Source organism: Eptesicus fuscus, chromosome 10 (genome assembly GCF_027574615.1).
Source record: "Eptesicus fuscus isolate TK198812 chromosome 10, DD_ASM_mEF_20220401, whole genome shotgun sequence".
Lineage (NCBI taxonomy): Eukaryota > Metazoa > Chordata > Mammalia > Chiroptera > Vespertilionidae > Eptesicus > Eptesicus fuscus.
Window position 1 is genome coordinate 86,621,325 of NC_072482.1, and position 120,853 is coordinate 86,742,177.

General features: G+C 41.7%; 3 protein-coding genes across 5 annotated transcripts in view; 1 reads left to right on the plus strand and 2 right to left on the minus strand.

The window, feature by feature from the left end:
* Window positions 1-1,478, minus strand: part of LOC103283612 (nephrocan) — a 13,000-nt gene extending 11,522 nt beyond the window's left edge. Inside the window, exon 1 of the mRNA XM_008138890.3 lies at window positions 1,290-1,478. Within this exon, the coding sequence (XP_008137112.2) occupies window positions 1,290-1,478 (189 nt within the window). The remainder of the gene's footprint in view (window positions 1-1,289) is intronic.
* Window positions 1,479-10,026: 8,548 nt separating this feature from the next.
* GOPC (golgi associated PDZ and coiled-coil motif containing) lies at window positions 10,027-36,865 on the plus strand. 3 transcript variants are annotated; one of them, XM_008138902.3, is made up of 9 exons: window positions 10,027-10,522; window positions 22,004-22,168; window positions 23,693-23,716; window positions 26,955-27,130; window positions 28,256-28,421; window positions 30,816-30,911; window positions 32,080-32,244; window positions 35,262-35,442; window positions 35,838-36,865. In XM_008138902.3, exons 1-9 carry the CDS (start codon window positions 10,235-10,237, stop codon window positions 35,966-35,968), a joined length of 1,392 nt encoding a protein of 463 aa, XP_008137124.1. In that variant the 5' UTR covers window positions 10,027-10,234; the 3' UTR covers window positions 35,969-36,865. The 3 variants fall into 3 exon arrangements, with proteins under 3 accessions (XP_008137124.1, XP_008137132.1, XP_054577902.1); XM_008138910.3 differs by lacking the exon at window positions 23,693-23,716; XM_054721927.1 differs by lacking the exons at window positions 22,004-22,168; window positions 23,693-23,716.
* Window positions 36,866-48,311: 11,446 nt separating this feature from the next.
* On the minus strand, window positions 48,312-103,612 carry DCBLD1 (discoidin, CUB and LCCL domain containing 1). The gene is given in 16 exon segments (XM_054722467.1): window positions 48,312-48,846; window positions 50,626-50,745; window positions 51,610-51,659; window positions 51,886-51,964; window positions 53,942-54,040; window positions 54,141-54,288; window positions 54,565-54,689; window positions 55,065-55,271; window positions 56,369-56,409; window positions 63,135-63,268; window positions 65,825-65,897; window positions 69,134-69,185; window positions 71,263-71,397; window positions 83,884-84,096; window positions 103,361-103,594; window positions 103,597-103,612. Coding segments are annotated over 16 exon segments (2,259 nt in total). The 3' UTR covers window positions 48,312-48,313.
* Between the last annotated feature and the right edge of the window lie 17,241 nt (window positions 103,613-120,853).

Here is a 120,853-nt window from a genome sequence, read left to right on the forward strand (position 1 = left end):
TCTGAACAAATATTTAAGCAACCTGCCTTTAACTAGGTGTCTTGCTTGAATGCTTAGACCTGACCAGGTCAGACTTGCTCTCGGGCATTAGGCACTACTGGGTTAGGAAGAGAAAAGTAAACAGATGACGACTAGGCAATTGTGCTTATTAAGGCTCAGAATAAATACCATGCAGCATATTTTAAACCCTCTGTGTTTATGTGCACCTACATTAAAAGTTCTTATCCAAATGGAAGGAAGGGGGCTTCTATTTAAAGACAAAGTACGTTCATCTGCTGACTGCACCTGAATCACAGAGAGGCATTTCCTCATCTTAGGATTTGGATGGATGTGGGAGCAGTGAAGGATCATAGGAGAGCCATAGAGTTTTCCTTCTAAAAGAGGTCTAAAATCACCTATCTAATCTAGCGTGCTAACTTCATAACGGCAAAAAGGTGAGGTCCAGACGTTTCTTAACTGCTTGCCTAAGATGGTTGTCTCTCTTGGTGGTGAGGCAAGTAGGGAGAGAACCCTAGTCTCTTGATTCCTTTCAAACATTAAAGGCTAAAACCAAAAGTTCCTTTATGTTGTAAAAGCCAGACAAACCTATAGCACTCTTTTCAGTGCCTTCTGAATAGGTAAGCATTGAAGTAACAGTCATAATTAAAAGCAACAGAATCAGAATTGCAGCAACATGACAAAACACAAACCCCTATTTCTTCTGTAGAGGTTTTCACAGACGCTAATGCGTAGTAGGATGTGAGGTCTGTAGGAATAATTCTCATATGCTGGGTTCATCTTCACAGTCTTATAATGATCTTAGTATTATCTGCCTTCTATGGCATAAACAAAACTATGCCCCCCCCCTCTAAAAAAAAGCATTTATTCTTACTCCTGGGAACATAAAGTGGCCATATGCTCTCAAACTTTTTGTTAAGAAAGAGCCATTTCTTTACTTTTACTTTGCAACAACATAATTAGAAATTTTTTGAATAAAAACTGAAATAAAATATGATTAATTATAGGTTCTGGTGTGTTTATTTTTGTTTGTTTGTTTGTTTCTTGTTGTGGTGGTTTTCCTGCTTCCTTAAAAAGAAATATCCGGAGGCATAGTCCCATCTCAGTAGTACAGAGCAAGCTGGTAACTAGTGCACCTACCCAAACCTACTATGTTCTGATTATTTTTTTGAGTCTCAAGTTTTAACTTTTAAGTTCTGATGATTTCAATTAAGTGAACAATCCCACACTCGCCCCTCACTGTGCCATGCAAAATAAAACCGCAGCCACCCGAGTGTGGAGTGAGTCGTTACCTGGAGGTGTTGGATTTTGCTGTGGCTGATGTAGAGCTTCTTGGTGGTGGAAGGAATGCCTGACGGCACCTCTGTCAGCCTGTAGCATTGCACCGACTGCACTGAGTCACAGCTGCATCTTCCAGGACAGTGAGGATCAAAACCGTCGCTAAGAGAGAGCAGAACAAGGAATGCATAAAGCAGATGCATCTTCCAAAACAGGGCCTCTCGGGTAGCAAGCAAGTGTTTAGGTGATGTCTCACTCTTTATACCATGAAATCTGATAATAGAATCTTATGAATGTGTACTCTGTCAATGTAAGAAGACAGGAAAGAAAAATTCTCAATTTGCCTGGGTTAAAATGTTAGCAACCATCACAAAGAGGAAGGGCTTAAACAATTGATAAGCTGCCTTAATATTTGTAGGTGAGCAAAACCCTATGTTATTTATGGCTTGGAAGGCTAATCTACAAACACCTCTATTATCTGTAGTTTCCTTGTTTTGTTAAATGTGACACAAGGGAATTAGTGGGAAAAGACAAAGAGCTGTTTTATAGGGGCTATAAAACCTTTGAGTTTTCTGTGACCCTATATTAAAACCATTTTTGCAGGACTGCAAAGGACAGGTGTTTGCTTCTCACATTAACTAGTATGGGAAAATAGGCAGGTTTTCAATTTAATATTGTTGTTTCAGTAACATTTTATTGCTAGGTACCACGGAGAGATGTTTAGAGCTGCAGATAACGTGTTCAATTCATCCATCACTTGATCCACTTGGAAAACACCTTTGTTAATAAAAAATATTGTTGACGCAAATGAAAATAAAACATCAACGTGGGTCTCTTATCTTCATCTAATTTTAATAATAGAAGAAAATGCCTCTCGCTTCTTCAGAGGAACTTGTTGGTTGTGAAACCTGACTGGAGAGGGAAAACGTCACTTGTCCTGGGCACTCCTTTGTTGTGGCTTTTTGTCTTGCCATGCTCATCCCTGCTATGGGATTCAAAAGCATCTGTAATACTATCAACAATAAAAAATATTCAAAAAATAAAAAAACAATATTAAAAAGGATATGTATTCATAACCCATGGACACTGGCAATGGTGGTGGTCAGGGGCTGAGGGAGGTGGGCAAAGGGGGGGTGTAAAAGGGGGAACATCTGTAATAATGTCAACAATAAAACTAAAATTTAAAAATAAAAGCACTTTAAGCAAAAGGTAATATCAAAAAGCCCCGTCCCCCCAAGTGGAAGACCTAAAATTTCCCATGCTGATGGACCACAGCAGCTTGCTCTACAGAAATTCTTTCTAATTGAAAAGCTTCTCTGACCTCCTCTTCAACCCTGCCTCTCTTTGTCACAGTTTCATTTTGAAGCCAAACGTTACTTTGATCTAATAATCAGTTTATTCTGTTTCCAGAGTAAGGATTTCTGTGTGCTTTTCCCAACAGACTTTTCTACTCCCCACCACCCCCCATAGTTTTCCTCTGTTTTCTTTTCTTTCACTATCAGAGATAAGGAGTGATAAGATTTCTTTTCTGTCAATATTCTGCTTTTCAACAAACTTTATGACTTATTTCTCTTGTCTAATAATAGAATTATCTTTTTAATTTTTAGATTTTTCAAAGAGCAAAGTAATGCCCAATTAAAAGAAATTTGGAAAAAAGACAAGGAAGGGGAAAAAATCCAAATCAAACTTTTTTCCAGTCTCTTTTCTCTGCTCGGGTTTTGAAACAGCAAAGAGAAATACTTACTGAACACTTTTATTCTTGTGTTGTTAAAAAAGTAAATTCATATTTAGTTATTTGAAACAAAATGCCTGCAAAATCCTAACTTCTCATCTGCCATCAACGACAGCTAATTATTTTGTTATGCAGCGTAGCAATGACTTCCATTTTCAATCCTCTGATGGTGGCCACAGGATTCTCTCTTCTTTGATTAAGCCTTGAAATTACACTGTATACAACATATATTTTTCCTTCTTTTTCATGGTATTTATTTGGTTTTCCTGTAATTTTGGCATTATCTGTAATATACCACTATTTTACGCTGTGAATAGTTTTATCAGGTTGTAAACAGATGCAACTTTATATTCTGCAATTTTCACTATCATAATATTTTTCCATATTATTTCATAATCTCCATAAATATAACTTTAAATGTTTAACAGTCCATCAAGAGTATTGTCTAAATTTGATTAACTGCTTTTTAAGTGTTGGGTTTTTAGGTTATCTCCTGATTTTACCATTATAAGTATAAATAACTTTGATCATAAAAAGTTTGAGAATGTCTTGAAAAAGAAAAGATCCATCTGCTCCCCAGGCCGCACCTGTTTATTTAGGATCAAGCTGAGAAGTCAGCTTCTTCTCAGTCAGGTAGCAGGCAAAGTCTTGTTGATACTATAAACTGCAGAGAAAGTATAATGCAAAAATAGAACCTGAATGTTTAAAGGACATGCATGCTTTGTTGTACCTGCTCTGGAGTTTGTTGTGCTAGGAAGCAGCCACAAAAGCTGCCACCATTGCTCAGCTTCTGGTTTACTTTCTGCTGACTTTTGGAGTTTTCACATGTTTACTAAAGGGTCATGAGTATAAAGTTCCTTACCTTTGGGTTGGTTTTTTAGCTCTTGAACTTATGGGTCCCTAGGCTAAGTGTGAGGCATGCTGTTCTTTTCTCTAAAGAAGACTTAACAAGACCTTATCAGATCATTGTTACTTGGCTTCTTTGGGTCAGGAGAAAAGGAGTAAAGGACCATGGGTGCCTTTCTCAGGTAGGGAAACTCAGCGACTCACCCAGAAACTCTGCTCAAAATACAGCCCAGAATCTAGGTTTAGTCTTTCAGCACAAGAGAGATTGCAATCTCAAAAAATATGCTCTACATTTGAATTTGGATTGAATTAGACTTATGTCTTTGTTCATATTCTCAAAACAGGATTCTCCCTGATTTGCTTTCTTCTCTTTATTCCTATAACCCAGTGGTTCTCAACCAGAGGCAATTTGGCAATGTCTGGAGGCATTTTTTTATGACAATAGATGGTTGGGGTGGTTGGGTAGACAGTGCTACTGGCATGTAGGGGGTAATAGCCAGGGATGCTACGCAACAACCTACAATGCACAGGGCAGCCCCCACAACAAAGCATTATGCAGTCCAATGTGAATAGCACCATTGTTAAGAAACCCTGCAAAAAAACATAAATGTGTACCTCTATGCAACGGATATTGGCCTTTCTGTGTTATTAAAAGCAAAGGGCAAGTTTCCATTACAGGGAAGAAAGTGAATTCCAGAGAAGAAACTAACTCGCATTCTCCCTGACTTGTGTATAGAAGCATTGGCTTGTGATCCTTATTATAAAACTGATCAATCAAGAGATAAACAGAAGACTAAGTTATGAAAACTTCTTTCTGAGATAAATGCTAAAGAATAAAATAATTGTGAATATGATTCTTTTTTAATTTGTTTGCTCCTAGAGAATGTTGCAAAAGAGCATAAGTTGAAAGTAAAACAAAAAAATAAAATTTTCTACTACTTACCCTCTTTATACCTCAATTTTTTATTCTATACAATGAAGTTAAAAAATGGGGAATATACTTCCCATTTTACAGAAAGAAAAGATGAAATGCACTAAGGCATATCAAGTCTACGGGCAAAAAAAAGGGTCTCAATAAATCATAGTGGTATCAGCCTGGGTTATTAGTTACAATCAACTGGGGACCAAACAAATTCTTTTTCCATGCCACTGTTGTGACATGGCTTTTTGTGTAATCATTCATTATACTTCTGACTTGTTCATTTAGAAGACTATGACATTTCTAATGAGATAATTGAAGTATTCTTTACTTTTTTATATAAATGCAAAGATAAATGTTAGACACGGTCAGAATGAAATTGTTTTGTGCCCCTTATAGAACTAATTTAGAAGAAATATAAATGACGGAGGCTGATGTGGGGAGTCTATGTGTGATCTGTCAAGTCTGACAATCTGAGAAACAAGCAGTGACTTGACAGTGGATGAAAGAGGAAGAATCAATATTAGTAAACTCTGATACCATTGGTGATAAAGGGTGGCTTTAGATAATGTCGAACCAACCTGGAGCTGTGGGAAAGGGTACATGAAGAATGTAGATCTGGTAACAGTGGAAAAGTGGTTACGGTCAGTCTTTGAGGGTATAAAGGAATAAAAATATAGTAACAGATTAAATTTTTCGTTATGTTTTTAGGTTTGGGTATACCCTGTAAAATGTAGTACCTCATACATTTTAACTATAAAATAGGTAAAATAATTCTCAAATCCTAAATTATAATGGATTTACTAGTCAAGTCAACCAGACAGTTGTTAAATGAACTTTTCTCTTTAGGTTGGGAAAAATATTTCTTGGCTTTTAAAGAAATATGTATATTTTGGATATTTAACATGTATTTTATAGATATTCCTAAACCCAGAACCAATATAAATATATGTTTACCTGTGCTCTCCAGCTGGTATCAAAGTACGTCTTGAAAAGCGACTGCTTTTAGAAGTTCCTTGGTAGAATGTTGTACTATCCTAATTATTCAACTGGTCATATAAATATTTCCAGCATTCCTACTATATTCCAGGTCCTGTGTTAGGACCTGGGACTCAAAGATAAATGAGATACAGTTATTGCTGCTAAGGAACTCAGAGTCTAAAGGGCTCCAAGGAAATACACGCTAAATTCTACAGCAGGTGTTTGCAGGAAACTGAATGAGGATGGAGTCCATAGCTTCCTGTGAGGAGAAAAAAAGGAATGCTTCCTGGAAAAGGTGTCTGAGCTAATCCCAAACCACTGCATCGAAATTCTAAAGTTTTAGGAACAAGAGAGCAAACAGTTGTTCTGTAAGTGTATATAAAAGAGATGATCAGGCCCTCCCTGGTTCGGCTCAGTGGATAGAGCATTGGCCTGTGGACTTGAAAGGCCCCAGGTTCACCCTAACTGGTTTGGCTCAGTGGATAGAGCGTCAGCCTTCGGATTGAAAGGTCCCAGGTTCGATTCCGGTCAAGGGCATGCACCTTGGTTGTGGGCACATCCCCAGTAGTGGGTGTGTGCAGGAGGCAGCTGATTGATGTTTCTCTCTCATGGATGTTTCTAACTCTCTATCCCTCTCCTTTCCTCTCTGTAAAAAAATCAATAAAATTAAAAAAAAAAAAAGAAAGAAAGAAAGAAAAGGCCCTTGGTTCGATTCTGGTCAAGGGTACATGCCTGGATTGCTGGCTGGATCCCCAATGTGGGGTGTGCAGGAGGCAGCCGATCGATGATCTTCTCTCATCATTGATGTTTCTATCACTTTCTCCCTCTCCACTTCTCTCTGAAATCAATAAAAATATATTAAAACAAAGAAATGATCAGGATAATGAGGCTAATAAATCACTTTGGAATGCCTAAATTTACTTTGTTAGCATGTCTATCACAAAATTTCAAATTGCTACTAAATGAATAAATATAACATAAATAAGATATACAAATATGATATATTCCAGAACTTTTCCCACATAGCTCAAATAAAATGGTAGTGAGTTTTCCTCGGCTTTCTCTATTCATCATAGAATTGTTTACTGCGACCAAAAGCACTTAATATCTTTCCTTTTCCTGGTAGGGATATTGGAGAGTAAATGATACATGTGAAGTTAGTATAGGGCTGGCACAGAGTAGAGTTCAATAAAAGGTAGTCTCCCTCTCCAGTTCAAGGTAGATCTTGTATGTCCCTTTACTACAGTGCCTTTGCAATTAATGTTGCTCTAATAAATATTTGAGCTCTAACTTTACAGATAATTACCAGTACCTACCAAAGAAATCTTTACCATCTTTCCTCTTGCCCATTTTCCTCAGTCCCCACCCTATTTATTCTTCTGGTAAAATTCTGTAAGTATAAGTTCTTAAGAAAAGACTGTCACATTTAAGTTATATTAGAAACGTTTAATCACATATGCATGATTCACGAAACAGTTATTGGAAGTTTCTCCAAGGCAATTTCAAGTATAAATATCAAGATTTTATTCTCTTAGAAAATAAATCCCGTAAGTATTGAGATTACACACCATCCCAAATTCCAGAGTAGGTCAAGATAAAGCAATAAATGTAGATAGAGCACACTGCCAACAGATGGCAGCACTGGAACATAAAACCCTGCTTTTCACTTCCACGTTAGATTGTGACTTGCAGAAATGCAAAACCCCAATCAAGGTGGGCAGAAGATAATGTCTACATAGAGGGCACGGAGGAGTATTTGAAACAGCCACACAACACTAAGATAGCAAGGGCATATAGATGTGGTAGCTGCTACATTACATGGTAATGAGAAGGGACAATATGAGATGAGAGTATTCTGAGACACAGAGGGTGCAACTTGTTAAAGATTGTAAACAGAAATAGGGCTGGATTCTACAATCCTGAAAATGGGAGCATTCCCCAAAAGTCAGAGCAATGGAAACACATAAACACTAAAAATGTATTTCAGGCATACCCACAATATAACAGGAAGTTGAATTTTTTTTAAAGAAATGAAATTTGTTTTTAAGTGTAGTCCATATAACTAAAGAGAGTGATAAATAATAGAAATGAGCATTACAGTTACTTTTTGGTAATATTTTTTATTTATTAATGGATTTGCATATGGCATAATGGGAAAAATTATGTTTTTGAAAAAGCTTTTTGACTGGTTACCAATTTATTATATTGTTAACTTACATAAGAAGAAATTTTCCTCATGCTTCCTGGAAGAGGTGTCTAACCACTAAGACTGGAGAAAAAGAAACCTAGGTTTAAATCTCATCTCAGTCCATTTTTAAGTGTATGACCTTACCAAGATACTTAACTCTTTGTAACTCATCTACAAAAAAAGTGGTAATAGCTACCTCATAGGACTTTGTGAGGGTCAAAGAAGTAAAGCAAACAGCACATGCTTAACCCATAGTATGCACTCCATAATTGAAAGCTATTATTATTGTGATTCTAGGTATCTGTCCCCCCAGTTTTATTTTATTTTTTTAAATATATTTTTATTGATTTTTTACAGAGAGGAAGGAAGAGGGATAGAGAGTTAGAAACATCAATGAGAGAGAAACATTGATTCAGCTGCCTCCTGCACACCTCCTACTGGGGATGTGCCCGCAACCAAGGTACATGCATGCCCTTGACCAGAATCGAACCTGGGACCCTTCAGTCCGTAGGCCCTATCCACTGAGCCAAATCGGTTAGGGCTTTCCCCCCAATTTTAAATTATTTACCTCAAATTCCTGAAAATGCACTGCTAAGTTATATTATGTATGGAGAAAGTGGCTGGGAAATTGTTAGCTGTAGTAATGATGTTCTTGCAAATACTAAAGATGAAACTAAAGTTTCATTTGGAGGGTGACGGAGAAAGATACACATTTTAGTTTTATATTATCTCTGCGTATTAAACGGTACGAAGGCTCAAGGCAAGGATCTCAGGGTTCGTTTTGCTTAGCTTAAAATCTGCTGAAGCCGAAGGACTTTCTTGACCAATGCTAACCAGTCTGCCATGCAGTACCCAGAGAGCAGACGGAAGCGACGATCTTTCATTCTCCGTTGGCATCGCGTTGACAAGGGGAACACGGTGCAGGCTTTGATGGTGATTAGCGGGAAGAGTGGACCGTGAAGGGATCACAGAAGGGTCTGCAGTCAGCCAGGAAAATGTTCCCCTGAGGCAATTTAGAAGAGACAGTTCCTACCAGCCCACTCCATTCAGACGGCTCTTCCTTTGGTTTCCAAGACTGGGCTCCGCTTGAAGGGGACGGGGGTTGAACATGCGTAGGAGGGGGCGGTCAAGACCAGTTGCTGAAGGCTCCTGCAAAATTCCAATGGAAGCTGTAGCTCGGAGGGTTAGACTCACTAGCCGGCGAGTTCTGCTTGAGTGAGGATCGTGTCTCACTTATCTTTGTGTCCCCGTTGCCTCACCATGGTTCTGCACTCAATATATGTATGGCTATGTGGCTCGTTATGATTTTGTTTTTCTGAAATGTCATGTGTAGGGGCACGGGCACCATTTTTGAAATAAATACACTTTTTTTTAAAGTAGTTGCTTTGGAAACGATGGCCTGTGGAGTCATAAGGAATACCGAGTGCCAAGCACTGAAGCTCAGCATTTTACCTTATTCCTGAGAGAAGTGCATTTTGGAAACTGAGGCTTCGAGGTTAGAGACTACAACTGAGATGGCACCGCTCCTACGTGGCAAGGTTTGAGACTGGAACCCAGGTCCGCCTCTTAACCGCAAGGCAAGTCTCGTATTCATTCAGCCGATCCTGGTCAGCCGCAGCCCTTCCACGTGCAGACTGCACCCGGAATCGAGGGCCTGGTTTCCCAAGAAGAGCCGGCGGGTCCGGCCACCGCACCCTCAACAGGAACTGGGTGTTCAAGGTACAACGTGGCCACTGCGCATGCTCAGAGCGCCCTCCTCCTCGCTTACCTCCGGGCCCCGAGACGTCACCGCCGCCTCTGTCCTGGGCCAGTTTAGGACGGCCCCGCCCACTGCGAAGTCACCCGAGCCGAAGCCGGTCCTCTCTGAGACGTGGACACCCTGCCCTTCCTTGGGCCTTTCCGATTTGGAAGCCAACACCACGCGCCCGCTTCCCCGGCATTCCGGCAGGAGTTTGCCAGGAGTCAAAATGGCCGCCGACGGCCGGCCCGCCGGCGGAGACTTTTCATAGGCCCAGGTCCGTCCTAGTCCCGCCCACGTCGCTCCGCCGGCGGCGTCCGCCTGCGCATGCGCAGCCCGGGCTGGCGGGGACGTGGGACGGCGGATCCTTCCGTGTGCCACCGCCGCTGCCCCAGCCTCCCGCGTCTGCCGCTCGGGGCTGCGTCGCCGGCGTTAGCCCCGCGAGGGGACGGGCGGAGCGTGCGTGCGCGGGGTCCCCGCAGCCCCAGCAGTTCCTCTCGCGCGCGGTGGGCGACGGGGGTCCGCAGCAGTCGAGGGGAGGCCCTAGGCGGCGCCATGTCGGCGGGCGGACCGTGCCCGGCTGGAGCCGGAGCGGGGCCCGGGGGCGCCTCTTGCGCCGTGGGAGTCTCCCCCGGTGGGGTGTCCATGTTCCGGTGGTTGGAGGTGCTGGAGAAGGAGTTCGACAAGGCTTTCGTGGATGTGGACCTGCTCCTGGGCGAGATCGATCCGGACCAGGCGGACATCACTTACGAGGGGCGACAGAAGATGACCAGCCTGAGCTCCTGCTTCGCGCAGCTTTGCCACAAAGTCCAGACGGTGTCCCAAATCAACCACAAGCTAGAGGTGAGCCTTGGGCGCTGGAGGGGTGGGGTGGCATGCAACCCCAGTCCTCGGGTCCCGTGCAAGGCCTCTGGGAAACGACTAGAAGACTGCCCGCTGGGGTCCCGGGGCCTCCAGGGCCAGGGGGAGTGGGTGTGTGTGTGTGTGTGTGTGTGTGTGTGTGTGTGCATGAAGGAAAGGAGCGAGGTGAGGTGGGACTGGAAAAAGGGGTGTAGGTCCACGTGTGGGTCCCCGGGGTGCCATCCTCCACCTCCCTGCTCGGTGAGGAGGAACTCATTCCACCAGTCTGCTTGTTCGCACTACATTCACCCAAGACTGAAGCTGAAGGATGGCCTGTCATTAGAGTACCTCCGCCCACCTTTTAATGTTTGAGTGTTTACATCTACCTTCATATGGATAAACTCGGTTTGTATTTCACCAGACAGTCCTGGTTATTTTTTTAACAATTCCAGGTCCATGTCTACTGTTGCACACAGACATACTATCTCCTGCATGCATGAACTATTTAGGGGAATTTGATCAAAGCTCTTAGGAAAATTTAGTGGGATAAGCACGATAGTATCAATGTCCTTCTCTGTTTACAGTCCTGAGTCTCTTATGTATATTGATTAATCTAATTCTCACAAGCAGCCCTGTGGGACAGGTTTAGTGGTGTTATTCCCATTTTACAGGGATTAAGTAAGTGGCTGGGTGGATAGCTGGAAGGGAGAGTGTGACATTCAAGGGAGGGTTGTTTTCATTTTGCTTTGAAATGAAAAAAAAAAACACACAAAAAACCAACAAACGTGAACATATTTATAAGCCAATGAGAACCATATAGTTCAGGGGAAAGGTGGATAGTCTAGAGAAAAAGAGGTATATTGGTATTAATAAGGTCCCTGAATGAAGATGAGATCCTAAATACATGTAGATTGAATGGTTTTGTCTTGTAAGGTCAGCTGTTATACTAGAGAGAAAGGAGAGATGATAAGAGCAGAAGGTGGGAGGTTGAGGGGGAGGGTTGTGTGGTGGTTTCTTTAGTCTCTGTAAAATAGGAGCCCAGGACAACAACTAAAAGTGGGTGAAAGTGAGAGCTTGAGGAGAGGGAAAAGATCTGAAATAGTTAAGATTTCGGTGAGTGGGAGAGGCAGTTGGTCAGAGAAATAGAAGGACTGCCAGGCAATGTTGAGGACGTGTTTGGCTTTGGCATCTCATTGTACAACCAGTCTGCCTTGTTGTGTGACTTTCTCCAGCAATACTTAACTTGTTTAGTAACAGGCACAGGAATGAGGGTAATAATTGAGTTCATCCAGTGCTGTAGCAAGAAGTTTGCTGTATAGACAAGATTGTTATTGAAATGAAAATGGAATGAAGAAAAGGAGATAATCTTCCATTAAAGAATTAGAAACAGGGTTTGATAATTAATGTAGATGCAGAGGATGAGGAAGAGGAAGGTTAGGGATGACACCACGTTTCCGTTTGGGAAACGTATTGGTTGATGCCTATAGTGGGTTCAGTATTGTCTCCCCAAATTTATGTCCACCTAGAACCTCAGAATGTGTCCTCACTTGGAAATAGGGTCTTTGCAGATGTAATTAATATAAATGGGGAGATGAGATCATAGCAGATTAGCGTGGGCCCTAAATTCAAAGAAAGTGTCCTGATCAGAGACACTCAGAGGCACAGGGAAAAGGCTATGTGAAGATGGAATCAGAGTTTGGAGTGATCGGTCTACAAACCAAGAAATGCCAATGCTTGCTGGCAACCACCAAAAGCTAGGAGATAGGCCTGGGACAGTTTCTCCTTCAGGGTCTCCAGAAGAAACCAACCCTGCCAGCACCTTGATTTTGGGCTTCTGGCATCCTGAACTGTGAGAGATAAATTTTTGTTCATTTAAGCCACCCAGTTGGTGGTGATTTGTTATGAGAGCTCTAGGAGACTTACGCAATTCACTGAAGTAATGGCATTACGTACCGTTTACCAGAAGGAGCAGGTCTGGCAGAAAGATAAGGTGAATTTTGGAGATTGTGCAGGTCCCTGTCTTTCCTAACATTCCCTATCCTTTCTTGTATATTCCTAACAGTCCCTATCCTTTCTTGTATATTCCTAACAGTCCCTATCCTTTCTTGTATATTCCTAACAGTCCCTATCCTTTCTTATATATTTCTAACAGTCTCCTAATTGCTTCTTACTCCCTTCAAACCATCTGTTATCAAAATCATTCTGAAATGTTTCATTTTTAAAAAAGGCAGCTCTGATTCTGTCACTCTTCTTTTTTACCTCCCTATTCCTTCTTGGCTAAAACTCAAACTCTAGCATGGTGATCAATGCCCAGTCTGTCTGTCCTTATTTTTTGTCACCCCTTCTTAGCTTCTTTTGCCTCAAACTGGTCTATTGGCAGTTCTGTAAATAGGCCTTGCTCTTCTGTGGCATTTCTCCTTTGGCATAGGCTCTTGTGTATAATGCTTTCTCTGTCCCCTTTGTCTACAGTGTCAAACACCCACTCATCTTTCAAGATACCACTTACATCACCATCTCTGAAGGCTTTTCTCACCCATCTCTCTGCCTATAGGAAGAGGCTGTCCTAACACCTTAAACTCACTTTAAGATTTGTTAGATTTGTTACCTTGTGCACACTGTAATAGTGGTTACCACATCTCTCTAGTTCTAGAGAAGGTAAGCTCTTTGAGGATCAGGATTGTGTTTAGATGAAATACCCTGAACTATCAAATGCTTTGTGAAGATGACGTTAAGGGGGTAACATATCTGGTTTATAAGAGCTGTTTGTGTTTTTCTCTATAGTGCTCCCAGACCATATTGAGTAGTGAGTAATTCCTTTGAATATGGTTATTAGGTTAACTTACATATAGATTACAGAATTGATGTTTTGCCCCTTTTAAAATTAAAAAATTGAAATGCACATTAGACACACACCTTTCTGACCTACCTATATCCCTGTCTCACCTGCTAGGGGTTGTCATATCTCAGACCTTTCCTCTTCCTACTCCATGTATTAGCTGATTCCCATTCAACACTCAGGTAAACTTTTTCTCCTTTGTGGCTGACCCCCTTCACTTCTTTTTTAATTGCCACATCACACATGCCTCTGTAATAGTGCTTATGACACTCTACATCATAATTGGAAATATATATTTTTAATTCTTTCTACTAGACAGTGAAAGTCTTAGGGCGGAATTCCTGTCTTACTCAGATCTTTTTGTCTCTAGATCCTGGCACACAGTGTATACTCAGTAAGTGTTTATTTGAATGAATAAATTATTTGAAACACTTCTAGTGTTCTGCCATGAGTCCTCAAAGATTACCAATAATCTTTGGTAAGAGCTGGGATAATGTTTGTCTTGTTGATTCTGTTATCTATAGTTTCTAATAGTGCCTGCTACATTATTGAATCTGCAGGTTCATTTATTCCCTTGGTATGTAACTTACAAGGATATGCCTTGTAAGTTAATATTTCATGGTATTCCATTTTTAGAAAAATTTGAAACTGTGACTAAAAATCAATTTAAACATCATTATATAAGAATATTGAGTATAGATTTATTGTACATGTGACATTTCTAAAATGTTGGGTAGGTTGGTTCTTCTCACCCCACCTTCAGTTTGATTGATCATAGAGCAACTGAGTTATTTAACATCAAAATGGAAACAGGAAACATATTGTTTGGAACTTCATTTTGAGGTTAATATCAAAGTACTTTAAAAAATACATCACAGATTTATCTATGTCTCCATCTCAGATCCCCCAATCCTAGTTCATTCATGTTGTCTCTCATATTACACACAGCTGCATTTTTTAAAACATAACATTTTTTAATTATACTTTGAATAAAATTCAAACTCCTTATTATGGCTGACAAGCTCTGTATGATCTGACCTGGATGACACATCTTACTATTCTTCCCTCTTATTCTATACTAGAAGCCCGGTGCATGAAATTCATGCACTCGGTGGGGTGGGGGGGGGTCACCTCAGCCCGGCCTGCGCCCTCTCAGGGGATGTCCGACTGACAGCTTAGGCCCACTTACCGCGGGCAGTCAGACATCCTTAGTGCTTCTGCGGAGGTGGGAGAGGCTCCCACCACCGCCGCTGCGCTTGCCAGCCGTGAGCCCAGCTTCTGACTAAGCAGTGCTCCCTCTGTGGGAGTGCACTGACCACCAGGGGGCAGCTCCTACGTTGAGCATCTGCCCCTGGTGGTCAGTGCGTGTCATAGCGACTGGTCATTCGGTCTATTTGCATATTAGCCTTTTATTATATAGGATGGTCTAGTGACATGGGCCTTGTTTCAGAAGCTCTTAGGCAATAGTTCTCAAACTTTTTGGTCTCAGGACTCCTTTACCTACTAATGTAGGTTATAGCTACAGGTATTTATTGTATTAGAAATTAAAACTGAGAAAACATTAAATATTTACTATATCAGTAAAACAGCAATAATAAACCATTACATGTTAATATAAATATCATTTTTAATGGAAAATAACTATATAGTAAAAAATTAGAAAATAGCATTGTTTTACATTTTTTAAATTTTTAAAAAATATCTGGCTTAATAGAACACAGCTGGATTCTCACATCTGCTTCTATATTCAAACAGTTGTGGTATGCGGCTTCAGTATAGTATAGGAAGAAAATTTGACCTCACAGAAGTATGTAGTTGGATAGGAAAGGAATATTTTCATAGCCTTTTCGGATAATTGTGGATTTTCTTCTTTGATAGTAAAAGGTAGTTTCTTAAGGTTAGTTACAGTGTAGAGTCTGAAACTCTATCCATGAACTTTCCATACACTGTTGCAGTAAAGTGCTAAGACATTGGTTTATGTAATCTTTGAATGTATATTTTACTAAGGCATTATTTTAGCATCCTGCATTGGTCATTTTGAAAATATTGGTTCACTGAGTTATGCAGATCTTCCAAATGTTGGCATATCTCATTATGCAATATCAAAAAAATCACATTTGTTAATATTTTTCTCATCAGAAAAATCTTTAAATGTTCATAATGGATTCAGGTTTTCACTTTTCACAATTCTATTTTTCACTTAAAAGCATAAATTCTTTTCATTGGCAACAAATGCTGTCAGTTGTTTTCCTTGAAATAACAAATTTATTTATTCTCAAGAATGTATCTGCTAAGTATATTAATCTTAACACATTGCAGACGGATCACAAGAATTCTTGCTTCATATTACACAGTGTTTTACAAAGTATCATACTTTTAAAAAGATGTTAGATTGTAAGAACATGTAATAAATAACTTCAAAATGCAATGGGTATTTAATTTTAAAGCGTGCCTTTAACATTTATGTAAAACATTTTTTTGTACTCATTCAATAGAAACTTACCTGGCCACTGGGTAAAGTTAGCAATAAAACGACAACGTTAAGAACCATAATTTGTTCTTCTTTCAGATAAAAATAGTGTTGAACAAAAAAAAAGTTCAGCTTTGCAACTCAAGCAATTGTGTAACTTCCTTGAGATAATATAGTTTGATATTTAGCAGATAAACTTTATGCATACTTCCCTCTGAATATTAAAAAGATTTGTACTCAAGAGTCAAGATTTTTGAAAATCAATAATTTTTACTGCTTCATCAAAGATTTTCTTAAGTGGACTTTTTTAAAACTGCAGCTTCACAGTAGTGAAGAGTGCAGTGACTATTGGTGCAGTCTGGTGCACTGCATGGACTTGTACTAAAATGGCAGCATTTGGTTTATCATTGCTTTTGCACCTTCAGTACAAATGTCAACACAGTGAAAAGGGCAATATATTTTATTATTCTGAGAACAGTTTGACCTTGTGGGTCTTCTGAAAAGATCCCACAGACCTATGAGAACTGCTGCTGTGATAATAACCAAAACACTTCCCAGATGGCTAGCCTTACACTCCCACCCACTAATTCTCTTCGTTTACTTTCTGTCATACAGTTTATTACAGTTTGTAATTACATATATTCCTGGCTCTGTAATGTCTTTGGACAAGTTACCTAACCTCTCTGTGCTTCCGTTTCCTTCTCTGTACAAAAATGATGTCTCTCAGAGGATTATTGTGAGGACTAAGGCAATTAAAATCTGAATATGTTCAAAACAGTGCCTGGCACACATAATGCTGTTATATGTACCGTATTTTCCGGCCTATAAGACGACTTTGTAACCCAGGAAAATCTTCTCAAAAGTCGGGGGTCTTATACGCTGGAAAATACAGTAACCCACCCATCATTTGGCAATAACTCACTTTAATTCTAAATTGTAAATACCGTATTTTCCCGCGTATAAGACTCCCGACTTTTGAGATTTTCCTGGGTTAAAAAGTCGTCTTATACGCCGGAAGATACAGTATTCCATTTATTACCGTAGGAGCTGCCTCCTGTACCAGGCTCCTCTACACTTTGCAGGGCAGGATCCACATTTGTTTTGTCTACCAGCATATCCCTAAAACCCAGCCCAGTGCTTGGCATATACTAGTATTGGATGCTTAATAAATTCTTGTTGAATGAGTGTGGGATGGTGTGGGAGACTGAAAGTAAAAATATGTTTGCTTGTCTTGAACTGCAGAACAGTTTGGGGAGAAATAATGACAGATGGAAATAGTGATCATTATACTTGGATAAAGAAATGGAAGCAAATAGGTGGAGTTTTCTTACAGAACTTTCATAAGGCAAATGAGCAGATTGTCAAGAGCTGACTTGTAATAAGGAGGAATATGATTTCCTACCTTGAGGGATGGCAGGGGTTTTCATATTTGACCTTTGAATATATTTTCTGTTTGGTCACATTCTTTGTTTTGAAATAGGAATCATTGGTTTCCTAAAATATTGGATAATAGGAGCAACGTTAACCACCTCAGACATGGAGAAAAGAGAAAGTAGAGAAAGATTCTTTATAAAAAGAGTGGGTTAAAGTAGATGAGCCCTAAGACTTTGTTCTGCTATTTTGAAGGAGTAAAAGAAAAGAAAGGGATCAAAATGCTTTTATTAGTTACCCTAGAGGCCCAGTGCACGAATCTCGAGGGAGGGGCGGGGGGGCGGACGTCCCTTAGCCCAGCCTTTGCCCTCTCACAGTCTGGGAGCCCTTGGGGGATGTCTGACTGACCAGGGAGCAGGCCTAAACCAACAGTCGGACATCCTTAGTGCTGCCAAAGAGGCTGGAGAGGCTCCCGCCATTGCCGCTGCGCTCGCTAGCTGTGAGCCCGGCTTCTGGCTGAGCAGCACTTCCCCTGTGGGAGCACACTGACCACCAAGAGGCAGCTCCTGTGTTGAGTGTCTGCCCCCTGGTGGTCAGTGCGCATCATAGTGACCAGTCGTTCTGCCTTTTGGTCGATTTGCATATTAACCTTTTATTATATAGGATTATTGCCTTGATTTTTGTCACAGGAGAAAAGGCTGTGTCATTTAGTAGGATTTTTTTAAAAATTGATTTTAGAGAAAGGAAGAGAGAGAGGGAGAGAAACATGGATTGGCTGCCTTCCGCAGGGGATTGAACCGCAACCTGGACATGTGCACATCGAACCCGCCACTTTTGGTGTACAGGACGATGCTCCAGCCACCTGAGCTACACCAGCAGGGCATAATATTTACTTCTTTATCAACAGCTTTCTATGATGTGTTTCATTACAGTTAAACTGCTAGTGGGATCAACTGTTTTCTTTGTAATTCTTAAGTTGGAGGAATGTGTGCTTTTATGTGCATGTGTGTCCATGTGTGTCTGGGTATCTTCATGCCTGTGCATGTGTACGAGTTCCTGTGTGTGTGTGTGTGTGTGTGTGTGCGCGCGCGCGCGCACGCGCGCATGTGTGAAGTAGGGTGTGTGTGCATTGTGTGGGGCTGTTTCTCAGAGCTGTGTCTAGTTCTGAGATTTGGTAATGTGCTCTCACATGGATTGCTTCCTTACCATTTTCCCTATTAACTCTCAGAATGACAAAGATGTCAGGAGGTTTGAGATTTGGTCCATTGGGGCACCTCAAATCTCTTTGGGCCTCAGTTGCCAATAATTGGCAATGTTATCCATAAGAGTGCTAAAGAAATTTAAAAAAAAAAAAGCTTATGTTTAGATTAGAATGAAAACAGTACAGTTCTTGTATATTTTTCAAAGATTATATAGACAGAGGATTAAGGTCTAGCAAAGTGAAATAATAGGAAACTGAATAAAAAATTACTTTGATTTTGGTGCCACAGAGTGGAATCCAGTGGTTAAGAATTATATTAGAAAGGAATTATCTTGGTGGAAAAGTTTGGATATTTTGACAGATAAGAATGACAGATAATGTATGATGCATATACCTATCATATGGTAAGTAGATTACTTGCTTTGTGGTAGCTTTGAATATTGTTAGTAATATATATGTATTGTACCTATAGAAACATTTTTTTTTTTATGGTTAATTGCTTAACACTCCCGCTACCTTGCCCTGGGAGTAAGAATTGGGTTCAAAGTGCTATTTTGCCACTGACATATTGGGTAGCCCTAGAAATAAAAACAGCTTTGATAGGCCTTGCCTTATTATCTCAATATTAATTGTCATAACCATAGTCTTTATATTCTCTAAGATTTCTTTGAATTCTAAAATTCTGTGACATAAGGAGGGTAACCATTAAGTAAAAATATGGAACTTTTAAATCTTGACATACTTACCAATGACTAACTTTTCTTAGCAGCTACAGTGCTTATATTATAGACGAGAGGCCCGGTACACGACATTCATGCACGGCGGGGGTGGGGGGGGGGAGGGGGCACGGGCAGGGGGGAGTCCCTCAGCCTGGCCTGTGCCCTCTCACAGTCCGGGAACCTGAGGGGTCCTTAGCGCTGCCTCAGAGGTGGGAGAGGCTCCCGCCACTGCTGCTGCACTTGCCAGCCGTGAGCCCAGCTTCTGGCTGAGTGGTGCTCCCCTGTGGGAGCGCACTGGCCACCAGGGGGCAGCAACGGCATTGAGCATCTGCTCCTTGGTGGTCAGTGTGCATGATAGCAACTGGTTGTTCCACCGTTTGGTTGATTTGCATATTAGCCTTTTATTATATAGGACTAGAGGCCTGATGCATGAAATTCGTGCAAGGGCCTTGGCCCTCACATTCCTGGCCAGCCCTCCCAGCCTCGGCCGGCCCTCGCAGCCCTGGCTGGCCCTGCCAGCCCCAGCCGGCCCTCGCAGCCTTGGCCAGCCCTTGCAGCCTCGGCCGGCCCTCACAGCCTTGGCCAGCCCTCACAGCCCCTCGAAGCCCCGGCTTCGTCTGGAAGGACATCTGGAAGGTTGTTCGGCTGTTTGGTCTATTTAGCATATTAGCTCTTTATTATATAGGATAAGAAGAGTTATTTACTAGTGAATATTATTAAATTTAGAGTAAATTCTAAACACTTGTCTTGTTCCTGGAAAATAAAATTGGGCTTTGAGTTTTGATACCTGCGTTCTCTCTTTGCATCTTTTATGTGGTAGGCACTGGTTTGTACCATTGGGATATCCTATATAATAAAAGGCTAATATGCAAATCGACCAAATGGCAGAACGATCAGTCGCTATGACGCGCACTGACCCACTCCCCGTGGGCCTAAGCCATCAGTCGGGCATCCCTTGAGGGCTCCTGGACTGCGAGAGGGCACAGGCTGGGCTGAGGGACCCCCGAGTGCACGAATTTCGTGCACCGGGCCTCTAGTAGAGATATATTCCTCTGGTCTCTGTACTCAGAATTTACCTGAATTGCTTCTAATTTCTCTATGCCTCTGCTAGTCTTCCTATTTCTAGATTAATTACTTCTATTTTGTCCTTGTTGTCTTTTTCTTTCAAAGCCCTTCTAAACTCTGTCCTCACTAACCTTCTTAAAGCCTTCCTTTACTTTGAATGCCTTGGGACCAGACCAATTCTAAATATATCTGTAGCTTGCCACATTTTTCTTATTTAGTGTGCATGCATATTTATCACCTCTGTTGATAAGAAAGGTTCTCAAAGGCATAAATAATTATAATTTTAAAAGTATTTTTCAGTTTTTTTTTCTCATTGTGCTGACATAATCTGGGCCCCTAGATGCTTTATAAAATCATGCTAAATAGAAAACTAAGGTCTTGCCTTGATTTTAATCTGTTGGTTAGTGGGGAAGACCAAACACACATAAAGGACATATTCTATGCACTATTGCAAAGCAATGAATATATTGTGAAAAATGAAAAACTTCAGATTAAATGGATTAGTGGTTCTGATGAGGTGTTCTGCTGTGTTGTAACAGTTAACTGTAGCTTATAGTTAATTCTGATCCTAAGACCCACTGTAGCCTCAGTAACTCACACTTCAGCATCTAAAGTACTAGATAGTGGTTGGGCTGATTTGGGCTAGTGTTCTTCAGGGTGAGGACAAAGCACCACTTACGGGATTCTCCTCTAAGACACTGTTAGTATTAGTTCACCACTAAAGCGCATATTGTCTCTGCAGGATGGTGAACCATCCCATACTGTATATTTTCATAAACCTTGTAGATAAAGGTGAAACAGTGAAAGCCTTAAAGTAAACAAAGTAAAATGAAGTAGCATTCTGTGTTATTAGAAGACTAGCGTTCCCGTTGCAGGAAGAATCCTGCAATAGGGTTTCCTGCTGCACTCTACCCCACCCCGCCTGCTCTCCTCCCTTATTCCCCTCCCCACCTTCTCTGCCAGCCCCCCTGCTTTTCTCCCTTCTCCCCTGGCCCCGCCTTGGCTCCTCCCTTCTCCCCTGCCCCGCCTCCGCTCCTCCCTTCTCCTCCCCCCGGCTTGCTTGCTTCTCCGCAGCTTTGCTCCCTTCTGCAGCTCTTGGCTTCTTCCTACGCTGTCTTGGTATGCAAATTAACCGCCATCTTGGTTGGGGTAATTTGCATACTCGTCCTGATTGGTTGGTGGGTGTGGCTTGGCTGGTGGGCATGGCTTGGGCGTAGCGAAGGTGCGGTCAATTTGCATATTTGTCTATTATTAGGTGGGACTAGTTGACCTGCACACAAATCTGTGCGCCAGTAGCTCTCTGTGGGGCCTGGCCGCTCCACGCCCACTGCCCCAAGGCTCTTCGCAGCCCAGAGGCCTATCCACGCCCCGGCCTGGCCAGAGGCCCAGCTGCACCTGGGCGCAGAACACTTGCCTTGTCGCCATGGCGACAAAGCAAGCCTTTTGCCAGGCCACTCATGCTGCCCACTCTCAGCGGCCGCCGCCCCCTCTCCCCTTTACCTCCCTCCCAGGACTGGGGACTCTGGCAGGGCTGAGAGGACTGGGCACCGCCATCTTTGTGATGGAGTGATGGTTAATTTGCATATTACCCTTTTATTAGATAGGATACTATTTGTGATACAGTTCTCTTGTCACTCAAATATCTTGCACTATTGACTTTATGTCAGTGTACCTGGATGTTCTATAGCTCAGATACTGGTCTTCTAGTGTTCATCTATTCATTTCAAAGACAGTCTTTCTATTTCATTCTTAAATAATAATAATTAGAGCCAAAATAAAGAAAATGAAGCATACTTAATGTTAGTTATTATTGTTTTATAAGGCACAGTTGGTGGATCTGAAATCTGAACTGACAGAGACCCAAGCGGAGAAAGTTGTACTGGAGAAAGAAGTACATGATCAGCTTTTACAACTGCACTCTGTTCAACTTCAGCTTCATGCTAAAACTGGTCAAAGTGTCGACTCTGGTACTATTAAAGCAAAACTGGTAAGTAGTTTATAGGATAACCTATATTCATATGCATCTTAGAGGATGTAGGGAATAATTTTTAGTGAGGCTTTTTAATTATAAAAGGTAATATGTGTGCATTGTGGCAATTTTAGAAAATACAGGAAATGTAAAGATCAGTGCGATCATTCAAAAATCTCATCCCCAGAAAAGATCAGTGATAATATCAATAACCAATGGGTACTTAGAATAGTATTTTTCCTATTTAAAAATATCTGTATAAATATATTTAAAAGATATTTGGGATTATAGCATATAAACAATTTTTTTACTCTAATGTGTCATCATTAAGTTCAGAAATCCCAAGTAACCTTGGGATTATTATTGAATAGTATAAATTATTTATTATTGAATAGTACATATTATTTTCTCTCAATTAAAGAAGCTCTGAGACAGACAGTGTAGACCTGATATGGCAGCTCCACAGATATCAGGGATCCGGCTTTCTTTTGTTACTAATCTCTGTCATTTTTAGCTCATGATTTCTATCCTCAGGATTTGTTTAGGTCAGCATTCCAGAGTCTAGGGAAGGGCAAAAGGATGATTCCCAGCTGCATTAGCCTTCTTTCAAGAACTTTTCATGAACTCCTCAACGGTTTTTGCCAGTCAGTTTGGCCATCTCATTGGCTATCCTCAGCTGCTTATCAGTCTCTTAGTGGGTCACGTGGCCACCCCCATTTAAATTAGAGTTCTGTTAATAATGATGAAGGGGAAAATGGATTGGGTGCCAGCCAATGGCACATGTTTTGTTTTGCTCTAAATATATTGTAGACATTTTCCCTGCCACTTGAAAACTTTTATTTTGCATAATGTTTCATTGTGCAAATTTTCCATCATTAGCCATTGCCCTCTTAATCAGTGTAGGCTGTTTAGGTAAATATTTTTTAAGTCTAATTTCAGCTTAATTCATGTCTTGAGTATATATTATGTGCCAGACACTTTATTAACTGCAGGGCACATAGTTAATGATGACAGTAAAATACATTTTTAAGTTTTATTTGTTTTTAGTTAATTCTATTTGGTTGGTTAATTAGTTTTTAATACAGATATGTTAGAATTTATTTAAATGAATATTTATATTCTCCCAAAATAATTTTAAATTCTGAAATTTTATGAATGTAAGTTATTAGTGTTTTATTTAACTGACACGAATCAGGTAACAGCTTCTTTGGAATAGATAATATTAACATTGAGAAAACAACGTGCATTTTCACTAGGAAGGAATTTACATTAAGTTTTAACATTAGATTGAACTATAGGCTGCTGTAGTGGAACAACACTGAACCAGGTGTGATGACTAATGTTGATAAAACAAAAAATTTTAATTTAATACTATACAGTTACTATTTTATTGCTTATGGATTTGCACATATATTTGTTCTAACGAATTTTACCCAAATGTTATTCAACATATGGAAATTTTCCTTGTAGTGATTATACCACTAGATAAATTCATTTGCTTGATGTTTTTCTAATTATAAAACTTTTTTCTTGTATCTTAAGTCTGTCCCCTCTGTGGAGGAGCTGGTAAGTATGTTGTTTCTGTCTTGCTTTAAAGTGTCACGCTTAAGTGTTCTTAGTGTTTTCTTTGCACATTGCATTTGAAAATGATGTTGGTGGTATTTTTAAATGCGCTCGCACTGAAAAGTTCAGTGGACGGCCCATTGCTCTTTTCTCACTAATGTTGTTACAGATTTTTCTTGTGTTTGTAATTTGTAGCCATTATTTGCAGAGCTCATCAATTTTTAACAACTTCTCAGCCTGGTAACTTGCTCACACTTCTACTCCAAAAGAGCAATTGGTTTTCCCATTGAGTGTTTTGATAATATTAAATAGGCCCAGCTTCCCTCTTTGCTGTTTGAATTTATTCCCAGAGAAAGAATGTGCATGTTGGTTTCATATTCATCCACTGCATGTGTTGTAGCAGTTTTCGGAATAATTGTGTGGCTTTACTGAATTTTAGAACCCTTTACCAGAAATCATTTTAGAAGATATCAATATATATATTCTTAATATTTTTCACACTACCCCAACCTAATCAGGTTCCAGTTTGTCATATGGCTTCCCTTTTTTTGAAAAATACTGTTTGGCTATCTAAATACAAAATGAACTTCTTGATTATTATCTAACTAGAGGCCCAATGCACCATATTTGTGCAAGGGGCTCAGCCCTCATAGCTGCAGCGGCTGCCCTCAGCTCTCACAGCCCCTGCTTCATCTGGAAGGTCGTTCAGCTCTCCGGTCTAATTAGCATATTATGCTTTTGTTATTATAGATGATAATAAATTTGTTAACTAAAAAAATTTAGGCTTTTTTTGTTTTGTTTTAAATCAAGAAGTGATCAAGTTCAGTTTTCTCAGTCCTTTTTTTACTTGTATCTTTTAATTTCAGGCCTTAGAGTTTGTCAGATTCATTAGGGGTTTGAATCATTAAAGCAAAGCAGTGGCTTATTATGTTTCTTAGATTTCATAAATTTTGTGTAAATAGCTCATTAAAGTAAGTGTAAGTAGGTAATTCTCAATGTAAAGTTTATTTAGCCAGTAAACCAAAGAATTCTTGATCTTTAGGAATTCTTTTTCTGAAACAAATAGCATTAACCCTCAATAAATGTCATTAAAAAGTCTTGTTAATGTAATCTAAACCATGGTTTCTTTTAGAACTGATACCTTCTCTTTTGAGGAATAGGTTCTGAAATAAATAGACATATTAATAATTCGAAAGTTGTTTAAAACCGAGAATTATCAGTTGTGCAAATTTTTTAAAACAATATCTAAAAATTATATTCTACTCGTTTTTTTTTTAAAGAGAAGTTGTAAAAGTCTGCAGATTAATTTCTTTCTGCTTATCCACATACATAAAAATATTTTTAATCATAGAAGTTGTCATTTATTTTAGCTTTGTATAATTTTTTTGTTAAGATTGTGGTACTCACTGCCTTATATTTGAATATATTATCTATTGGTATTAAATATAGCAAATGCTGATGTACTGTAGTCAAAACAGTAGACCAAATTAGTACCATAATATATTCCATGAATTGCTAAAAATTTGTTTAAATATTTCACCTTCTTAATATCCAGAATAAAAAGAAATAATTATAATAATCAGTGCCCAAACAGTAGAAACTATCATTTGCCATTTGCTCAAGATAAACCAATTTTCCTGGTGCTATAGTAAATCTTTTACGTCTCATAAAGGGGACTTGGCAGTATAGTGACGTGCCTTCCACATCTTATTAACAGATATAACCATATTTTCACAGGCTTTATGAGTTCTATAAATTAGTGAGGCAGAAAAAGCAATTTTGTAAATGAGTAAAAGCGGTTCTACTCAGGATAGATGGAAGGTTGCAGTGTTTAGGGTTTTTTGTTTGCTTGATCCAAAAATAACACTTAAAATATCTATCAGAGCTCGTATCAACTCTCAGAAGGGTTTTGTTTGTGTGTGTGTGAATTTGAATTTGACTGCCTTCAGGCAGGATTTTGTACCTTCAGTTTTCTACTCTCCTAAGTTATCTTGTACCTGCCTCTGCTCTGTGCTTGGATCCTGAGGGTATTTACATTTGTACATACTGTACTTCCTACTTTTAAGGTAAATTGAACATTATTTCTCACATGTAAGCTTATGATAAAAATTTGGTGGTGAAGATCTTGAGGTTTTATCCTCTTGCTAACACCTATAAATTCACACATATGGACTATCTACTTGTGGAGCATAGGATGACATCTTTTTATGAGAGCTAAAAATGGATGTGCATCCTTCCATTAGGATATGGAAGTGAGGCCAGTATTTTCCTCAGAAAACAGTTCTTCATTCACTTTAACATATGGACAAATGAATGATCTAGGGCCCCAAAATCAGTGATAATTTACACCGTAGATATGCTTATTTTTAATGTGTAAATGTCTTCATGCAGTTGTTACCAACATTTCTCCATGGCCATAAAATGTTTCCTTTTATTTAGAATATCTGTTTTAATTTTAGCATTGTAAGCTTTTCGTAGTCTTCTAAGATAGATAATTATAGAGCATATCTCTATGTAACTGGATGATTTTGACTAGCTTTATAGAATTATTGCATTTAAGTTAATTGGATATTTGGGCACCACCACCTGAATGACTATTTTATTTTAGTCTAGTTTCTTAAGTAGTTTTTCGAATATAGCGAGCAGATTCAGTTATTCATTGAAGCCACTTCTATTACTGTGATAACATGAGCATAAAGAATACTACTTCTCAGCCCTGCCGGGTAGCTCAGTTGGTTAGAGTGTTGTCCCAATACTCCGGGCCATGGCACATACAAGAAGCAACCAGTGAATGCATACAGAAATGGAACATCAAGTCTCTCTCTCTCTCTCTCTCTCTCTCTCTCTCTCTCTCTCTCTCTCTCTCTCCCCCTCTCCCCCTCTCCCCCTCTCTCCCCCTCTCTCCCCCTCTCTCCCCCTCTCCCCTCTCTTCCTCCCTCCCCCTCTCTTCCTTCCTCTCTCTCTCTCTAAAAAAAAAAGAAAACATTAAAAAAAGAAGAAAGAATACTATGTCTCTTAGTATTCTCACTAGAAGTGATTCCAACACCTCTGGTACTAGTTAAAAAGAACTGGATCCAAATCTTTGTGTTCTTATTTTATAGAAATGAAGTAGTAATTTTTATCACATGCTTTCATTGTTGTCATTTAGACTGTGTGCTTTTGTGTATTTTAAGGAATATGTTCTACTGTAGAGTCTTCGAAGTATTTTCATTGCATTATGTTTGTTTTTTAATTACAATAGGAGAGAGAGCTTGAAGCAAACAAAAAAGAAAAAATGAAAGAAGCTCAACTTGAAGCTGAAGTAAAGTTGCTGAGAAAAGAGAATGAAGCCCTTCGTAGACATATAGCTGTTCTCCAGGCTGAAGTTTATGGGGCAAGACTGGCTGCCAAGTACTTAGACAAGGAACTGGCAGGAAGGTGTGTAAAAAGATGGGTGCCCTTGTATCCGTAGGTGACAAATGGATATTTAATGAGGTTGACTTTTACCTGTATGGTAAATGAAACATTAGTCTTTACCCTAAGAGTTGTTTTATAGAGTTACTTTATAGTTGGTTATAGCTTACTATTGTTAACTTAATATTGTTAGCCTTACATATTGCAGATTTATTCAGTATTTTTGGTTTACACACACACACACACACACAGATAGTAATTTACTGTTAAATGTGAACAATTCTACAGCTGCACTTTTCAGCCCTTATTTGCCTTGACACATGACAGATAATGTTCACATGTGTAGCACACCTTCCATAAGGAATTATTTCTGTGATCACTGAAGCCTGATCTTTTTTACCCCTCAAAAATATCTATGATAATAAAAGTGTAATATGCTAATTAGACCACACGTCCTTCCGGACAAAGCTGGGGCTGTGAGGGAAGCCCGGGTCCTGGGTGCCAGAGGGAAGCTGGTGCTGGCAGGGGGGCGGGGTAGGAAGGCCTACTCTAGCATGAATTTCATGCATCAGGCCTCTAGTGTTGAAATAACAGTGATATTATCACAATGAATTATTGACAAACTTTGGTGATTAATTTATTATTAGTACTAAATAATTTTCCACTCATTGTCTTAATGTCACATTAGAACTGATGTGGAGCAAATAAAAATAACAATATTGAAGTGCACATTTTCTAATAACTTAGCACATTTAAAATAGTCATTTTGTTTAAAAAGAAATTGTTACAAGAAATGTTTCAGTATAGTTAGCCTCATCTGAAGACTAGTATTCAATAGTATCTGAGTTCGATGACCTATCTTGCAAGACATGAAATACATGTTAATTGACATTAGTCTCATAAATTGTTTCTTAAATGTATTTGAATTAAGCATATGGTCTTTTATTTTTTTAACTGGTTTTCCCTTAAAGACACAGTTCTTTTCAGTTTTCATATCCTTATAAATCAGAGACATTGGGAGGTTCCTGAGTATTATCTTTATTACTTAGATCTTTGCAAAAGCTACTTACGTTCAGTAATTCTTCTGAATTCTCTCTATAGTATGCACAATGAAAAACTAACTGAATTAACTCTTTTTGCAATATGAAGGGTCCAGCAAATACAATTATTAGGGCGGGATATGAAGGGACCTGCTCATGATAAGCTTTGGAACCAACTGGAAGCTGAAATACATTTGCATCGTCACAAAACTGTCATCAGAGCCTGTAGAGGACGTAATGACCTAAAACGACCAATGCAGGCACCACCGGGCCACGTAGGTTTGCTTTGCTACTTCTTTCCTCTCAGCCTCTCCCTTCTTTATTTAACCAGAAGCCCTTTTCATTTTTGTATTCTATTAGTATTTAAAACTGTAATTTAAAAAGTGAAAGTGGGATTAACCTTATTTAAAAGAGATACATATTTAAAGTTTCAATAACCCATAGCTCTTTATAGACTTATTAGTACCCTGAAAATGATATATCTGAAGATAGTGAACTATTGCTAGTACTTTGGCTCATATTCTCCAATTTTCCTGGATCATGATTAGCATGAATTTGTTTTAAATTCATTTTAAGCGTAGCAGAGAGTGTGTAGTCATATTGATAAATTGGTAAATGTTTTTGGGTAGTTTTTTAAGAGAATTTTTGGTAACTTGATTCAAATGTAGGTTCTGAACTAATGTTTACACCTGTTCTTGAATTAAGATGGAATTTGACATCTGTGTCTGTGTCTAATTGTCTGCTTCTTAGTCATCATGTACGGGAGTATTTCTTTTTATCTGGATAAATCTTTATCAAATTTCATTACAACAGCTGTCTAATAATACAAACCTTAATATAATAAGAGCATATCAAACTTCTACTCAGTGACCCACATATCTTAGCATCAGATAAAGCGTGGCTTTCATAATGCAAAGAGTATTGTAAGAAGAATTGATATGTACATGGAATTGGTGGAGAGGAGTGGAGATAGCAATAAATACTTATGCCATTGTCTTCTCTGGGACATACTTGGTTCCCATTAACTTCCAAGCAGCTGCCAGATGACAAATTATTTTATGCTAAATAAAGGAGTTTGAATTTGAACCTGATAATCATGGGATTTTTAAATAAAATAGTGGGTTTAATAAGATTTAACATTTTTTTGACAGTTACTTTGGTATAGTGAAGAAGATGTATTGGAAGATATATTGGAAGAGGGTCTAATTGGAGGTGAGGAGATATATTAGAAAGATACTATGCTAATCTGAGGAGACAGTGATGAGAGCAGGGCAAGTGCATTTGGGAGGAAAGACAGGTTTGACAGAATCAAGGGGACTTGGTTTTGGTTAAGTAGGTGAGTGAGAAGGAAGACACTACGTTTTTTATTTGGGCAACTGAGTGATTTGATGCCATTGATTTATAAACCAATTGGAGGAAAAGGAAGGTTTTCGGGAAACGAGATCAATTTTAGACATGTAGTGTGTATGAAGTGCCAGTGGACAGCCCAGCTATGTCCAACTGGGTGTATTACTGGAATTCAGGAGAGAGGTCTTGTGTTGAAAAATACTAGACAAATCATCTATCTATTTATAATTGAAACTATGAAATTGATTAAGTCACCCAGGGAAAGTATATTTAAGGAAAAAGAATAGAAGGGCAAGAATGGAAAGAATCTTTTATGGAGGGAGGCAAGGGAATTGATTACTAAAGGAAGGAGCCTGAGGTGGACTTTGTTAGATACAGGCCATCTAGGAAAGTGGTGCAATAGAAACCAAGGGAGAGAGGGTTTCAAGGAGGGGTTAGCGAACAGTATCAACTTTCTGAAGGTTCAAATTGAGTGGTGACTAAAAAGTGTTTGTTGGATATAGCCATATTGGTTACCAAGTACTGCAGAGAAGACAATTTAGTGGAGCAGGTGGGGGCAAAATCCTAATTGCAGTGGTTGGAGAATGAATATGGGAGGCAAGCAAGTAGATATGGTGAGGATTAACTTTTTGAAAGTCAAGGAAAGATGGAGGAGGAGGATAGTAACTAAAGGCCATAGTAAGTGATTGAAGGGTTTTATTTTGTTTTGTGTTTGTACATGGTCAGTATTTTAAAGCTGGAAGAGGCTTGGAATTTTAGTTTTTATGCTGAATAGGGAAGGAGCTTAGTAGAGACGGAAAGAGAAAAGGTATCAGAGAAGAAATTATTCATGGAGCAAGGTCCTCTATTTAAAAGGTAGACTCCAGAGCTCAAAGGAATAAGAAAATAATGAATGATCCAGTTGGTAATTTGTTTTTCATTTCTACAATCAGATAAAATAGATATAGTTCTTTACCATATTTTCCAGTGAAGATAAACAATTACCCATTTTTATTTCTTGAAGATATTTGTTCAATTAATTCCTGACAATATTTTTTTAATAATGTCTTTCAGTTTAAAAAGAGATTTATCAGTATTTTAAAGAATTTGACGAAAGGATGAGAAAGTCATCTATACATTCTACTATATTAACAGGAAAACTATTTTCACTTTTCCATTTTATCTATAATTACTTTCTTAACACATACTATGTATCCATTGCAGGAAATTAATAAAGATTTCTTTATTTAATAAAAGCAAGTTATATGGCATGGATTTACCCTATTTGGTATATTATTTAAATAATACAAATTTTTCTTCTTTCCCTCCCTCCCCCCAATAAGGATCAAGACTCTTTAAAGAAGAGCCAAGGTGTTGGTCCAATTAGAAAAGTTCTCCTCCTTAAGGAAGATTATGAAGGCCTTGGCATTTCAATTACAGTAAGAAGTAGTGCTTCCAGTCTTCTTTTCTACAGTTACCTAGTATAATCATGCTCCTTAGGACATTGGCAATCATTGAAACAAAGTATTCTTCATGTGTTTCTAAGTAACTGGATTTATCCCCATGGGCACTCTTTTTGTGTAAACTTTTTTTTTTTGTATGTATGTAAATCTTGCTAATAACTGTTAAATATAACTTGAATAAACAGAGTTAAACATTTTTATTATGACCCAGCATAGTTCTGTATCCTATTCTGTGATGCCTTTAAGAGCCTTTGGGAATGGATATGTCTATTCTGTGTTAAATGGCTCCAGATTTTATTATTATTATTTTTTTTTCTCTAGAGTATATGTTACCTTCCTCTTGCTTAATTTCTTTGTTGTCAGATTTGACTAGCTCTTGGGTCTAGTCTTCCTTTTTAAATCTGATGCCTTTATAAAGAGTTGTCTTGGACAACATTCCTGAGGGCAATCTATTATCAAATACATATATTTGGAGTCATTTTGCTGTTGCTTAGTACTTTGTTCCAGGTGAATGAATAAGGTGGTTTTACTCTAATTTTCCCTTGGCAACACTTAGGTACTGCATAAGTTCATTTTAGTTCTGGTATTGCTTAATGTAGGAATGTTTTTTATAATGAAAAATTATAAAAATTTTTATGATACAAGCTGGAAAGTGATATGTACCAAATACTGCATTCCATTAATTCTGTGTTGCATATTTTTTCACATTTAACATCTCTGAAATTGAGATCCATCTTATGAGCTTACAATTGTTTTTATGGTACATAAAAGAATGGTTTATGTTACCAGTTAGTGATTTAGATCTGATAAAATTGAATAGTGCTATAGACTACTAATACATAAAATATTCCTATTTGTGTTTAAAGTAGTTTAGTTGATTGTAGTTGTTTGCGAGGAGGGGGGGTGCTCTGTAAGATGCTTTTTAGGAAAGCACATGTGTGTTATTGTTTTACTAAGAGGTAACCCTTTGAAACTCATAATGATTTATTTATCATTAAGCAGCAAACAAGATTTTACTCAGCATTTATAGAATCAGTATAGGTGCTTATGAAATATATTGTAAGAAAATACTATATTTTTAGAATAGTCTGTGCCTATACACAGAGTAAACTAATTTATTGCCTTTGTTTTGTTTCTTTGTTAGGGTGGGAAAGAACATGGTGTTCCAATTCTCATTTCTGAGATCCAGCCAGGTCAACCTGCTGATAGATGTGGAGGACTACACGTTGGAGATGCTATTTTGGCTGTTAACGGAGTTAACTTAAGGGATACAAAGCATAAAGAAGCTGTAACTATTCTTTCCCAGCAAGTAAGTTCCCTTTATGAAATTAAAATAGAATTTATCAATTGGTTCTTTTTTAATCTATTGAGTATTTTCTACTTCCCTAGGAGGTTACTCAAGTAGTAAAGTGCTTCTGTATAGATAGCAGGTTTTTTGGGGGGATAGGGGCTTTTATAGAAGACATTCAGCCAGATTTTCTGATAAAGGAGATTTTATTTGTTCTTTCCACAATTGTGTAACTCTGAGCAAGTTAAATCTTCTGTGCTGCAGTTCCCTCCTATGAGAACTATAAGGATTCAGTATATTAATCTACCTAATAAAAGAGTAATATGCTAATTGACAGTACCTTTGTGACACCCACCAGCCAATCAGGAGTGAGTATACAAATTAACCCAACAAAGATGGCGGGTTAATTTGCATACACAGGTTCCGCACCACCCCAGCTGCTCCGGGCCTCTGGGCAGCGTGGGAAGGCGGAAAGGCAGCTCTGGGCCGGAGCAGAAAGGTAGCTCTGGCCAGAGTGAAGGCGCTGCAGCAGCCAGGGGGGAGGAAGGCCCATTCTTGCATGAATCTTTGTGCATCGGGCCTCTAGTACAGTATAAAAAGGTAGGACAGGACCTGACATTAGAGAGCAAAACATCATTAATGACTAAAATATTATATAAATATAAGGTATTGTAGGAAACAATGATGCTAGAAGTGGATTTATAGTCATAAATGTTAGAACTAAAAGGATCCTTAGAAGTCATTTAGTTCAACATTCTTATTTAAAACGAATAAACTAAGGTTCTTAGAGAAGTAATGGTTTGCTCAAAGTTGCAGGCAAATAAATGACAGAGTTGGTATTCATATCCAGATATCATATGTATATAAACCTAAGGTTTATTTTGTTTTTCCTTTAGGGTTGAGGGAATTAGAGAGGTATTGGTAGGTAGTGCATTGAGTTTTTGTTGGATCATAAGTGTGGTATGCAAGTGTAGAATTGAATCTTAGAGTTGAAAGTGAATTTATAGGTTATTTGGTTCAACTCCACATGATGCATAAATCTCTACAATATTACTAATTAAATAATTGCATTGAAGGATTTGTTGATAAAGCAGTCTGTTCTTTTGAGGTATGTTGATGATTTTTAGAAAGCTTTCTCATATTAAGTCTAAAATCTGTGTCTCTGTGACAGCTACCCACAGACCTAATTCTGTCAACTAGAACTGTACTGAAGACCACTGTATTATCTGTCTGCCTCCCCAAAATATTTTTAAAGCATGTTCCGATAAGGGAGATCTAAGAATGCAACCCTAGCCTCTTTAAGTTGGTGTTTTCCCAACCCAGCTTGGCTGTCACCCAGTAGCATGCGAGTGGGGTGAATGGCAGCTGTGGTAAAGGAGACACAAATAGACAGTCATAAAGCTTGAAGGAAACACTAAGCACATATTAAAATTCTGAGGCATAGCCTTAAACTGCTGGGAACAGGAGAACCAAACAGACTGACTTAGTGAGTAGCAGTAAAAAATGGCATGTTTTCTCTTGAGCAAAGGGCAGGCCATAATTTTCAGAGAGTTGCAAATACCAGACTTGTGTGTAATGATCGTAGTCTCTTATTAAATGACTAGAGGCCTGGTGCATGAGATTTGTGCACTCGGGACAGGGCGGGGGCGGGGGTCCCTCAGCCCAGCCTGTGCCCTCTCACAGTCCGGGAGCCCTCGGGGGATGTCCAACAGATGGGCCTAAGTAGGCAGTCAGACATCTTTAGGCTGCTGCGGAGGTGAGACGCTACACCCACCAGCTGTGAGCCCAGCTTCTGGGCTTCTGGCTGAGCCACGCTCCCCCTGTGGGAGTGCACTGACCACCAGGGGGCAGCTCTGTGTTGAGCGTCTGCCCCCTGGTGGTCAGTGTGTATCATAGTGACCAGTCGTTCTGCAGTTCGGTCAATTTGCATATTACCCTTTTATTATATAGGATGATTATAACTTGGAATATTCTAACATAATGTATAATCTGTAATTTTTTACTTGCACCTAAAGTTGTTACTAAAGAATAATTGTATAAATGTTACACATTTAGTGGAGTATGGTAGAAAGAGCAGGAATTTGGAGTCAAATTTCTACTTTTATATTTTACTTGTTCATCATATTGGAAGTTGTCTGCTTTCTCCAGGACTCTCATGTTTTTCATTCATGTAAAAGAGACTACAATAGTGATATTCTGAGAACTAAAGGATATAATTTTGCACAATAAATATGGTCATTACTATTATTACTGACAGAATACCTTGATTAACACTGTCTGGTACTCAGTGAAAGTTAAGGTTCAAGACCTAGTAAGTAAGAAACAAAATCATTATGTAGAGGTTTGCTAAATTAGACAAGGAAAAGTTTGTGTGATGCCTTTACGTGCACCTTTATTTAATATCTATTTAAATGGATTTGCTGAATTGCTGTGTAAAGTACAAAATGGCAAAATGACTTAAACTGAACATTTGTCCCAGAAGTCTATAAGTTGAGTAGTTGAGCATCCTTTTTTTTTTTTTTTTAGATCTATAAGCAAAAATATTGTGATCAGTAGAAAGAACTACTGTAATATTAAAAAGAATTTAGAGAGGATTCATGGAGTTGGTCTGGACATGATGGCCTCTAAGCTCTCTCTCTCTTTTTTTAAAAATAGATTTTATTGATTTTTTTCAGAAAGGAAGGGAGAGGGAGAGAGAGTTAGAAACATCGATGAGAGAGGAACATCAGTCAGCTGCCTCCAGCACACCCCCTACTGGGGATGTGCCCGCAACCAAGGTACATGGCCTTGACCAGATTCGAACCTGGGACCCTTGATTCCGCAGGCTGACGCTCTATCCACTGAGCCAAATCGGTTAGGGCTTAGCTCTCTTTTACCTCTTGAGATTCTAGACTGTCATTTGTTGCCTTGAAAGGAAGCTACATCTGAGGTCTGACTACTGTTCCTCATCTCTATCCACCACCCCAAAGAATTTAGAAATCCTTTTTTTAATTACAGTTACAATAACTTGACTTCCTTATTTTCTTTCTCCATTTTAGAGAGGAGAGATTGAATTTGAAGTAGTTTATGTGGCTCCTGAAGTGGATTCTGATGATGAAAATGTAGAGTATGAAGATGAGAGTGGACATCGTTACCGTTTATACCTAGATGAGTTAGAAGGAGGTAGTAATCCTGGTGCCACTTGCAAAGACACAGGCGGGGAAGTCAAAGTGTTACAAGGTAAAAATCTCTAAAAGTTATTAATAAAAATTAAAAATATAAAAGCCTCAGATGTTCTTCAGTTACACTTTTTAAAAAATGTTTTTATTGATTTTAGAGAGAGAAGGAAGGAGAGAGAGAGAGAGAGAGAAACATCCATCGGCTGCCTCCTGCAAGACCCCTGCTAGGGATCGATTTCACAGCCCAGGCATGTGCTCTGACTGGGAATCGAACCAGCAACCTCTTGGTGCGTGGGACGACACTCAACCCACTGAGCCACACCAGCCGGGCCAGTAATACTTTTAATTACAGTGGGCATTCATTCCTTTGTTTTGGCTCAGTAGAATCACAAGACCTTTTTTTTTTTTTTTTTTTTTAGACTAGAAAGTAACAGCATTTTTTCCTCTTTTTTTTAGGATTTAATAAGAAGGCAGTAAGTGATGGACATGAAAATGGAGACCTGGGAACTTCGAGGGAAACTCCGCTAGAAGACAGTGCTTCTAAATTAGATGATCTGCACAGTCTGTATCAGAGAAAGTCTTGTTAAACTGACTATCCCCGGACAAGATTGTAAAATCAGACTATTCTGAACTTGGGGCACTAGGGAAGATGGCGACAAAGACTGGACAAGCTCAAGGGAGGCTGTTTGTTGCCCAAATGAAAGGCGGGTACCTCAGGGCTTCATGTGAACAATTCTAAACGCTTGAATCCCTGATTCTGTGGTATATCATAATTGGCTATTGCATGTAAAGCAATTTTGATTTTCTTAAAAAATTGTAAAGCACCAAAGCATGTATTTCCCAAAGGGATATTACTAGGCTCTTAAGTACCAAATGAAGCACTACTGTTTTATTTGGTTCCTCTTCCACTTAGTAGAAGGGATAGTGCTAACCAGTATTTTATAAGAAATAGCCTTTAAATCCAAGATAATAAATGAATTCATGTTATATATTCCAGAATGTCAAGTGTGGTGTTTCAAAGACAGAACTTGACTCAATGAATTGCAGAAATGTAGGCTGGACTTAATTGTTTTTTTAACTGAAAGAATGGCTTTGGGTTTTTTTAAATTTTATTTTGCATCCTGATATGTAAATCAGTTCTTGATGATCATTTATTTTGATGAGTTTGCCGTTCAGCTCTATGCAATGCAGTACAAAATAGTTTTCTTTAAGCAATCCTTATCAATCAGTGCTGCACCAAAATCGTTTCTGTAGTTACTGTATATTGTACTTTTCTGATTTTTCAAAAGAGATGCAGATAAGTGTAAATTCTTTGTTCCCAATTATGTTGATCTCTGTGCATGGTATTGGAGCATTACGTTATTACTGTGTAGTCTAATATGCTTTTTTCCCCTGGGATCTACAAAAGACAGTTTTGTACATTTTGAGTTGTGTCTTGCTGTGATAGTCCTGGCACTTACAAATACATTTTTCTGGCAGTCAAAGCTCAAATTTATTATTATATCAACAAAATATATTGCATTCTAACAGCAGTTTGCCCTCAGAGTAACTCATTTGCCAGTCAGCGGAGGCCCTGGTAGGAAAGATAAGGTAAAGATGTTTTCACACAGTAATTGTTCTGGTTGGCTTTCCACATCAGTGTGTGTTTGACTAAAGAGCTTTTCAGATGCAAACTTCGGATGTGCTAGTTTTCTTATCCCAGGATTAAGCATGGAGAAGTGCTCTTTCATTTACTGTTCTTGCAGCCACTGTACCTTGTTGGGGAAAGTGAAAATATTACTTTTAAAGAGGTGATAGTTTTGCCAGTATCACTGTTTTAAAGGATATACATTTAAGGGACTATTAAGTGTGTGTGTGTGGGGGGGGGGGGGGGGGGAGCCTGGCAGGCCCTTAGAGTATTATCAGTTCTTCATTTCTAATATTCAGATGTCATGTGATCTAACACACACTTTCTTGTCTTTCCTAGATGCACTATATATATTTGTTCATAAGTAAATCTATAAAATGTATATACTTTATTTGGTGGTTTTGCTATTTATAAATTTTATGTTTTAACTATTGTTCATTTATGGTTTGTTTTGGTGGTTTTATTCATCTGTATATCTCCATGTTAATTTGTAATAGAAATGCACTTCATAGTATATGTTGTTACTGATATTACAATACCTTGTAGGATAAAGATGCCTCTAAGCAAAAGCTAGTATTTAATTGCACAACTGAATAAGCCAGCTACATGTTGTTGTTTGCTCCTGACATGCTAGGCGAGGCCTCTATAAAGAAAACAAATGCCTTTTCCTTATGCATTCCCCCAGCTGCAAACGCATACCCCCATGCATGACTTGAGATCTGCACGCTGGCGTTTAGCCAGTGTACTCATGTAGCCAAGAAAATTTACATTGTAGCAAGTCTGAAACTGTTGTTTTGTGTGTGACTCAAAACCATGTTATTTTTATGTTTTTTTAAACACAGTCTAGAATGGGATGACTATGGCATTTTTTTCCAGAGAATACCTATGACTGAATTCTTAGGAACTATTAGCTAGAACTTTTTGATTTTCAAGCACTATCTACTGAGTCTATGAAGAATTTTTTTAGGGCCTTCAGTTGGCATATTTATAAAGATGCCGTGTAATAAAAGGATTGTGACAGATGGTTATGATATAACTCCTTTCAAGGGCGGATGAACAGAATGAAAAAAATTCCAGGTAGTTTAAAATTGAAACTTGCATGGGTCAGTCCCCTTTTCATTCCTGCGGCACCTTGGTTTGCACGCCTACGTGAGAGCACTGTTGCTCAGATGCTACTGTGAGCTTCCTGACATGTTTAGAAACTACCCGGTTAGAAGTTCATTTTGGATATAAGGTCTTTTAAGAATTACAGACTTTTTCCAAAGGACTGAATGAGAAGCAATTTTTTATTCTCACATGCATAGGAAAGAAACTCATAAAATACCGAAGTTTCTGGGGCAAACCCAAACGTAAGGAGAGAACTGTGGCGCAGTCAGTTGAAAGGAAAGGAAACAACTGCACACTCAGAGTAGCTGAGGAAAACGTTCAATACAGTGTGACGGCTGTGTGTATACAGTTACATTTCAACCTCTAAATCCTCTTCTACAGTATCTGTTGTGAATATGTCGGAAAAACAACAGTTAGGTCATTAGACTTACTACAATAGATTTAAGAGAGATGAAAATTTGTGAGTCTTGGTGATTATACTGAGCAGTTGTCAAAAGTTAGCACAGTTTGTCTTGGTGCTGGTTTTATTTCCCCCACAGCGAACTTCTTTTGTTTTTCTGTTTAGAAACAAAATGTATTAATTCATGCCTAAGTTGCACATTATTTGACATCCTTATTATAATTGACATCCTATTCCACCTATCCGGTCTTCCACTTAGGCTCAGCCTCAGATCTATAGGATTTATGACAAATGTATTATATCTAGTTAAGTTGAGTTCATTATTTTTTTATTGGCCTGTAAATAAAGATGGCATCTTCTACATTAAAAATGGTATCAATCTCAATTTTTTAATGAATTTTATTTCACATTAAATACTTTGGTTTGTTATTTATTTCTAGTAGCTTCTATTATTTGTACCAACAAGTCATAAAGTTCATACAAGGCCTGTGGTAGAACAATTTTTGGGGGTAGGAATTAACTCATTTGAGGAACTGTTTAATCTGAGCTAGTTAAAAGCATATTGGTTGGCCCGGCTGGTGTGGCTCACAGGTTGAGATTGACCTATGAACCAGGAGCGCACAGTTCGATTCCTGGTCAAGGCACATGCTTGGGTTGCAGGCTTGATCCCCTCTGGAGGCATGCAGGAGGCAGCCAATCAATGATTCTCTCTCATCATTGATGTTTCTGTCCTCTCCCTCTCTCTTCCTCTCTGAAATCAGTAAAAGTATATTTTAAAACAAAAAACAAGTTTGGTTGGAAGGAACTGCTGGAGCAACTGTAGGACCGGCTTCTGTTGGAACTTAGCAGATGGCAAAAACTAGTCTCCTTGGGTTGGTTTTGAATTACAAAAATTGATAGCCATTGTTATCTGTGAGGACAACACTGATAATTAGAAAATCAACCCTACTAGATAGTAAGAGGATATTCTATTTTACCATCGAAGCAGATATAATTTAGAAGTTCCCAAATTATTTGTAAAACAATTTTTAGAAACATCTGTAAACATGGCTCAGTTTTGTTTTTGTTTTTTTTACTTTTTTTCAGGAGTATTACTTGTTATGAACATTTAAAAATAATAATTTTTTTTTGTTATGGACTAACCTTGATTTAGTCCTAATGAAATAATGGTGACTATGTATCCGTTTAAGCTCCTAATTAAACAAGTAATTTGGAAAAGTCTTTTCCAGAACAATATCACGTTAGATTGTTGAGTTTATGAAATGTAAAAGATTATTTGTATTCTCATTGTTAACATTCTGTTTTATGTGGGATTATAAATTTTTTTAACTAAAAGGTAAATGACTGTGTTGGTGCTGAGGGTTGGTTTGATACTAAATCTTTCCCAGGTGTACTGTGAAAGCTGTGGTCACTGCTGTGGCAGCCCCGAGAAAGCATCTGTCATCCCCAGGAGGGCGCATGCGGACAGGGCCGCCCCCTGCTGCACTCTGAAATCTATTGCTGCTTCCCACAAGCTGCTGCCTGCCAACCACTGATCTTGAGAGGGAGCTTATGGCTTCTTGACTTTGGCTTGACTCCCTGACAGCCTTGCCAGACTCCCTAAAGTTTAGGTTGCTTTCACCCAGGCTTCCTGCCTCCCTTTCATTCACCTGGGGTCAGGCCTGCATGAGATCTGGTGGCCTCCGGGCCTCCGGCCAACCCCAGCTCCCTCCTGGTCTTTCCTCATCCGCGTTGTCCCTGTTTAATCCTTGACACGGCTGAGCCCTTCTTGGTCTTGTGTCTGCTTTTTGAAGGACCCAGACTAACACAGTGGACCAGGAGTGAGAGCTGAGGAAACAGGCTAATAGATTAGGAGTTGGCTCATCTCCCACCTGGAGGGGAAAGAGGCGGACATTCTGGTCTGTGTCTAGGATACGTGCATTGCTTGGCACAGGCCACGGCCCAGTTGCTGAATATTTCACAGATGGTGTGCGGAAAAGGGTTAACATTACAGGCCTGAACCTGTTATCCTTACAAAGACCTGTGTGCGAGGTCGCCTTCGGCTAATGCCCAGCAATGAGGATTTTAGGAGTGTTTCCCCCATTTCTTAACTGACAAGAGTTATTGACTGTGTCTGCGATGTTTGTACAAGCAATAGGGTTTATGCTGAACACTTGTTTTCCTTCTGGTAATCTGAGATTTTGGTGATGTGCCAGCAGAGTGCACCTATGTGACTGAGCCCGGTAAAAACCCTGCCTCCCACGCCCAGGCTCGGACCAGCTTCCCTGATGGACCGACGGACTCCGTACCTGTCACCGATCCCTGCGGGAGGAGTGACGCTTGTCCTGTGCGACTACAGGGACAAGACTCGGCGCTTGCGCCTGGTTTCCTCTGGTTTGTTCATGTGCCTTTCCCTGGGCTGATTCTGTTTGGTGTACTTTCTCTAATAAATCATACTTGTGAGGACACTTCTATGCTTAGTCCTATGGCTTTTTCTAGCAAATGACTCAATCTGAGGATGGTCTTGGACACTCCAGATACAGGTGGTAACTGGGCAAATGTCCTCATGGAGAGGAATTCTCTAGAAGTTCAATGACACATGCATTTGCTAAGTATGGGGAGAACAATGCCTACAAGAATAGCAAAGTTGGTTGGTTACTGCTGGGTTGTGTTGATGACCTGCAGAAGGATAATGAGACTGAGGGCTGTTAACACGCGGTTAGTGATGAGATAGGAGAGCCAGCGGACTCTGGGAAGCTTACGAGGAGGCCTGGGTTGAAACAGCTGAGCTTCAGGCTGGCCATCTCATCGTTACAGCCCTGGTACAGGAAACCTTGGGGACATCTGGATGGATACCCCTGAGGACGTGCCTACGCCGTTGGTCTTACAGAAGTACCCCACCTCTTCCCTCTGTTAGGCTAGAAAGTGCTAGAGACGCTGCCACCCAACCCCCACTATCCTATAGCCAAGATTAAATTCTAGCAAAACCTGGCTGTGGATGTGTAAGGGAGAAGACTAGACACCCAAAATGTAAGCATTAGTATATTCCAGCAGGGGTTGAGCAAGCGTTATTGGGATTGGATTTTGAGAGTGCTTGATCAAGGTCTAAATTCTCCAATTACAAGAAAAAATTCAAATTGGAAAAAAAATAATCCAGCAACAAGTTGTTTATAAGGAACGCACCTAAAACATAAAGACACAGTTTGAGAGTAAAGAGCCAAGATGGCGGCGTAGGTAAACACCTGTACTCACGGCCTCCCACAACCACATCAAAATTACAACTAAAATACAGAACAACCATCATTCAGAACCGCCTGAAAGCTGGCTGAATGGAAGTCCTACAACTAGAGAAGTAAAGAAGAAAGCACACTGAGACTGGTAGGAGGTGCGGAGGCACAGAACGGGCTGGTCGGGCATCCCCATGGGCTGTTTTTTAAATCAGGAGGGAGAGCACCTCTGTGGAGGCCGCCAGAGAGGAGCAAAGGGTCCCAGCCCCACACCAGCCCCATAGCCCAGGGTCTCAGAGCTGGGAAGAGAAGTCCCACAACCACAGGCTGTAAAAGCCAGCGAGGGTTGTGGCTGAGTGACTAGGAGGTGGCTGGAATCCCAGATATTCCTCTTCAAGGGCCCACACACAAACTTACCTGGTCTGGCTTCCTCTGAGCTCCAGGACCGGGGGACCCAGACACATACAGCATCGGGGCAGGAACTTGGGGCAGCTTTCTCCGAGACAGGGGTGCTCACAGGGGTCATTGTTCCTGTGCTGGGACCTTCCATTTCTCAGGGCTGACTGGCAGCCATATCAGCATGGCCCACACTGTTTGCTCCACCCTGGGGATTCCTTGAGACCGTGCCCCATCCAATTTGCAGCCCCATCCAAGCTGTTTGCAGCAGCTTTTCCATATGAATGGCCTGTCCTGGCTCAGGCTTCAGAGCTAAATTTTCTTAAACAAGCTGCAGCTGGTGACAGTGTGCCCCAAACCTATCAATAAAAGGCCCAAGACCCAGTATTAGCACCAGCCTGCCTTGCTTCACAGCTGGGCCTCGCCTGGGTACCTCCAAGCCCAATACAAATAGCAAATAGCAGCCCTCTGCAGATCCCTCTGTAGCAGCTGTGAGGTGGCCCCGGCCAGTGGCTAATTTTGTACTATCCTGGAGGCCCTAGAGCCAGTGTACCCAGTGAACAGGCTCAGACAATGCCAGATTACAATTCTACACATCCCTAAGTGGCAAACTCAAGAGGCAGACTCAGTGAGCACCAAAGCTCCACTGACGCAAGTCCTGCTCCATAGGGGTGTTTCCTGCACAGCAGCTCTCTCACTGTAGTCACAGCTGGTCCTCACAGCCAATTGGCCTGGAGGTCAACTCCTCCCAGTGATGCCAACAACAATCAAGGTTCAACTACAAGACTGTGCACACAGGGGTGCACCTAGAGTGCCCAGCTCTGGGTTCAATTCCCAGTCAAGGCACATACCTAGCTTGCGGATTTGGTCTGGGGCATACAGGGGGCAACAGATCAATGTTTCTCTTTCACATTGATGTTTCTCTTTCACATCAATGTTTCTCTCTCTCCCTTCACCTCTCTTTAAAATCAATAAAACATACCCTCAGGTGAGGATAAAAAAATCTGACTTGTAAATAGGAAGATAGATTAATGAACTATAAGAAGGAAAATTAGATATACAAAATGTAAAACAGACAAAAACTTGGATTCTATGACTTTGGAAAGGTAAAATTTGCAATTTGGTAAAGTGACAGCAGGGGGCAGCAGATTCCAAATGTGATATTTCTATTAAAGCTGAAAGCCTTTATGAAGATTATCAAATACAATACTCTGTCCTCGTATGCAACAAATGTGTTCAAATGTTTACTGTGTGGCCTCACGTGTAACACACAAGTTCAGTAGATAAAAGTACTCCATTATGAAGGTGAATAAACTGAGGACTAGAAAATTTATATTACTTATGGAGGGTCACACAGGTAGTGTCAGAGCCAGGACTCAAATCCCACTCTTGATTCTACTTTAAAAAAAAAAAATACATTTTTATTGAATTTCAGAGAGGAAGGGAGAGGGAGAGAGAGATAGAAACACCAATGATGAGAGAGAATCATTGATCGGCTGCCTCCTGAACACTCCCCACTGGGGATCGAGCCCACAACCGGGCGTGCACCCTGACCGGGAATCAAACCATGACCTACTGGTTCATAGGTAGTCATTCAACCACTGAGCCATGCCAGCTGGGCTTGATTCTACTTTAATAGACCACTTTCAAGGAGGAAAAGGGGAGAGATATAGATGAAATTGTCAGCTTTTCAATCTTTCTCCTCAATAATTATATTTCTATTTCTTAAATGATGCAAGGTTTGATGGAACCTAGGATTGATTCAGTTTTGATTTCAGAAATGATGGTTATAGTTGAGCTGGGTTTAAACTGCACTAGAAATAGTTTTTCTGTAGCTGAGTGTTAGAATGCCAGAACTGAAGTTACATTGTAGGCGCTTAGGTCCTAGAGACTATAGCATTCCAATCCCTCCAACCCTACACACACACACACACACACACACGACCTCTTCCTGTGTACACACAGCCCCCATATTCTTCAGTCTTTAGGAAGCAGAGCTGCAACAAGGATATTCGTGACGTCAGAGGAAGGTGTAAATCTCACTAGGGGCCTCCCTAGGGTTATCCTTGCCATTGTTCAAGGCAGTTTTACTTCCACCCGGGGCTGTAACAAGTGGGATGTGAGCTTCTGATGGCAGAAAAATAGTAGAACCAAAGAAAAATTAAAAATGGATTTTTTTCCAGGGGGAAAGACAAAATAAACTGCCAGCTACTGGTAAACTAGTCATGAACCAGTAGAGTAAAAGCATGTACAAAGGGGGAGAGATCAACCAAAGGACTTGTGTGCATTCATATGAGCCTATCCAATGGTTAAGTTCAACAGGGGGTTGGGGCATCCGTGGGGCGGGGTGTGGGATGGGAATGGGGGGATGAAGACAAATATGTGACACCTTAATCAATAAAGAAATAAAAAAAAAATAAAAAAAATAAACTTTGAAAAAAAAAAAAAGCATGTACAAAATAAGAAGTAAGTGGGAAATAGCCATGAAAGCAGAGAAAACTGAAAGGATAATAGACTATTTTCTTCAAGTCTATATGAATTTAAAATTTTAAATTTTAAAATTCTATATGAATTTAAAATTTTCTCAGAGAATGTAATTTATTAAAACTGGTGACAGGAAAAGATTTAACTTTGGATGGTGGGCACAGGGTGCAATATACAGATCTTATATAAATCCACACCTGAAACTTATATGTTCATATAGACCAATATCACCCCAATTAATAAAAATAAATAAAATAAAAATTAAACAGCCTGGCTAGAGTGGCTCAGTTGATTGAGCATGGTCGTGGGCACGAAAAGGTTGCTGGTAGGGCACCTGCATGGGTTATGGGTTCAATGTCTCTCTCTCTCTCTCTCTCAGCATATTCTTGGGTGAGGATTAAAAAAAATATTAAGCAGATTTCCATAGAAAAAATTGTCTGAGTGCTGCTCTCTCACACCAAATTACCACAATACATGGTTGCATGGGCCAATGCTACCACACCTTCATAAAGCTTATAATTCCAATGCTTAGCACTAGAAAACCTGGAAAGAGAAGAAAACTTCTAAATTGTTTTTGTCAAGCTAATAAAATTGATAAAGACTGACACGAAGAAAATGAAAGGCCTATCTCACAAAGGAATATTAATGCAAAAATCCTAAATAAAATGTTATCGCCCGGCTGGTATGCTGGGTGGATTGAGCATCCTCCCATGGACCAAGAGGTCCCAGGTTCGATTCCTGGTCAGGGTACATGCCCGGGTTTGGGGCTCGATCCCAGTTGGGGGATGTGCAGGAGGCAGCTGGTCAATGGTTCTCTCTCATCATTGATATTTCTATCTCTCTCTCCTTTTCCCTTCCTTTCTGAAATCAATAAAAATATATTACAAAAATAAAATAGAAAATAAAATATTATCAATATAAATAAATTCACCAACACTTTAGTGGACTTTAAATGGTGATGGAGACATGATTTGCGGTGGTGAATACATAATACAATATACAGATGATGTATTATATAATTGCACATCTTAAACCTGTATAATTTTATTAACCGATGTAACCCCAATAAATTCAATTGAGAAAAAAAAACCCAAAGTCTTGTTCTCCACTTTCTATCATGATTAAATCATGAGCACAAGGAAGAAAAGTGATGGATGGAAACACCTGCCTTGTAAAAATGTCTATTCTTATGGACTAATATTTTAATGCTAAAATATTTCCACTGGGGAAAATAAAGGCCTATTATAGAACAAACACTTTGATTAGTGTTGTCCCAATGAATTCTTATCTGTAATTCATTGGAACAAGGCTTATTCCCTGGAGGAAGGCACATTCATATCATTTTTACACATGAGGAACCTGGAGCTCAGGGTCATTTGTAATAACAGATTGGATATACAAATGGGAGATGGTCAGAACTCTATAAAAATAGATCTCTGATTCACAACCTACAGCAATTAATGCAAGAAACCAACCCATAATCCACAGTAACCAGCCCAGAAAGCCAACCTGCCATAAACCAGACCTAAAGGAAATTAGACCACTATTTCTGGTAACAATCCAGGAAATCAACAACAACACCTGTAATAATTGACCTCAAATCTCTAGGATTTGGTGAATAACTATTAGCTTTCCTAATTTTCATCCTCACTTCCAACTTAGGACCAACCAGAGAAAACCAAACATGTCCCCCTGATTAACAAGAGCTCCACTTCTAGTTAATCCCAAAGCCTCCCCCTTTTCCCACTGTAAACCTTTCCCACTCCTTGCTGCCCTGGAGTCTCTCTCTGCCAAAATGCAAGTGATGTGGCTGATTCCACTGCGGTAGCTAGCAAGCTCTTGACTAGCCTCTGCTTGTTCTAATCTGGTCATCTTCACTGATTCCCACAACTCGCCCAGCCATCAGCTATTGTGAGGCCGATCAGGGTTTGGAACCAAGACCCATCTGACCCCAAGCCCATGCTTCTTGCCCGGTACCACTTGTCTGCTTTTGGAGCCTGAGCCACAGGGAGACACCAATGAGAGGCACAGGCTTTTGATTTGGCATAGTTTATTATATTAGTATGTATATAAAACCATGTAAATGCCACAAAGTATCCCATTTGTCCTCCACGATAACCAGCAGATAGTCTGTGACATTCCAGCACCCTCGCTATTATAATATTTATATTTTTCACAGAAAGTTATAATCATACAAGTAAGATTATAATACATTATTTAGAGAAAGGATTTTATTTTTTTGGTCCACATTTTCTATGAAAACAAGCAAACATATTTTCCTCTTTGGCAAAAGAGGTGAAATCCCCCACAGTGAACTCACGAAGCAAACTCAAATAAAAGCCACGGAAGATGAGGTACAACTGAGGTCTGGGCTCACGGGGAATTAGACACATACTCCGGACAAGTGTTCCTGACAAAATCAGTTCAGTTCCCAACCATCTCAGCATGAAGAGCTCTACTTAGATTCGGCCTCGGTCACTTCTGCAAGAACACACAGAGTACAATGTGCTATTTCTGGAATAAAAAAACAAAACGCATAGAGAGTGTGGGCGTCTGACCTCAGCAATATTTTTACTCTGAGGTACAAAAGCATCCGACACAGTGATTCAGACAGGAATTGCTGTGCCACCTTCATTTCGTTGGGGGAGCCAGCCCTCTTGGCTGCTGTTCAGTCTCAGCATTTGGCTTTGCAGAGAGTTTGTAAAGGTGGATGTGCATGTGAAAGCCAGTCTCTGCCAGGTCTGACCTGAGGAAGAAGCAACGGGTGATGAAGGCAGTTCCTCTAGGATGCAGGTCTCCGGGGCAGGGCAGGGGGGCCCCCTGCAGGCAGAGGCCTGCCCAGTGCAGGTCCAGACCCGCCACCGCACATCCACCTGAACAGGCATCTAAAGGACCGGCAGTTGCTGAGGTGGTTGAGTGAGTGTGTGTGTGTGTGTGTGTGTGTGTGTGTGTGTGTGTGTGTGTTTAATCTACAATCATAATTGTTAACAACCACCCTGGTGTGCTTTTCATGCTTCAAGTAATTTAATTCCTTCCAGGAGAAGAATGCTAACAATGCTTTTAGTTCTAGTTATCAAAGGAAAGGAAGTGAGCCACCACAACAAGATGAAGTTTAAACAGACCTGCTGCTAACACAGTATCAGAGGACATACCTTTAAAAAGAGAACATAGCATTATAGGCGTTTTTTTGCAATAGCTGCATCTCCCACTTAACCTCTCGTGCAGAACTAAAATCGGATAAAGCGAACTTAAGTTACTTTCATTCTTGTTAAATACAACTCTGTACAGACTGCACATCGTACACCAAAGCAGCTCGATATCACAGTTAGAGACACGACAATGCCGTCTAAAAATTTTTTTTTTTCATTTTTCCAGCCTAACAAAACCCCACAGACTCGCGCCCGAAGGGTCAGAACAAAACCAACTGCACGACTTTGTAAACAGTGTGAGAGGTGGTCGCTGGGATTCCACCGCAGGATCCTATTAAATCACACACACACCCACACTCACAATCACACATACGCTACATATACTCACACTCATGCACACTCACACACACACCTCCCTTCCTCCAGTGCCGCGCACAGCCCCGTGCTCAGCACCACAGCAGGCTTCTTTCACATTGTGTTCACTTGTGTTCACATTGTGTTCACTTGTGTTCACATTGTGTTCACAGTGTGTTCACTTGTGTTCACATTGTGTTCACTTGTGTTCACAAAAGAGCGGTCACGGCCGTCTGGTTGAGGGGCTTGAGGCAGTCTCGGGGGGCTGAGTACGCATCGTGCACGGGGGCCGGGCAGTCGGGCTCGGCACACTCGGCGGTGACGCAGCCCCCGGCTTTGGGCTGATCGTAGCCGGGGTCGGGGCCCGTGAGCGCCGGGCTCTGCGGGCTCTGATAGCCCTGGTTCGTGGCGCCCGCCTCGGCGGCGGCGGCGGCGGCGGGGGCTGCGGAGGAGCTGCCGGCAGACAGCGAGTGCTGGTGCGTGGGCACGCGGTAGCCGCGCTGCGCCGCCGAGAAGGTGTGCGCGCGGGCCGGGGGCCGCTCCACGATGGGCGTGGCGTACTCGGGCTCGGGGTTGGTCAAGGGCAGCGCGTACTCGTGGCTGCGGGGGAGAGGGCAGCGGTAGTGGCTGCGGGCCTCGGCGGCGCTGGCCCCGGCCTCCTGCGCCTCGGTGTCCATGGGCCGGAAGGTGGAGCCCTTCCTCGTGACGGTGCCGGTGCCGATCATGAGAGGCAGCTGGTAATCTGAAAGCCAAAGAGCGGAAGACACGTCACTGGTGCACCACGCGGCACACGCATGGGCAAGGCAGCTGTTTGCATGGGGAGGGTGCTCTGCTCAGAAGGCAGCTGTTTGCAGGGGAGGGTGCTCTGCTCAGAAGGCAGCTGTTTGCAGGGGAGGGTGCTCTGCTCAGAAGGCAGCTGTTTGCAGGGGAGGGTGCTCTGCTCAGAAGGCAGCTGTTTGCAGGGGAGGGTGCTCTGCTCAGAAGGCAGCTGTTTGCAGGGGAGGGTGCTCTGCTCAGAAGGCAGCTGTTTGCAGGGGAGGGTGCTCTGCTCAGAAGGCAGCTGTTTGCAGGGGAGGGTGCTCTGCTCAGAAGGCAGCTGTTTGCAGGGGAGGGTGCTCTGCTCAGAAGGCAGCTGTTTGCAGGGGAGGGTGCTCTGCTCAGAAGGCAGCTGTTTGCAGGGGAGGGTGCTCTGCTCAGAAGGCAGCTGTTTGCAGGGGACGGTGCTCTGCTCAGAAGGCAGCTGTTTGCAGGGGAGGGTGCTCTGCTCAGAAGGCAGCTGTTTGCAGGGGAGGGTGCTCTGCTCAGAGAGCCTGTGGGCCAGGCACGATGATGAGACCAAGATGTACAAGGCACAGGTGGGTTCTGGTTGGGGAGATGCTCCTCTTTGCCCCTGAGGCATCTCAGGCAACCTTTCCACTGGCACCTCGCAGACTCGGATATGGGCATGCACCACCTGGGAACTTCCGGCTTAGGAGGCCCGGGGCGGGGCCTGAAAAGCTGCATTCCTAGGGAGCTCCCGATGCTGCCGATCCCCAGCACACACTCTGGGAAGTCAGAAGCTGCTCAGAGTGCGGTCTGGAGACGCCTGCATGATCTGAGAACTGCCTGGGGCAAATCTGCAGAGAGGGTCACACAAATCGAGAGCAAGTGTTTAGAAACCTACAGCAACTGGAGAGAGTCATTTTACGTCCCTTGAGTCTAATAAAAAAAAATTAGAGCTTTGTAAACTGTATGTCTTTTTGAAAACGTCATTACAACTAATTCCTATGGTATTTTAGGAAAGTATTAGTCCTGGATGGATTAGAAATTTAAAAAACAAAAAACAAAAGCAAAAATTGGATCTTTCCCCACAGACAGGTTGAAAAGCTTAACTCCCAAACCTCATTGATCAGGGACACCCAGGCCATTCTAACACTGGACAGGTTTTTCACCTCTCATCTCTCCTCAAGGGCAGGGGCCGTACTTAACTCATCGTTAGTCCCTCTTTCCTAGCGCCTTAATCAAAACCTATAACAAGACAGATTAATGAAGAGTTTCCAGATTTCAGTGGTACTTCAGGGCCATTGCTTTGGGTGTCATTGCAGCCAAAGCAGGTGTAAGAGCCTCCTCGGCTGAACGGGGCCCTTGAGAAATACCTCAGTGTCAGTTTGCAACTCTGCACAGAATGCAGAAAGAAAACTTCACACATTACTGATTTAAATGTGTGTGTATTTTTTTTTTTTATTGATTTCAGAGAGAGGAAGGGAGAGGGGAGAGAGAGAGAAACATCAATGAGGGGAGAGAATCATCCATCCGCTGCCTCCTGCACGCCCCCTACTGGGGATTGGGCATACCACTTGGGCATGTGTGCTGAGCCAGAATAGAACCATGACCTCCTGGTTCATGGGCTGACACTCAACCACTGAGCCATACCAGCTGGGCCACACATTACTGACTTAGGGGACCCCATCTAACCAGCAGGATTTTAGTCTTATTTTTCTCCTGGTCTCCCCTGTCCCACAAGCAGAGGCCTGACACTTACCCGCCATATCCCTTGTGATGAGATCTAGCTTTTGTGTCGCCTCCTTTTCATTATCATAGCTGATGGTAAACTCAGCCGACTGATGTCTGGCAAAGGGATATTTAATCTGCTTCCAACAGTCTGGAACAAAGATGACAGGAAATAAGGCGATAGCTCAGAAGGACAGCACGCATTCTGCACGGCTCCATGACGTGTTCCCTCCATGAGCCACAGGTCAGGCTGCCTTCTGCCGGCTGACCTTGTGGTGAATTCACGGGCATATGCCTCAGGTGTGTGTGGTAGACACAGCACACCGAGGTTGTCATAGCCACAGCAAACACTATCCCAGCCACGCGTCCCACTGTGCCTTTAAAATGTATGTGTGGGCCCATCAGGTCCCACATCCTCCCAATGCTAGACCACCTGGTTTTCCATGGCAGTTGGGACCCCAAGGAATCAACACAGCTGGCTGTTTAGACACGGTGGAAGCGGAGTCCCAAGCTGTGTCTGAGATCCTCAGGGGCCCTGCCCCGCGGCCCTCTCTCGGGACTGCTGCTGACACATTGCCTGGGCATCTTGTGTCCTAAGGATTCTCTGAAGCCCAAGCACAAACCCTGCCTAGTCCTTCCCCCACCTTCCCAGAGAGAAAAATACAAGGGAAGCCTGCGGATGCTGAGTGCTGGACCGTGTTCAGTTCACAGTTCACAGATGGGGCTTTTTTAACCTCTCCTTGATTACAGGCAATGTGTTGGCCTAAACTCCAGTGCCAAAAAGAAGAAAAAGGAATGTTGATAAATGATGGGATGATGTTGAACAAAAGGAAAGTTAACTGCTCCTAAAAACTCTGAATTAAAAAGGTAAGACACAATGTATTCTTTCCTTATAAGTTTGTTAACTTAAAGGCTATGGATTTTATTTTATTGTAAAAGGCTGAATGGTGCTTTTAATCAGCAGATCTTATCTCTTCCTCAAAGAATAAAGTTGAAGACAGAAATTTCAACCCACCTGTTTTGGGGGCGTTAGCGGATGCATAAGGAGTTCCTTTCTTCTTCCTCCTAGCAAGACAAGAAAATCCCACTGAAAAGGTTTCTAAATGATCAGTACTGTTTATAAAATAATACTTGAAACTTTCAACCTCTACCCAACATGTTTGTAAAATACAAGTTAATATTTTATCTTGGAAGGAGCAATGTTGTCTTTCTCCACATGAGCATCTGCAGGGTAAACTTTTTGTTTTTGTGATTGTTTACAAAAGTAGGGGAGAAATGTAAAGTCACGTACTTTCTAAGAGCCGCAAAGATTCCAACAATCAGCAGGGCAAGGAGCAGCAGCGGACCAGCCACTATTGCGACGTTTGCTCCTAAGAGTGGAAGCATCACATTACAACAGAAACGACCTCCAACCACATTGCATGATCTTAAACTCAACCTTGATTTGAAAATCCTTCCAAGGGTTAATGCATGAGGAAATGAATACATGCTAGGCATTTATGGACATTGGAAAGCAAGAAGAAAGAAGTCAAAATTCTGGTTAAGGTTTAGAGAAATAAAATGTATTCCCTCTCCCCTACTTCCAAAGCAGTTTTCCTATTATTATTAAATAATTTAAAATTTTTTTCAGTTACAGTTGACATAGAATAGTATATTAGTTTCAGGTGTAAAACATAGTGATTAGACATTTATATAACTTATGAAGTGATCACTCCGATAAGTGCAGTGGCCATCTGACACCAGATAGTTACTATAGTTATTTACATCCCTATGACTGCTTTTATGACTGACAATTTGTACACTTTAATCCTTTCCCCTTTTACACCCATTCCCCAACCCCCATCCCATGAGTCTGTTTCTTCGCTTATTTTGTTGTTGTTGTTTTAGATTCTACATATAAATGAAAAAAACATGGTACTTGTCTTTCAATGTCTGACTTATTTCACTTAGCATATTACCCTCTGGTCCATCCATGTTGTCACAAATGGCAAGATTTCATTCCGAAAGGCAGTTTTCAGTGTTCTTCGGGGATTAACATTTACTCTGAGCTTGTTACTTGGTCCATATTAGACTCCCAAAGTCAGAACTGAGGGAAGGTTTAAAGCTGTCCCACCCAGCCAGGAGCTATTCAGGCAGGTAAAGAATTCAGCCACATGGAGCTGCTCCCTCAGCTCAAGCAGCCAGTTCCCCCCGATAGTGGGCCATTGGGACCTGGACCTTAAAAGAGGCCTGGGGACCTGGGCTTCTCATCACCAGAGCTTTGGACGGAAAGGAAACACAGCCTGCTGGCCTCAAGCAGCAGTTCCGCCCTGCTGCACGAAACAGCAGGCCATGTCTTCCTACAGCTCTTTCTGCTTTAAAAAAGGAGGCCACTTTACCAGGCACCGTGGCAGGCCCCACGCTTGTAGAAACTACACAAACTACTCAAAAGGAGAAGTATTTGTTCTGACGCTTCTCTACCTGTGACTCTTGAGAAGAAAATATAGAGACAACCAGGAGTGGAAACATGTTGTTCATGCAAGAAGGGATAAGGAACTTAGAAATTTACAGAAATATCTGTGGTGTTTCTTATAAAAGTAAACATTTTGGGAAAATTTAACAACTTAAACATCTAACAATAAGAAAATGGTTAACTAAATAATGGTATTTCCAGATGAAAAGATACTATTAAAGATACAAATAATTGTGCTTTTCAACTACTTAATAACATTGAAAATGCTCATAATACCATGTTAAGTGAAAAATATATGCTACAAAACAATATATGTTGTGCTATCATTTTGCCTCAAAGTTATAAATATAATTGATTTGATATAGTGGAATTTGGTGATTATCTATGGAAGCTGATTCATAGAATTTATACTTACATTATTTATATTTTTCTAATCTTTCCAAATTTTATAAAATTAATATACAAATTCTATTATATACTGAAACACTAGAATATATACATCTTTATTTTTCCTTTTTTACACACATATTAGAGTGCTAGATAGACTGTTCTATACCTTGCTTATTTATTTAAGTTGTCAATTTATCTCAGAGAACTTTCTAGATTACTAACACATTTTTTTCATGGCTAAAGAGTATACTGTTGCATGGATGTATTATTATTTTTACATAAAATATTTACCTAGCATTTGAAGGGCAAACACTAACTTTTCTACTTACAATACCGCAATGAGTAGCTGTAGGCATACATCATTTACACATGTGCAGATATCTCTGACACATCTGCTTCCAGCCATTTATATGACACAGAAAAGAAATTCTGTTGTAGCTACTGTGATATTGGGTGGAGCACCAGCTATACTCCTGAGGAAATCACAAAACAGGAAGTGCGCTACCTGTGGACATTTCTCCAGAGGGGATGAGTTTTGTGATTGTCTCATCTTCTCTTTCCGTGGAATCTGAACTGGTTTTGCGCCACACCCATGAATCGTTACCTGAGAGAGAAGAGATATGGGAAAAGCCACATTAGTAACAACAATTTGGGAAAGGAGATGGCCACAATCAAATTACTTACTAACCCACCGAGACTCCTACCTTGGGTAATCGGGCAACCGATGAGCTCCACCTTCAAGGCGATCCTCTGGTGCCACGTCTGGGGGATGACCCGCAGGTATCTGGCCACGATGGGAGGGATGAAACTGTTCATCACTGGATCCCGAAAATTAAAGTTGCCCCGAAACACCTGTGGAAACAGGTAACCTTCTCCTGAAGATTCTATTAGTCAGTTTTTAGATCTTTATCAACCCATTCATACCTGGCTACATGAAACCAAAGCCAGGATTCTATGTCTGTTGCATTTTTTTTAAGACACTCTTGATATTAAAGATACAAGGTTCTGCAAAGAAAGGCCAAGTTATCTAACTAAGTGGCACTGAGAATCTGTTTTCTGGAAGCATGCCGATGAAACATGTGGAGGCTTGGTCCCCTGCTCAGTTCTTTCCCCCCGAGTTTCTCTTACCTTTTTTTCATTATTCACAATTCCTTTGTAGGTCCTCCACTTGGAGTTGTTGTTTTTGAAGTTCATCATAAAACTCTTAACGTAAAAGTTGAAATTTGGATGTGTGGATTCTGTGGTCCTAATCCCTTGTAAGAAAACATTATTTTTAGGTTAGTTTTTAAAATATGTTACAGGCAGCATGTAGTTTAACTTCGGGTTTCTTTTTCCCCCCCACTCATGTGAAATCTCAAAATCGTTTCACCGGCCAACGTGTCTTATTTGCCTTGAGAAACCTGATCACTGGTGAGTGTTTTCATACTGAGATATGCCACAAAAAGTTTCACCCTGGAGGTATCAGCTCTCTGGTCCATACATTCATATTTACCACCCACATGCAGGTTCTTCCACCGAGACAATGTGGAGATTAGGATGTGAGTGGACTTTGAGGCATCTATTTAATCAGAAACATAATTGCAACCCCAAGTCGTTTCGCAATTGTGAAACTGCACTTGTGTCAGTACCTGTTATTTTCTTCTCCTTTCCCAAATCTATTTCCAGCCACTCTTGTCTGTGGTTCTTGCTGCTGTCCCCCAAAGACCATGAAGGGCCTTGGTCCTGACGTCGGGCGTGGCCAGAAGACCAATGAACTTGTTCTCTAAACTCGTCGACCCACTGCCAAGAATCTCTGATTTGCCCATCTGCTTCCAAACTTAAGGATGTGCTGCAACCTAGGAGAAAAGAGCACTGAAATACTTCAGATATAAAACCTAGAAATAGTCAATTGTTTTACTTCCATTGTGATAGCAAATCCATTATTCAATTGCTAGTGTTTTAATGACTCAGTTTGCATTTGACTCCCTTGTACTACATATCTTGAAATTGTTGCTGCTTTTGTTTTCAATGGGCCTTACTGAAGTCACATTCCCTATAAGTGACATCTCTTAGTCCCTAGTGTAGACTTCCCTTTCTGACCTAAATTCATCCTGATTTTAATCAAGTGCAAGGGGCCTTAAAGGCTTAAAATGCTGAGGTGCTTGTCCATTCCATTCTCTGTACGTTGAAGAGCAGGTACGTCAACTGCTCTGAAGATCAGTCCATTGTACCTGACATCCATGGTATAGACCTTTGGACCGCCACTATCCCATGTCCAAGGCAATGTGGAGCGGCCAAGTAAAGGCCACACTCCTCTTCCTGGACAAGGAAGACATCATATTGTTCTTCTTAAAATATACCACTTTATGAGAGGGCGAATATTACACAGAATATCTTAAAAAGCCTTTATTTTATATACTCATGTTCGATAACTTAATTCAAGAAACCTACCAACCAAGTTGTACTATTTAAAAGCTTTTCTGGCCCTGGACGGGTAGCTTAGTTGGTCTGAGTGTCGTCCGATATGTCAAGGTGCGGGTTCAATCCCTGGTCAGGGCATATAAAGGAAGCAACCAATGAATGCAGAAATAAGCAGAACAAAAAATAGACCTCTCTCTCAAATCAATAAAAAAAATTTTTTTTAAAGCATTTTCTGTTAAAATCGAACATGGAATGTATCTTAAAATAAATGTCATTTCAAATTTTCATTCTTTTTTGGCAAAAGTTTGAGAGAGCTTAGATTATAAATATTTTCTGCTTAACATTAATATTAATTGGGCTTATTGTCTTGTGTATTTTTAAGTCATAGCATACTTGGTGATGTGTGACCTGAGGCGGTGGGGGGAGGGGGAGACCCAAAATCCTTTAAACTGTATCACCTGAGGGATATGGAAGACTAAACTACCACGAGGAATTGAAAATATCAAATTCTTAAGAAAGGCATGATCCTTACCGTTGGAGGCAAACAGAAATCGCTTGTCTGACAGGGAACCACTGAAACAGGAAACACAAACAGAGGAAGTGAGCTGCTTACCTGACTCTTAACGACTGGCACAGCACTATACCTGGTAGCACAGGGCTCACAGAGTCTCCCCACACCCCATGTGATTGGCATAGCCCCCAGCAAGGCCACTGTTATCAGCCTCATCACTGGCATTCAGTATCAGGCCCCCAACAAAGATAAACAACTTTCCTAAATTCATATAGGTGACAAGTGAGCAGGGCTCTGAGACCCTGCTTATGAATAAAAATCATAGTATTTGAGAAGAAATGCACAGATGCAGAGTTTCAGAAACAACCTTAAATCTCAATCCTATATAATAAAAGCCTAATATGTTAAGTGTCTGATCGTTCGACCAGTCACTATGACATGCACTGGCAACCAGGGGGCAGACGCTCTGATTGGTAGGTTAGCTTGCTGTTGGGGTCCGCCCCAAACGGGACTGGTGAGACAGGCTGGACACACCCTGGAGCCCTCCCGCGGTCCCTCCCCATCCCCGATCATGCACCAGGGGGGTCCCTCGGCCTGGCCAGCACCCTCTCACAATCCGGGATCCCTCATGGGATGTTGGAGAGCTGGTTTTGGCCCGATCCCCACAAGCCAGGCCAAGGGACCCCACCGGTGCACAAATCCGTGCACTGGGCCTCTAGTTAATTAACACATTGTGGACGGATCATGAGAATTCTCACTTCATATTACACAGTGTTTTACAAAGTATCATACTTTACTAGTAAAAAGATATTACCTTGTAAGAACATGTAATAAATAACTTCAAAATGCAACAGGTATTTAATGTTAAAGTGTGCCTTTACCATTTATGTAAAATGTGTTTTGTACTTGTTCAATAGAGACTTATCTGGCCACTGGGTAAATCTAGCAATAAAACTACTAGTCTGCAATGTGTTAATATATGATGATAGAGGCAGAAAGGATCACTGCCCTGAATACTTCCTTTGATTCAGCATTCACCGTAAATGGCCCACTCACTGTCAGCAATCAAAGACCATGGCGAGAAGTGAAGAAGCCTGGCCACTTTTAGAAGAACAGCATGTCATTTGCTAGCTGCCTTCTCTGCAGACTTTTCTACCCCTTTCCTTAGGGGTCCTGCCCCAGCATGTTGCTCTGAACAGCCTCAACCCAGTTTCTCTCTCTGATCACACTGTCGCAACGAGAACCAAGCCATGAACCAGCGCCTGCTTCTGGATGACAAGGGACAGCTGTCACTGAGAGAAAATTCAAAGCATTTCACTGACTGGCCTGAACTGGCCCTCATTGCTCTAAGACAGCCTCCAGCTCATCGGCATTCATCCCTGGGCCTCCAGAGCCCTGCTGCTCTACAGCCTGTATTAATCTTATGGGAGAACTTATTAAATCAGCCTTGTTCTGTGCCTGCCTTCTTCGGAAGAGAAGAGATTTCTAAGACCTAACGCCATATTTAACTTTCTAAAAATCCATCACTAACTCAATTGTGTAAAAATATATAGAATCAACAGAAAATCTGGAACTCTCAAGATTAATCTTATGTACATAGTACTTACTATATTAGATACTAGAAGGAAACACAAAAAGGTCAATGTTGCCAGCCCTGCGTGGCTCAGTGGTTGAGCGTCAACCTATGACCCAGGAAGTCATGGTTCCATTCCCAGTCAGGGCACATGCCCGGGTTGCAGGCTCTATCCCCAGTGTGGGGTGTGCAGGAGGCAGCCAATCAATGATTCTCTCTCATCATTGATGTTTCTATTTCTTAAATAAGCGGAACAAAAAATAGACCTCTCTCTCAAATCAATAAAAAAAATTTTTTTAAAGCATTTTCTGTTAAAAAAATTTTTTAAAGCATTTTCCCTTTCCCTTCCTCTCTGAAATCAATAAAAATAATTTTTTAAAGGTAGATATCATGTGTGTGGCATTATTTTACAATCTGAGAATATGAGTTATATTTTAAATGTTTAACTCTGAATTATATATGGCAATATTGGACAGAGAGTATGGAACTGTGAAGTCCACAGAGAACTCCAAAAGAGTTAGACAAGAGCATGAGTACCTTCCCATCAATGTTTTTCTTAGAAGTAACAGGTAGTCAAACTCTTTGGATTAATATTCTCTTTCATATTCTTTGTCCACCCTCAGGCCGAGACTCCATCAACCCAGGTACTCTACATAAGGTTCTATTGTAACCCCTGTACCGAACGAAATGCAGGCACCATTCATTTTTCATATGAGAAAACTCAGACCCACTTGGGTCAGGGGACTTGACTACGTTCACATTTAGTGGCAAAGCTGGGAGGAGGACCCAGCTCTCCTGATCTTTAAGAAAAGATGCACAGTGTTGTAATTCATACTTAATTTTTTATTAAGATTTATTTAGAGCCTTTCTTTGACTGATTTTCCCATCTTCTCTAATGTTCCTGCACTAAGTATTTCACTTGAAATTTGGCCCAAATAAACCCAAACAATACTGCTGCAAGCCTACACTTGTTTCCACTGCCAGGAAACATTAAGATTTTGCTGCTGTTGTTGAACAAGAGAAGTTATGGTAAGAGGGGTAACTTTGGAGTGACCCCCAAGAAGAAGATGCCAGGGAAGTCTCAGCTTCTAACAGCTCCTTCCTCACTTTCCTCCATTATCAGCAGGAATGGTTTTTTTTCCATTGCACTCTGTGGAACTAATTGAATATGACCATTTAGAGAATTCCATGGGTAAGTGTCCTCTTTTAAAAAAGAAAATGCCCTCGGGATGTGGGGGTTCAGAGGCTTCCACAGATTAGGGTGAATGTATTCAATCAGATTCCAGGAACTGCCAGCCTTCCCAGCGGGCCACAGAAGCAATCAAGAATAGTCTGATGTAAACAGAAAGACAAGCCTTCCCGGCCTCTGGTTGGAGCCATCCTCCTCTTGTGAAGTCAGCACCTCTTCCTGATTCCATTCTGGTCTCCCCAGATCCAGGAAGTAACCTGACCCCGGATGAACCCCAAAAGAGCCCTGGATATTTACTCTAGGGGCTCTTTCTTCCTCAGCTGCAATGCTTCCTTCTGTGTTTTTTCCTGAACACCAAACAATCATGTGTGGGAACAGAAGTTCAATGACCGCATGTACACTGGTTCCCCAACAGCAAACCAGCACAGATAAAAACAAGTGCTCCCTGAAGATTTGGGAATCTAAATGAATGAAAAAGACTATTAGCCTGCAGTTCACTCCTCTCATAGTACAAAATCAGAGCTAGAAGGAAGAAGGGACCTTGATAGAATTCTGGATTTTCTATCTACTCACATCAACACAAAAATAGGAATATCTCTTCAAATAATTATACGGAATGTGAAGCAAAAATTTTCCTAATCCATTAATGGTTCAGATATTGGTACTCTTTTTTTGCATTGAAGTTTAATTTCAAATTATATAAAGCAGCTTCACATGTATTAAGCTCAATTGATACCGCAGAAGTAATTGAGAACATAATGTTTACTATCATCCAGTGGTTTTAATAATTTTTATTCAAAAGTAAAAGAAAATCTTATATTTGTACAAAAGAAGCATTCAAAAAAAGTGAAAACAATGTGTATACATGTGTATGCATTAACATACATATAAAATTTCATTTGTATATAGTATATATGTATACACACATATGTACACACACACATACTAGTATATAAATATAAACTTTATTTGAGTAAAGATTTTAGTTTCTAAAGGCATCTGTAAGCTTTTAGATCTTAACTTTGGCACAAATTTAGAACTAGTTTGTCTTTCTTTGAATGTTTAGATAATATGAAAAAAAATACTTTGGGTCTCTTGTTGCAAAAAAATCCCATCTATAGGGAAAAGCAAATGGGAAGGTCATGGCAGGCAGAGAATATAAATATAAGGAGGTGAGCCAGCCCATCTGAGCGTGCAGTAAGTGGCCAGGCCTTACTGGCTGACTACCTTTTATAGGTTACATGCAGTATTGCTTTCAATGCCTGTGAAAGTGTTGGCCTGGAACAACCTCTCCAGTTACCCTCACCTGCACCCCCAAACTCAGAACTGCCCGTGGGATTTCTGCCTCTTCTCAGTCACCCACCAACCAGCCTGCTGGATGTGAGTTGGATGTGACAAGGTGTGCCAATGGCCACCACAACCCCTCTCTGGCAACTCTTCCCTGGTCTTGACTCTACTGCTGCTCCCCAAACCTTGGGCCTGCCTTCCATCCAACCCAAGGCTTGCCTTCTTCATGAAGGTACCTAACAAACTTCTCCCCTCTCTTCAGTCACTGCTTCCCCTCCCCCACTGTAACAGAGTGAAACGTTGGGTCTCTGACTCCATCTTGTTCAAGCCTGTGTTGATCCTGTAGCCTTTAAGCTAATAGCTCCTGCTTTGTCTAGCACACAGATATGCTAATCACTAGAGGAATTCTGCTTGATGCCTGAGTTTTAAAATCACAGCCCTCCTATTGCGCCTCCCCGTGACATCAAAGAAGCCTAAACTCTGTACTTTCTTAAGATGGATTTGAGGATTAGGTCTCCCATCTTCTCGGTTGGAGCTTTTTCAATCAATAAACCTTCCCTTACTCCAAACTAACATTTTTCGTTTTGGCCTTTTGAAGTGTTGGGCACATGGCCTTTGGACTGTAACTTAGTGAGCTTAGGCCAACACCCCCAAATCCAGAAATCATTTTTTTTTGTCTCAAAGCATATTTGTGAGTTCACAAATTGGTTCTTTGAAACATAAAATACATTTTCTTACAAAAACAATGTTATCATTTGTGGTCAAGATCCTTATTTGACACACAATATTACTAAACTCTAATACATTCAAATAAAAAGTAATAGTGGTATCGTTGTAATTAGCTAGTTATTAACATCAGAAAAGGAACAAAGGGGAGGCCAGACATAAACACGGCATTGGGCAGCTTCACCAGGAAGCTGCAACTTTACACACCCCAGGGAACCCCCAGTCCATTCCCTGCGCATCCCTGGGGGAAGGGACTGGACAAAGGGGAAGACGGGTGCATGTGCAGTGAGTGGGGGTGATGTAGGGAAGGTGCCTGTCAGTCAAACCTGGGAACAGAGGTCACTGGCTAGAGGGGGCAGGGCCACTGCAAGCCCGGGAAAATTTGGGAATACAGAGTCCTCCTTTAGCTCACTCTCTTGGCTCTCTGGTTCCTTTGGTTTTGTGCTCCTGCTTCCTTGCATTTGCCCGCGTTCCCTCCAAAGCCATGTGGCCTGTGGACCCCACACACAATGGGCTGATGGACTGCACCGGGGACTCAAGCTAAGCCAGCCTGATGCTGGATTGGACTATGCCCCAACATGGAACGGAAACTCTAGGCAACGGCTTTAATCCTAGCTCTTTTGAAGCTACAGCTACACTTCTATGGTGGGATGGAGGGAAATGGGACCTTGGAAACTCAGGGGTGTCATTCCACAGAAATAAAGCTTTCTACAACATCTCATCCGTCCATGTGATTTTTAACCAGGTAAGATAGTTCACAATCCATTGTGAGAATGGAATAGTAAAATATGATCATGTTCTTTCTGCATGCCAGAGGGGACTAGGGCCGCATGGCAGGGAGAGCTATGCACAAGCTAGCCAGTGGTGGAAGATGTAGGTCCTGACCTACTTTCGGATCCTGAAATGCCTGTCACCTCTGTTTTGTGCTATATCCTCAGAACCAAGAACGTGTGACAACCTGTCAGAAATACCAGAGTCGCAGTAAGGGGAAGACAGTTCCAGGGGCAGACGGAGCGTGAGGAAGAGAGAGAAACACAGAGGCTCGAAGAGCACTTTTCCCTCACTAGGCAGTCATCCAAGGGGAGCCGCCCTCCGGACCATTCCCACTGCCTGTTTACATGTGTGGACATCTGGTCACAGTTGAGCCTATATTTAGTCCCAATAGCTCTACTTTTCCATTCCAGAAGCTGAGGAAACCTGAAAGCATGAAGAGCTGAGGCTGAAACATTTAAAGTAGTTGACATACTTTTTTCTTATGAAGCTACTAAAAAAGCAGAGGATAATACCAAACAGAGAAGTAAACAATGTCAGCAAACGTCATTTTTCTTCACTTCCGAAGTATTATTCATCATTAAAAGATTGTCTCTAGGAGTCTTCTGGAGAGTGCCGTAATTCAGAATGGGTTTATTTCAGCTTCCCAGTCTCCCTTCAGTATCTTCAATAATATTGAAGATTAACTAATAAATTCCTGAAACCGGAAAGACTAAAAAGAAATTAAGTCTTTGTTCTCTCCACTAAAGCACCTGAGTAGAAATACTCCTCTGCCCTGGGACTCCATGTGTGAGCCATTTTAATTTACTTGTCAGCATAACCAGTGAGCTTTTTTAGTACTGCATTTACCTTCCTCACAGACACTATAAATGCTACTGTAACACTCACACATATTTTCCCCAGTTGACAAACCCTTGGTATCACATATCTGCTGTTCTTTCCTTTTTTTAAAAATATATTTTATTGATTTTTTTTACAGAGAGGAAGGGAGAGGGATAGAGAGTTAGAAACATCAATGAGAGAGAAACATCTATCAGTTGCTTCCTGCACACCCCACCCTGGGGATGTGCCCGCAACCAAGGTACATGCCCTTGACCGGAATAGAACCTCGGACCTTTCAGTCCGCAGGCCGACGCTCTATCCACTGAGCCAAACCGGTTAGGGCTGCTGTTCTTTCAAAATTGTGAGCTAATTATGCCTTGGGGTTACCTTCCACTCAAAACAAAAGGCAAAGTACTTACTCCCTTGAGAGCACACCATTGGCCAGGATTCCTTGGTATCGACTTAACCCTTTGTGCTGGAACACGCTGATCTGACCGCCCAGTTCATCTGCAATTATCCCTGCATGGATGGCCGCCTTGCACAATAGAGAGTTCTGAAACACAGCAACACTGTCACTCATGGCTTACTCAAGAAGACATTGAAAATATACTGGGAGTTTTCCATTTGGTTATAACTTGTGGTCAGCATCTCCAATTGACCCATGACATTGCTTAACTATAATCCATTGAAATAAAAAGTAAAAGGGGGAGGAAAAAGTGTTAATATATCACTATCTCAATGACATCAGAGTCACCATATACATAAGCTGACTGGGTTGGTAGGTAGAGAATTTACGTAGCAATGGTCCACCCAATGAGTAACACCTCCTGGTGGCCATGTCCTTGTGTAGTTACCTCCCACACGGACTCTGAACTGGCCATGCAGCTTGTTCTGTGCAGCTGCGCATGTCAATGAGGCCACTTTGGACCCTCTGGCCCCAGGTTACCTGCCACATGACTGTAGCTGTAGGAGTGGTTCTAGGCAAAGGGAGCTCAAGCATGGACTCATCGGCAAACCAAAGGGTTGTTATTTTAAGCCAGGAAGTTCTGGGGTGGCTAAAATAGATAACCGTTCAGCAGAAATAGATAACTGGTCAGAGTTTCTTACATTTGGTTTACCAGATGTACGGACTGAGGATCATTTGAGAAGGTGAACCTTCTCCAACCACAGCTTCATTTTACAATTAATTTAGAGATTTAAGAAGGCATAGAAGACAAAATAATAACACCAGACCATGGAACAGCTGCCATCTGGTGTGATAACCCAGCAGGAGCACCTGCCTGGCTGTGCAGCTGGTGGCCCTGGGAATGAAAGTGGCCTGTGGAAAGCGGGGCTGGAGGAAGGACTAGAATTTTTCAGCGGGTTGCCCAGGGCCTAGGATCCCATGAGCACAGTTCTGTGTGGGAGGATGATTAGATAGATTGTCACCTATCTTGCTAGGAGACTTCCTTGTTAGGAAACTCTCCTAGGAAGGCCCACATGGCAAGGAGCTGAGGACAGCCTCCAGCTGAAACCCGGGAAGAAACCGAGCTCCCCCACCTGACAACCTGAATACTGCCAACACCCTGTGAGCTTAGAAGCAAATCTTTCCCCAGTCAAGTCTCAGGTGAGACTGCAGGCCTGGCTGACACCTTGGCTGCAGCCTTCAGACATGGAAGCAGAGGACTCCGCTAAGCCACGCCCAAACTCGCACCCCACAGAACACGAGAGAGAATACAAGTATTGTTTTAAGCTTCCAAGTTTGAGGTGATATCGTTTTGGGGCAACAGATATCTAATACACCCATGACATACAAAAAAGGCGCTAATCAGACTTCTCTGAAGAGGTCAGTTTTCAAAATACAAATTTTCCCTCCAGATAAAATCATTCTAAAAGCAAAGGGTGTAAAATCAGTGAGTGAGTCAAATGGGAAAACTGTTTGCAGTACTGGCAAGTCTACTGTGCAGGAAACCATTTATTTGCTGGTTCCATTGAACAAGAAAACTGTCAAGAGGAGGCCAGATAAACCACTAAGAAAAAATTATGCTTCCTCTCAAATTGTACATAATTCTTAGGCTTCTTGCATGGTACAGGAAATAATAAAGAAAACTTTTCTATTGCCTAGAGGGAAAACTATACTTTTTATTTCTCTTAGTTAATTTCCTGAACTAATTTAGAAATAGCCCGTGCCAAATATATATTCAAACTGAGGAGGTATAAATCGTTTTAAGGTTCACACAATTTATAGGCCAAATGAATATCCCGTGTCAATCTTGTAAATAAAGACAACACACACAAAAAGGAAACAAAGACCAAAATAACAAAAACTGCTGCTTCCAGAATCAGGATGTGCTAAAAGCAAAAATTAAAGCCAAGTTTTTTTTCCCCCTCCTGCTGGAGATGAAGTATCAACCTTCTAGAATATGTATGCTTTCCCCACGCTTCAAGACACACGCCAGTAACACTTAGAAAAACCCCATCACATTCCTAATAACGCCAGCAAATTCCTGTAAAACTAGTTATTTTAAATAGCAATATCACATTTTAAAAATCAGGCATCAGATTTCTAGCGTAGAAATCTGTAAATAAAACATGAAAGATTGTGCACCTGGAAACAGGATATATACTTTATAAAAATGACTTCCTGTGAATTAACTTTTCTCTGAGAAAAATGTATATAACCCAGAAAGTCTCATTGGGCATAGGAAATGGAGGAGCAAGAAGCGAGGGGAATAATATGTAAGAACAGGGCAGAGGGCTGCCCTCACTGGTGTCAGACTCACATTCACTATTCTGTGATATGAATGTTCATGTCCTTGGTTATTATTACATGAACCAAATGGAGTGTTAAAATAAAGAAATAAAGTATAACAAAAAGATGGCCTCTTATTAAAACCAGATGGAACTACATTCTTAGGTGTTGAAAAGGGTTCTGTTTTACCATTTCAAATGCTTAATGAGAGGTGCTAAAAATGGTAATGAATAACCTTGGTTTTTGTACTTACTACAGTATTTCATTTAGTCTAGGGAAAAAGAGAGTTGTATATCTATCTACAGAGTTTTAGATCTTATTTGATTTTACTTTGTAATGAATTTAGGCAAAGCCATAACATTCCCCCCAATCACTTACATCTCTATATCCATCCACCATGTTCCCAAAAATGTCTCCTGCTATGTCTCTACAACCAGCTGGGCAGAATTTGCTAAAAAAAAGAAAAAAAAAAAAGAATGAATTCATATTTTATGAAATTATAGTTAAATGTAAAAGTATTAAAATTATACTTAAAACAATTTCTCTCCTCCATAGAATACACAGGAGGGAATACCTTGCTTTAATGACAAGTCAGAAACCTGATTTATGAAAACACAGATTAATCTAAAATGTTACTCTAAAAAAGCAAGTTTTACACAGTAGTTATTTATTTTATATGCGGATGCATTATATACCCTATTAAAAAGTGAGCTTTCCTAATGCATCTTAATGATTCTAAGTCCAAGAAAAAAAAATTTAAAGCAAAATTTCTAAACACTATATATAGCAGGACCTCGTTTTTATAAAAAGACACTTAAAATGTGTAAATAACATGTGTTTTTTTTTTTATGGATAAAAAGAAGACAAGGAATTACATCTCTGGATTCTAGTGGGATTTTGAGAAACTTTCACTTTCTGTGTTATTTTACTATGCAATATCTTGATTCACTCTATTAGCACTACCCAATAGAAACATAATGGAAGCCACATATGTAAATATAAAGATTCTAGTAGCCACATTAAAAATGTAAAAAGTTTTCTCATCTGCAATTCCTTAAAGAGTCAACATATCAATAGGCTATGAATGACAGCTATACATCTATGAAAAACATGCAAAAGCAAGTCAAAATACTGTAAGAACAATGACAACTTTGAAGATGAAGGCCATATGCCCTTGTTTCTATATATACACTACATTACGATAATGTTTACTCGGTTTGTTTAAAAAGAATGTATCAGCCCAAACAGATTCCAAAATAGCAGTCGCTTTGACTTCATTTCCTCCCAGTTTCCTCCTGCTGACTTAGCAAATTAGATGAGTAACAACATGTAGTTATCAAAACTACCCAAATAAATAACTCACAATTCTTTCCCATTGACCTAATGGAGTCCAGCATTGCAGCAATGATCAAGGAATTAAGAAATTAAAATAATGGGGAATCCTACTACAGGGTTACAGTCCCTTTATCATCACCCTTAGAGACAGATTATTTCAGAATTCAGACTTTTTGGGGTTTTGTGGTGTGTTTTTTTTTGGGGGGGGGGATTTTAGAAAGTAAGACAGTTCCAATGATGTATATTATGTAAGACCCTGTGAGGGCTGCACATATTAATAAAAACACTAAAATATCTGTGTCAAATACACAAATAGTCATATTAAGTCAAATACAGACTAAGTAGACGCCTTAATTTTAGTCCAATTTTGCTGTCAAATGAATTTAAGGTCACGTTAATCAGGTATTGCCATCAAGTGAGTTACAAAAATTTTTGACTTTCAAAGCTTTCTGCATTTCACAGGGATTGTGGACATTTATTAGTCATTATACCTCATACTTTCCTAAACACTACAAATGATGGGCTACAACTTGGATCAGTGGTTTTCAACCTTTGTCATCTCCTGGCACAAAAAAATAATTACAAAAATTCTACAGCACACCAAAAAAACCCCATATTTTTTACTGATCTGACAAAAAATAGTTACCATTTTGATTCATTCACACTGGATGGCTATCGTTGTATTGGCTATTGTCATTTTTTAAATTTGACAATGTAAGAGAAAAGAGGTCACTGCCCCTGACTAAATAGTCAGGTACTGCATGTTTTATTTTTTTTAATATATTTTATTGACTTTTTACAGAGAGAAAGGGAGAGGGAGAGTTCGAAACATCAATGAGAGAGAAACATCAATCAGCTGTCTTCTGTACACCCCCCACTGGGGATGTGCCCACAACCAAGGTATATGCCCTTGACCAGAATCGAACCTGGGACCCTTGAGTCTGCAGGCCGACAACGCTCTATCCACTGAGCCAAATCGGCCAGGGCAGGTACTTCATGTTTTAAAAATTCTTGCAGCACACCAGTTGAAAATTGCTGTCTTAGATGATCTGGAACCATTACCTCACTCAGTATATTCCCCTCTTTAGGACTAAAAATGATCACTGATGCCCAGAGGCCCTATCACCGCTGGCGCTGTACAGGATCACTGAAAAGATCTCAGGGAATGTTGATGAATATTTACATTGGATGAAAGGCAACTTTACAGGGCAATATTTAATTATTGGTCACTTTTATTTTCATTTTTTCTCTACTAGACTCAGTATTGATTAACACTAGAGTTGATTCTGCATATAAAATAATCTCATTTACTAGAATGTTTGAGATGATTAGGACCATGCACTCTTGAGCCTGACTCTGGGTAGACTTAAGTGTGTAATCCTGGCCAAGTTACTGAACTGCTTTGTGCCTCTGTCTTTTGTGTATAACAGAACCTACTTTGTAGGCATGTTGGGACATTCACATGAGTTACTTTTATGCTAAGTCCAGGCACTAAGTACCTGGCCACAAAGAAAGCACTCTAAGGAGTTATAGCTGTTGTTGGCAATGATCTCTAGGCCAGTGATTCACAACTGGGTGTGAATTTTGCCCACTGAGAGACATCTGGCAATGTCTAGAGACATTTCTGGTTATCACACTGGCATGTAGAGGGTAGAGGCCAGGGTTGCTGATGAACATCCAACAACGCACAGAATAACTCTTCACAACAAAGAACCATCCAACCCGAAATATCAACGGTGCCAAGGTTGAGAAATCCTGCTCTAGGCTCTTTTACTTTATAGATGAGGGCATGCACATCAAAAAGATTAAGCCATTTTCCCAGTTAAAGCTGGGATGGAATGTTCATCTCCTACTCTCAGTAGGTTTCTCTTTTGTGGGAAAGACAAAATAAACCCTCCAAAAGCAAAATAATTATCAAAAGTCACTCCCAAATACAGGCCAGGTAAAAAACGTTGGCTCACTGGTCCTATAGTAGAACTCAGGGGTTAGCAAACTGTGGCATAAATCCAGCCTGCTGCTTGTTTTTGTAAATAAAGTTTTATCGGAACACAGCCCTGCTCATTTGTTTACATCTAGTCTATGGCTGCTTTTGCATTACAATAGCAACAAAACTGTATGACTACATGCAAAAGAGACTGCGTGACTGCAAAACCTAAAATATTTACCACCTGGCCCTTGACAAAAAAGTTTGCTGACCTCTGCTGTATAAGAAACCATTTCAAATATTCCTCATGAGTTACTACATAGATGACTTAAAAAAAAATAAATACAAATAATATCTGGTTTAATGCCAGGGTAAACAAAATGTTCAGCAACATATGCCTGCAGCCCAGCCAGCACACCCATACTTACCTGTATTCTGTCTCCAAAAAATGGTTAGCTCGGTCCAAACACGTTATCAAATCTGTCATAAAGATAATTGTAATTAGAAGACTGAATGGAACTTAAGATACCCATGCTTGAAAGATTTCTTTTAAAATAAAAAAGATAATTTTTAAAAAGCATTTATTCTTTATCTAATTTATTTATATTTTTATGTTTAAAAAATAAATAAAAACTGAGCACATCTGTAATAGTCTACAATAAAAATAAAGTAAAAAAAATCTAAATTGCAATCCCTTCACTTTTTATATGGGGAAAGGTCTATAATCGGGGGAAAAACACAAACAAAAACTGAACACAGTGTCCTCAGGATTTAGCAGTTCCTTCATTTCTCTTTCCTACCACCAATGATGGTTTGTCAGTGGTTGTCCAGTGAGTGACAACACAATCTATTTCCAACACAAAAACCAACACTGGTTAGTTACTATCCACTACGTGCCTACAAAGATCATGTGTATTCATTCCTTTGGCAGAAGGAAAACAATTTTAAAGCCCCGTGTGGTTCATAGAGAAGGTTCAGGAACATTGTAATTTAACAATTTAGCTGGAGGCACCTGAGTGACCCAAGAACCAGGTGTTTAATGAAAACACAAATAGCCTCTCAACTTTGATCAATCAGGACCAAGGACTTAACAAGAGGGTGCTCTTTGCATATGGAACTAAACCACTACTCAACAACAGAGATGCTAAGATACTGTGGATTTTGATCCATTTTTATCAACCTACTATAGTTTCCAAAATATTCCACACTTGCAATAGTTCTTTCTTTCCTTCATCTTTTCAATAGTTCTCAGGGGGTAACATATGGTGAACACTGGCCATACTCAGGGCTGCCTGGATTGCTCAGATCTGATTGGCTGGGAGGGCAATGAATGGTGCACCCCCTTCCCAGAGTACTTCTGCCAGAGGGGACTGAAAGCACAACTTCTGGGCACCTCTGTGCCCTGGGCAGACATGGGGTGGGCTGCATGGTCATTACTCTGGAGTACCAGAGGCCTGGCCAGAGCCCATGCCTCCCTTCTCTCCTGCGCAAGTGTCAGCTGCATGGTTAGGGGACTCGGTGATAGTGACTACACCCTGCTCATACTCACACTCCTCCGGCTGTGCTGGTGCGCTGGTGTGTGTGTGTGTGTGTGTGTGTGTGTGTGTGTGTGTGTATGTGTGTAAAGGGGTGTGGGTACTTGATAAAATGCTTGTCCTGAGCTAAGAAACAGGTCGGTGGAGGACTCCAGAGAATAGCCAGACCTCAGAAGGGTGACAGTGGCCCCAAAGATGCTCCACCCAAGGCTACTAGGAAAATGAGATCAACTCTCTTATGTCAGTTGATCAACTTAACATGTTCTATACAAGTATTCAATTCAGACCCAACTATAGACAATGCATTCCTCTTTTGCCTCACATCTTTTTTAAAAAAATCTTATTTTATTGATTTTTTTACAGAGAAGAAGGGAGAGGGATAGAGAATTAGAAACAAAGATGAGAGAGAAACATCGATCAGCTGCCTCCTGCACACCCCCAACTGGGAATGCGCCCTCAACCAAGGCACGTGCCCTTGACTGGAATCGAACTTAGGACCCTTCAGTCCGAAGGCCAATGCTCTATCCACTGAGCCAAACCGGTTAGGGCTTGCCTCACATCTTAATGACATTGCATTCCTCTCTTGCCTCACATCTTAATTCTGTATCTGAGGTCACAATTCTGTCCAGAGATAGTGATAAGTAGCAAGAGGCGGGGGGGATGAGGACAAATATGTGATATCTTAATCAATAAAGAAATAAAAAAATAAAAATTACAGCGGGAAGGCTGGGGAGTGTTAGGGAGTGGGGGGAAGAGATCAACCGAAGGACTTGTATGCATGCATATAAGCACAACCAATGGACACAAGACACTGGGGGGTTGGGGGGTGGGATGAGGGCATGTGATAGGGGGTAGGGGTGCCTGGGGAAGGTCAGAGGGGAAAAAAAGGAGATATATGTACTACTATTTGTAATACTTTAAACAATAAAAAAAAAGAAAAAGAAAAAAAATAAATAAAAAGTAGCAAGAGGCATTCTTAGACAGATAAAGTATACAGATTGGTGTTGATGCTTCAGCTATACCTGGATGGTCGCTGCTGGCATAGGTCAGCAAAAAGCCCCGCCCAGAAGTGTGGGATCCACTCGCAAAGCGAACAGTTATTTCATTTGTGTTCAGCAAGAGTTCTTTGGGAGCATTCATACTTCCACAATATGGTCCTAAAAATAAAGCACATTTTTGGCACATTTCAAAATTTAGACCAGCACAAAGAATTGGTATATGGCATTTTTCTCCGTTAGTGGTCAAATTTACCAGACAACACAAATGTAAGATTGTAGTAATCACTCAACTGGAATTTTGTTTAATACTGAGACTGATAGTGAACCTGATTTTACTGACAAGCCAAGGGGGGAAATGGCTAACTCTGGATAAGTAATAGGATAGAGCTAGTTAGCTGTGAACAAACCAAGAGATAGGGTTTTTGTAAAAAATAAGACTAACAAATAAAAGTCAAATACATGTAGTAGTACAAAAAAAATTTTATCACAAAAGTGATATTCTAGTGATACTCTCCTAAACTTGCTTAAAGTACTATTTAAATGTTTGTGTCCCCTCAAAATTCATATATTGAAATCCTAATACCCCAATGTGATGGTATTAGGAGGCAGGGACTCTGGGAGGTGCTTAGGTCATGAGGGTGAAGCCCCCAAGAATGGGATTAGTGCCTTCATAAAGGAGGCCTCAGAGAGCTTGCTTGCCCCTCTACCATGTGCAGACAGAGAGAGAAGGCTATGAACTTGGAAGTGGGGCCTTACTAGCCACTATAGTGAATCTGCCTGCACCATGACTCCCAGCCTCCAGACTGTATGAAATAAATGTCTGCTGTTTTTAAGCGATTCAGTCTGAGGTATCTTGTTAACCAACTAAGACAGGTAGTAAATGAAAAAAAAAAATGTTATCACAAAAATGATATTCTAGGAACCTCTTAAATTTGCTCCAAGAAACTAACAAATTCCTTATTTTAAGGAGATTCCAGAATTAAGAGTCAGTCCAATGCATGGTAAACATCATATTCCCATGCAGTTTTTCCCATACGCATTGATCTCTCTCTCACCATAGCTTCTGGTTAACCTGTATAATTTATTTTGATTTATAAAATAAAGTTCATAAAAAGCAGAATAGTTTTTAAAGCCTTTTGAAATTCCATAATATAAATTATACAATTAAGAGAATTACACATTGTTTCTAGAATAAGTTGCTTGAAAAGCAATAGGAAGCTCAATGAACTTTCAAAGGACAAAATTAGATTTGGAGCTAAAAAGGAAATAAAATACCTTCCCAAGACTACCCAAGTTAAAGTTTAGTTGTCATCTTAAAAGTCATGTATGCAAGACACAATAATTTCCCCAAAAAATAGGAATTAACAAGCAGATCTAAAAAAATTATTTATTAATGAGAAAGAGGGAGAGAGGGAGAGGGAGGGAGAGGGAGACTGATTCTTGTATGTGCCCTGACAGGGGCTCAAACATACAACCTTGAGGATGAGCTTTTCTTACGAATACCTTTCTATGCCCAAATGATATGGTTACTGTTAGTGTTCTCCATCCTGACTTGTAAAAAGGGTCTACAACTGTACTTAAACATTCCCAAAGACAATATCATTGGAAATTCAAATGTGAGCTTGATAACTTCTAACTTTGACCACGGTTCTATTCTCCATCGTGGGCTGTGTTCCTGGATTGGAGAACCCGCCTCGGCTCACAGTCAGACTGAAGCTCACCCCTTCTCGACTGGGTCCTAAAACCTTTAGCAGACCTAAGCGTAGGACTCACAGTTCCGATTCCCATCTGCAGGTGCTGTGTGTTCCATAGACCCGGACTTGCCATCTAACTCCCCTCACCTCTATCCTTGCCTGCAAGGCAGGTTCCATCCTACTTTACAGTCCCAAATTCCCTCACTCTGGGGCATAGCAGAAAGGTACTTCATCAGGTAGGCTGAAAAATGAGGGAAAAACGAATACTTCTCCCTTTTGTGGAATGTAACTGTAGGCCTGGCTTGTGGGAAGAGCTATCGATGATTCCGAATGGAGTAGCCCTGTGGCATTTGGCACCTGACGTGAGGCCCAGACAATGGGCTAATCCCTTGGACAAAAGGAATAAAGGGCCCGGAACCACAGGGGCTGACTTCTTTGAGCACAGTAGGCCAGTTCCTCTCAACACATCCCTTGTTTGGGGCCACTGTTCCATGAGCAGCTGAGAGGGGAAACCCTTTATCTTTCCATGTGTGAATAAAAGAAAACTGTCCAACAAGGAAGAATGAACCATCTGCTCAGGGCCAAGCCCAGAGCCCTCCGTTCTCTGGCAATCGGACAATCCGTGCGACCGTTTCTAGTAGTGCTCCATTCTCCATGGGTCGCCTGCCGAAGTCTCTGGACATTCCCAGGCAGCCACAGTTGGGTTAATAACTCTTCCAAGTCACTTCAGGAGGGTCTATGCTTTCGAGCTTGAAACCGATGGAGCTAAATTATTGTTTCATCTGTGAAAGGGACGTGTTTAAAAAAATGGATGCATACTGTTAAAAAAAAAAAAAGAGAGAGAGAGACCCCTCCCCCTGCATAACTACTCTCAGTGGTGAAAAACACAGAGACCAAATGAAAACCCAACTCCTGAGAGATCTGTCCTAAATCAGACAACAAAAAATCCTCCTGAAAACCTTCAACTTTATAAGCACCTTCTGAAGCACACATTTAATTTCTTATGCCAGTGGGCACAAAGGGCATTCCCCGGGAGTGCCCTGGCAGAGCCAGCCACGGGCACGCCTTCAGCGGCCAGGAAAGTGGCACCCAGCACGGGCCAGATCTGTTCTCAGGGGCGCGCTGCCGAAACCACCTCCAGAAATGCTGAAGCTGCAAAGGCCACACGCCACTGACTCCCGTCCCTTTCCCATTTGTTTTTTTCAGTGCAGTCAAATGGCAAGGTTTGTCCTTGCTGGCTAATTGCAATAGTGTCATTGTACAAAATTACTGAATTTTCAGGGCCATTTTCTTTGAAAAGGAAGGAAATTAACATGAAAAAGGGATATTCCTGGACTGTGCCATTAACACCATAGTCACGTAAGAATGTGAGTGGTGTCCCTGGAGAGCGTTGGCCTCCGGTTCCCAGACAAAAATCAGTGACAGATGATAAATGAACCAGGCGGATTCCTAGACAAAGGTGTGGCTTTCCTTGGGGCCAAGGCATGTCAAGAAGTGCCCTAACACTGGCGCTCACAACCCACCTAGGCCATTACTTCTCTCCCAACAAAAGAGGGTAATTACTGAAACGAAATCACAGTGCGGTCTCCAGGGAAGTGTTTGGGGAAAAGGAGGAGGAGGAAGTCCAAGCCTTTTCTCCTTGAGGCTTATGATTATGTTAATAAGATGTCTAGTGTGGAACATTCTGGCTGATATCAAGTTTTCTATAAGTTTAAAAATTCTTCTGAATTCTATCTTGGCACAAAAGGCAAAACCAAATCAAACAAACAAAACAGTCCTTCTCAAGAATATCCACCAAAGGAGCCCCAATCCTAGAGGGGAATGCGATTCCAGGGTGTTTGAGGCTCAAAACAACTTTCCATACAAGCTGGAAATTTCTTCAAGGGCTTTTGTTGTCTCTTTAAAAGTCATAAGAGCCAAAACCGGTTTGGCTCAGTGGATAGAGCGTCGGCCTGTAGACTCAAGGGTCCCAGGTTCGATTCCGGTCAGGGTCATGTACCTTGGTTGCGGGCACATCCCCAGTGGGGGGTGTGCAGGAGGCAGCTGGTCGATGTTTCTCTCTCATCGATGTTTCTAGCTCTCTATCCCTCTCTCTTTCTCTCTGTAAAAAATCAATAAAATATATTTAAATAAAAGTCATAAGAATTTTCTGTTCTCCATGATATGACCGGTAGAGACATAACCCATTTGTTAAATAGAAGCTGCCAATCTTGTGTTTTTCTTTATTTGGAATTTTCAAAAAATCAACAGAGAACACATAATGTTTGGATCTTATTATGGTATGCCAGCTATGTATTATTCTAAAATACTATCACAGAAATCTTGTTGCAATTGTGAGGCAAAACACCAAGTATTATTTCCCACTTTCCCATATCTCTTGTTCCTAGTGTAATACGAACATGAACAGTTGACTTCACATGGTTTTACTTCTTGAGTCTCTGACAATGGTTAAAAGAATATTGGGGGTGGAGGTGGAAGTACAGGAAATGTAAAAGAACAATTCTGGAATTTCCTGATTTTCCTATAGTGCAAGTCATTTATCAGAACACAACTAATTTAACTGACTATAATTAGGTTCACCGGCCATGGTGCCTCCTTAAGCATTTTGACTAAGTATTTTGAAACCATAAATTTATACTGATACTCTGTATGGGAGTGATTTTTCAGAAATCCATTTTACTTCCAGTATATCCCCATGGAGAAGGCCCTCAGCAGTGTCTACTTCTTCCAGCAAATGATAACCAAGAACTACAGCTCAGATCTTATGCACAAGCCCCTGATCAGATTGTTGGCTATTGCCACATCAAATTGGGAAGGTTTAAGAGAAGGGTCTCTGAAGTCAGATGCCCAAACTTGAATCCCAGCTCTAGTTAAGGGGTCATAAGCATGTCACTTGACCTTTTGAAGCTGCAATTTCCTTATGTGTGGATGTTACAAACAGGTCCTCTCTCCCAGAGGGCTATTGCGAAGGTTAAATTAGTTAGTAACTCTAAGGACTAAACCCAGCATATAGTATATAGTTGAATGCTTAGTCGCAGGCACCTTCTACATTATTTATAGTCTTTTCTCTATTATAGAGTCCTAAAATTTTATGTAAATCAAGTCCTTCTTTCAATGCAGTCAGGATGTTTATAGATAGAGGAATCTTCCTGTGAATCTTCTTGCAGTGTGAACAAATCCACATTTTTAAATATGTCTGCCAAAACTGAGCTACATGCAATGTGAATTATTAAAAGTGGACTGAGCATTTTTAATTACAAGACTACTCTATACAATAGGGGATACTACAAAGATAAATAAAATGCAATTCCTTGCTCAAGGAACCCCTTATCTGGTAGAGAAGCTAATATAATGATCGCAACCTGAGATTGGTGCTCTACTGAAGGCTTAGAAAAACAACACGAGCCCTAACTGGTTTGGCTCAGTGGGTAGAGCCTCGGCCTGCGGACTGAAGGGTACGGGTTTGATTCCAGTCAAGGGCAGGTACCTTGGTTGCAGGCTCCTCCCCGGCTAGGGCCCCGGTTGGGGTTCGTGCAGGAGGCAACCAATTGATGTGTCTCTCTCACATCAATGTTTCTCTCTGTCTTTCCCTCTCTCTTCCACTCTCTCTAAAAATCAATGAAAAAATATCCTCAGGTGAGGATTAACACACACACAGAACAACAACAACAACAACAACAAGAGCCCCAGAGCCAATGACTAGAGTTGATGGACCTCAAAGAAGGTTCTAGCGTGGACAGAACTGGATTTGGTTTGCCTTTACCGTGTGTGTGTGTTAGAAGGGGTAGAAGACCAGGGGAGGAAGAAAGAGAAGGACACATAGAGATATAACATCCACAAATGTCCCAGGGCATGAAACTGTGTGATGTGGTTAGGAAAAGGCACCAAGATGAGGAGACTCAGAGATGAGGTGGAGATGTGTGTGGGGAAGAGAATGAGCTAACCTGAAGGGCAGGCTACCAAGTTCCTGCAGACAATGGGGCACAATTAATAATTTTTAAATTAAGGAAAGAAATTACTGTATTACAATATTTAACAAGATGACCTCAGATGGCCTGGAGGGAATGGACACTGGCTAAAGAAGAGAGAGGGAAATCAGAAACAGATGCAAAGACATGGACTGGCAATGGCAGCGAAAATAAAGAAAAAGCCAAGCTGAACATAATAGAGGATATGCATTCTCTGCTCATCTCCTGAGGCTGAATGAAGAAAATCTGTACCTGGAGCTAGTTCTAACTTATGGAACCCCTACCACATGCTTGGAATGATCTAGGCCAGTGGTCGGCAAACTCATTAGTCAACAGAGCCAAATATCAACAGTACAACGATTGAAATTTCTTTTGAGAGCCAAATTTTTTAAACTTAAACTTCTTCTAGAGCCACTTCTTCAAAATAGACTCGCCCAGGCCGTGGTATTTTGTGGAAGAGCCACACTCAAGGGGCCAAAGAACCGCATGTGGCTCGCGAGCCGCAGTTTGCCGACCACGGATCTAGGCAAATGTGGGCCATCTGGGATGCACCAGGAGGGGTAGGGTAGGGAAGCTGCTGCAGCTCAGCCTCAGCTTGGTAGAAGGAGCCTGCCCAGAGTATTGAGAGGGGACCAATGTGTTCTCTGGTCTTAGACATCCAAGTTTACAAAGGGTAAACTGTGTGCAAGACAACTGAGGAGGCGGGAGGAAGAGGAGAAGGAGCAGAGGAGGGAGAGGAGTGATGATGATGATGGCTAACATACTTCATGCTTATTATGTGCCTGGCAAGCATCATTCCTTTAAGCGCGCGCTCTCTCTCTCTCTTCTCAAGCATCATTCCTTTAAGCGCGTTCTCGCTCTCTCTTTTCTTTCCCCTTCCCCTTCCTCTCCTCCTCCTCCTCCTCCTCCTCCTCCTCCTTCTTCTTTTTCTTCTCTCTCTCTCTCTCTCTCTCTCTCTCTCTCTCTCTCTCTCTCTTTCTCTCTGCCTCAATCACCCATATGTGGTATATACTAGGATTTCACCCATTTTATTTTTATTTATTTTATTTTACTTTATTCTTTCCATCACTATTTATCCCCTCTGTGCCCTCTTCCACCTCTCCCCTTCCTCCCCATTCTAAAGATGAGGAAATGGAGATAAAGATGTAAGTGATTTGCTCAAAGTCAAGCAATTAAAAAAGAAGTGATAAGGCCGTAATTTGAAGCCAGGCCGTCTAATTCCAGAGTCTACACTCTTCAGCACAAGGAAAAAAATCTAGACAGAAACAAAACTGTTAATCTCAATGCATCTTGAAGTCCAGACTGGCTGTATTGGTCCACAGGGACCTGGGTGGGGGAGATTCCGTGAGAACAAGGTCTCTCAAGATCCTGAGGAGCCAAGCACCTGGTTCCCACCAAGACTCCTCCAGTAGGTTTTTAGGGATCCAGGAACAACACTAAACTCCACCCACCAGGGGAAAACTGGGACCCCGTCAATTTTCTTGAAATATCAGGAAAACAGAAATGACCATTCCTCTGGGGTCCCAGGTAGCAGTGATGACAAAAACAAAACAAAACAAAACAACCCACACACCCCTGAATTCAAAGCTCTACATCCATTGTGGTCAGCAAGACTGGAAATGGAACCTTACCAGAGGGCTAGGAAGGGTGGCAGAGTCAGTAAAGATTTTTAAAGTTGAGAATAATGATCTTCAATATGAATTCACAGCCTTTCCTCTTCAGTGTTGTAAGTAAAACAATGTTAAATACTTTTTCTCATATTTTAAATGTAGGTACATTGGTATGACACAATGCCTGAGTCAGGACTTATGTTCCCTCCAAGTGAAAGATATTTTAATGTTTTATTTAACTAACCCGAGTCTCGGTACCAAAGCAGCAACCTGAACTGCACTATACAATAATTTTACATTTAAAGAGATGTTATTTAAATAGACCCCTTGTTTGAATCCTCAAACTCCAGGTTTAAAAGGGAATTTGTCCAATCCTAGAATAGCTTTGGCTACCTTAGTCAAGTGTCTGTGGTCTTATGTGTCCAAATATAAGATGAACTTCTTTTCCAAAACTGTCCTCTAAAAACAAGGCGTCGCCTTATATTTGAGTCCTTCAAAGCCTCCTAGTACACTGACCTCTCTGAACAACAGAGAACTGTTTGGGAAAGATGCTGGAAATAACCTTGAGGAGTACAAAAGAGTCCACCTGACAAAGGCAGCGGAGAGGGAAACAAAGACACATATTGCGGATTTAGTTCTTATTCCTGGTGGGAATAGCTGACCTCACAATTTCTAGTGTTGGAAATCAATTTAAACAAGACTTTTAAAGATCACTTTAAAAAGTAATAGCATTGCGTTGGCCAAAAATGCACAATCTGAATGTAATCACGAGGGCACATCAAACCAACCCAAATCAACGGACATTTCTATGAAATAACTGGCTAGAACTCTTTAAAACTGCACAAGAGACAAAGAAAGATTAAGGAACTGTCTCTGATTAAAGGAGGCTGAGGAGACCTGACAAGTAAACGCTTTGTGATCCTGAACTGGATCCCACATAAGCAAAGCAACATTAGTCTTCTTTTGAAGGGAGTCTCAATTGCTTCAATTACTTCAGTCTCAAACAAAACCCCAGAAATCCCTCAGTTATAGTGAAAACAATCTCTACTAAGCAAAGTATGATACTTCTTAATGATTTTTTTGGGCCAGAATATTAGCACACATGATCTTGAAAGATAGTGTATGTTTTATATCCAAAATTTTAAATAAGTTTACAAGTGAATTTTGTTTGAAAAAGTATCTTTAAAAACATATTTTGTTCTTAAAAAACATTTTTCTAGTGAAGGACGATACACTTGATGTTATCAGCCTTGCTGTTTCCAGGGTATTTGAAAGGGAGAGTCAGTGTCTTAACTTAGCCGTCGATAGATAAGTACATTCTTCTAATTGATGCTCGAATCTGAAATATCAGCCATAATGATAATACACGACAAAAAGAATAAAAATAACCCCTTCTTGCATGTGTCAGGCCTTTTCACATCAATGAGATCAAGCATATCTTTTGCTTGATCACTGTCAAAGCTGGTGTGGACACACGGCTTAGAATGCATTTTGCTACCACAGGAGTGTGGATGATAAAAAGCACGCAAAGTATGTGAACCAAACATTTCAGACAATTGGCCTGGGGGTGAGCCATTAAAAAAGAACTGCATAATGATTAAAACTGCAAAACTTCAGCATGTTCACAACGATTAACGCAATCACATTCCAAGGAGGTCCACTCTTGGCAGAGCTTACACACACTAATGCCAGAAAACATTACTCTTTTTCAAAACATTATCTGCATATTCAAAAGTTGGAGAGTGTTGAATCTTAAAATCTCTTGGCCCTGGGTTTTAGCAATAAATTAGTGGGGGGAAAAATGAACGGGATAAACTAAAATTATTCAGCTGTTTTAGCCACACATGTAATCATAAGAGCCATCAAATTCCAGAATTTCAGGAGGTATTCAGAACATAAGGTCCCCCCTGCAGCACCTCAGCGGGCACCCCCTCTACCAGACCCAGGAAATAGTACTGTGGGTCCCTGGGACACTGAGCTAACACTAGGGACCTCCCACTGGAGTCATGCCAGCGCCTGTGGCCACGATAACTGCAGAGGGGCCTCCCACCCTCCCATAGAGCTGGGCAACAGCCCCAGGAATGCCCACTCCCTGAGCTCGGATGCAGGACCACAAAGCACTATGCCTCCTCCTCCTCCTCCTTCATGGTGGATGCCTACACTCCTCAGGAAAGTTCAAACTGACCAGGGAACTACTTTTTTTAATGGATTTTTATTGATTTTTTTAGAGAGAGGGGAAAGGAGAGAAACATTGATGACAGAGAAACATCAATCAGCTGCCTCCTGCACGCCCCCTACTAGGGATCAAGCTCACAACTCAGGCATGTGCTCTGATCGGGAATCAAACCGGCGTCCTCTTGGTGCATGGGTCAACATTCAACCACTGAGCACACCAGGGCACGACCAGGAACTATTTTAACTCTGTTCAAATTTATGTCTAGTTATGGTTTTGGTCCAGAGAAATCTATTTGTTGTTTTTTAAGAAACATGTTTATTAAAGAAAGAACTGAAAGTAAAGAGAGGACATAAGACCCATAGTCAAACCTTCTAAAGTCCTTGTATTTTGCTATAGTTATGTTCTGATTTATTTTACTCAAAGGGTTTTTTTTTATCATCATAACATTATTGTATATTCATATTTTATCTAACACTATGTATAGCATAAACAACTTTCTAGATTAACAGTCTTTTAAACAAATAGCTGTTTATATTCCTAATAACTGTAACTTGTTTTACTTAACTGGTTCCTTGTCATTGAACTTATTGATTTACTTTTAAAATCATTTATTCTCTGAGTATCTACTACATTCAAGCCACTGGATTAAATATTATAAGTACTACACATACATAAATAAATGACTCCTTCCAGAATGCTCTTCAAAACCACAAAAGATGCAAACATATACATGCAACATATATGATATATGCATGTGTGTACTTGCTACGTTTCCTTAAACCACTTTATTCTTTTAAAATATGCTTATATAATTGAAATATTCTAATTTCCTGTTCATGTATTCCTCTTATTGCTCATTTCTGCTCTCCTTGTCTGCTGGATTTGCCCTAGCATGACTAATCAGAAAATCTTTAAAGTACCCACAAAAGAAATTCTCAAGCATCATTAAATATTTTATCTTAAAAACATGTTCCAAGTATTAACGACACCTGTGCTTGAAACAAAATTGCTATATATGTAAGTGGTCTGGTCACCTGGAAAAGGTAATAATTTGTTGGAGTTTTCTTTAGGTGGTGGAACCAAGAGAAAGGAGGGGACATCTGGAGCCACAGGGACAGATATAAACCTTTCTTTCTGCCCTATCTAGCTGTGCGATCCTTAGCGTTTTCCTTAAATGTCACTGTGATGCAGTTTCGTACAAAGGAGTTAATATTTACCTTGCAGGGAGGATGTAAGGGTGCAGGAAAAATCTATGGAAGGGCCCAGCATGTACCTGGATACAAAAGACGCTGACTATGTTTATGTCTACAATGAGCATATCTTTTGCCTTTATGAGACAAACAGAAGTGTATACAGAAACATTTTAAAGAGAAAAACTCAGTTACTGGGCTTTACTGCTACGAGTGAATTTTAATTTATTACTCATTTCCTAGTGACAGGTCGAAGTCTTCAAAATTTAAGAACCTAGCCATGTGGAGAACAGTACCCTGAGGCCGACCATGACCGCTTTGTCACCTAGCTCCTAAGGTGTAGCTAATCCCATGCTTTTCCTCCTTTCTGTGTATTTGTGAGTTTATATCAAAGGGGATGGGGCAAATTCCCAGTGCGGGAAAGTCACATCCATTCTGCCATCCTGCTTTGGGAGGATTTGCTCCCCTTTCTAATTCTTCTCCCCTGGGCCTCTGATTTGAAAGGTGAGCAAATGAGTCCTCTGCTGCTCTGTCAGCAGGTGGAATTCACTGCTTGTTTTTCGGACAAGTAGATGCTCCCCCAGACACACCGGGGTGGGAGAGCAGCTTCAGGCCCGGGAATACTTTGCCTCACATTTTACCCTGGAGGTCTGGCACGCAGTCTTCTCTGAATCTGTATGAATCCCTGGCTAATGAGAGTCCCTGACAATGGTCTCTATATGTTAATTCAGGTTCCATCACCCAACGTAATGGAACAGTAAGCTTTCCAGGGACCTTTTGCGTCCTGGAATTCTCATTTTCCCGTTGGAGTCAGACTGGAGTTTAAAAAGTGCAAATAATTATATGAAGTCAACCATCTTTGGTCTGTCAAAGTGATTCAACCATCATTAAAACAGACATAAGATTGTCAGGGCTAAAAAATCTTAGCTGTTTTTCCCCTGATGGGGCCTGGGTAAGGTTAGACCTCTGAATAGTCTCAGGCACGGTCCGTGCCTCTACCTGGGCCGAGGCACCAGCGGTGAGGAAACAAGTCTAGACTAAATGTAACCACAGCCTGGAAGGCTATGTGTTGGAGAAACTGCCTATGGAACGAGCAGGCGGACAAGATGTTACCTAAAACCTATCTCTTTTGTGGAGTTGTGTGCACAGAGAATTTCAGAAAATCTCTACTCTCAAAATAACCTGTGGATAAGATTTTGTCTAAATTCAAGCTGTTTCCTTGGCTTTGGGACTGCAAGGCTGTCGTTATGGTGATGTCAGATGCCACTGTGCTAACAGCACGCCCAGAGCACAGAAAGCTTAATTTCCAAAGGTTATTTTGGAAACTGTCCTTTGCACTTGCTGCTCCCGTACCCAGAAACTCTGACCTCAGATATACGTGCACGACGCATTCCCTTCTTCATCGGGGTCTCTGCTCAGATGTCCGGTAGTGAGAAAGCCTTCTGACCATCCCATTTGAAGTAGCACAAACAACTCAAAAACAGGCTCCATCTTACCTTAGAATGTCTTCTTTTTCTTATTCTCATTTTTCTTTCTCACAATCACTCACATGATAGATGCATTTGTTTGTTTTCCTTCCTCCCCTCCTCTTCCCACCAAGGCAAGCTCCATGAAGGAGGAACTCTGTTTCTTTTCACTGCTATATCCCAACCAGTTTCTCACGGAGGTCCTGAACCCAGGATCACTACTCAATAAATATTTGTCACAGGAATGAATGAACCGTAGATGTTTTAGCCAAGAGCCATACATCTCCAATTCTCTTCCCAGCAAGATACAAACTCAAACAAAGCTCCTGAGACATGCACACCAGGCTAACGGTAACATCTCCTTAGATGTCTTTGTTGCAGCTTATGAAGCAAATGTACCATGTGAGCTACCCCAAGAGTTTACAAAACTCAAGTTTCTCTTCTAATGTTCCCAGGCTATTTTAACTAAGAAACAGACAACCTCCTTCCCCCAAACTGCAAATGTTTTCATGCACATAGAAGCCTCGGTCTCTTTCCTTACCATACTCATAGGAATTGTTGGTGAAGAGGAGGTAGTCAGAAGCACAGGTCTGGGACTCAATATCCAAATCTCCTAACCTCAGAATCAACTTCTTCCCCTTCGGTACTGTGATTGTCTTCTCACAAGTCGTGTGATTGGGGTAAGTCCGTGGATAATCCTTAGATGCCATGGTGCCACTGTCCAGATAGGACACTACATGCCCACAGCCATCACCTATTAAAGAAAAAGGATTTAAGAAGTAAAATTAATTGTTCCTGAGAATTGAGAATCCAGTACAATTCCCTAGTCATGTATTTTCTTCCTTCTTTGAAAAAAAATATTAAAAATAAGATTAAATTATTACGCAGTATGTATTGTTTCACATTAGTACATCTCTTGTTTCCCAGTTTAATCTTTTGAACAGTTCATCAAAATGTTTCGTATTAGAATGGAAAGCCATTATTAGCAAACACATCATTTTATCATATTACTTTTTCTAATCATCTATCTATCTGAACTTGTACAGTGGGCCCTGGGCATTCACAGACTTTCTGGTTTTGTCTATTAGCAAGCCAATGTCATGTAAAAATCTGCGATGGAGAAAATATTATTACTTACTTCAGAGAGTTACCGTGAGGATTAAGCGGGATAACATATGTAAAATCTGTCATTGACAGAATCTGAGACTTAGGCTGAGAGGACTTGAACATTTAGCTGGGAACTAGCAATCATTCAACATTCATATCTCACTAATGACAGTCATAGGTTGACGGTTCCTGATAGACTCAGGGTGCATCATCAGAGAAAGTCAAGCATCTCCGACATTGAGTGCTGGCCACACACCAGACCTGTGGGAGCCACACCAAGGCAGCAGGGGCTGCTTCAGGACCTGAGAGTGAAATGGGAGACAGTCACGTGTCCAAATAACTGTCACACTAGGTGCTTTGTGCCATATCAGGGGCTTAAACAAAGTGCTGAGGCAGACAAGAAAGAATCTCTTTTAGTGGAATATCACTAGTTCATTAAAATAACAAATTTTCTTAAGACTTCTCTGAACAAGAAAGGTCATCAGTTGACCAACAAGTTGCCCTAGTAGATTAAAGTGACCAAGTTAATCCTTCCGGTAGCTAACGGTGCGCACAGTGGGTGCTGCAAGGCCAATGAGCATGCACTGCATTCAAACTGCAAAATGCCTGTGGTTAGTACAGCTTCACATAAAAACAACAACAACAAGAATTCCTACCCTGAGGGAGGGAGAGGATGCAGAAATCATCTGGAGAAGGAACTCTGTCAGGCAGGAAAACAAGGGCTCTCCACAGAAGCCCCAACTAGGGTACAACGGGAGCTAAAGACCAAGCAGCCTTCTCCCTTCGGCTGCCTCTTCCCTAAGCTAGAGGAGGACTCACCTGTGGGCATCCTTTATTCCACTTCCTTCTTGCAGCTCAAACGATAATGGAGGCCCAGGCCAAAAGAAATATCTGGGGGTAGGGCAGGGAACCCCACTTCAGCAGACCAGGTGTAGGGAAAGGATCCACCCATTCTCCAGAAATGCCCACAAGGTTCTGAACAGCCCTGGCCAGGAGGTTGGATTGAGGGAGAGCTGACCTTAAGAAGATGGGGTTAGAGAATACCAGGGAAATGTGGATGGATAACTACGATGAAACTACTCTGCAACCCGGAGATCTAGGCAAAAGTGGTGGGGTTTTTACTATAGGCAACAGGGATCCAAAAAAACTTTTGGAGAAGAGACTTAATGAAGTATCTGAAAGAGGTATTTGAGAAAGTGGGTCAACCTGGTTGGGTAGTGATAGGAACTAGAACACAGGGAGAATCTGGGTCAGAGGAGCAGTAGTAGGGCTAGAAACGAGCTAGCTAAAAGGGGAAGGAAGAGAAAGAAAACCCGGAGAATTCATCATAAAGAAATACGAACAGACTTAAGTTTGTAGTGGAAAAGACAAGAGGAGAAATACTCTTTACTCTCAGGTCCATGCTGATAATTAAATGAAAATTATAATAGAGTGAAGCATATGGTGGGGAAGCACATAATGCACAGGGTTTTAAAAAGTGAATTATTTCCTGCCTTTAAAGGCTTTAATTTAAAAAATAGTCCCATTTACAGTTTCTTTTGAAAACTGGAAGACATGGTAACCAAACCAACAGGCATTCTCGAAGAGCTAGCAAAAAAGAGACAAACGCCCAGCCTTGTGGGGTGTGGCTCAGTTGGTTGGGCATCATCCTGGTTCAATTTCTGGTCTAGGGCACATGCCTGGGATGCACAGGCTCCATCCCCGGAGATGAGGCGTTCGGGAGGCAGCCAACTGATGCTGTGCTCTGGCATTGATGTTTCTCTTTCTCTCTCCCTTCCTCTCTCTCTCTCTCTCTCATAAATAAAATAAAATAAAACAAAAGAGACAAACACCCTAGCTCCCCACCAGGTCCTGGCCACTCGTTTTTGACTTGTCCCACCATTGGAGGCATTAATTTTGAGCACTCGAATAGAGCAGCACTAGGGTAACCAGAGTACAAACAAATGATTGTGCATTTAATATGCACTAACCCTTTCTAAGCCACCAAGATGCCCGCTGGTAAACATTAAATGCCTCTTTTCTTGCTACAATGCAATTCTGCTTTAATAAGAGAAGAGCAAGTGGAAACATTTCCTAGATAACACAACGGAATTATATGTGAATCAACCTACACATGATTATTGTATTCTAAATTTTAAGTGACATGTTATGACAAAGAAAAATCGCATGGTGTCACTTCTATTCATTTTATTAGGTGCAATAACGGTATCAAAATTAACTAAGAAACCGGTGTTTTTAGGGATGCCTACTGAGATATGTAGGGCTGAAAGGACACAATGACATAAGGTCTGTCAGGGTTTGTCTTCAAAAATGTACTTCAGCAAAATCGGGAGGAAAGGATGGGGAAATGCTGATGGTTGCTGTAGCGGGATGGTGAAGGTTCACGAGCTTTGTTCTGTTGTGTTTTTAATTAAAATGAAAACAAATACAGGTCCATCTTTAAGGGAAGAGATACAATCTTGCTTTTCTGATGAGCCTCCACCTGGTGTTGGGAGGGCTGGTGGGCAGTGTTGGAGGTGACAGCCACAGTCCAGTGCCGCCCACCTAACATCAAAGGGGGGAAGTGGAAGCAGGGAAGGAAGAAGCTGCCCCACAGGGAATCTGCCTGCTCTTCAAAAGTGGCTGCCACGCAATGTTTACCTTTTTCTTCCCGGTAATTTAATTGCCAAAACATATGATGACTAAACCATGTGTCATTTCCTCCTCTCCTTAGGCTGAAAGCTCCCCGCTGGGTAGGGTTTGAAGAGTCGTCCCTCCCATGGTGGGCTTCAGTCCTGGGCTTTGCTCAGAGCCAGAGCTGGTTTGTGAGACTGACCAACCACCTCCCCCAAACAACTTACAAATATAAAAGTGCATGGGTGATGTTGAGATTTTAGGGGCGGGGGACGACCAGCAAGTACTTACTCATATAACTTCCCAAGTGACCTCTGTACAAAATTTAAGTATTTTTAAAAAATATATTTGTATTGATTTCAGAGAGGAAGGGAGAGGGAGATAGAAACATCAATGATGAGAGAGAATCATTGATTAGTTGCCTCCTGCACGCCCCCTACTAGGGATGAAGCCCACAACCGGGCATGTGCCCTTGACCGGAATCAAACTCGGGACCCTTCAGTCCGCAGGCCGATGCTCTATCCATTGAGCCAAACCAGCTAGGGCCAAAATTTAAGTATTTTAATTCTAAACATTTGGAAACAACTTAAATTGGAAAAGAACAGTCAAACGATGATATCTCCAAGCAATGTCATATTAAAGACAAGTTAGGCTCATGTTTTAGAAGACGATTTAATTTATTTTTGGAAGTCAGACCTATTATTACATGTGATGCTCAAAGAAGTGAAATGGCTTAAAGCCATAGAGTTAGTAGGAGGTGCAAATGGGTATGAACTCACGCTCCAGAGTCCACACTGGATTAGCCAGACCAGAAAGGCCCAGTGAGCCAAGTAACAAACTCCGGGTGCGAAGGGGGGCCTCTCTGTCCCTTGGTCAGAATCTGGGCAACATCAGGGCTGAAGTGCCAATGCCACATGGCTTTCTGGATGAGGCCCTGGCAGGCAGCAGAAGAGGGGGCAATCTGGGAGCACAGCTTTTATAGAAGACTATTTATGCTTAAAACAGAATATAGAGTACACACATGGATATGAAGGAAAAAATATTTACTTCTATGGCCTGGGATCACAAGTAATTTTTATTTTGTTTATACATTTATTTTCTATATTTCCTACAATATGAAACATTATATATAAATAAAATAATTAAAAGTACCCCCAAAAAAGTACCAAATTCACCTAATGTTCTTTGTAACATTAAAGGCTATGTTCAGCATTAGCCATATAGACACCAATATACCCAAATTGTCATTAAAAACTCAGTCCACAAGTAGCGAGGGACTTGATATCATGTAGTTCCCATTTGCAGTTGCTCACAGTCAAGGGGAGAGGTATGTTAACAAGTCATTCCTGACAGTAAAATGACAGGTCCAAAAACAGAAACACGGGCTCAATATCTGTTCTCCAAGTGCCCTACATGAATGAATATGCCTCTGGCTCTCTGTCTTTGCCATCAGCTCTTTGGGAAGTATGGATATATGAGGTATTTTTAACATAAGCCTAAAACAAATCCTAGATGCTTATCTACGTGAGTCAACCATTTATTTAGTCTACTGTAATTCCACCAAGAAAGCAAAACAATAACTTCCTTAAAAGACTATTTGCTTTTGATAAGAAAATCGTGTTCCATTAACAGAAAAGTGAAATTAAGATATACGTAGTACAGACTAAGTTCTGTAATACCACGAAGTATGATATAGAAAAACAAAACAAACACTTTTCACTGAATTGCATCAGCTTGAAAAGTATTTGGATGAAGTGAAATGAACAGTGCACAAATACTTTTAAGATTCATTATTAACTGGTCCCTAAAATGAGACACCAGCCTTCAACTTTTTTTGTTAAGACCCACATGTAGAGTATAGATTTTTCATCCCAACCTAAGTAAGCACACATATATCCATATGCATAGATAACAAACAAAAGTCTAATGTTTAATTCTTTTTACCATATGTAATACACTGCGATATTTCCTATTCTATTTCATTTTTCAATTAAAAACATGCTGGGTGCGCCAACTGAATTGATTCTATTGCCTATTAATAAGCCTGTAATTTGGGCAATAGTGCTCTAAAAAATAACAGAAGTGAAACCATTTCTAGACACATGATTTCATTACAGTTGTATCCTTGCGCTTCTAATAATCAACTTACAACAGGTCTCAACACATACACAATCATTCATGTGTGGGTGTGAGAAAATTTCTTCCCAGGTCTAAGATCAAGTGAGCTCTTGATGACTACAATCTTTTCAACCACAAAGGGGAGCTTGCAATTATTACAGAGCTCTTTGTCCCCTGGTAAGGCGAACAGCTTTCCCAAGGTAGTCCTAATTTCATTGTCAGCCATACTCTCTCAGGAACTTCGCTCTTCTCCAGTGATGCTTAACTTTTTTTTACTTTGTGTGTTGCCTGGAAAGAAATGGAAAACCAGGGGCAGGCAGGCCTAAGGGGTTGTGTGCAAACAGAGTCAGACAGAAGTTATAGTAATAAAACTTCAATTATTCAACATCTATAGTTTTCCTGAAAGGAAAATGAATAATACTGTGCTGAAAGAAGTTGTAGTCATAGACTAGAAACACAGGCCAAGTTGTGCAAAACTGTTGAAGATCTCTTTAAACCTTATTCTCGCCACAAAGAGAATAGATGCTAATGATATGACTAATCATCTAATGAAGATAATACTTTTTGCCTCAGCAGACGAAAGACTTTTAAGAGTAAAATAAAAGGAAACATAAGAGACTTATTGTCAAAAGCCTCTCTGTGTAAGCCCTCAACACAATGTTTCCTATCAGCTAAAAAATGACTTCAAAGAAATCAATGTGAATGTATGAAAATGGAACAAATCATTTTGAGAGGTCCTATCCACAACTCCCTGCATAATGCTTGGCTGTCTCCATCAGTGCACAAAGACATCCATAATTTTAATGCAAACATATTAAAAAGTACATGCACGCCCAATGGAAGAAATCGCAACACCTAGCTTAATGCTATTCTTTAATGTGCTATAAGCAAAACCAGTTAAAACTCTCAAGTTCTTGGCCACACTCCAGTCTTGTGATTCCGACTGAGATGGTTGTGGGTGTCGGGGAAGAGGGTTTCTAATTTCATAAGTTATTTCATACACCTGGGAGGGGACAGCAACCATGGTTCTCACAATGGGTTCCCGCACAGCCTTGCCCAGTACTGACTTTGCGGCCTTGGGTGAGTCCCTTTACCTCTCCAAGCTTCAACTCATCGTCTGTAATACAGAGACAACTCACAGGGTTATCATGACATTCAATGAGATCATGATGATCAAGTATTGAGCATAGAGGCTAGCATATAGTAATAATCCAATATATTTTTATTTTAAAATACTATACATATTAAAGTATCAAGAAATTGCTTTGAATTAGCTGACTTTATCCAAATTTCATCACCAATTGGTTCTGTGAGCTTAAGAAGTTACCCACGTAGTGTGGATCCACAACTGGGTGTAGCAAAGATGAATGAGTCTGTGTGTGAAGTGCCCTAAATTGCCTGAAAGGCGAATCAGAATGGATCCCGAGCTATTTATTGAGGGCCTGCTCATTGCTAAGCCAGCATCTGCTAAAGCGGGCACTGTGACCTCCTAAATCCTGACAGGAGTTGTACAGGAGGTCAAGCCCTCATCTCCCAAAGACAGCTGCAGGTAAGAAAGCTTGCAGAATCCTACCTTTTCTGTACCACAGGACAGCTCAAAGCCTGGCAGGGCACAGTGACCCTCTCTTAGGGGTTGCAGTTTGCAATATTCCCAGGGGACTCTTTCCTCAATGGGCACCACCAGGGAGTCGTGTTCTGTGGGGCACACTGGCCAGTTCCTGGGCTAGTCCCTCAAACGTGGGACACACAGAGATTCCATGAGGATTGTATATGGAGAAGTGTCCTTCGGCCTTTAGACTTCTACGAACAATACTGAAATTGTTCTATATGATTCTGATATTCAAAAAAAGACTTTTCATACAGTTGTTGTTAATTTACAAGTGTTTGGGGGGGGCATTGCAACAAATTTGACACATTGGATGAGAGAAGTTTCATAACTTTACAGACGAAAACAACTTGTTTGTACAGCAAAACAAGTCTTAAGACAGCTGATTTATCTCTGTTGAATAGATGCTTAGCATAAGGAAGTTGAAGAAAAGTGGCTGCTGACCTTTCCTAATAATGCCAGGATGTTGATGCAATGTCCACGCTGTAATTGTGAAGTTGATGATAAATATGGGAGAAATCTTTCCTGTCCCTACAACATGCTATGTTTCCTAATCTTGCTTCCATGTTAAACATGAATATTGCCATTATTCAGATAGTAGAGGCCCAGTGCATGCATTCGTGCACAGGTGGGGTCCCTCGGCCTGGCCGGCGATCCAGGCCTATCAGGGAGCCGGCTGGCCAGGGGGAGGAATCCTGGGAGGTTGGTCGGCCAGCCCCCCAAACAGGGCCTATCAGGGGGCTGGCCGGCAGGGGGGAGGGACCATGCGAGGTTGGCCTGCTGGCTCCCCCATTGGGGCCGATCAGGGGGGAAGGTGCCCGGGAGGTTGGCTGTGGGAGTGCACTGACCACCAGGGGGCAGCTCCTGTGTTGAGTGTCTGCCCCCTGGTGGTCAGTGCACATCATAGCAACTGGCCAACCTGTCGTTCAGGTCTTTTGGTCGTAATGGTCCCTTAGGCTTTTATATATATAGACATGTAACTTAATATTGACTTTTCTCTATAGAGTCAAAAAAATCCAATATGACCAAGTATAAACAAAGTTAATCTGAGTTTTAAAAGTTAAACCTGTAAGCATTTCTCTTTCATACACACATATTGTTTCAGTTTCACAAATACATTTTTCAAAAAAATCAGTAAGAACCAAAAAGTTATTAGAACAGGAAAAAAATTCATGAAACTGTGAAAGGGCTCTTTCTTACTAATCCTTAGCATTTATCCAAGCACTTACTGTAAATGGTGACAGATACAAAGCATCCTAAAAATTTTACATTATCTTATTTAATTCGGGATGATTGTATTTGATAGATAACATTATTAGTTTCCTTTTTAAAGTGATAAAATGTTTCACATAGACCTGTATATATACACACATACATAACACACCTATATACATAAGATATACATATGAGAAATACATATCTTAAACATCCAAGTATATACTAGTATATATATATATCCCACAGCTTATAAGATAGGACATTTCCAATAAAAACAATTGAAGCCCAAACTTTCTTCATCACATGACCCTCCTGTTTTCTGAGTTGTATGTGTGAAGAAGTTGAGGCTCTGAAAAGCTGAGTGACTCAGCCCCGGTGAATGAGCTGGCATCTGAACCCAGCCTGTCTGACTCGGTCCATGAACTCCGTCACCATGCTCTAAGGCTGCCACTGTCAGAGTCATCCTTCTTAGAGGTGAGGAAATTGAGGCAGAGATTTAAGACATTGCCTGAGTTCACACAACTACTGAAAAGCCCAACTGGTATTAAAACCCACATTACATTTATTTATTTATAGTCCTACTCTTTTTTTAACATGAGGAAAGTAGCCATGTTTAATTTAGTTTCTTATAAAATTTATGATTATGAGAAATTTCATCTCCCTCTTTTTAATTATTTAAGTAAGCACTCTTTACTAGTCTATTAAGGGAATAGTCTAATGAGAAGTGCCTATTGTACCTCTTGCAAGGGTTGTTCACTTTGCTTAGCATCAATGTGGCTCCTAAAAAGTGCTCCATAAATGAAGGTTTCAGTGGATTAAAATGCTGCTTCTCAAATTTCCGTGGGCACGCCAGTCACCTGGGGATCTTGTTAATATGCAGGGCCTATGGTTAATATGAAATGTCCAAAGCTCTTGATAATGACTGTTCTGTTGGTCCCTGTAAGATACACTCTGAGCAGCAAGAGACTAAAAGAACCCTCATTTTTTATTGAGATCTTGCAGTGAATCTCTTTCAAAATGAAAGTTCCTTGAGATATCATTTTATTTTAATGTCTATTCCTAAAACTGGAACATATCTATATATTTTCAATTCTCTAACACTTATTTTTCACATTATATTTCATTTATAAGACTAGGACAGGCAATATGTTTCAGAATCTATATGCAGGGTGTGATTTCTGACACCTGGACAAAAGTGTCAATTTAGAAATTATTTGAGCATATGGTGGAAAATACAAAGAAATAGGATGAGAAGGTTTGTGAACATACATGTATGCACCATATATAAGGAAAAAGAAATCAGTGTTTATTGACCAGAAAATAGCAAATCTCTGTTTGGAGAGAGATGGTAGTTTATCATACATGCAATGAAGCATGAAATGTAATTTGAGAGAGAAAAAACAGACCTTATAAAACTCATACCACATTCCACAGTCCTGAAAACTGTACTACTTTTGCACATTCTGCATTCTGCATTGCTGAATTTATCACAGTCCTATAAGAACACATGGTTAGCTACTAACTGGAATTTGAAAAAGGCTTAATATTTCAGTGGCAAATGTGATCATTTATAAGAGAAATCAAAGACTGTTAATTTAAAACTTTACTGCATGAATTATGTTCCTCCAAGACTTTTCTTTAACTTGATCTCTCCTGGGATGAACTTCCCTTGAAGATGAAGAGCGGGAGACCATCCCTAAGGCGTTTAGAATTAGAGAACACCCACCTGCATCCATCCCACTTGGATGTGCAATGTGAATGTGACTGGGGTAAGTGATTGAATCTCTCTAAATCCCAGTTCCCTCAATAGCTCTCAAAATTGCTGAGATTAAATCAGATAAAAAAAAAAGAAAAACAACCACTTGATAAATCAAAATATATATACAGATAGATTCTTAAATTGTTATTTACATACAAAACTCTGATTGGACATGTAACAATGATCAAAGGATGTTTAAACCATTGCATGAAATGTTGATGGAGAAGAGTAGTTTACTAGGAGATTATTATCCCACAGATGACTTGTGGGAGAGAAGGACAAGCTGTTACTTCCTGCCTGAAGTCACAGATCATTTTTAGCATCATTAAAAGTGGGTCAATAATAATCCAATCTAATGAAAGAGTAATATGCAAATTAACAATCACTCCGCTACACCCACAAGCCATGCCCACCAGCCAATCAGGAGCAAGTATGAAAATTAACCCAACCAAGATGGCTGCGGCCACGGAGTGAGCAGGAGGCTTGGGTTTCCCTGGCAATGGAGGAAGCCAAGCTTTCCACACACCCTGGCTGGCCCAGGCCTCCACTCAAGGCTACAAAGTTTCAATTATAGAAGATAAATAAATCCCAACAAAAATGGTGTCAGCCATGGAGCTGGAGAGAGCAGGAGGCTTGAGTTGCCCCTGGCGATGGAGAAAGCCAAGCTTCCACAGCCCTGGCCTGCCTTGGCCTCCGCTCAAGGCTACAAAGTTTCAATTATAGAAGATAAATAAATCCCAACAGAAATGGCTGCCGCAACGGAGCAAGCAGGAGGCTTGGCTCTGCTCCAGGCTACAAAGTTTCACTTGTAGAAGATAAATAAATCCCAACAAAAATGGCTGCGGCCATGGAGCAAGCAGGAGGCTTGGCTCCACTCAAGGCTACAAAGTTTCAATTATAGAAGATAAATAAATCCCAACAAAAATGGCTGCGGCCACGGAGCAAGAAGGAGTCTTGGCTCCGCTCAAGGCTACAAAATTTTAATTATAGAAGATAAATAAATCCCAACAAAAATGGCTGCGGCCACGGAGCAAGCAGGAGGCTTGGCTCCGCTCAAGGCTACAAAGTTTCAATTATAGAAGATAAATAAATTCCAGATACCAGGGCCTCTGCTTGGGTTGCCGGGGAGCAAATCACAGGCCCCTTGCCCAGGCTGCCCCACGCCCCAAGGGAACCACCACCCTGATCCAGGACACCCTTCAGGGCAAACCAGCTGGCCCCCAACCGTGCATCAGGCCTCTATCCTATCTAATAAAATAGTAATATGCAAATTGACCATCACTCCAACACACAAGATGGCTGTCCACATGTGGTCAAAGATGGCTCTACCCATGTGGACACAAGATGGCCACCACAAGATGGCGAGCAGGGGAGGGCAGTTGGGAGGGACCAGGCCTGCAAGGGAGGCCAGTTGGGGGCGATCAAGCCTGCAGGGGAGAGCAGTTAGGGGTGACCAGGCTGGCAGAGGAGGGAAGTTGGGGGTGACCGGGCCTGCAGGGAAGGGCAGTTGGGGGGGACCCAGGCCTGCAGGGGAGGGCAGTTAGGGGCAAACAGGCTGGCAGGGGAGCAGTTAAGCATCAATTAGGCTGGCAGGGGAGTGGTTAGGGGGTGATCAGGCTGGCAGGCAGAAGCGGTTAGGGGCAATCAGGAAGGCAGGAAGGCGAGCAGTTGGGAGCCTAAACAGGCAGTCAGACATCCCTCGAAGGGTCCCAGATTGGAGAGGGTACACACACCCCCGTGCACGAATTTCATGCACCAGGCCTCTATTAATAATAATAATAATAATAATAATAATAATAATAATAATAAATGCATCTTTTGATATAATTAGCAGTACATGGCACTAAAAATACGTAGCCTGACTCTAATCAAATCTTTTGGTCTAACTTCAGGTTTACACAGAAATACAGGGAACAGCACACCAAGTAAAAGACAACACTCAGAAGCAGTCAGTCCAATTAGGACGTGAGCTGTGTCACAGGACAACTGAGCCTGATTTTCTTGCAGGAAAATAAAGCGTTTGTAGGTCGGGGGCAGTGGTAGATTAAAAGCGACTTAAGAGACATAAAAACGAACTGCAACATGTGGACCTTGTTTGGATCCCTGTTTATACAAAGCGGTGGTCAAAGGACATGTTTAGGTTAATGGGAAATGTGGATATGACTTGAGTATCAGATAATGTGAAGACATTCCTATTAGTATTTTTAGGTGTATTCGTGGCATTGTGGTTATGTAAGAAAATATTGAGAGATGCAAATGAAATATTTAGGGAAGAAATGCCATGATGTCTTCAATATATTTTAAATACCTCAGAAGAAAAACAGTGTGTCTGTTAAGATATTTACTAGAGCACAGTTACAGTCTGTAGTGTGTAGTAAAGAGGATGAAAAAGGGCAAAAGAAGAAAGAAGACAAAGAAGAAAGAAAAAAGTGTTTCCTACCTATAAGGCAAGAGGGTCTCAAAAGATTTTCAGACCCTTGTGAGCTAGGAGGACAGCAGGTTCAGAGCATTTCTCTGTCTTTTATTTTATTCTCTTGGCAAAACAGGGACTTCGTGGGTGGGGGGGAGGAAGGAGGAGGAGGAAGAGGTGGAAGAGGAGGAGGGAGGGAGGAAGGGAGGAAGGAAGGGAAAAAGGGAGGGAGGGAGGGAGAGAGGAAGGGGAGGAGGAGGGAAAAAAAGGCAATTCTTGCTCCATGTAATTCCCCAAATAAGCAATCTCCATTCTAAATTCCTGGCCTGGGAGAAGGAGCAATTCAATCAACAGATCTCATGTTCCAGTGGTCCCATGGGCTAGTAAGTCTCAAAAGTGCCCTCCTTTGGGCTGAAATCAATCACATTGTAATCTCAGGTGAACTTGCTTTTGTGAATTGCAACAGAAAGGCTGAATTAAATCCATTCAGCCATTTAAAAATTAATTAACAACCCAAAGAGTTGTTTACCTATTTTCCCTGTAGGAAACTTAATGCACCGGTAATTCAAATATAAGCGGATTTCACAAGTTTTAATATTCACCTTGTTCTCTGTCAGAAATAAGAGTGAAATAAAGTTTTGTTTTCCTTTTTTCAAGAATAGCGTGCCCCATAAATACCATTTACCTCCGACCTGTAGGCACAGCCACTAAACACACTCAATCATGAAACGGAGCCAGATGCCACTGTTTCCAAGCGCTTTAATTTTGTGATGAAAGAAAAGAAAAACTGTTCGTTCCCTTCCAGTAAAATGCGAACATGTTGAACGTTGACTAAAAAGGCTACAAACAGTGCCTGTAATTTGAGTTGGAAAATGCTGAGTATAAAAACAAATGCGGTTCTCGGTAAAGATAAACTCCAGTCTAACCAAGGACAAATTGACCCCATTAAATATAAATTAAGAATCTCATCCAAGAAGGAACAAGAAATACACATTACCTTCCTAATACTTAGTGCATTTAAAGTTAAACTTAATACTTTCTCAAAAAAAAATAAATAAATACAGACAAGCAAATTACTTCTGACTTCATAAGCAAAGAAGTGTTATTTGAATCATACAAAAGACACGAATCTTGAGAAGATTCACGGCTGAATGGCCAAAAGTCCTGCTTTTACACTGGATATTCCTCAGTCACAATAAATTACTTGAAAGTGAGTTCTTGGTTTATCTGAAGGCTAACTGTTAAAATAAATATAAACTTGGAAATTTTCCCCAATAGTATGGTGAAAAGCTTTTAATAAAATGTTAATAAAAGCATGCAGACTTTACATAGTAGAGTATGCAGGTATTAGTCTTATTGTTGTATTTATACCTTACACATACTTACATATATAACTTGTCTACCTAATATTTAATAAAAACAAATAGTATGTGTGTGTGCTATATTTATTTGTTGTGGAGATATATATTTGTGTGTGTGCACGCGCACCCCAAAAAAACATGTCCTTAGTGATTCTCTGTATAGTATCTTTTTTGCAGGATTATGATCTATTGGGATAATATCATTTGTCAATACCCTGCTTGTTCCACAACTGCTCTGCCTTGTACGCATTGGGAAGATCTTTGGGAAAGCAGACAGGAAAGAAATCTCCATCCTCAAAGAAATTTATTTGTGTGTGTATGTTTTTTTAAAGAGCTCCAGTGTAGCTTTATTAAAAGGGAGAGATGGGGTAACATGGAGCCAATTAGCTTTTACCTTGTTTCAATGTTCTTTTCAGCTTTTCCTACACACACACACACACACACACACACACACACACACACACACACAAATCTACCTAAGCTAAAATTACCATATATGAGACACAGGCTTTCTGCAAACATAGGGTATACTTTCACACAGCATGTAGCTCCCAAGGAGACCGTTCATAAAAACTAGATTAATAGATCTTGTAAGCATTAGGAAGATAGAAATGGCAGGAAGTAGTCAAGGTTCACAGGACAATAAGGCTTAATATAGGGCTAATGTCACAAAGGTCCAAACACTGTCCTCAAATGATCTTCAAGGTAAAATAGGCCCCTGATGGCCTCAATGCATAAGCATCTGATCTTAGGGGATCACTGACCCACCTGGTCTGACTCAGTCTACCACCTGCTCCTCTCTTCTTAAGACTGCCAGCACCTACCTCAGGGCGGCTTTCGGGTGTTGCCTGTAAAAGAGGCTCAGAGATTCCCAACCCTTATCAGAGATGAATTTAGGTATTTTCTTGAAAACATGTGCATTGTTTCCTAAGACATCACCATAGTCATGTATGCAATTTCTCTGCAAACAACTTAGTGAGTGTCACCTTTCACCGCATTCTCTGAAACCTCAACCACAGCATTCATGTGCTAATGCAGGAAACAGTTATCTGGAGCCTGTTATCTACCAGGCACTGTACCAGGTACTGGTGGTGACTTACTAGTAAAAAAAACCTCCATTTTGTCTCTGTCTCATGGATCTTCTAGACTCTCTCTCATTCCACTCCCCACCCCCCACCCCCAAAATAAAACTTCTTCAACTCCCACTGAAAGGCCAGGTTGGCAGTTGGTTCCAGATTCATACTAGAGCTCACGGTTAAAATTTATTTCCACATCGGGTTAGAAACCACCATTTCATCTGCATCAGTCCAAACTCTCCCACCCCCTCACCCCCAAGGCAAACAGCTATTTTGTTATATACACAAGGCCGAGAATGAACATCTGGAAGATGACATCAACGTGACTTTTCAGTTGCAAACACGCAAAATTACTTCTAGTCTAATGGGGGAGGGGGAGGGGAGCAACCTGAAAGCTTGACAATGTTTTCCTTCCATCCTCAATGTCAGACTTCGAATACAGCAGAATGAATTCCTCTATTTTAAGTCCTTATTTTCAGACTTTTTATTTACAAACAACAGTTGGACGAGACATAGTTTATTTCGGGTTTTGATTCTCAACTAGAGGCAGCCCTAAGTCTTCAACCACAGGGCAGCACCTGTGTTTTCCCTGCCTTCTCACCCCACCCTCACCGAGCACCTACCTATCCACTGCTGAACACTCATCCAGAGGGAGTATAGTGAGCCGCCCGTGGCTCCGCAGCACTAAAACGTAGCTGGGCTTGAATACGGGTTCCACCAAGCACTGCCTGAGTGACAAGGCAAGGGGCTTAATAGTCTATAAGCCTCAGTTTCCACTATTGAACACTCATCCCTGTTGGGTGACCATCATGTGCTGGCCACTGTTCAAACCACACAGCTCTTCATGGACCTTGTATTCTTGGAAGGGAAATACAAACAACTGAAACAGAAGTATCAATGCTACACTCTGTTGGAAAAGGATAAATGCTCTAGAGAAAACTGAGAGCAGGAAAGGGAATATGGAGTTCTGGGGATGGCAGGTGGGTGATGAGGGATATCCTCCCCAAGGAGGCAACACCTGAGCAAAGACTGAAGGAGGAAAGCGCTGTCTGGATATTTGGGGCAAGACGGTTCCAGGCAGAGCGAGCAGCACATGCAAAGGCTCTGAGGTAGAAGGGTGCCTGATACCTCTGAGGAACAGCAAGAAAGCTGGTATGACTGGAAGTATGAGTAAGTGTGCTGAAGAATGAGGTCCAAGAGGCAGTGAGGGAGGCAGAAAAAAGGGGCCCCAGCAGTCCTGGATTGGGATCGGGCCTAAACGGGCAGTTCGGACATCCCTCAAGGGGTCCCAGATTGGAGAGGGTGCAGACTGGGCTGAGGGACACCCTGCCCACCCCCACCCCCCGTGCACGAATTTCGTGCACCAGGCCTCTAGTAGTAATAATAAACAGCAGTGAAAAGTAAGATAGTTGGCATTTACTATGTACTAACTGCAAGTCTAGGTGGATGATGTGTATTATCCCCTTAAAAATGCAAAACAATAGGTTACTTTAATATGTACAGAGTTGACTTCATGCTAGAATACACATAGCAGAGAGTCCAAAACTCTATAGAAAATATCTCCCTGAAAAAGTTTTTTTTCTTTCTGCCTTAACATGATTAAAACCTTTGCTAAATGCTACAATTAATTTAACTTCCTCATGCATCTTAAAAATAAAAACACAATTCCTTATAAATGTCAGATATATTGCTCATTTCCATGTTATGGTTTTTTTATATGATTTTCGAATCTGTGTCACTACCACGCGGTTAAAGCGTTCACTTTAGGCAATGAAAAGTTGATAGCTTGGGACCCTATTCGGAGTCCAAATCGGGCTTGAACAAACATCCTTTGATTTGTTTAATGAATCCTTTAACATAAAGTCTTTCTTTTCTGAAATATCTGGTATAATTCAATGTTCGAGTGACACACATCTCATCTCCTAGAGCCAGAAGATACGTAATGTTGTTCTCTGGCCTGCTCCTTCTTTCTGCGGTGCTTTCACTTACAAGGCATCCTGGCCTGTAGAAATAGGCATGCCAAGAGAGCCGGGCTTGCTAAACAACATTAATTAGTGTAAGCATCAGACGTGCCCTCATAAAGAACTTCAGGAGGCATTTCATTACTCAGTTTCCACTAATTAGAAAGTAATTTGAAAATATCTCCCAAACACAACAAGATCGTTCGGCTCAACCCAAGAAACATTTATTGAGCACCTTTGTCGGATGCTAGGACGGTAAAGACAATGCTGGCTGCTCCCCTCAGGAATTTACAGTCTACACGGCCGATACGATCTCAGACCTTGGAGATGAAGGAAAGTCTGGGCAAGTGCACACAATGACACAGACGGTGCCAGAATAAGCATGTGCTTACTTTTAAAGAAGTCACTCACCAAAAAAAACAGCAGGTATCGGCTGCCCCATGTCTAGCCAAATACAAAGGAGTGATGACTTAAGGACAGACTTTCTAATATTTCAGTATTCAACTGTCTCTGACACAGATGGTAGCACTTTACCATAACCCTAACATTATAGTTGTTTCTACCATCTCAAAGCTGATTTGAATCAGAATTACCTGGGGGAACTCATTAAAAGCACCCATTCCCAGGCCCCACCCATTGGAAATTCTGATGCACAGTGTGGTACTGGGGCCTTTATAAAGCCTCCGGAGAGAGTGGGGGATCTGGCAGGTTGGGGAGGCAAGAAGCACCAGACTAAGCTGACTCGGAGAACAATGACGGTAAAATGTAATAAAGGGTGTCTTCTTGCCAAAAACAGACTGTTCTGCTAAGCCTGCCCTTTGATCTTCTCAACGCTGAGAGCACTCCTATCACTCAGGACAACAGCCAGCTGCATAGCCAGCAACATATCTCAAGACCTAAAATGGGTGTGCATGTTTCAATTTATGGAAACTTGAAAAATAAGTGACTGTGGGCCAATTAGAAAAACCACAAGTGAAAAGAAATAGGCAAAAAATCACTGACAATGGTAACAGAACCTGAGTTCTTAGATTTTTTTTAAATTTTTAAAAATATATTATTATTGATTTCAGAGAGGAAAGGAGAGGGAGAGAGAGATAGAAACATCAATGATGAGAGAGAATCATTGATCGGCTGCCTCCCGCACGCCCCCTACTGGGGATCGAGCCCGCAACCCAGGCATGTGCCCTTGACCGGAATGGAACCTGGGACCCTTCAGTCCGAAGGCCCAGGCTCTATCCACTGAGCCAAACCAGCTAGGGCTTATTTATTTATTTATTTATTTATTTATTTATTTGTTTATTTATTTATTTATTTATTGAGTAAATGCCCCAATCTAAGTTTTACTTTGTCATTGAACATCTACACCTTCACTGGGTCTGTCAGCATCCTAAACATATAGGATGTTTCACTGCAAATCAAATGACAATATCTTCTTCCACCAGTAACCGCAGTAGACTCAAACTTGATGCTGAGCAATCACACTTGCCAGCAGAGACCTGCTCTACAAAGTACCCAGTTAACAGCCCAGCCTGGAGGGCCCTCTAACACCTGAAACTTCATTAGGAAAGATGGGTGACAGTTCGGGCCAGATGAGGACAGGGACGCATTGTTGGGCGGATTCACAAATGTGCAGTATTAAACGTGCATCTTCAAATAGGAGCCCGAGAAACATTTTTTCATGCTTAAAACACCCATGATCAAAATCCCATATAGCTATTAACATTTTACGATATGCTTAGCATTCTGCTATCGGGGCAAGACAGATCTCATCTAAACTTTAATCTTTAAAAAAAAGTATGTAACCAACCTTAGTAACCACTACCAACATCTTGAGTATCCATGTTTCAGACTGGGAATGGATACACGGTTCAGTGGGGCGGGAGGCGGGGGATGCAATCTTGGGTTAAGTTTTGATTCTTTTCTCATTTGAAAACATGGGGTGGGGAAGCTGTCAAAATATTCTGGACGAATTCGGTGCTATTAAATAACCGCCGTTACCTAGGGCAGAAGTGGCGGGGGGGAGGGGACCAAGAACTAAAAAACTCCCCAATAAGTCGCCCCTTGCTATCAATAAAGAGCTAATTCACAAGGATTTGCCTAGACTGGTAAACGGTTTACTGCTTTGACCTGGTGGAAATGCAGGGGTAAATTCGGTTGTGGGTTCATTAGGTCCAACTGGAAGCCAATAACCAGGTGCTGAGATAGACGAGCCTGGTCGGGAATGGACTCGCTCTGACACCCAAGGAGCCAAACCCCCTGAGTCTACCTGGGGCGCAGGCAGCACACGGGTAAGGCGCGGCGCGGCGCGGTCGGGCCAACATTTCCCGACTTTTCCCTAAAACCACACACGGACCCGCCGGGGTTCCAGCCGCAGAGGGAGAGGCGGCGGGGAGGGCCTGGCCGCCCCACTGCTGGGCAGATCGGTCCAAAGGACGCAGAAGAGAAGCGTCCCCGCTGCGGACTCCTCCCCAAGGCGGCCTGGGTCGTCCGCTCCCGACCCCCGGGCCCTGTCACCTCTCCCCGGGCCAGGGGATCGGGAAGTCTGGGGACTGCGCGGGGCTGGGAAGAGGGAACCTGGGGAAGCGCCAAGTTGCTTCTCTTGGTTGAGGGGCAGGGAGGACCTGGGTGCGCAGCGATCGGAAAGCAGTCACTGATTTTTTACTCGAGCTGCCATCGGCCAGATGGAGCAGGACTCCGCGGGGTGCAGGCGGGGACCCCGACTTCCTCCCGCGCTCGGCCCCTCCAGGCCCAGCCCGCCGCCCGCCCCCCGCCGAACGCGCTCCACTCACCCGGCCCGTCCGCCTGCAGCCGGAGCGGGGCGGAGACCACGAGCAGCAGGGCCAGGAGGCCGTGCCCGGCAGCCCCCGCCTGCGCGCAGCCGCCGCGGGCACCGGCCACCATGGCCCCGCCGGGCGCCAGCTTGGCAGGCTCGGCCTCCCCTCGGCGGGCGCAGCGCCGCCGCTGCCCGGGCCGCGCCGCCTCCTCCGCGGCTGTGCGCGGCGCCGGGACTGGGCGAGCGGCGGCCCGGCACCGAATCCCATTGGGGCGGCCCGGGCCGGCCGCCGGGGGCGTCTCCCGCCCCGCCCCGCCCGGCCCGGCCCCCGAAGGAGGAAGTGGCGCTCCCGGCGGCGGCGGTCTGCGAGGCTGGAGGCGTGCCCCGAGCTCCCGGCTTTCCCACCCCCTTTCCCGCCGCTCCGCCTCCCCCGAAGCCAGGGCACCTGGGAGCGCGGAGCACACCTGGTGGTGAGACCTGCCCCGGGCCGCGCTGGGTCCGCGCCCTCCCCAAAGGGCCTGGGCGCGCTGTGGGCGCTCCAGAAAGGGGTGGGCATGTCCCAGAGGCACTAGAGACATTGTGATAATAGGATGACGATGATGACAAGACCCGATCCAAGTCCCTCCATTCATTCATTCTTTCATTCATTCATTCAGTCATCCATTCATTCATTCAGTCAGTCAGTCATCCATCCATTCATTCATTCATTCATTCATCCATCCATTCATTCATTCAGTCAGTCAGTCATCCATTCATTCATTCAGTCAGTCATCCATCCATTCATTCATTCATTCAGTCATCCATTCATTCATTCAGTCAGTCATCCATCCATTCATTCATTCAGTCATCCATCCATCCATTCATTCATTCAGTCAGTCAGTCATCCATCCATTCATTCATTCAGTCATTCATTCAGTCAGTCATCCATTCATTCATTCAGTCAGTCAGTCATCCATCCATCCATTCATTCATTCAGTCATCCATCCATCCATTCATTCATTCAGTCATCCATCCATCCATTCATTCAGTCAGTCAGTCAGTCATCCATTCATTCATTCAGTCATCCATCCATTCATTCATTCAGTCAGTCAGTCATCCATCCATTCATTCATTCATTCAGTCAGTCAGTCAGTCATTCATTCATTCAGTCAGTCAGTCAGTCATCCATCCATTCATTCATTCATTCAGTCAGTCAGTCATCCATTCAAGTGGCGATCCAGCGGTGCAATTTGCAATCGGTGGAGAGTACTAATGGTGCACATTCCGGGAAATCTAATTAGAGGGCGGTTGAGGAGACTCGGGGGGGGGGGGAGGGGGGGAGGGGGGCGGAAGGGGGAGGATGGTGGGCAGGAATCCGCCTGGAAAGGCATCACTGAAAAAGTGTCATCCAGCCCGGACGGTGTGGCTCAGTGGTTGAGCGTCAATTTCTGAACCAGAAGTTCACGGTTCGATTCCCGGTCAGGGCACATGCCCGGGGTTGCGGGCTCGATCCCCAGTGTGGGACGTGCAGGAGGCAGCGGATCCAAGATTCTCCTCTCATCACTGATGTTTCTATCTCTCTCTCCTTCTCCCTTCCTCTCTGAAATCAATAAAAGCAAATTTTATTTTTAAAAGTGACATCTAAACTGAGACTCCAAGGGTGAGTGGGACTTGGGAAAGCAGAAGGCGCGGGGGACAGAAGAGCAGACACAGTGTGTCAAGGAGCTGAGGGAGGAGAGGGCCAACAAGGTGGCTGCAGCGCGGCGAACAGGTGGGCGCAGGGCCAGGAGCACGGAGCATGCGCCAGGATGGAGGATGCTGAACTTCATCCACGGAGCAGTGAGCAGCCCAGGAAGGTTCAGACTGAGGAGGGAGAGCATCGGAGTCTCTGGGCGGGAGAGTCGAGAAGGGCTTGGGGGAGAGCAAGTTAAAAGAGCGGAGATTACAAGGTTATTGAATGAGGAAGTGGCAGTGGGAATGAACAAGGAGAGATTAATAAGTATTTCAAAGACTCTCTGATGTCTCCAGCATGCTTACAGTCCTCCCGCGCTTTCTCTGCTTCCTACCTTCCGGCACCTTCTCCTGGCTAACAGGCAGCCAAGGCTACACCTGCAGGTAGTATTGATGCAGGGAGAAACAGCAGTCCTTCCCAGGTCCAATTCTGGCCCGTCGCGGTCGCGTGCTCTTTGGATACCTAATAGATTCCTTTCATGCATTCCTCTCTCTCTCTCTCTCTCTCTCTCTCTCTCTCTCTCTCTCTCTCTCAACTAAATAAAATAAAAATGCTATCGAATATCAGATGAGATTGCCTTCGGGGCTTTGCTTTCTCAAAAGCAGCAAAATTTAGAGGAAAGAACTTGGGCTTTAGAAATGAGGCTTTTAAAAATATATACTTAAATATTTTATTGATTTCAGAGAGGAAGGGAGAGAGGGATAGAAATAGAAATGAGGCTTATCCACGTCTGACTCCTGGATCGGCCACTTTCTTTAGAGAGGTACTCAATAAGTAGTAGGTTTATCATATTTACATTGAAAGGAGATTCACACCCATGAAAATATTGAATATTCTTGCAAACAAAACGTAAGAAGATATATTGAAGCACTTCCTAACTCAGCTCTCCCTGTTTGCCCCCTCTCTTTATTCTTCCTAAGACGGTGAGTTTGGGCAGCTGTGCTGGCTCTGGCAGGTGTGGCTCCCGGAGTGATGCATGAGGAAAGACAATGGGAGCATTGATTCCCAGTGAGGAATTCACAGGGCAAGGCAGGTGGGCTCTGAGGGCTGACCTTTTCCATCTCAAGTAATACCTTGATACGAATGAAGTCATCTCTTCTATACCAGAATCCTGAGCCAGCACAGGGGAGGAATTTAGGATCTGGTAACAATGAGAAAACAAAAAGGCCAGCTGGATCCTAGAGCTTTTATTATGTCATTTCTTCCTTGAAAAATAAAAGAATATCTCTAGTTAAATATAAAAGAAAAATATGAAAATATAACAGATTAAAAATCATATTTTTGTATGTAATAAATAAATATTGAAATTGATATACTGTACTTCAACCACATAGATTTTTATGTTGAGCATGTATACCTGTTTTATTTTTGAGATTTTCTTTTGACTTTTTCTGTTATAACACATTATGAGATCTCATAACATAACATTAAGAAATTACATAATTTCTCATGAAGGAAAATTAGAATTGTCAGGATTCATCCACAACACCTCACATACTAAGATTCAAGAACTGCTTATCACATGGAACATCTGTCTGGAAGGGCCACTCCTGGGCTGTTTCATATTTTAGCCCCTCCCCTCGCTTATCATCCAGTCTTCCTTATTTTGCATATCTTACTGCAATTTATGTTTATATTTGCTAGCTCACCCATAAAAAAATAGAAAACATCTGGTCAAGGCTACCTTGTTTTATATATAAAATATATATTCTGTATTGCTTAGGTAAGATAGAATTTAAAAAGAACTTCAAGCCTAGTATTATTCTATAGTAGTTAGAAAGCTTTAGATTGTGCTTCAATTTGGCAACCTAATCAATTTTATCTTTATCGTTTAGTAACACTGATTGTGGCTCTATGAAGAAGACCAAATGAGATATAAATTTGAATCCCTTATAGGTGTCTGCTTCCTGAATACTCTTCCTTTCCCAGTTCAACTCATGAGTATATTTTATGTTTTCTGGTTAATGCTCACCTGAGGATATTTTCCCATTGATTTTTAGAGAACGTGAAAGGGAAGGGGAGAGACAGAAACATTGATGAGAGAGACACATCGATTGATTGTCTCCCACACAGGTCCAGACCTGGGCCAGGGATGGAGCCTGCAACCAAGGTATGTACCCTTGACGGGAATCGAACCTGCCACCCCTCAGTCTGCGGGCGATGCTCTATTCACTGAGTCAAACCGGCTAGGGCTCATGAATATATTTTAAACATTTTCTATACGTGAAACAATGTGATGGAGATACATCACATTGAAAAACAAGTACAGGTACCACTCTCCTTTATTCATGATCTAATGATAGGAACTTGAGGGGGAAAAATATTGGTCGATAAGTTATAATGATAGAAGTTCGGGGTGTTAGAGAATCACAGAGGAAGGGTAGAGAGCTGGATGTCGAAAGCCTGAGGAGGTGTGGGAAGGGTGACGCTGGGAATCACAAGGAAAACAGTATTTGCCAGATGAGGAGAAGAACTTGTGAGAAAGCTCAGAAGGAGAAATCACAGGGTGCTTGTAGGAATTGAGCCTAATTCATCAGCAGGAACATGAGCTTGAGACAGGAGTGGGAGCCTGAAGGCGGAACGGGAGGCAGGGGCAGGATCTGAGGGCCTGGGAAGCAGGGAAAGTGGAGGAACCTGTTCAGATTTGCATTAGGGAAAGACCACACTGACTGCAGGGTGGGGACTGGATTGGAAAGAGTGCCAGGGAGGCCAATTAAGAGTCTGTGGCAATACTCCAAAACTGGAGACGATGCACCTCTCCTCTTGTGCTCAAATGGGGGTCCCTGCACCAGCAGCAGCTGCAATACCTGGGAGCTTTCGAGAAATGCAGATTGCTGTCCCCATCCCTGCCAGGACCTATGAACCAGCATCTGCATTTTCATAGGATCCCAGGTCATGATAAAGCCATGGTAAATCTGAGAGATAGAGGGTCTAAACAGACATGCTTGCGTCTTAGAATATAGGCAGTGGGAGAGAAGAAAGATTAAATTTTGGATGCAATAGCCAAAATAATTAATATCATCCACATTATTTCCTCATCCCTAACTCCATTTGAACTTTTCAACGGAAAACTTGGTTGTTCATTAAGTAACTGTGTCTTCTAAGATCCACCAGGTATTCTTAAATGCGATTGTTTACCGTGGCCAGATCTCGCCTCCCGGTCCTCTTTTCTGGGACCCCAGAAACTTGATTTTTGTCACTGTCCTTGACCTTGAAGATACTGCTCTAGGCTTAACTTAATCACAGAAGCATATAAACCAGCATCAATGCCAATGTATTAATTAACAGTGAGAACTCTAAAAGGGTGAATATTCTCTTTAACCTATAAACAATGTTGGAAGCTAGAATTCATCAGAGGTTATTAGGTGAACACGGAAGACAAGCAAGGTGAATTATTGGAGTGGTTCTAATGTTTGAAGGCAAAAAAGTAAGAGTGCTGGGTCCTTCCCACCCTAGAATAAAAACTTATTCTGACACGTATTAAAATGGTAAGGAAGACTTTATTAGGGAACCACTGCAATAGGTGTCAAGACAGGCTATAGGGGAAATAAATCAGGCTTACCTCTGAGTACAGTAAAGACAGCTGGGGATTTTCAGGCAAGAAGTCGAGCGAGGGGGTAGTGGATGAAAAAATTACTAAGAGAAGACATTAAGTATAGGAGGGGTTCTTGCTCCACCCACTTAACAGGATTCTTGCTGAAGACAGGTGAAGGACTTGTGCATCAAAGGTGAAGAATGAGGGACTTGATCAGATATCAAGGGTGATCAGATCATCAAAGATGGGGTGTTCTCTCCAAGCTGATTTAGCCGGATTCTTGCTAAAACTGGACTAAGCATTTTCTTCCCCTTGCCTCTGGGGTCAAATTCATAAAATCCTCTCTAAGACCAAGGTCCATAAGTTTAGTACCTACATTTTCTTCTATGTATTTATTTTTTGTTGCCGTGCTTATATTTAGGTCTTTGATCTATTTTGAGTTAATTTTTGTGTGTGGTGACAAAGAGCAGTGTTTTGCATGTGGCTTTCCAATTTTCTTACCACCATGTACTGAAAAGGCTTTCTTTTTTCCATTGTATGTTTTTGGCTCCTTTGTCAAAAAATATTTGCCCATATATATGTGGGTTTATTTCTGGGCTCTCAGGTCTGTTCCCTGTGTCTCTGTGTCTGTTTTTCTGCCAATACTATGCTGTTTTGATTGTCTCTTTGTAGTCTAATTTGAAATCGGGGAGAGTGATACCTCTGGCTTTTTGCTTTTTTCTCAGGATTGCTCTGGCTTTTCGGGGCCTTTTGTGTTTCCATACACATTTGATGATTTTTTGCTCTATTTATTTTAGAAGTGCCATTGGGATTTTGATGTGGATTTCATCAAATCTGTATACTGCTTTGGGTAAAATGGCCATTTTACCTATGTTGATTCTTCCAATTCATGAACATGGAATTTGTTTCTATTTCTTTATGTTTTCTTCAGTTTCTTTTAATAATGCCTTGTAGTTGCCATTGTATGAGTTCTTCATGTCCTTTGTTAAGTTTATTTCTAGGTATTTTATACTTTTTGTTGCAAATGTAAATGAAATTGGTTTTATTTCATTTCTTTTTTCTGAAATTTCATTGTTATAGCAGCGATTTTTTTTTAAACTAGTGTGCCGCAGAATTTTTAAAACATGCAATACCTGACAATTTAGTCAAGGGCACTAACCTCTTTTCCTTTAAATTGTCAAATAAAAAATGATAAAATCCAGCACAACAATAGACAGTTTGGTGTGAATGCTCTGTCTCGAATCATAAATATGTAGGTCATATATTAGAGTTTCATCTTATTGGTCACATCACATAATAAAGTTGCATGATTGTTTAATCCTTGGTGCCAGAAATTTTTACACACAAATATAGGCACCTGATTTTTTTTTTAAAAAGTCACTTTGGAGCAAAAAGGATAGGTAATTACTATTATTTATTTATTTTTGTAAATCAATCAAAATTATACCTATTTTTTTCAGATCGGCAAAAAATATATATTTTTTGGTGTGCTGCAGAATTTTAGTAATTTGTTTATGTGTGCCATGAGATGACAAAGGTTGAAAATTTCTGGTATCTAGGAGTACAATGGATTTTTGTATATTGATTTTGTATCTTGCAACTTTATTTGTTTGTTGTTTCTAGTAGTTTTGGGGAGAATCTTTAGGGTTTTCTATATAAAGAACCATATTATCAGCAAAAAAGTGACAATTTTAAATGAATATGACTATATCAAACTAAAACGCTTCTAAAAAGAAACCATCAACAAAACACAAAGGCAACCAACTGAATGGGAGAAGATATTTGCAAACAATACCTCTGATAAGGGGCTAATATGCAAAATATATAAAGAACTCATATAACTCAACAACAAAAAACCTAACAACACAATAAAAAATGAGCAGAGAATCAGAACAGCTACCTGGACAGTGATTTAGCAGTGTTCAATTAAATGAGGTACCCATGGCTCTATGATCTGGCCAGGACGTATTGGGACACGCACGGGGATATAGAGAAATCAGGATGTCCAGGAATCAGGAATTGGAATGAGTGAAAAGTGGTGGTTGCACACCTTGGAGCACTATGCAACATTTAGAAGCAAGGAATTGATCAACATATAATAGCACAGACAGATCTTAAAAGCATTGTATGTAGTAAGAAAAGTAAGACACAGAATAGGATCTTGTGTATGTAAATTTAAAATACACAGTCAAACAACAATAATTTTTATAAGGTTGCATACAAACTCAGAAAAACATATAAACTACCTCAGTTATGGGGAAGAAAACAGAGGTAGTATACAAATAAAGAAGATAAACTCTATGCCTTGGAATGAGTATGGCTTCTGCACCTGAGGTATTTAAAGAAGGAAGAAATGAAGAAGTAATGAAAGGCTGGTTGTACATGAAATTAAAAACTGAGATGAACCCTAGCTGATTTGACTCAGTGTATAGAGCATCAACCTGCACATTGAAGGGTCCCGGGTTCGATTCTGGTCAAAGGCACATGCCCAGGTTGCCGGCTGGAACCCCTGTGTGGGTGTGCAGGAGGCAGCCGATCAATGATTCTCATCATTGATGTTTCTATCTCTCTCTTCCTCTTCCTTCCTCTCTGAAACCAATAAAAAAAAAAAAAAACTTTAAAAAAAACTGAGGTGATTTAAGGTAAACATCAGCTAAATGGACTTGGTAAATCAGAAAAGACACATTTGGCGCACATAGCTCAGTTCTTTCCTTTTGCTTGGGAGGGAACCTCTGTGGCACAGGCCTTGCTAGGCCCAGGGCTGACTAGGATTCGATGGGCAAATCTTCCTAATTCTGTAGTTTAGTCAGTAGGCCCAATTGGGCTCACACTTCCAGCTAAGGTCTATTGGTAATGTCTTCTATTTTTACTTTACCATTTAAAATCTTTATAACTGGATGGGGAGATGGGTACTATTTATTGGGAGTACTTTTGGAGACTGAAGCTGTCATAGACATGCAAATAACTTGAACTGTGTGGTTTCTATTTATATGAGAACTGATTTTCCTACCATCTTACCCACCTGCATCAAGGTGTAGCCTGCACTTGGCAAAAAGCAGTGTGCTAAGTTGAGGCATAAAGTTAATGTCCTCACCACCAGAAAGGCATGAAGCGGTTATCAGAGCTTCATATCAGAGCCTGTTGACTCAGGTTTGTGTGCAAAATTAAGTTTACAGATTAAACAAGCTTGCTTATCAGGCTTTTTCAGGCTACTTTCAATTGCTACTCTGTTCCTAGGGTGTGGTATACTAGAGGGAAAAAGGAAAGGGGGCTGTGGGCAGGTTGGGGACAAAGGACAGCAAAGGAAGTGGTAAGGGAACATCATATAAAAACCTTACTAATCATGGAGTGCCTCATGCAGTACAACAAGCATGTCAAACTCGTGGCCTGCGGGCCGCCTGCCTCATTTATTTGGCCCGTGTTAGCTTTTGAGTTTGACATGCTTGCAGTACAATAACTGATGTCCCTGAACCTCAGAACAAAACCAAGGTGATTTCTGCTCAATATATTCAGTTCAATTTGATGAGAAAATAACTCAATTTTAATAGATTTCCAGTAAAAATAAAAAAAAACACTTAAAAAATTAGCTTCAGCTATTTGAAAAATTGTTAATGTGCCATACCTAATTCCCCACCCTTGTTTGATAAACGAGTTATGATCTGATATTACTATTTTAAAAGCATATTGGTATATTTACAAAGTCTACTTTTTGTACTTTTCTAAAAATGTATACCTTGTTCCTTTCTGCAATTATCTAAGTAATAAACTGAAGTTCATTATAATGGGTTCTAAGGTCTTTGCTAAACCAGTTAAACATGGAAGTGCTTTAAACAAAGAAATGTCTTCAATTTAAGCCATTATGTTAACTGCTCTATTGCTTTACAGAATGCTGTGAATTTGCAATATGTGGATCTTGTATTATATAATTGTAGACTTTGATCAGAAATATATAGCTAAATAGTAATCCGTGATACATTTATATTACACATATAGCTGGGTTTGCAAAATTTATTTCCAACTTAGAATGATAATAATGACTTAACTTTTATTTTCTTCAGTTCCAGTTTGAGGACATTGTGACTGTGAAACTTTGGCTGACAATAATGTTTCTAATATGGTTAGAGACTTCCATCTTCCAAGGTCCGTATTCTAATCTCTGCAGTCTTCATATTCACTCAGATGCTTGTCTTCATGCACACAGAACTAGAAGAAATCAATATGAAGATGAGTAGGCATCTTTATAATATAGAGTTAGAAATCTTCTAGGAATTACTATCACATAAACTCTAGAAGCCAAACATAAACAAAATTTTAATTATTTTTCTATTTAAAATGTAATATGCGGCCGGAACCGGTGTGGCTCAGTGGATAGAGCGTCAGCCTGTGGATTGAAGGGCCCCAGGTTCGATTCCGGTCAAGGGCATGTACCTTGGTTGCGGGCACATCCCCAGTAGGGGGTGCGCAGGAGGCAGCTGATCGATGTTTCTAACTCTCTATCCCTCTCCCTTCCTCTCTGTAAAAAATCAATAAAATATATATTTAAAAAAAAATAAAAAAAATAAAATGTAATATGCGGTTATTATAAAACTAGTAGCCCTGCACACGAATCCGTGTGCCAGTAGCTCACTGCCGCCCTCCTGTAGCTCTCCACTTCCCCCGCATAGCTTGCTGCCCTGCCCCCTCCTGTAGCTCTCCACCCCACCCTCCTGCTGATCCGTGATCCGGTCTTTATGCTTCATGGCATAATGACCATTTGCATATTACATCTTTATTATATAGGATGGTAAAAAATTTCAGAAGGACAGAAAGTCTTCTGTTTTCTTAATTCCTTTTCTTCACCATCCCAAGATAACCAGTTACATTTTTTAAAATATATTTTTTATTGATTTTTTTACAGAGAGGAAGGGAGAGGGATAGAGAGTTAGAAACATCGATCAGCTGCCTCCTGCACACCCCCTACTGGGGATGTGCCAGCAACCAAGGTACATGCCCTTGACCGGAATCGAACCTGGAACCCTTCAGTCCGCTGGCTGACGCTCTATCCACTGAGCCAAACCGGTTAGGGAACCAGTTACATTTTTGGTGCATTTCTCCAGAACTTCCAGAATTGAGCCTTGATTTTGCCATAAGAATGTTGTTATTAACCCTGGCTAGTGTGGTTCAGTTGGTTGGAGTGTTGTCCCATACACTAAAAGGTGGCAGGTTCAATTCTCGATCAGGGCACATACCCAAATTGTGGGTTCAACCAATAGATGTTTTTCTCTCACATCAGTATTTCTCTCTCTCTCTCTCTCTCTCTTTCTCTCTCAACAATTAAGTATTAAAAAAAAGAATTTGTTATCTAAGTATAATTATTATATCACTAGCTTTCCCGTTGCAGGAAAATTCCTGCAATGGGATTTCCTGCTGCACTCTACCCCGCCTCCGTTCCTCCCTTGCCGCCCGCCTCGCCTTCTCCTCCGGCCCTCCCGCATTTCCCTTCGCCCCCGGCCCGCCTCCGCTCCGCCTTTATCACCCGCCTCACCTTCTCCTCCAGCCCGCCCGCATTTCCCTTTGCTCCGCCATTGTCGCCCGCCTCCGCCCCGCCCCGCCCTTGCCGCCCGCCTCACCTTCTCCTCCGGCCCGCCTGCTTTTCCCTCCGCCCCCCGGCCCCGCCTCCGCCCCCGGCCCCGCCTCCGCCCCGCCCTTGCCGCCCACCTCGCCTTCTCCAGCCCGCCCGTGTTTCCCTTCGCCCCCGGCCCCGCCTCCGCCCCGCCCTTGTCACCGGCCCCGCCTTCTCCTCCAGCCCGCCCTCGTTTCCCTTCGCCCCCGGCCCCGCCTCCGCCCCGCCTTTATCACCCGCCTCACCTTCTCCTCCAGCCCGCCCGCGTTTCCCTTCGCCCCCGGCCCCACCTCCGCCCCGCCCTTGTCACCGGCCCCGCCTTCTCCTCCAGACCGCCCGTGTTTCCCTTCGCCCCCGGCCCCGCCTCCGCCCCGCCCTTGTCACCGGCCCCGCCTTCTCCTCCAGCCTGCCCGCGTTTCCCTTTGCCCCCGGCCCCGCCTCCGCCCCGCCCTTGCCACCGGCCCCGCCTTCTCCAGACCGCCCGTGTTTCCCTTCGGCCCCGGCCCCGCCTCCGCTCCGCCCTTGCTGCCGGCCCCGCCTTCTCCTCCAGCCCGCCTTCGTTTCCCTTCGCCCACGGCCCTGACTTCGCTCCTCCCTTCTCCTCCCCCCGCCCCCCTGGCTTGCTTGCTTCTTCGAAGCTTTACTCCCCTTTGCAGCTCTTGGCTTCTTTCGACACTGTCTTGATATGCAAATCAGCCGCCATCTTTGTTGGGGCAATTTGCATACTCGTCCTGATTGGTTGGTGGGCGTGGCTTGGCTGGTGGGCGTGGCTTAGGTGTAGCGAAGGTGCGGTCAATTTGCATATTTGTCTATTATTAGATTAGATGCCTGTTGACCACCATATAGATAAAATTTTGAAATGCAGATAAAATTTAGTTTAATATATGTAAATTCATGAGATGGCCTTTGAGAAATCATTTTGCCATGTTAGACCTGACTCATTTTAGATTCCATTCTTTTGAACAAGAAGAACTGGTTAGGCCTGTTTTTCTTGGGTCCCATAATCTTTTTCTGGTTCAATCAGCTCTACACAAAATTGTTCTATACCCAGTTAAAACTTGCTTTTGCACTTACTTATATTTTTACTTTTAATTATTCTAGGATCAACTATTTTTTTTGTGTGTGTAGCAAAATAGCTAGTATAGACAGTAGTTTAAACTTTGATGAAAGCAATAGCTGCCTTTGTCAAAGCACGACAAGCTTTTGGGATGATTTGTACCAAGTTCTTTGGCACCAGGAAGGATACAAAAGCTTAACAACTTGTCATTTTACACTTTCCTAGAACATTCAAAAGGTAGATAATTGATCTCTGTTGATTTGCAACCAAAATTCTTGGCATATCAAATGGGGTTAGGTGAATATAAGTAGAAGAGTAATTTTCAATTTTATATTTCCGGTTATCAATGCTTAAATGAAGTGAGAAAATAATAAATGGATTAAAGTGTGTGTTAAATAAATGGATCAATAAATGCCTCTACTAAGGATTTTGTAATATTTTCTCATCAACAATTGAAAAGACAAATGGTACTAATTTCATTGATTGATTGATTGCTTAATTCATTCATTTGTAGTTTGGTTAGTGTCTCCAACCATCCATCCATTTATCCATCTTTCTATCCACCCATCTTCCCAAAAAGTACTGTTTTGAACACCTTTCCTGGAGGTGTAACTGTGAGAGAATTAAAACAAACAAATAAAAACCCTCATAAAACATCAATGGTATCCCCAAGAAGCTAAACGTTAATAGCCTAGTTACAGTTCCCAAAGCAGACTTTTGGGTAATGTTTCCTTTAAAAAAAAGTTATAACATGGATTTATATAGGCCTGAAGAGAATTGCCTCAGAAGTTAAACTTAGAGGTAAAAATGTATACTTCAAAGGCCCACCCTAGAAGATCTTGATTTAGTAGGTCTGGATCTGCCAGTTGCTAACTGAATCCTTGAGCAAACCGCTTTATTTTTTCAATGCTGCATCTATAATAAAGAGATAATGAAGCCTACCTCTCAAGCTTATCAGGAATATTAAGTGAGACACTATACATGAGAGCCATTGCAATTCCCATGTGTTATACAGTTCTAAGGTATTAGATGCCTTTAAGGTAACTACATTTAGTAAAAATAAAGTAAAAACATCTTCAGAGTTACAGAGCCTTTTTCTTAGTTTTGGCAAACACTGTTAATAGCAAATGGCATTTTGTCCCAAGGGAATCCAGTCAATGTTTATGAGTTAAGATAAATTCGTATCTAAATATTCTTTCTAGTTGTTTCAAGTTTGGGGTGTGGAGAGGAGTGAGAGTGGGGAAGGTTGACCCTCAGGCTCACTGGCTGTGAGGACTGGCCGCTGTGCGGGGGGCTAAAGCCCTGGAGTGGGATTTTCCTCTGTGAGGCTCTGCTGCCTGTGGAGACCACCCTTTGGGTGTTCCATTTGTGAAGCTAATTGGGTGCTGCTCTGTTGTGGGATGAGGCCAACTGCCAGGTATGTTGGTTCTGGGGCCTCTTGGGAAAGGCACAGAGGCTGAGGTCAGCCACTGCCTGTGCTCCATCCAGGACCCCCTGGTAGGAGCTACAGAGCAATCCTCACTTGGCAGCTTTCTGTGCTGGACCAAGAGGCATGTAAGAGATGCCTCACTGTCACTTGAGGCCAGCTGCCACCCACGCTGGGCCTGGGGCCATTCAGCGAAAGGCACAGGGGCATGCTGAGGCCAGCCGCTGTCTGCTTGGGGCCTGCAGACTTTGGAGAGTTTTTAAGAAATCTTGCAGCACAGGCTGAGGCTGCCCAGGAGGCACAGTTGCTGAAAGGGCCAAGGGCAGTGTTGGGTGGTGCAGGGTCTCAGGGAGTCACCAGTACGGGGCAAGCAGTGTTGACCTGGGTAATGCAGATTCAGATTTGGTGCCTGCCTGCCTGCCCCTGCAGGCTGCGTGAGGGGAGGACTCACCATGGCCACAATGGCAGTCCTCACCTCAATTTCTCCTGTATGTCTTTGGCGCCTTTTGAGCTGCTGTCCCTTTGCAGGGGGCCTGCCTCTGAGTGAGTGAGTCTGTGCACTAGCCCTTTAAGAGGATGTGTGGGTTTTCAGCACCCCTCCATCTCACCAGGGTAGGGTAGGCTGATCTCACAGCCAGCTGTTGTGGGGACTACTCTTCCTGGCACCGGATTCCTGGGCTGGGAAAGGGGGCATAAAAGGGGCTACATGCTAAACCTCACGGGAGCTCATGGGAGGCCTGCATGGAGGGCCTTACAAATTCAAAAGGAACCACAAAGGATGGTCTGAACATAAAAATTCCTAACTAAAAGCGAGGCATGGCATGTGGTCACGTCCTCGGCGGGCAGCTTCCTTGACAAAGGTCAGACTTTAAGTGAGTCTATTATCTGTTTCCATCTCAGATAACATGCCTTGGGAATGTCAGAGTGATATCCCTCTTCCAGACCCCTCAGGGCACAACCTCACACCAGGACGTGAGACAGCAGAACTTCTTATTGTTATCTTGTCCAAATACCACCTCTATGTATTGTAAATGTTAACTATCCTATACTCACCAATGCAAAAGAAGTATGTCTCTCCGTTCTACTTTTTGTCCGAAATCTGAGATTCCCGCACTTTGCTTCCCCCCCCGCCCCGCACTCTAATCTACTACCTATGGATTTCATGCAATCCCTCCTTATGCCTCCTCCTTTGATTCTAGTGTATAAAATAAGCTGTAAAACTGCTATTCTCCAGAGCATTTTCTCAATCTGTTGAGATTTTGCTTCCAGGCAGTTGTCATCAGTTTAATTCAAATAAACTCTTAGAAGACTTTTTCCTAGGCTGGACATTCTTTCATTGACAGGAGCCTGGCATGGGGCTAGGACACCTCGCTGTGTGGTGGGGACCTCTACAGACATCCCTCTCGATTCTCAACCACCACACATAGGTGTGGGACTGGCTCGTTTTGCATGTCTGCCCCTCCTACCAATCTCAACTTGGCCTCTTTTTCTATCCTTGGTTATAGGAGTTCCATTCGGCTACTTTCAGGTGGTTGTCCAGGTTGATTTTTTTATAATTTAACTAGAGACCCAGTGCACAAATTCATGCATGGGTGGGGTCCCTAGGCCTGGCCAGCGATCGGGGCCGCGGGAGGTTGGCTGTGGGAGCACACTGACTACCAGGGGGCAGCTCCTGTGTTGAGCATCTGCCCCCTGGTGGTCAGTGTGCGTCATAGTGACCAGTCATTCGGTCGTTCGGTCGCTTAGGCTTTTATATATATACTAGAGGCCCGGTGCACGAAATTCGTGCACGGAGGGGGGTTGTCCCTCAGCCCAGCCTGTACCCTCTCCAATCTGGGACCCCTCAAGGGATGTCCGACTGCCCGTTTAGGCCCGATCCCTGAGATCGGGCCTAAACGGGCAGTCGGACATCCCTCTCACAATCCAGGACTGCTGGCTCCCAATTGCTTGCCTGCCTGTCTTCCTGATTGGCCCTAACCGCTTCTGCCTGCCAGCCTGATCACCCCCTAACCACTCTGCTGCCAGCATGTTTGCCCCCAACTTCCCTCCTCTGCCGGCCTGGTCACCCCTAACTGCCCTCTCCTGCAGGGTTGATCACCTCCAACTGCCCTTCCTTGCAGGCCTGGTCCTTCTCAACTGCCCTCCCTTGCAGGCCGGGTGCCTCCCAACTGCCCTCTCCTGCTGGCCATCTTGTGGTGGCCATCTTGTGTCCACATGGGGGCAGGATCTTTGATCACATGGGGGCAGCTATATTGTGTGTTGCAGTGATGATCAATCTGCATAGTACTCTTTTATTAGATAGGATAGAGGCCTGGTACAGGGGTGGGGGCCAGCTGGTTTGCCCTGAAGGGTGTCCCTGATCAGGGTGGGGTTCCCTTGGGGCGTGTGGCGGCCTGAGCGAGGGGCCTGTGGTGGTTTGCAGGCAGGCCACGCCCCCTGGCAATGCAAGCAGAGGCCCTGGTATCTGGAATTTATTTTCCTTCTACAATTGAAACTTTGTAGCCTGGAGCAGGGCCAAGCATGGGGCTCCCTCCGAGGCCCGTAGCCATTTGTGTTGGGGTTATAATTGAAACTTTGTTGCCTTAAGCGGGTGGGCCCGGCCACGGTGTGCAGAAAGCTTTACTTCCCCTGTTGCCGGCAGCAACCCTGGCCTGCCCTCTCAAGCTCCATTCTGCCGCCATTTGTTTGAATTTGTTTACCTTCTATAATTGAAACTTTGTAGCTTGAGTGGAGGCTTAGGTCTGCAACGGCTGGCAGAAAGCTTGGCTTCCTCTGTTACCTAGGAAACCTTGCTCTCTGTGGCTGTAGCCATCTTGGTTTGGGTTAATTTGCATACTCGCTCTGATTGGATGGTGGGCGTGGCTTGTGGGTGTGTCGGAGGTATGGTCAATTTGCATATTTGTCTATTATTAGATTAGATATATAGATTCCAATTTTGAGGTGGTCATGAGAGAAGGTGAGCACAGTACTTACCTACTTCACCATCTTGACTGAACCCTCTGTTATGTGATTTTTGTTTTGTTTTGTTTACAACAATAAGAAGGTCAGTAAATAAAACCGAGATACCTTAAAACACCCCCAATGATTATATATTTTTTAATATATTTCTTTATTGATTTCAGAGAGGAAGGGAGGAGAGAGAGGTAGAAACATCAATGATGAGAGAGAATCATTGATTGGCTGCCTCCTGCATGCCCCTCACTGGGGATCGAGCCCGAAACCCAGGCATGTGCCCTTGGCCGGAATCGAACCTGGGACCCCTCAGTCCGCAGGCTGACACTCTATCCACTGAGCCAAGCCAGCTAGGGCCCAATGATTATATTTTGATGGAGGGCAAATGTTCTGTTCTCATAGTTCTAGGGCTGGGGTAGAGCTCTCCAGCTTTCTAACTTGTGAGGTAGGGCCTGTGTCACTCTGTCACGCTGCCTCTTGGGGATAGGGATGCAGATGTTCCCCAGACAAGCCCCTGTCACCCCTTTAAGAGGAGCCCTAGAACAGCAGTGTGAATATTAAACCCTGGTTCAAACCACTCTGCACTAGGCTGATTACTGGGCCTCCCAGCCTCAGTTTCCTCATTTGCACTGTGGATAACAGCTGTTTTGCAGGGGTGTGAGGGTTAGCCAGCTAGCTAGCATTCAGCAGTGACAGTGGTTATGATTGCTACCTGCAGGCAGTTCTAGTTTGACTCTCAGGACCTCTCTGATAGCAACCCAACACTCTCAGGGGAAGTTCCTGGGGACACACCTTAATGAGCAACCAAGGTAAGTTATCTGAATGGACCTTTGAAATCTGTTATAAAGGTGAGCAACCATACCTAAAAAAAATACTCAGCTCTCACAAGCATCATTCATATCAGAAGAGTGTTTGTATGGCCCACTCTATCAATCAGGAAGTTATTATATAAACTACTGGGTCTATTGAGAAACTGCCAGTGGGAAGTTCCTGGCCTCTTGTAAAAGAGAAAGTAATTGTATAAACTAATTAACAACTGATCACTTCCCAGGCAATATGATTTAGAGAAGGTGTTACTTAACCCAGACAATACATGAATTTTTAAAGAAAATCAGCTTTCACAGTCCTAGATATATACTGTATTTTATGACTCAAAGATCCTCTGCATCAAGTAGATTGAAGTTCTGGAGGGCACTTGCTAATATTAAAACCAAACAAAACTGACT

Excerpts from the sequence above, each read along its gene's own strand:
- GOPC (XM_008138902.3), top strand. The coding sequence starts at position 10,235 with ATGTCGGCGGGCGGACCGTGCCCGGCTGGAGCCGGAGCGGGGCCCGGG. Across the intron at positions 27,131-28,255 it reads GACAAGGAACTGGCAGGAAG|GGTCCAGCAAATACAATTAT; the intron begins GTGTGTAAAAAG and ends TGCAATATGAAG. Across the intron at positions 35,443-35,837 it reads GGAAGTCAAAGTGTTACAAG|GATTTAATAAGAAGGCAGTA; the intron begins GTAAAAATCTCT and ends TCTTTTTTTTAG.